The sequence below is a fragment of the Peromyscus eremicus genome, unplaced genomic scaffold (genome assembly GCF_949786415.1).
Source record: "Peromyscus eremicus unplaced genomic scaffold, PerEre_H2_v1 PerEre#2#chrX_unloc_1, whole genome shotgun sequence".
In the NCBI taxonomy this organism is placed as follows: domain Eukaryota; kingdom Metazoa; phylum Chordata; class Mammalia; order Rodentia; family Cricetidae; genus Peromyscus; species Peromyscus eremicus.
Window position 1 is genome coordinate 5,567,586 of NW_026734288.1, and position 121,938 is coordinate 5,689,523.

General features: G+C 38.7%; 1 protein-coding gene across 1 annotated transcript; it reads left to right on the forward strand.

The window, feature by feature from the left end:
• Positions 1–49,185: 49,185 nt before the first annotated feature.
• Positions 49,186–115,267, forward strand: LOC131900948 (zinc finger protein 431-like). Its single transcript, XM_059252257.1, has 6 exons — positions 49,186–49,341; positions 84,887–85,013; positions 85,218–85,278; positions 86,432–87,824; positions 114,626–114,659; positions 115,209–115,267. The coding sequence occupies exons 1-6, from the start codon at positions 49,186–49,188 to the stop codon at positions 115,265–115,267; spliced, it is 1,830 nt and encodes a 609-aa protein (XP_059108240.1).
• Positions 115,268–121,938: the final 6,671 nt, after the last annotated feature.

The window sequence follows — 121,938 nt, forward strand, 5'->3', positions numbered from 1 at the left end:
CTGGCAGGTGAAAGAGATTTGCCCTGACTGTGGGCCAGGCAGGAAAACTCCAGCTACAACATCCAGTTCTGTGCAAATTTATTCAACACATATCTGAAGTGTTTTTTAAATACTTATAATGTTTTAAAAGTTTCTTTGTGGGTGTATATGAGTATATTTATCTATGTATGTCTCTTTGTGTGAAGTGTGTGTATTTGTGCATGTGTTTGTGTGTATGTGTTTGTGTGGTGTTTGTGGTTTATGTGATCTTTGTCTCTATTTATGTTTGTGTGTCTTTATGTTTGTGCACGTATTTGTGTGTATGTGTGTTTTTGTGTTTGTTTGCATAGTTTGTGTTTTGAGTGCAGTGTGTGTATTTTTTTGTGGTGTGCATGTTTATATGTATATTGTGCATCTATTTGTATACGTGTGTGCATGTGAAAGATAGAGGTGTGTGTGATGTGGGTATCTGTTTGATGTGTAGTGCACATACATACTAGACATCACATACAGTGGCCAATTAACAACTTTGAGGACTTGGTTCTCTCTATCATGTGTTCTCAGGAACAAGCTCATTGCACTTGTACAGCAATGTGCTTTGACTTATGAGTCATCTCAAGATCTCACTAATACATGTAAATAAACTTTATATAAAATAATTGCAGGCACCTAAAGTCAATGCAAATATATTGTCTTGTGTGATTGCTTTTTGAACAAACAAGAAATAACTCAGGTTTACTACTAAACCATCTTAGGTGAATTTCCTGATTGGACAGATTTTAGTGATTAACATTATTTTATCTAAAGCAATAGTGGCTACAATTACCCAAATTCCCTATAGCCACTGGTCTATGAAGCTGTTAACACCAGTTTGAAACTTCTCTAGTGCTAAACATTAGATAGATTCCTTTGTCACAGGACAAAGTTGGCAACTCTAGATATACAAATTATAATACCATCCATTAGTATATGCAGGTGATGGGGAAGTCCTTAAACTTTAAAATATATGTATTACATGAACTAGCAAATAGTCACTCTAGTGTGAAGATTCCACATGATGCTAACTTGAGAGATCCTTCTTCTCTGAAACTCTCTGAGGCTCCAAATTACAAAGACCAACATTAAATAATTCTTATTTAAAATTCCATTTTCAAGGATCCATCTCCTAACTGGTATGAGTCAGAGTAACTAAGATGGTGTTGAGTAAGCTGGAGTAAGCTCTTCTTGCAATCCTGACAAGCAGGAAAACTTGGTTATCATTATCCTAAACTTGTTGAGTATTTGTTTTTAAATCCCCCATGTCATTCCCTCATTGAATGGCACAATGGGTGTGAAAAATTGCCCTCAGTCTCTGTGGACTCTCTTATATAGCTCTATTGGCTGTACCACTTTCCTTTCTAACCTACAAGAAACAGTAAACTCAGACCTTCTGATTTAACACTAACCTTTTATTATTAATAGAAGCACATGATATATAACCCCAGCATTCAGAAGCCAAGAGGAAAGATGCCATGAATCAGTGGCATCCCTGGGCTAGAAAATAAAACAACAAAATAATTCTATTGAAGATAGTAAGGAGATGCCTAACAAATTCAACTTCTTTGCAGTCAGAAAAATCACATTTTAGGTACCTTTTTTTTATTCCAACATTCTTCTCTGTTGGTGCGATTAAATTCTCTAAGCAGAAGCAACTCAGATAATTAATAGGTTTGTTTGGTTTGTTTTTTGTTGTTGTTTTGTTTTATTAATACCTCTAAGCCACATTCCTTCCTTGTGGGAGCTTAGGATAGAAAGCAAGCTAATAAATGAAGGGAAAATGTAAGGAAGCATTGCTTCCTGGTTTTCTCTCTTGCTCTGTCACTGTCTCTTCCTAAGCTAGCTCTTATATCCAGCCCAGGCCCACTTTCTTAGAGATATTACCAACTCCGTGGAAGAGCCTTCCCACATCAATCAAAATCAACTCAATCTCGCTCAGACTTAGCAACCAGATATTTTGGTCTAGGTACACTCTCAACTGATGTACCCCCATATGACTCTAGGAAATGTCATGCTTACAGCTGAAGCTAATTAGAGGGAAAAAGACAGTAATATAATGAGGAGGTTAAAAAGATCCAAAGCCAATGTATTAATTATATCAGTCACTTAAGCATCAAAAACAGAAATATGAAGATAGCAACAACCAGAAACCATACATATGCCTGGAAATGGGAAGAGGCAAGCATCTAAGATCAAGAAGAGAAAACTAAAACTGTATCTCCACACAAAATTCATACACCATCAAATAAATAATGAACTCATAACAAGAAATATTCAGAATACAAAATTGTTGAAAGTCCATAATTTTCCAGAGAAACAACAATATAATTAGATGATAATAAAACTAACAACATCAATGGCACCACATTAAAAAATGAGATGGAAAAAGAAACCTATAAATATATCATGGTCCCTTAAACAAGAACAAAAAGATACTAATCAAAATCATTCTACAAGAAATCACTGACTCACACACATCCTGTACAATAATTCTCTTCTTTGCCAATAATAGAAAATGTGTTGTGTGAGGAGGGTGTGCCATCAAAATTGAAGAAATTCACTTCAAGGTTTTTGATGTTTTAATTTTAAAGAAAATCATTTGACTTCTAAAAGGATTTCATTTTTTTATGATAAGGAAAAGGAAGTCTGTTAGGAACACTTAGACACCATTTTTCCCCTATGATTGATGGTTGCCTATAAGTCTGAATCAAAATGAAGACATAAAAACTTTTTAATATAAAATAAAAAACAATAGATTTTGAATGTATCATTGTACACCTAAAACAACTTGTTTTGCTCTAATTTCTTATAAGTCATAAGCATTTTGAAAACAAGTTTTTTTTTGCAATTTTTGCATATGTTAGTGCATGAGAAAGAATGTTTTTTATATATATGTACAGGATCTGGAATAGTAGATAATTATGAGCCTCTCAACTTGAGTGTTGGTATCAGAACTCAGGTCATTCTCAAAATGATTATGTGTTGAGCCCCCTGCCAAAACCATAACATGTTTTATCCAGTAAACCCAAAGTCTTTCACATATAAACAACAACTTAAATAAATACAGAAGCAAATAAATGATCCTTGTGAACATGATGCATCAAGATGAAGTTTTTTCTTATGATAAATTTACAGCATAAAATGAACACAATCCAATAACAATGTTCAACCATTTACAACAGGATATGTGATTACAAAGCTACTTTCACAGTGAAAACACTCAAAGTGATCACTGGGATTATGAAAAAATTGTACACAGGTTGACATAATATGATTTCTGTACTTACTACTAAGCTACAGTGATCAAGAATGAGTGTAATATTTGTGAAAAAATGAAGAGGATAGAGAGAAAAGCAAAAAACAAAGGCAGAAAAATATAGTCAATAATAAATCAGAGACCAAAGGTAATTTAACCAGGAAAAATGAGATCTTGAACAATGTTACCCAGCTACCTATGATTCTATGTGTATAGAAATTAATTAAGCACAGACTTCACAACTACCACAAAATTAACTCAAAGTGGCCCTTGAACAATTGATTTTAGCCCTAAAACTACTGATATTTCTTACAAAGGCAGAAGCCCAATGCTCTAGACCTCTCTTTGCAAAAGGAAGTGATCTCTTGTTAAGGCTCTGTAGCCCCTTATGCCTCTTTGTGGTTTCAGGTAAGTCCAGCTCCACTGATGTCCAATCCCAAAGCAACATAGAAGAATAAATTATAATCTGCTTTATTATGTCACATGGACTATGGCACTAAATGTGAATTCTATTCAATCTATCTTCCCAACACCATGCACACATAAAAAACCTCTGTAGCTCATAAACACCTTTGTCTCCTAGAACTAAAATTTGCTGAATCACACCATTGCAGCTGGTGGTAGCAGAAAGTGAGAAGTGTTCTGATAATGTACTGCTGAAACACAATCCACATCACCATCTTTCTACCAGTTTCTAAAATACTGAATACATTTATAAGAGAAATCTGAAAGTGGAATGCAATATTCAGAACTTTTAGAAACCAAATATTCAGTGTACTTATGTGTCTTCCAACTGCACACTAAAAGCTTGCCTGTGAGTACACACTGGACAGTGATATTATAAGAATCATATGTTCCCATGCCAGGACTGCAGTCTCCCCCTACCACCATGGTTCAGCTACAAAGATGTTTTTAAGCACAGCTCCCTACTTCCAGGTCTGTGAACAGATACAGCCCATAGAGCACTGATTCAGAGGCCTGCCCCTGGGTCTAGGGAGTTTCAAGTACCACATGGGACCTCAGAGGACCGAGATTCTGCAGACAGGTTCCCACCCATATCCTGGGAGGACTGACCACAGTAGATTCTACACCTCACCATCTGCATCAACCTATCTGGAGACAGAAGCAACTCACTCACCTTGTCATGGTTTCCTAGGTCAGCCATGCTCTCTGATCAAATCCCTGCAGCAGGTCTCACAGCACAGCACACAAAGCCAATAGCACCAGCTCTTCTTGAAAGGCAAGTCTGGAACCTTTGGCAGCAGGAAGGACCCTGCACCACTTTTGACTGGCAGGTCACCTGGAGGACCTGATTGGCTAATGAGACTTGAGTGACAAGAGCACATCCCATAGGGTTACAATGTGCTTAAAAACACAGCACAATGGTTCCTGCCCCTCCCTTCCACCACAGACAAAGACATTTTCTAGATCAGCAGAAATATACATTTCAATAGCTCTTGCCCCAGGGTGCAGAGCAGACTTGCTGTCTTCCTGCTCTCAATAGGCACTTCCTCTTCCTCTTCCTCTTCCTGGACACAATGTGGCTAGCTAGCTTGTCCAGACCACTATACTTTGTGGGGTGGAGTGATTCGCTGCCACACAGGTAGAAGGGTGCCCATAATATTAACAACTAAAGAGATATATAAAGACACCCAAAGAGAGTGTTTGTTGTGTGACTTCACACTGACATCAGGTGAACTGAAGGTACTTTTTTACCCGGTTGTCACAGGGACTGCAGACAAACAGCAAAGAAAAGAAGAAACTAGATCACAAACAAGATAAAAGGTCTTTCTCCCATCAGAAAGCTGGAGGATGGCTCCATCCTCCTTAAGGAGTTTTATTCTGGAAATTCAGAGCAAAGTTTTGGCAAAATAAATAATAATAAAGAGTAGTCTCCATAGAAAGTTGAATACTTAGAGATTAATGGAGCCAGGAAGAATGCATTATGAGCACCATTGTTAGCCAGCACATCTTTCTCCATAGACAGAAGAAAATAAAAAACAAACCACAACTCTATTATTCAAGATTCTCTACATATCAGGACTGATAGAATGAATCTCTCCATGTATGTAGAAAGTTGATTTCATAGAATGTCTTACAAGCATACAGGATTGGGAGAAAAAGGGAAAAAATCAGTAGCCATCTTAAGAGATGCTTTTCCCTCCCCTCTTCCAAAGGTTTTTGCTGACCAGCAGTTTTAGAAGTTACCAGAAGTTGAACCTTTAAGGCTGGGACAATAAATCTATGTATCCTGCACTTGAGAAAACAAGATATAGGGAGTAACGGGCTCAGTTGGCCAGAAGTTGAACCCAGGGGAGAATAGAACAGGAACAATAAATCTGAATGTACATATCCTGGGTTCAACAAAAGCAGGACATAGGGAGTAAAAATTTATGTCTGTGTAATACCATGAATCCTGTTAGTCATCAGTGACCTCAAGGTTATAGTTCAGCCCGTAACTTCAAAGAACTACCTCACACCTAGCCCCCTCGTCCAATCACAAGCTGCATGTAAACTTTTCCTATATAAACCCCTTAAAGTGAGTGCTCAGGGCCATTTTCCTCCACCTGCTGTGTTGGATGATGAATGTGACCAAGGTTGCTTGTTTTGTTATTTAAAACTTGTGTGCTTGCATCAGATAATGACTCTCTGGTGGCCTTGCTTAGGGTTCTTGTGACCTGGGCACAACAGAGATCATTTTATCTTGCCCTGGCTGCTGTCTGTCTCAGAGCTGTGACATCATTGCAGAGGATTCCATTTTTTAAGCTTTATTTTATTTCATATGTATAGATGTTTGCCTCCAGGTGTTTGTACAGAGTACTTGCAAAGGCCAGAAGAGAGTTACAGGAGATGGCTAGTTAAAATGGAACCTGTGTCCTATGTAACAACAACTGGTGCTGCTTTTAATTGTTAAGCTATCTCCTTAGGCCACTTCTTTATTTAAAATCTATTTTCATACATTTTAATTTGTTGTGCCCAGATCATGACCCCCAGAGAGACCACCAAAGACGAGCATGCCGGAATGCAAACGCAAGATTTAATTCTGGATATCCAAAAGCAATTCAAGCCTAGGCCGGGACTTTGTCCAATACATCCAACACAGTGGAGGCTGGAGGAAGTGCCCACCTATCTGCAAGCTCAGCTTTTAAAGAGAAAAATCACAAGGTTACATCATTTAGGGGTGGTAGTATGGGTACAATTCTGACTGGCTCGCTTATAGGGACTTCTAGAAATTACTTCTAAGGGAGTATCTGCCCACCACCATTTCTCATTGGCTGCCCTCAGGTGGGGGCATTTCTGTGGTCAGTTACCCTGGAAATCAGGGAGAGGAAATTCCATAGTCCAGCTGGCATTACCTCGTGACTACTTGTGACTCTGTACTTTTACACTTCCTGGTTTCTAGTATCTGAACTGACTGGTTTCAGTAACTTATGGCCTATTACCAAAAGGAGAAATCTTAGGCCTTAATTTTAGGGTGAAAGCATTTTGGTCTTATTTCTAAGATGGCTCATTTTGGTCTCACAAAGGAAACTAAAAAAAAAAAAACCATACAAATATCTGCACAAATGCATTAACAAAATACAACAGAAGCACTCATGTCAGTTATAATCTTCATTTCTGCAACTGGTCCCACGGCCTTAGATGGTATTTACAATTACATTCCTGTACTTTGCATTCTGTATTTCTTTTACCCTCTAAAAGCACATCAGAGGCTCATGGTTCTTTTACTGGAAAAGTGACCTATACCTTCATTCCTGATTGGTCTGTTCCTTTTGTCATCCTTCTTGGGTTAGATTAATGTAGTTTCCCAATGACTTTAATCACAGGGCACAGTAGCACCTAGAGATGCCCTAAAGGATCTCCTACATTTCAGGGATAATCTTTCTTACCTCCCTTGTAGAGAGAGTCCAATTTTATTTACGGTAATCTGGATGTATCACCCCTCCTAATGGTTTATTCCTTTCTTAGTCTGTTGTTTTAAGGGCATTTGAAGATCAAAATGACCAGGGGTCAGTCTTAGTTTCCAATTCACTGGAAAGTTTATTATGCCTCTTGGCAGGAACACAATGACCTCTGAACAAAAACTTTTAGGCCAGAAAAGTGTTGCAGAAACAATAAGCACAAACTCTTCTAGTTGGTCACTAGCAGTGATAGTGAGTAGAAGTATTCACTGTCCCATACCCTACTTTCTGGATCCATGAATGCTGGCTATAGGAGAAACTTATCATATATTGGATGCTGATTCAGAACATATACTGCCTTCTGGAGAACCTTTCCCCACCCCTCCAGATGTTGCCACCTAATGTGTGCTGTAACCTTGTTTTCAAAAGACCAAAGTCAATTCCCTTTTCTATCAGGCCACCTGGGACTCAGTATAGTTCTTGGTTGTTGGCTGATCTGGTACAGAGCAGCAACAATAGCCAGATCAGCTGTGGTGAGTGGAATTTTATGTTGAGCACATGCATCATTTCTATCTCTGCCACCATGGCCACATTGTTCTTGGGCCCATTGGATAATGACATGAATGGCTGGGGAAAAGGGTTGATTGTCCACAGAAAGAGTCATCCTTACTCTCTGATTATTGAAATCTTCAGATTGTCACATGTTTGCTGAACATGTACATGGGATATAGATGTCTTCACACCCTTTGGCCATCTGAAGAGGTCTATGCACATACTTCTTCCCCAGATGTTTTTCTCATCAATTTTTCAATCAGGCTCCTTCCAAGTTGCTGAATATCCAGTCAACCCTTGGCTAAAGCTCAGTGAGTAGTTGCACATTTGAATATTTCTCCTTTCAAACAAACTCTATGACCCTGTGTACTGCCTGAACTACTGCCCACTGTGTAGATTTCCCTTCACCAGTGTCTTTCAGGCTTGTCCCAGAATCAGGTTGAAATGCTACAACTGTCCATTTCTGGGTGATGCCTACATGATGTACAGAAACATCATTAAACCCCACCCTAGTCTTCTCTTCCTCAGTCAGCCAATCATAGGGAATACCCCATGAGGCTATAGGTGGATACTTGGCAGCAGAAGGCATTATAACAGAAGTAGAAACCATAGGCATTTGGGCAACTTCTTCATATAGGTTACTTGTGCCTTCATGATCTGCTTGGATCTGATCTGCTACATTTCTTTCACTTGATAATTGGTTGCTGCTGTGCATGTCCATTTTTATGGGTCTGATAACACTCAGATTGTGATGGCCAGTTTAGGTTGCATGGTGAGGTTTTGACTCACTGTCAAATGTTCAGTTTCTCCCAGTGGCTGGGATTAATGGCATGTACTTGCATGCTTGGCCATACTTTTTTTGAACATGGTTTCATGGGCACCAGTAGCAGACACTTGAAATAACTTTAATCGGTATTGTATTGTCCCAATTCTCCAATGCTCCTATTCATTTATGTTACTCAGATTTGTTCATTTCCAGTGAACATATGTGTGTCTCATGTGTGTGTGTGTGTGTGTGTGTGTGTGTATGTATAGACTACGTAGGGTAGGCTTCAAAACTTATTGTGATCTTCCTGCCTCTGTGTCCTGATTTCTGGTACTAAAACAGTGTATTACCACATACAGCTTGAGATATAATCGTTATGGTCTAAGTCTCCTCTTCTTTCGGGAGCCAGGGAGAACAGGAGATTGTGTCAAAATCCCTGATAATGGAGTTATAGATAGTAGTGAGCTTCTATGTGTACTAGAAATGGAAGCTGGGTGCTCTGAAAGAATCTTCAGTGCTCTTAACTGGTAAGGCATATTCTACCATAAGTTTTCTATTCTTGATTATGTTTCCTGTCCAAGGCAGCCTAGTTAGGGTCAGACACATGATACTGATTAAAAAGTAGAATTCTCCTCCATTTTGAGAATAAGGGAGGAAATAGCTTCCTAATTATCTGTCCAATAAAACATGGTCAGCCAAATAATCCATATGTCTACAACCAACAACAATGGATGTAGCACATTGTATTCATATATTTCAGCAAACTGTTTAACTCACAGTTAAAAAGGAATAGTTTAAAAGGTCTTTGGAAAGGTAGTGAATAAAGAAATAAAAGGGAAAAGGGATGTAATATCTTTTAAATAACAATTTATAGGAAAACATTTTAAATAAAAAGGGGGCTAGATGGATGCCTCAGCATTAAGAGCACTGGCTGTCGTTACAGAGGACACAGGTTCTATTTGTAGGTAGGAAAACATTTGCTGTAACTCTGGTTTGAGGCAACTCCTGCCTTCTATTAGCCTCTGTATGTACTGTGTACAGAGAAAACATCATGTAAATAATTGTTTTAAAGTTAATAAAAGTAAAGAACGGAATTCTTTATAGTAAGGTAAAGACAGACAGTAGGCAGTGATAGTTAAAATAAACTCCTTATTGTCTTGCATTGAAGCAGCTGTGGCCTCCTGTCAAACCAGCCTGCTCAGAGCCAAAAGCAGCTTTATTCTGATGTTAATAAACCTCCTCATAGCTGTTCATCTAACAGCAGAGTACACAACGCTGTTAAGTGATTTTGAAATGATGCACTCGGCATTTCTGTTCTCTATCTTTGTGAGAATTGGGATATTGGTATAGTTATCTTTTAGACTGAACATTAAGATTGACATGACTCATATGCTCAAGAGCAAATTACGTTCAATGTCACTTACCTGAATTTCACCTAAGACCTTGTGGTACAAGATGAACATTCCAGAGGCATTTCTTTTAATCATTTTATGTAGCTAGAATTTTTTCTCCTGCCTGGCCCATGGTCAGGACAAATCTCTCTCACCCACCAGTCCCACAGCTGCTCAGACCCAACCAAGTAAACACACAGAGACTTATATTACTTACAAACTGCATGGCCATAGCAGGCTTCTTGCTATCTAATTCTTCTATCTTAAATTAACCCATGTCTATTAATCTATAAGTTGCCACGTGGCTTGTGGCTACCGGTACCTTACATCTCACTTGTTATGACAGCGGCTGGCAGTGTCTCTCTGCCTCAGCCTCCCCCTTCCAAGAATTCTCCTCTCTCCTTGTCCCACCTATACTTCCTGCCAGGCTACTGGCCAATCAGTGTTTTATTTATTATCCAATCAGAGCAACACGTTTACCATACAGAACATCCGACAGCAATTTTATAATTTATATATTGCTCTGCATGATTTTTATGTAAGAATTTCCCTAAGTGTCTCCACTTTTACATTATGATCATGTTCAGAAAAGGATTGGTTAACCTAGCCTGCCTAGGAATATGGACACCTCTACATGATCATGTCCAGCTTCCATATGTACCTGCTTCCTTTGTTTAGCAAAAGCATTGGAAAAGTATTCCATACTTTACAATCCACCTGCAGGTAAAAAAAATTTCCCCTTTCTTCCATCTTGGATATTGTGATGGCTATTCTTGGGGGTCAAACAGACTACCTCAGCAATTAACTAAAACCAAAAGAGTTGCGTACACCTGTGAGGAATTTTTAAAATGTTTTGATATTAAAGAACCATCTTTAATCTAGAACATTTGAGGTGATATCCACCTTTAGCTGCTTGGTGTCTGTGCACTTTTAAGTCCAGCACTGAGGAGACAGAATCTGAGGTTTCTGAGTTTGAGGTCAGCCTGGTCTACAGAATGAGTTCCTGGGATACACAGATGAATCCAGTCTCAAAAACATCAAAAAAATTCAAAGAAAGTATAAGCTCCACCTTTAATCTGGATCATACTTTCAGTTGGCAGCCTACATACATGAAGAACACAGAAGGAGTAGTATCTCCTTTTGTCCCCTTGCCCTGGCTGTGGCTACCGAGTTCATACTTTTCCTTTTTTTTTTTTTTTTTGAGACAGGGTTACTCTGTATAGCATTGCACCTTTCCTGGAACTCTCTCTGTAGCCCAGGACAGCCTTGAACCCACAGAGATCTGCCTGCCTCTGCCTCCCAAGTGCTGGGATTAAAGGCTTGTACCACTACCGCCCAGCTCCAAGTTCATTCTTTTACCAGCATTAGAGCCTACTTCCTTAGAATTGTATTGTATACTAAAGACCAGCTGAGATATACAGCTTCATGAACTGGACAACTACTGAATTCTCCAAATTTCCATTGGTACCAGCCACTGATAGACTACTTGAACCACAGTTTGTGCGACATTCTAATAAATCCATTTTCTTCCTATGTAGAGAGATTCATTCTACCAGTCCTTTTCAGGTACAGAACCTTGAATAATGCAGTTTTTTTCCTTCACCTGCCCACTGAGGAAGATGTGCTGACTAACCATAGTGTTCATAAACACATTCTTCCTAGTTCAGTTATTCTCTAAACATTAAACTATCCTTGATGACTACTCTGTATTATTATTCATTTGCCAACAGTTTGCTCTGAATTTCTGGAATAAAAATTCCTAAAGCAATGGACCTATTTTCTTGGTTGTGATGAAGTTCTTGCTTTTCTTTGCTGGTTGTCTGAAGTCCCTATGACAAACAGGTAAAAAGTACCTTCAGTTCACCTGATGTCAGTATTAAGTCACATAATAAACACTCTCCTTGTGTGTCTTTAAATTGCTCTTTAGTTTTTATTCTGGGATCCCTTTTACCTGTGTGACAGGAAATCACTCCACCCCATATAATTTACTGGACTGTACAAGCTAGCTAGCCACATTCTGTCCAGGAAGAAGAAGGTGAAGTTCCTATGGAGTCCAGGAAGTAAGCACGGTCATCTACTGGAACCAGGGATAAGTGCTATTAATATGCATATCTCTGCTGATTTTAAAAAAATTCTTTGTCTAGAGTAGAAGGAAGAATCAGGAAGCATGTACTGTGTCTTTAAGCACACTCTAACCATGAGGGAGGTGCTCTTTTCACTCAGGCCTCACTAGCCAATCAGGCCCTCCAGGTGACCTGCCAGTCAGAAGTCCTGCAGGGTCCTTCTGGCCACTGGCTTCAGACTTAGCTTTGAAGAAGAGCTGGTTCCAGCAGTTTTGTATGGTGTGCTGTGAGTCCTGCTGCAGGGAGCTGAACTGAGAGCATGGCCGAACTGAGAAACCATGACATGTTGAGTGAGGGGCTGCTGTCCCCAGATGGGTTAGAGCAGATGGTGAGGTTTGGGATCCAGTATGATGAGACTTCCTTTCATCTCAGTAGAAACCTGCCTGCAGAATCCCTGTCCTGTGAAGTCCCATGTGGTACTTGAAACTCCCTGGACCCAAGGACAGGCCTCTGAATAACTTTGCTCTGTGGGCTGAATCTGCTCACAGAATTTGGAGCAGGGAGCTGTGTGTAGAAACATCTTTGTGCTGAGTGAGGGTGGCCCTTACCTTTAATCCCAGCACAGGGGAGGCAGTGTTAGGCCGATCTCTTTGAGTTCAAGGCCAGCCTGGTCTACAGAGTGAGAACCAGGACAGGCATTTAAACAACACAGAGAAGCCCTGTCTCAAAAAACAAAAACAATAAACAACAACAAAAAAGAAATATTTTGTAGTAAACTTAGACATGCTTTTGGTGCGCTCATGGAAAACAGGCTGTCAAAAATGAAGAGTACCGTCCATACCTTTTAGAGGTTCAGCACTTTGCATTTCACTTTCATGTGTAAGATCCATTTAGAGTTAATTTTGTGGAGGTTGTAAAAGGCATTTCATGTGTTGTGTAACACTCCACTATTAACATGTGATGTAGAAGGGTAGAATTGGTGATATTAAGGATTTACTAATTCTTTGGAGATAGTAAGTCTCACAAAATACAATTTAGCCGAAGGAGGACAACCTCAAACAAACAAACAAACAAACAAACAAACAAACCTCAAATGTAAGTGTATTGTAGCATGGCCTATTGGAGATTAGGAAAGGAGGATACACATTTGTTTGGCTCCAAACCATTACAAAGGAGCCACTTCTTGTATAAAACAAGCCACTTAATCAAAGAATGGGACTCTAACAAGCTGCTTTTTGAGGCATTACAGGGAAACAACCAACCTGAAGTCCTGGCATGCCATAAATTCCAGTTTTCCTCTTGAGAAAAGCATAGTTCTGCCAGATGAGCAATATGACACCAGGTGACAATTATTTGAAAAGTAAAACACTAGCCAGGTGTTGGTGGTGCACACCTTTAATCTCTGTACTCACTCATGAGACAGAGGCATGTTGATCTGTGTTTGTTTGAGGCCAGCTTGATCTACAGAGTGATTTCCAGGACAGGCTCCAAAGCTACACAGTAAAAATCAGTCTTGAAAAAACAAAAAAGGCAGTGGAGATGGTTTAGTGGTTAAGAGCACTGGCTGTTCTTCCAGAGATCCTGAGTTCAATTCCCAGCAACTACGTGGTGGCTCACAACCATTCATATTGAGATCTGGTGCCCTCTTCTGGCCTGCAAGCTTGCATGTAGGCAGAACACTGTGTACATAATAAATAAATAAATCTTTAAAAGAAAAAAATAAAAAAAGAAGAAAAGAAAAAGGTAAAAGAAAAGTAAAACACCAATTGCCTGATCAAGCAAGGCTTTCACTTTGGACATCAGGCTGGGATTAGGAAAATTCTTGGGAAAGCCAATTAATAACCTTGGACCTAGGACTAGGGAGCTTTCCCTAAGGGCCAGATATGCTAATAATAAAATAGAGCTCATTTCTGAAAACCAGGAATATGCTTTGGAGAACTAGCAGTGGTCTGGAACCAGGGCATTTGTGGTGGGGTTACTTCAGATCCTGAGAAACCAACTCTTTCCACCATATGGGGCTATAGTTATCAGTCCACAGATCACTGTGGGCTTAGTCAGTAATGTTCTTGAGATGCCCTGTTTCCCCTTGTGCAGCATTGTTTGATTAGCCTCCCCTTTGAGTCTGACCCATTGTATGACACTGTCTGCTGACTTCCTAGAAGTGCCCCATTTCCTTTCATTTCACCCCTGGAAGTAGTACCCAAAGTGCTATTCTTCTTAAGAAGCTTGGTTGACTTGAGACATAGCTTGTGTAAGACCTCCCCACCCATGCTTTTATCTTTTCTACATTATACTTTTCCTCTCTTTCTCATCCCCTGTGACCTTCACCTCAGGATGCTGTCACTGAAGAAGATCCTGCTGTTCCACATCACTGGGGTATTTAAATAATTTTGGAAATGACCTTGCTGTGTAAGTCTCTCTCTGTGTCATTGAGTAGACTTGCAGTCTTCTGTCCCTATTTAAATTGCTGAAAGTGTAACCTGAAGACTGAACCTAAAAGTCACAAGGATCATTAGCATTTGTGGAATGCAGAGTCTCTTCTAGACTGGCTCCTCTTTTAGCATTCACTGGAGATGGATGCACACTATCGTTAAAGAGATTTTTCTTTATTTTTCTCTGAAGTGTGTTGAGGGATTTCTCCCTTGGAAGGCATTTTAATTCTAGAACAGCTGCATTTCAGTCCTGTTTGTTTCTGAAACAAGCTCTCTTATGTTGACACCAGTGGCCTTGGTCCCAGTCTCTTGCTCTCTAGGGCAATGACTTTGCTGTCCTCTAATATTGCACATTAAAAATCTTATATTAAATGATTATATCACCTAAGAGTTTCAAACTATCCATTTGAGTCATTCAATTGCATATCTATTGCAGTAAAAGGAATAGGATTTGCATGTGGAGCATGGTTTCTACCTTCAGACCAGAATAGAAGGAATAGTTTATTGTGTACTCTGCTGGGGGAAACAGGGTAGACAATCACCTGTTGGAGTCACCCTTATGAAAACAAATCTGGTTGTAACAGGGGAAGTGATTTTATAATTTCCCAGCATATACTAATTGCTCTCTTGTGAATGAAGATAGACCAGACTGGTAAGTGTACAATTTGTGAAGATCAACTTGCACCAAATGATGTTGAATTTTCAATTAGGCAACTCTCCTATGCAGATATTTTCAGTCCTGCTTGACACAGTTATGTCAGTTCAGAATTTTGCAAAAAAGTCCATTGACTGTAATTCTGTGTGTCAGGTTACAAATCACAACAGCCCACAAGTGAATATGGGAAGATCAACCTATCTCTTATTAATGACATTCCCTCTACTAAAGAAGGTCCCTCTCGGGCTGGAGAGATGGCTTAGAGGTTAAGAGCCCTGGCTGCTCTTCCAGGGGTCCTGAGTTCAATTCCCAGCAACCACATGGTGGCTCACAACCATCTGTAATGAGATCAGGTGCCCTCTTCTGGCCTGCAGGGATACATGCAGGCAGAACACTGTATACATAATAAATCTTTAAAAAAAAAGAACTCAAGAAACTAGACATCAATATACTGAACAATCCAATTTAAAGAGCTAAAAAGAATACTCAAAAGAAGAATCACGAATGGCTGAAAGACATTTAATGAAATGCTCAACATCCTTGGTCATTAGGGAAATGCAAATCAAAATGACTCTGAGATACAACACTAATGACAGTCTATGTTGGTATGTTGGAGAGGATGCAGAGCAAAGGACACTCTCCTCCACTGTTAGTGGGAATGCAAACTTGTACTACCACTGTGGAAATCAGTATGGTACTTTCTCAGAAAATTGGGAATCGATTTACCTCAAAACAAAGCCATGTCACTCTTGGGCATATACCCAAGGAATGTTCAATCATATCACAAAGATACATGCTCAACTATGTTCATAGTAGCACTATTTGTAGTAGCCAGAACCTGGAAACAACCTAGATGCCTGTCAACTGAAGAATGGATTAAGAAAATGTGGTACATATGCACAATGGAGTACTACTCAGCAGAGAAAAACAATGACAGCATGAAACTTGCAGGAAAATGAATGGAAATAGGAAATAACATGAGTGATATTTGTCCTAAGCCAAACCCCGAAGGACAAACATGGTATGTACTCACTCATAAGTGGATTCTAGATATAAAGCAAAAAACAATCAGACTGCAACCCACAGAATCAGGAAGTCTATATAGCGGGGGGGGGGAACCCTAAGATGACTGTGGCTTAGAATAACTTGTTTTTACACAATTTCTGAGCAAGCCTCAATGACACATTTCATTATTAGGATAAGAATTTATATTGTATCAAGCTGATAATAGAAAAGTAAATAAACAAATTAACATTAAAAATATTACTTCTCTTTTTTCTTTTGTTTCTTTATTCACTAACTTTCCAAATACCTTCTAAACTCTTCCTTGTTAAGTGTGGGTGAATCAGTTTGCTGAAATATATGTTACAACCTGCTGCATCCATTGTTGTTGATTGTACATATATATATATAGATAATTGGCTGACCATGTTATATTGGACAAATCATTAGGGAGCTATTTCCTGCCTTGTTCTCTCAAATGGAGGAGAATTCTACTTTTTATCAGCACCAGTTGTCTGACCCTGACTAGACTACCCTGGACAGGAACATAATCAAGAATAGAAAACTTAGGGTAGAATATGCTTTACCAGTTAAGAGCACTGAAGATTCTTTCAGAGCATCCAGCTTCTTTTCTCAGGACATATAGAAGCTCACTACTATACATGACTCCAGTATCAGGGATTCTGACACAATCTCCTGATCTCTCTGGTGAGCATAAGAAGAGTAGACTTAGACCAAAAAGATTATATTTCAAACTGTGTGGTAGTACATTCTTTTAGTACCAGCAATCTGGAAACAGATGCAGGAAGATCACAATAAGTTTTGAAGCCTATGCTACATAGTCTACACACACACAAACACACACACACACACACACACACACACACACACATATTCTCACTGGAAATTAACAAAACTGAATAACATAAAGAAATAGGAGCATTGGAGAAGAGGGACAATATTATAATGATTGAAGTTATTTAAAGTATCTGCCACTGGTGCCCATGGAACCATGTTCAAAAAAAGTATGGCCAAGCATGCAAGTACATGCCATTAATCCCAGCCCTTGGAAGAAACTGAACATATTTGACAGTGAGTCAAAACCTCACCATACAACCTGAACTGCTCATCACAATCTGAGTGTTATCAGACCCACCAAGTTATAAAAAGAGAAGTGCACAGCAGCAATCTATTATCAAGTGATAGAAGTCTGTAGCAGATCAGGTCCAAGCAAGTCATGAAGGCACAACCAAGCTACATGAAGAAGTTCCCCAAATGCCCATGTTTTCTACTTCTGTTACAGTGCCTTCTGCTGCCTAGCATGCACCTATAGCCTCATGGGGTATTCCCTATGATTAAAGCTGACTGAAGAGAAGACTAGGGTGAGGTTTAATGATGTTTCTGTGCATCATGCAGGCAAAACTCAAATGGAAATCTGTAGCATTTCAACCTGTTTCTGGGACAAGCCTGAAAGACACTGGTGAAGGGAAATCTACACAGTGGGCAGTAGGTCAGGCAGTACACAGGGTCGTACAGTTTGTTTAAAAGGAGAAATGTCCAAATGTGCAACTACTCTAGCCAAAAGATTGACTGGATATTCAGTAACTTGAAAGGAGCTTGATTGAAAAATTGGTGAGAAATACATCTGGGGAAGAAGTATGTGGATAGACCTCTTCAAATATCCAAAGGGTATGAAGACATCTATATCCCATGTACACATTCAGCAAACATGTGACAAGCTGAGGAGTTCAATAGTCAGTGAGTAAGGATGACTCTTTCTGTGGACAGTCAGGCCTTTTCCTCAGCCATTCATGTCATTGCCCAATGGGCCCAAGAACAAAATGGCCATGGTGGCAGAGATGGGAATGATGCATGTGCTCAACATAAAATTCCACTCACCACAGCTGATCTGGCTACTGTTGCTGCTGTGTGCCAGATCACCCAACAACCGAGAATAATACTGAGTCCCAGATATGGCCTGATAGAAGATGGAATTAACTTTGGTTTTGAAAACAAGGTTACAGCACACATTAGGTGGCAACATCTGGAGGGGTGCAGAAAGGTTCTCCAGAAGGCAGTATATACTCTGAATCAGCATCCAATATATGATAAGTTTCTCCTATAACCAGCATCTGTGGATCCAGGAAGCAGGGTATGGGAATGTGAATACTTCTACTCACTATCACTGCTACTGACCAACTAGAAAAGTTTGTGCTTGCTGTTTCTGCAACACTAAGTTTTCCTGGCCTAGAAGTTTTTGTTCAGAAGCCATTGTGTTCCTGCCAGGAGGCATAAAAAACTTTGCAATGAATTGGAAACTCAGACTGACCCTGGTCAATTTGGTCTACAAATGCCCTTAAAATAGCAGACCAAGAAAGGAATAAAACCATAAGGAGAGGTGATACATACAGGTTACTGTAAGAAAAAGTGGACTCTCTCTACAATAGAGGTAAGAAATATTATGTCTGAAATGTAGGAGATCCTAAGATCTTGTGATACAAAAAGAACATCCCAGAGGCATATCTTTCCATCATTTTTATAATTTATATGTGGTTCCGCATAATTTTTATGTATAAATTCCTCTAAGTTTCTCCACTGTTACATTGTGATCATGTTCAGAAATGGATTGGTTAACCTAGCCTGCTTAGGAATATGGAGAACTCTATACAACCAAGTCCATATTCCCTATGTGAAATCTACATGCTTCCTTTATTTAGAAAAAGCTTTGGAAAAGCATTCCATACTCTACCATCCTCCTGCAAGTAGGAATTTTTTATCCTTTCTTTGATCTTGGATATTGTGATGTCTGTTCTTGATAGTTAAACTGACTACTTCTGCAATTAACTAAAACCAAAATAGTTGGGTACACCTGTGAGCGATTTTTGAAAGGTTTTGAAATTAAAGATTGATCTTTAATCTAGATCATTTGAGGTGATATCCACCTTCAGCTGCTTGTTGTCTGTGCACACTTTTAAGCCCAGCACTGAGGAGGCAGAATCACTTGGGGTTTCTGACTTTAAGCCCAGCCTGGTCTACAGAATGAGTTTCAGGGCTACACAGATAAATCAAGTCTCAAAAACGTTAAAAAAAATCAAACAAAGTATAAATTCCCCCTTTAATCTGGATCATACCTTCTGGTGGCAGTCTACACATATAAAGGACACTGGAGGAGAAAGCTTTCCCTTTGCCAGGTTGCCCTAGCTCTGGCTACCAAGTTCATTCCTTTACCAGCATTAGAGCCTACTTCCTTAGACCTGAGGTTTATACTGAAGACCAGTGGAGATACACAGCTTCATGAACTAAACAGCTACTGAATTCTTCAAATTTCCATTGGCAGCTGCCATTGATGCACTACCTGAACCACAGTTTGTGAGACATTCTAATAAATCCACTTCTTTATACATGGAGAGATTTGTTCTATCATTTTCAGGTAGAGAACCTTGAATAATTCAGTTGTTTTTTTTTTTTTCCTTCACCTGCCCACTGAGGAAGATGTGCTGGCTAACAATAGTGTTCATAAACACATTCTTCCTAGCTCAGTTATTCTCTAAGTATTACATTATCCATGAAGACTACTCTTTATTATTATTAATTTGCCATCAGTTTGCTGTGAATTTCTTGAATAAAACTCCTAAAGCAATGGACCTATTTTCTTTGTTGTGATGAAGTTCTTGCTTTTCTTTGCTGGGTGTCTGAAGTCCCTGTTACAACCAGGTAAAAAGTACCTTCAGTTCACCTGATGTCAGCATTAAATCACATAATAAACACTCTCCTCCTGTGTCTTTAAATTGCTCTTTACTTGTTAATATTCCTGACATTCTTTTTCAATATTTAACAGGAAATCGCTCCCCTCCACTTAGTTTAGTGGTCAGTGCAAGCTAGCTAGCCACATTATGTCCTGGAGAAAGAAGGGGAAGTACCTATGGAGTGCAGGAAGATAGCAGGGTCAGATCTTGGAGCCAGGTGCAAGTGCTATTATTATGCATATCTCTGCTCATTTAGAAAAAGACTTTGTCTAGAGTGAAAGGTAGGGTCAGGAACCATTATGCTGTGTCTATAAGCCACTGTAATCCTATGGGAGGTGCTCTTGTCACTCAGGCCTCACTAGCCAATCAGGCACTCCAGGTGACCTACCATTCAATAGTGGTGCAGGGTCCTTCTGGCCACTGGCTTCAGACTTGGCTTTGAAGAAGAGCTGGTTCCAGCAGTTTTGTGTGGTGTGCTGTGAGTCCTGCTGCAGGAAGCTGAGCAGAGAGCATGGCCAAGCTGAGAAACCATGACATGGTGAGTGAGGGGCTGTTATCTCCAGATAGAGTGGAGGAGATGGTGAGGTCGAAGATCTGGTGTGATGTGTCCTCCTTGGATCTAGGTGGGAACCTGCCTGTATAATCTTTGTACTATGAGGTCCCATGTGGTATTTGAATCTTGGACCCTGGGCAGGCCTCTGAATAACTTTGCTCTGTGGGCTGAATCTGCTCACAGAATTGGGCACAGGGAGGTGTGCATAGAAACATCTTTGTGCCATAAATGCCCATGCATTTAATCCCAGCACTGGGAGACAGAGTCAGGCAGATCTGTGTGAGTTCAAGGCCAGCCTGCTCTATAAAGTGAGAGCCAAGTCAGTCATCAAAAGTACACAGAGAAGCCCTGTCTCAAACAAACAAATGAACAAACAAATAAAACAAAACAAAAACAAAAAAAAGAAACATTTTTGTACTGAGCTTTGACATACTTTTGGTGCACCCATGGAAAGCAGGTTATCAAACATGGAGAGTGCCTTCCAGTAATTTTTAGAGGTTCAGCACTTTGCATTTCACTTTCATTTGTAAAATCCATTCATAGTTAATTTTGTGGAGGTTTAAAAGGCATCTCCTGTGTTGGGTAGCATGTCACTATTAATGTGTGATGTAGAAGAGTAGAACTGGTGATATAAAAGATTTACTAATTCTTTGAAGATAGTAAGTCTCACAAAATAGGAGTTAGCTGAGAGAGGACTGCCTCAAAAAACAAAAACAAACAAACAAAAAATAACCTTCAAAGTAAGTGTATTGTAGTCAGGCCTGTTAGAAATTAGGATAGGAGGAAACACATTTGGGCTCCAAACTATTACAAAGGAGCCACTGTTTATTTAAAATGAACCACTAGGCCTAACACTGAATCAAAGAATGGGACTCTACCAAGCTGCTCATTGAGGGATTACAGGGTCACAAACAACCTTAAATCCTGGCATGCCATGAAGTTCCAGTTTTCTTCTTGAGAAAAGCACAGTTCTGCAAGATGGACAATATGACAAATATGTCAATTTATTTGAAAAGTAAAACACTACCTGGGTGGTGGTGGTGCACACCTATTTTCCCTGCACTGACCCAGGAGGAAGACACAGGTTGATCTCTGTGAGTTTGAGGACAGCCTGGTCTACAGAGCAAGTTCCAGGAGAGTTACACAGTAAAAATCTGTCCTGAAAATATAAAAAAAAAGAAAGGAAATAAGAATAATAGAAAAGTAAAACACTAATGTGGTAAGGAATTGCCTGATCAAGCATGGCTTCCATTTAGGTCCTCAGGCATAGATTAGAAAAATTCTTGTGGGAGTTAGTAATGACCTTGGAAATAGGGCTAGGATGCTTTCCCTAAGAGCCTGGTGTACTGATAGTAAAACAGAGCTCCTTCCTGAAAACCAGGAATATGCTTTGGAGAACTAGGAATGGACTGGAACCAGGGTGTTTATTGTGGGGTTACTTCAGATCTTGAGAAACCAAGTCTTTCCACCACATCTCGGTATAGTTATCCGTCCACATATCATGTGGGATTAGTCAGTAATGTTCTTTTTTTTGGAGGTGAGAATCAAACCCAGGGCCTTGTGCTTGCTAGGCAAGTGCTCTACCACTGAGCTATATCCCCAACCCCTAGTAATGTTGTTGAGATACCCTGTTTCCCCTTGTGCAGCATTGTTTGATTAGTCTCCTCTTTGAGTCTGCACCATTGTATAATGCTTTCCGCTGACATCCTAGAAGTGCCCCATTTCCTTTCATTTCACCCTTGGAAGTAGTATCCAAGTTGCTATTCTTCTTAAGAAGCTTAGGTGACATGAGACATAGCTTGTGTAATTCCTCCTCATACCAGCTTTTATCTTTTCTACCTTATACTTCTCCTCTCTTTCTCATGCCCTGTGACCTTCACCTCAGGACGCTGTCACTGAAGAAGATCTTGCCATTTTACATAACTGGGGTACTTAAGAAATAACTTTGGAAATGTCTTTACTGTGTAAGTCTCCCATCTGTCTACATGAGTAGAGTAGACTTGGAGTCTTCTGTCCCTATGTAAATTGCAGAAAGTGTACCCTGAAGAATGAACCTAAGTGTCACAAGGATGATTAGCGTATGTGGGAGGCAATGTCTCTTCTAGGCTGGCTCCTCTTTTACCATTAGCTGGAGATGGATGCATGCTATCATTAAAGAGATTTTTCTTTATCTCTGAATTGCGTTGAGTGATTTCTCCCTTGGAAATCATTTTACTTCTAGAATAACTGCATTTCAATTCTGTTAGAAAAATATTTCTGAAACAAGCTCTCTTGTGTTGACACAAGGGGTCTTGGTCCCAGTCTGTTGCTTTCTATGGCAATGACTTTGCTGTCCTCTATATTACAATTAAAAATCTTAAATTATATGATTGTATCACCTCAGAGTTTCAAAATTATCCATTTGAGTCATGCAGTTACATATCCATTGCACTGAAAGGAAACTGGATTTGAATGTGGAGCATGGTTTCTACCTTCAGACCAGAATAGAAGAAATAGTTTATTGTGTGCACTGCTGGGGGAAAGAGAGTAGTCAATCATCTACAGTAGTCACCATTGGGAAAACAAACCTGATTGTAGCAGGAGGAGTAATTTTATAATTTCCCATCATGTACTGATTGATGACTTGTAAATAAAGACAGACCAGACTGGTTGTTGTATACTTTCAGGAGGTTAACTTGAACCAGAGGATATTGAATTTTCAATTAAGTAACTCTCCTATGCAGATATTTTCAGTCCTGCTTAACAGAGTTATGACAGCTCAGAGGTTTGAGCAAACGGCCATTGACTGTAACTCTGTGTGTCGGGTTACAGGTCACAGCGGCCAACATGTGCATATCGGAAGATCAACCTATCTCTTATAAATGATATTTCCTCTACTAGAGAATGTTCCACTTTTTAAAGTCAATATAGCTAAGTTTTGTTGTTGCTTTTCTATTTTTTTTTTGTGACAAGGTCTTTCTGTGTAGCTTTAGAGTCTTTACTGGAACTTACTCTGTAGCCCAGGTTGGCCTCAAACTCACAGAGATCTGCCTAACTCTATCTCCTGAGTGTTGGGATTAAAGGTGTGTCCCACCACCACCTGGCATAGCTAAGTTTTTTATCTTGAAAAATACATTATTTTATCACTTTAAAATACCACTTATTGGTATTATGTTTAACATTTTTAAGAGCATTACTGCTCTTATCTATTTGGTCCTGTTGTCTAACGTGTCTAGGTCATTGATTGTTTCATTGTTTTTTTTCTCAAGAGCTGTTGATTACTGAATTTTTTGTAGAGCTGTGTCACCTGTGGCCCAGGCTTGCCTCATGCTATGTAATGGAAAATTGCATTGAACACTTAAAGCTGCCACTGCTGCCCAGTGCTGGAAAGACAGTCCTGAGTCTTCTTCTAGGCTGGCCACAGTGAGAAGGAAAAATAGAGCACTTAATTATTGTCCCCCCCATCTCCTTGACTTTTTTGAGGGACATAAACATGAAGAGGGACCTGTGTAAGAATTGAGTTCACTGAGCATCTTTAATGCTGATGTATTGAAAGGCCAGAAATGGAGGGACAGGACAGAGGTTGAGAGCTTTCTTGTTTCAACAGTATTTGAGATGAGTGATGTGGAGTGATGTAACCAATTTTAGATGATCCACAAATGTCCTGACTTCATGTTTCTTGGGGTCCACAGAGCAGCACATTCAGTAATCTGAATAAAGGACTGACCTTATATTGAAACAGAATTACTGTAGTTACATTGGTTCAACCAGTATAGACAATCTGGGTAAAGTAGTTTGGTCCTGCCTATCAGGACTGCTATTTTCCTTGTTTAAAATATGTAGCCTCAGAAAAAAAAATGCATGTGAGTAATCTTTTGTTTGCTCTCAAACAAATTCCTGGTATCTGAAACACATGACCATAAATTCTATTCCAACTTTTCTAAATAATTCTTTGAGATTATGACTATACCATATGCACAGTTTCTTTCCTACCTACAAGCCCTACAATTGACCACTAATTGTTTTCTAATTCACGGCCTGTTTTTCTTTAACATTTACATAGTTACAACAGTTACTGTTTGAATGTGACCTGTGTTTGGCTGCAGGACTTCCCAGATATGAAGCAAAGGTTTGGCTGCACTGGACAATCAGTGTGCATTTTTACACAAAGGACTGTGTGCTTGGGAAGGGGAACAGGAAGTGCTCTGAGAGACTGGAAGAATTTTAAAAATACAGATTTCTCAGATTAGCATCCTGTCTGCTCCTAAGGTGGAAGGCCAGAGCTGAGAAGGCCTGTGCTGTGTGTGTCATTTGATCTCTGATCACCTAGTGGGGGAGCTGCCTCTGTCCTGATTCTGAGCTGGGTGGCCTTAGCTAATGTGGGACCTCAGGAAGGCTTAGCAATTAGGAGTATCAGTGGAAAGGAACTTGCAGATTCTTTCCAGGATTCTCATCTTGCTGTGCTGTAGGAGCTGTGAGGGAGACCAAAATCCATGCCATGGTGAGTGTGGGGACCACTGACCCCAGACCAAAAGGAGAAGTTCTGCTGAGCTGTCAAAGCTTCTGTGACTGTGAAGGACCATGAACCAGACTGTGGTTTTGTTGGTCCATACTGTTGATCTGGAAAGTGGCCCTTCTTTTCTGAGACTCTGAGTGTGGATTCAGTGGTGAGGGGGAGGCTCTGCTTCCCTGCCTATGGGAGGCTGTGATATCTCTAATATATGTGCATGTTGTTAGGCAAGTGGAAAGAGCAGATTCTAGAATATGTAGATCATATGGCAGGAAATAGACATTAAATTATTTTTCTAAACTGTTTTGTGATTGGGCATTAGTGGAACTGGGGTCTAAAACCACATGGGCACATGAGAGTTCACAGAGACATGGCATGAGAGTTTTTTATAAATTTTTACAATTGCCAAGAAACTCTAGAGCTTGGGGCCTCTCTGTTTGGAAGATATAACCATAGCTACAGTGTCAGAAACAGCATTTAAAGGTCATTTTGAGTTAATTTTGTTGGGGTTGTGAAATTTGTGTTTATTTAATTTTTATACACATAGAATTATAGGTAGTTGGATAATATTTGTCATGATCCCACAGTTCCTCTGTGTGCTTCCTTTGTTCTCTTGATTAGAAGTTGACTTTATTTTTTCTGCTTCTGTTTTTGGTTTTTTCTCTCAATCTACTTTATTCATTCCCAAATATTGTACATAATCTTGAAGGTTGTAGCTTTGTGGTAAATATAGAAGTCACACTGTGTCAATATGGGTACTACTTTTTCATAATCCTATGAGCCTTCTGAGAGTTACCACTTTGCATTTACCTTTGGAATCAGGTATCCTGTTATAAATTGTCGGGAGTTTTCTTTGGATTGTATTCAATTCATGCTACAAATTTACCACACTCAATATATTAATATTGATGCATCATGTTCCTGATAAATCATTTATTAACATCTATATTTATTTACATTTTGTTGTTCCTGTTGTTAATCTGTGAGAGACGTTTAGTTTATTGGATAGAATGTACTATGGGGCTTGGCCAGTGTCTCAACACATGTGTTTTAAACAATCTGTGTTCACATCCCAACACCCAACATGGGAGGTTCATAAGACCCTGCTACTACAGATCCAGGGGATCTGACATTCTCTTCTCTTATGTGTCACTTGTACATACTTGGAAGATATTTTTTCTTTCACATAATAACATGTATATAAAAATGAGGATAAACTTTTTTTCAAAAGATCTTGTGACTTATAAAACAATTAGTGCAAAATAAGTTGCTTTAGATGTATAATATAAATCATATACTTTCGATTTAAAAATCTGTTATCTTGTATTTGGTTGGGAAAAGTTTTTAATTCCTCACTGATTCAGATTCACATATAGTCATCAAGCATAAGAAACAAATTGGTGTCTCCTGGCGAATATCATTTTCTTTATCATAAGAGAATGAGATCTTTTAATAGTCAAAATTATTTTCTCTAAAGTTAAAATACCAGAAGGTTACAAGTGAATCTCTCTAATTTTGGTGGAAAAACCCTCCTCACCCAACTCATTTTTTATTATTAGCAAATGAGAGAACTGGCATGCACAGGATGAGAGATGACCAGAGATTTCTTTTAGTGTGATTTAGATTATAATCTTGTAGTTCTTGTTAAAGGACCATGATATATATTTGAAGGTGTGTCTTTATATTTTCAGTGGAGCTATGTTTTAGTTTTATGGCCATCTAATTGTATTGTTTCCCTAAAAAACAATGAACCATCACCAATTTTTATATTCATGAAAATTTATTATGTCATGTTATAATTACCTTGAGGATTTCTGTTTGTTTGTGAACTTTGTGTACAGAGACACTTTTAGTTTTCTTGATCTTAGAGGCTTGTCTAGCCTCATTCCTAGACATGTCTGTGTTTCCAGTAATTGTTGTCTTCATATTTAATTTTTTCTGCTTAAAAATAGATAAGCTTAATTAATATATTGGTATTGAGTTTCTAAAACTTTCTGAGGTATCATTGTCTGTTTGTCTTAATTAGCTTTTGCTGTCAACATGAAGTGGCCTAGAGTCATGTGCGGGAACATCACCTGAGAGTGTTCCCAGATCAGAATTGCTGCTTACTATGTGTTAGAGGGATTGTGTTGATTGATGATTAATGTGGGAAGGTTCTTCCAATGAGCATGGCAATATCCATAAGCAAGTGGGCCTGGGCTGGATATGACAGCTATCTGACCCAAGACAGTAGCCAGACAAAAGAGAGAAAGCAAGTCAACAGAGTTTCCCCATGGATTTTTGCATTCAGGTTCTAGCTTGAGTTTCTATCCTAAGCTCCCACAATGATTTGATATGATATGGTAATATCATCCAATGAACCCATTCATTGTTTAAGATGCTTTTGATTGGAAAATTTAATCATAGCAAGAAACATGCAAGTTAGGACAAAACATCTGACAATAAAAGTGATTTTGTTACTGTATAGGACCTAGGACTGTTGAAGATATTAAGAGTTTAGATAGAAAAAGCCATAGAGAGCTGTATACAGAGCTTAAGTGGCTAACCATGTAGGACTGATAAGAAGGGGGAATTGAGAGTAATGCAGTGGAAGTCAAGGTCATAGCTTTCCGTGGGAAATGGACTCCAGGAAAAATATAGCCAGAGATCATTTCTATGGTATTTTGGCTCCAAATCTTTCTTTCTTTCTCCCTTCCCTGAGAAATTGTGTAAGTCAAAATTAAAAGCAATAGGCTGATTTCTTAGAGAAAATGTTGATTTTGTTGCATGTTTACTACTGATGACTCTTCAGTGAAAAAGAAACAAAGAAGTGAAAAATTTGTGTTTTGTAGAGAAAATCACTAGGTAGGTTCAGATGGCAGTCCAGTGGTGAAACAGACCCCATTCTCTGATTATAATAGAATAGAATTAGGAATCATTTCATTGACTTTTTCTTTTCAGTCAAATATTTGGTCCTGCCTTAATTCTCTGAGCCATTCAACTTCCAGTTCTTGTACATCCAGGCAGTGTTGGGCATTGGCTCCCTCCTGTGGTCTGTGCCTCAAATTACACGTGCCATTGGTTGGACATTAGACAAGCTCTTAGCTGCTATTGCCCCAGCATATCATGGACACAGGACAAGTGTGGTTCAAATATCTTTTTGGCTCTATTGTTATCAGTCCCACCACTGGGAGCCTTGTGTGGCTACAGAAGCTGGCCAGTTCATGTTCTCTATTCTCAATTACTTGGAGTCCTCACTTCAGCCACACTCATAGCTTCCTGGAAATTTCCACTGCACTAGGCTTTCACATTGCCCCCTAATATCTTCCTTATTCCAGTCTTCTCTCTATGTGTTCTCTCCCTCTGTCCTTTGCTTTGTCATCTGATCATTCCTATTCCTGCTGCCCATCCACCCACAAAATCTATTTATTTCCTCTTTCTAGGGGGATCTGTGATCCCTCCCCACAGCTGTCCTTTTTACTTATCTTCTCTGGGTTTCTGGATTGTTCTGTGATTATTCTTTAATTATCAGCTAATACCCATGTATAAGTGAGTACACATCATGTTTGTCTATGTGGTTCTCAGTTGCCTCCCCTAGGATAATAAAAATCTCAGGAAACTTGACATGAACAAACCAAATAATCTAATAAAAATGAAGTACCGATCTAAACACAGAATTCTCAACAGAGGAATCTAAAATGGTGAGAAACATTTAAAGGAATCTTCCACACTTAGCCTACTAGGATGTGCTAATAAAATGTAATTTAAGATTTATTTTACACCTTTCATAAATGGCTAAGATCAGTAACACAATAAACAACACATGCTGGCGTGCATGTGGAAGAAAGGGAACATTCCTCTATTGCTGGGAGAAATGGAAACTTGTACAGCTTTAAATTAATATGGTGATTACTTCAAAAATTAGGAATTGAGCAATCTAGAGACACAGTTATACCTCTCATGGGTATATATCCATAAGATGTTCCTCCATCCTTCCACAAGGTCACTTGCTCAACTATGTACACAGCAGCTTTATTCATAATATCTACAAACTGCTATGTGTTTGAGAGTTTGTTCCTGGTTTTGGTTTTCATAATTTCACAAATTCTCTTGAGATGTTTTTTGTTATTCAGCCTGGCTGGGAAATCCATAATTATTCAGGAGTACATTTGAACTCATGACCCTTATGTGTCAGCCTCCTGAGTACAAGTACAAGAGCAGATGATATACCCCCAATGAGTGCTGTTTTGTCAACATGTTTCAACCATGTTAGTGTTAAAATGCTTAATTGAAAAAAGCATAAGACACCCTAAAAACACTGTGCATTTTCTTTTTTTTTTTTTTTTTTTTTTTTTTGGTTTTTCGAGACAGGGTTTCTCTGTGTAGCTTTGCGCCTTTCCTGGGACTCACTTGGTAGTCCAGGCTGGCCTCGAACTCACAGAGATCCGCCCGGCTCTGCCTCCCGAGTGCTGGGATTAAAGGCGTGCGCCACCACCACCCGGCAAAACACTGCGCATTTTCAAATCATCATTTTCATCTGTCTTCAAGAGCTGTAACAATGTAAGATAACAAGCACTCAATTGTATATTTTCCTGGAGACCTGCTTGGAGAGGGGTTTCTGGTCCCTAAGATGTGTGGAGTCTGCAGTGGTTAGAAAGGAGGAGGAGTCGGACATGATCTGAGGGTAAATCCAGATGGCTGCCAGCAGCATTCAATTGAAAAAGGTATTGTTTATACTCTATAATTACATGTGGAATTAAAAAGGTGAAAAGAAGGCTTAGGAGCTGATGTGTGGCTTGAAATTATGAGTTGAGGAAGATAGCCTTGATCTTGATAATAGACACCAGCCATATGTTAATGAAAGGACCAAAAGATTCTCCTGCTACAGATAAGGAGAATGAGTGTTTTAGCTACTAGTCAGTCACTTTCCTCAATTCCCTGAAGTGATGGGGACCCTTTTCCAAATGCTTGACCTTGGGAAAAGGACTTCTTTCAGGGAACAGACACTATACTACAATTTCTTAAATTTACTGTATAGGCCTGTTCCCCTCATAACACTCCCAAAAGTGAAGATCTTGGTGTCTCACTCTTTTTCCATTGTACCATTCTATTCTAATTTCCTTTATTTATTAACTGAACTCTTGCCTTTAATTACCTCAGACTCTGGATGTGAAAAGTATGCATCTCATCCTTTTGGTCAGGTGTGTCTAGTAAGTCTCTAACTTTCCTGTTCTTGGTGCAACTAAGAGGGCACAAAGAAATTCTTGGTTCAGCGGTGGCAGGGATTTGTTTCCAATAATTATTTTGTTAAGAGAGTTTACCGTTGTACACATTTTTATCATTTACCAAAGCCTGCACAAATTTCCCCAAAAAGAAAGGCGCTAATAGTGAGAATCATTAACAATAAAAGCAAAAAGGTACTGCAGAAATGTGGTCCATCAGCAAAGTCAAAATGCTGGAACTTTGTCAAGCAGCAATGGTCCACACCAGTATTCACAACATAGCTTGACTTTCGATGGGTATGTACATAATATTTGAAGTTTCATCCTTCTTCATCTCCCCATTAGTTTTATATTTGCCACTTCATCTTGAAGTACTGCCTTCCAGGGGATTATTGAGAGATGCCAGATAATGCAACGGAAATGAAATTTATTGAAAACAAAACAAAATAAACAAAAAATATTTTTGATATATTTGTGTTACTGTAATTATGGGTTTTTTGATCATGTCAGATATGTAGGAACAGGAAAAAAACTTTGTTGGGTCTATTTTTGGCCCTCTTCATATGGTGATTAAAGTCAGGCCCCAGCCTTGCACATATGTTTCTTACTTAGCTGTCTCACTGCTCCTAAAATAAAATTAGTTGAGATATTTAATCAGTAAAATATTGTCTTCTTTTCAAATTGTAAATGTATTATCATCTAATGGTAGAGGAAATCAGGACAATTTGAGTAATAGATCCTTGCAAATGGTAGTGATATACTCCTATCTTTTTTTTTCCCTTTAGAATGTTAGTTTATTCTGAGAATTAAGCTCTGGTTCATTACATTTTTCATAACCACAAATGAATGCCATAGAATTGTCTCAGTGGTAAAGTAGGTTGTTGTTAAACCTAATGACTTGAGTTCAATCTCTGGAAGACCCAAATAACTACAAAATTTTCCCTAATTGCCACATTAGCGCTTTGCCATATGCATACTCCCTCAATGACACAAACCTAAATAATTTTTAAACACAAATAAATGTCATTGAGGTCACTTGCTGCCAGAAGACTCCTTGGTTTCCTCTCTAGAATTCACATAGGAGTAGTAGTTAATAGACACTTTGAAGTTGTCCTCTCACTGCCACATACACATGATGGCACAGGCATACACACACAGACAGAGTTCAGACATTTTTAAATGGGTGAAGTTAACAAAGCAAGTAACCCAGTTATTGGGAATACATGAAATGATTTGGCAGTTTACATTATTATTACAGAAATTCAAGAGGTATTACTGTTCAATGCAACATTGATGATTTCTTTTAAAATCTTATGTTATCATTTAATTCTCTGATTTAAAGATAGAACATTTAAAAACATATTACAGCGCACCTTAGAGGTGCATGCCTGTAATCTCAGCAATTGGGAGACAGTGACAAGCCAATATCTCTGAGTTTGAGGTTTCAGGTGAGATTGGTTCAAATAGTGAGTTCCACAACAGCCATGGCTTTGTAGAGGTATCCTGTCTCAAAAAATTCTTAGAATAGTCAGGCAGTGATGGCACATGCCTTTATTCCCAGCACTTGGGAGGCAGATCTCTGTGAGTTCAAAGCCAGCCTGGACTACAGAGGGAGTTCCAGGAAAGACACAAACTACACAGAGAAACTCTGTCTTGAAAATACAATAAATAAATAAATAAATAAATAAATAAATAAATAAATAAATAAATAAATAAAATAAAATTCTTAAAATATGTGGCATATCTCAAATTATAGAATTTTTTCTATAAAATCTGACTGGACACTGACTGGTTTCAACAAATCAGGTTTGTTATCTTCGCTCACATCAAGGGAATGTGTTAATAATGAAAATAAGAAGCAAAGCAGAGAATCCATTCAAAGAGGGCTAAAAAGCCATTGAACTCTTTGATAGCCATTTAGAGGGGACTTTCATCACCTTCAAGTAACAGGAGACAAAGAAGTAATCTGACATCTTCATCTACATTTAATTGGGAGCTGGAAAGTTTAATGAATATTCATGCTCCTCTTGGGTACACAAGTTTGTTTCCTAGACCCAGATGACCCATAACTACCTGTATTTCTAGGTCCAGGAGATGTGTTGCATTCTTTAGTCCTGCTAGGGTACCAGATATACAAATGGCAAAAAGATAGATATGTGTGTGATTCTGTATTTTGAAAATTTTTGTCTTCATGCATATGTTATTTTCAAAAGGAATGAAGTTTAATTTATATGTATAAGTTTTCCCAGTGTGTATATCAAGAACATGGCAAGTACTGGAGTATGTCATAAGAGATTGTCTGATCCCAGGTGCCTGTAGTTACAGAGAGTAGTGAGCTGTCTTCTGGGTGCTGGGAATCAAAGTCAGGCCCTGTGAAAAAACAGCCAGTGTTCTCAGGTGTTCAGGTGTTGAACCTTCTATTCAGTCCCATGAATATGTCATTATAGTAGTGAGGTGTGATGGATGATCCTGATTTCATCTTCAACTTAGCCCTTATTTTCCAAAAGAAATACAAGATTGAAAGGACCCAAAATTAACTTAGACATAGTTCTTAAAGAAGTTTCCAAGCCCAAATCTCTACAAAAGAGAGAAGAGTGCAAAAGATGATCAGAAGTGTAATTGGCAATACAAGAATTTTTTTAAAGATTTATTTATTTTTATTATGTATGCAGTGTTCTGCCTCCATGCCAAAAGAGGTCACCAGATCTCATTTCAGATGGTATCCAGCCCCCAACAATACAAGTCTTAAATGTGTCTGACTGCTGGACCAAAACCACGAGACATGAGTTTATCTCCAATACTAAAAAATTGAGCAGCAATGTGAGCCCACAAGGACAATTGGCAGGTGTACCCTTGCTGGAGTTGATGCTTCTTGTAAGGAGAGGAGAGGAAATAGCAAGCATGAAGACTGACTTGTCTGAATGGAATCCTATTCTGCTTCCTAGATGCCTTGATGCCTTTCCAGGAAAGGCACAAATCTGCACAGAGAAACCCTGTCTCGAAAAATCAAAAAAAAAAAAAAAAAAAAAAAAAAGAAAGAGAAAGAAAGAAAGAAATTGTAATTTCACTGGGCATCTTATTGTTGGAAAGGACTTGAATCCTCCAGATGATAATTCAGGATGGTTTTAAGATGGGAAAAAATAATTACATGGATTCATTCGATTACTTGGTTTTGCATATCTTTTGCCTTCTATCTAAACCTCTGAGGACCTCAAGGATGGATTAGTTATCTTATATTTTCTTTATTGTTCTACATTAGTCAATTTGAATAAATATGTTTTAAATTTTCATTAATAATTTGCTTTTTTTACATTTTCTCTTTTCATTTTGTAAAGAATAGTATTACTATGACTCCCTGCCTGGCCAAGAACTCAACTACAGACTAGTCTATCCTAGGACATCAGAGAGATCTGTTCACCTTGACTCCAGAGTTCCTGCATTATAGGAGGCATGTTGCTCACTGGATAACTTGGTTCATTTAATTGGCTTACTGAGGATGAGTGGCTGTGCCTGCCTAGTTAGTGTAGCCAGGACACAGGTACTTCAGTAACAAAAGAAGGTTCCCATCAAATGTAGGCTACCTGCCTTAATGTTCACTGTCTTCCAACTGTAAGAAATTTTGTTTTTCTTTATTATTGAGTCTGTTATAACTCATCAATAACCTGAGAAGAGTTCTGTCCTTATTCTGCAGACAGTGCAAGCCAGGCTCACAGAGATAAGTATTTTTTTAATATAGTTAAGTAAATTGTTCATGTAACTCACCCCATCATTCTAATGTCTCATTAAATGCATTTGAAGCAACTTAGGCTAGACATGGTGGCTCAGGTGTACAATCATGGTACTTCGAATGTGGAGGTAGGAATTTCAGGTTTTCAATGTCATCCAAAATGAGAATGGTCAATGGGTTATGGTTGGAGGACCATAAAACCAAGGGAAACTGATTGGCTGGGGGGACAATGTCCATAGTCTTCCCTGCAGCTCCAGAAATTCAAGGCCAAGGCAACAGCAATTGTTAGCTGAGGTATTTACTACCTCAAGTTTACTATTATTTATAATGTTTTCCTATTCTTGAGAATGTTTTTTTGTCCAAGGCACCTAGATTACTTGGGGATAAAACTCGTGTTGCTCACTAAATAGTGGCATTCTCCTGCAGGTGGGCAAATTAGTCTTGGGCAGGGATGAGCTCCCTATTTGCTTATCCAATATAATGTGTTCATCCTTGAATCTTTATAAACACAACCACCAGAATTGGACTCCGCAGGTTTTATTCATATATTTGGGTATACATATTCTCACATGCTTAACAATGAACAAATTGGAAGGGAAAAATTTGGGTAGGGATGAAGAGAGGAAAAGAAGGGGGAAATGATTTAATACATATTAATGTGTGAAACCAAAATGAGCCATCTTAGAAATAAGACCAAAATGCTTTCACCCAAAAACTAAGGCCTAATATTTCTCCTTCAAGGAATAGGCCAATAGTTACTGAAACAAGTCAGTCCAGATTCCAGAAACCAGGAAGTGTAATAGTACAGAGTCACAAGGTAGTCACGAGGTAATGACTGCCAGACTATAGAATGGTCCAACCCTGCTTTCGAGGGTAACAGACCATAAAAATGTCCCCACCTGAGGGCAGCCAATGAGCAATGGTGGCGGCCAACCACCCTCTTAGAAGTAAGATTAAGCCATGATTTCTAGAAAACCACTAGAAGCGAGCCAATCAGAATTGAACCCATACTAGCACCCCTAAATGATGTAACCTTGTGATTTTTTCCTTTAAAGCTAAGCTTGCAGATAGGTGGGAACTTCTTCCAGCCTCCACTGCATTGGATGTATTGGATGAAGTCCCTGCCTAGGCTTGTATTCGATATCCAGAATTAAACCTTGCTTTTGCATTCCAGCATGCTCGTCTTTGGTGGTCTCTCTGTAGGTCATGATATGGGCACAACAAATTAAAATGTAAGAAAATAGATTTTAAATAAAGAAGTGGCCTAGGGAGATAGCTTAACAATTAAAAGCAGCACCAGTTGTTGTTACATAGGACACAGGTTCCATTTTAACTAGCCATCTCCTGTAACTCTCTTCTGGCCTTTGCAAGTACTCTGTACAAACACCTGGAGGCAAACATCTATACATATGAAATAAAATAAAGCTTTAAAAATGGAATCCTCTGCAATGATGTCACTGCCCTGTGACAGACAGCAGCCAGAGCAAGTTAAAATGATCTCTGTTGTACCCAGGTCGCAAGACCCCTAAACAAGACCACCAGAGAGTCATTATCTGATGCAAGCACACAAATTTTGAATAACAAAACAAGCAAGCTTGGTCACGTTCATCATCTGACACAGTTGGTGGTGAAGAATGGCCCTGAGCACTCACTTTAAGGGATTTATATATGAAAAGTTTACATGCAGCTTGGGATTGGACGAGGGGGCTAGGTGTGAGGTAGTTCTTTGAAGTTACAGGCTGAACTATAACCTTGAGGTTACTGATGACTAACAGGATTCACGGTATTACAGAGACATAAATTTTTACTCCCTATGTCCTGCTTTTGTTGAAACCAGGATATGTACATTCAGATATATTGTTCCTGTCCTACTCTCCTGAGTTCAACTTCTGTTCAATTGAGCCCATTACTCCCTATATGTTGTTTTGCCAAGTCTAGGATACATAGATTTATTGTCCCAGCCTTAAAAGTTCAACTTTTGCTAACTTCTAAAACTGCTGGTCAGCAAAAACCTTTGGAGGAGGGGAGGGGGAAGCATATCTCAAGATGGCTTCTCATTTTTCCATTTGTCTCCCGATCCTGCATGCTTGTAAGACATTCTATAAAATCAACTTTCTACATACATGGAGAGATTCATTCTATCAGTCCTGATTATGTACAGAAGCTTGAATAATATAGTTGTGTTTTTTTTTCACCTGTCTATGCAGAAAGATGTGCTGGCTAACAATGGTGCTCATAAATGCATTCTCCCTGGCTCCATTACTCTCTAAGTATTCAACTTTCCATGACGACTACTCTTTATTATTATTTATTTTGCCAAAACTTTGCTCTGAATTTCAGGAATAAAACTCTTTAAGGAGGATGGAGCCATCCTCCAGCTTTCTGATGGGAGAACGACCTTTTATCTTGTTTGTGATCTAGTTTCTGCTTTTCTTTGCTGTTTGTCTGCAGTCCCTGTGACAACCAGGTTAAAAAAAATACCTTCAGTTCAACTGATGTCAGTGTTAAGTCGCACAACAAACATTCTCAATGTGTGTCTTTAAATATCTCTTTAGTTGTTATTATTATGGGCACTCTTCTACCTGTGTGGCAGCAAATCACTCCACCCCACAAAACATAGTGGTCTGGACAAGCTAGCTAGCCACATTGTGTCCAAGAGGAGTAAGAGAAAGTACCTATTGAGAGCAGGAAGAAAGCAAGTCTGCTTTGCAGCCTGGGGCAAGAGCTATTGAAATGCATATTTCTGCTGATCTAGAAAATGTCTTTGTCTGTGGTGGAAGGGAGGGACAGGAACCAATTTTTCTGCTTTTAAGCACATTGCAATTCTATGGGATGTGCTTTTGTCACTCAGGTCTCATTAGCCAATCAGGTCCTCCAGGTGACCTGCCAGTCAAGAGTGGAGCAGCGTTCTTCCTGATGCCATAGGTTTCAGACTTGGCTTTCAAGAAGAGCTGGTGCTATTTGCTTTGTGTGCTCTCCTGTGAGCCCTGCTGCAGGGAGTTGAGCAGAGAGCATGGCTGACCTGGGAAACCATGACAAGGTGAGTGAGTTTCTTCTGTCTCCAGATAGGTTGAAGCAGATGGTGAGGTATTAAATTCACTGTGGTCAGTTCTCCAAGGACCTGGTGGAAACCTGTCTGTAGAATCTCTGTCCTCTGAGGTCCCACGTGGTACTCAAAACTCCCCAGACCCAGGGGCAGGCCTTTGAATCACTGCTGTATGGGCTGTATCTGCTCACAGACCTGGAAGTAGGGAGCTGTGCTTTAAAACATCAATGAAGCTGGGCTGTGGTGGTGCATGAGCCAGGTGGTGGTGGCACAATCCTTTAATGCCAGCACTTTTGAGGCAGAGCCAGGTGGATCTCTGTGAGTTTGATGCTAGCCTGTTCTACACAGTGAGATCCAGGACAGGCACCAAAACTACACAGAGAAATCCCGTTTCAAAAAATCAAAAATAGCTGGGTGGTGGTGGTGCATGCCTTTAATCCCAGGATTTGGGAGGCAGAGCCAGGCGGATCTCTGTGAGTTCAAGGCCAGCCTGGGCTGACAAGTGAGTTCCAGGAAAATGCACAAAGCTACACAGAGAAACCCTGTCTCGAAAAACAAAACAAAAAAAAACCAAAAAAACAAAAATTTTTGAACTTCAACATGCTTTCTGTGAACCCGTGGAAAGCAGGATGCCAAATTTATAGAATACTTTCTATTAACATATAGAGATTCAGTGTTTTGCATTTAATTTTTACATGTAATATCCATTTATAGTTAATTTTGTGGAGGGTTGTAAAAGGCATCCTATGCATTGGGTAGCACTCCCTACTAAGGTGTGATGTAGATGAATAGAATTGGTGACTTAAAGAATTTACTAATGCTTAGGAAATAGGAATTCTCAAAAATAGAATTCTGAGGAGGGAGGACTGCCTCTAATACACCCCAACAATAAGCACATGCTACCCAGGCCGGTTAGAGATTAGAAGGGTAAAATATACTTACGTTCACCAAGATTGTCCAGACATTTGGCTCCAAAACATCACAAAGGTGCCAATACAGATATATAATAAGCCACTAGGACCAAATGTATCAAAGAATTAAATTATAACAAGCTGCTTATTGAGGCATTATAGGGTCTCAGAAAACCTTAAAGCCTGGCATGCCATAAAGTTCCAGTTTTTTTGAGAAAAGCATACTTCTGCCACATGGGCAATATGACACCAGGTGATATTTATTTGAAAAAAAAATACTGTTGTTTTAAAGACTGGCCTAATCAAGCAAGGCTTTCTTTTGGGCCCTCTGTTAAGGTGGTGAAACATTCTTGGGAGAGCTTGGGGCCTAGGCCTTGGGAGCTTACCCTAAGAGCCTGATATATTGACAATAGAACAGAGCTCCTTCCCTAAGATCAGGAATATGTTTGGGTGAACTGCTAATGTTCTGGAACCAGACCTTTTATGGTCGGGTGGCTTCAGACCCCACATGGAGCTGTGGTTATTAACACAAGACCACTGGTGGTCTTACTCAGTAATGTTCTTGAGATGCTCTGTGTTCCCCTTTATGGCACTGTTTGATTAGCCTCCTCCTGAGTCTGTCCTATGGTATAATAGTTTCTGCTGGCTTCAATGAAATCATCCATTACCTTCCATTTCCCCCCTAGAAGTATTATACAAGATGCTATTTTTCTTAAGAAGCTTACATGACATACAATATAGCTTGTGCAAGACCACCCCAACCCAGCTCTTATCTTTACTACTTTCCACTTTTCCCATAATTCTCATCCTCTCTCAGCTTTAGCCCAGCACAATGTCACTAAAGAGTGATCTGCTGTCTCAGGTGTCTGGTATGTTTAAAAAATAATTCTAGTGATATTTTTGGTATCTAACTGACCCATCTGCCCAAATGGCTAGACCTACAAGTTGCCTGTCTCTATTTACATTGTTCAAAGTGCAACCCGGAGCATGAAGTTAAAAGACACAAGGATGAATGCACATGTTGAATGCAAAATGTGTCAAAGATGTCTCCTATTTAAGCATTTGCCAGAGATGGATGCATACTATCATTAATGGTATTTTTCTTTATTAATATCCTAGGTATGATTTCTCCCTGGGAAGTCATATTAATACTAGGACAGCCAAATTTCCATCCTGTTAGAAAAATATTTTGGAGAGAAGCTCTTTTATGTTGACTCGGGTGTCCTTGATTCCATTCTCTTGCCCTCCAAGCCAAAGATCTCACTGTTCTCTATACTACACCTTCAAAATGCTTAAATCAAATGACTGTCGCATCTCAGAGTTATAAAATTATTCATTTGAGTCATGTAGTTGACTATCCAATACAGTCAACAGAAAAAGTTTCTCATGTGGAGCATTGCTTCTGACTCCAGACCAAAAAGCAGAAATAGTTTATTGTGCACACTCCAGGGTGAAGCAGGGTAGACAATCACCTGCTGGAGTCACTATTATAAAAAAGACCTGATTATAGTAGGAGGAGTTGTTTTATAATTTCTCATCATGTTTTAATTTATGTCACATGAATGATCACAGACCAGATTGTGTGAGTGTAGAGTATCCGAAAATTATCTTAAGCTAATGAATATTTAATTTGCAATTAGTCAATTCTCCTATGCAGATCTGTCAAATCCTGCTTGACACAGTTATGCCAGCTCAAAGGTTTGAGAAAGAGGTCAATGATTATAACTCAATGTGCCAATTATAGATCTCAGCGGCCAAGATATGCAAATGAGCAGGATCAATCTATTTCATATTAATGACATCCCCTCCACTAGGGAAGGGCCTATTCTTTTTCAAAATCAATATAGATTAATTTTTCATCTTAAAAATACATTATTTATATCATTTTTAAGATTACATATTGGTATCATTTTTTAGTGGATTACTGCTCTTATCTCTATTTGTTTCTGTTCTCCAATGTCTGTAGGTAATCAGTAGTTTTATTCCTTTTCTCTCAAGTGATGTTGATTATTAATTTCTGTGTAGAGCAATATCTCCCTTAGTTTAAGCTTTCCTCATTCTATGTAATTGAGAATTTCATTGAACAGATAATCCTGTTTCTGCTGCCCAGTGCTGGGAAAAAAGTCCTCCAATTTCTTCCATTCTGGGCCTTGACTGGTCAGTAAGAAGAAAAAATAAACCAGTTAATGAGTATTCTCCTATCTCTCTTTCTTTTAGTGGAGAGTTATAAATGAAGAGGGACCTGTGCAAGAATTGAGTTCATTGGTCAACTTTGAAGCTGGTGGAGTCACAGTGCAGAGAGGGAGAGGCAGGTTGGGGGTTGATAGATTTCCTACTTCAAGAGTACTTGAGAATAGCTATGTGGAATTAGGTAATCAAATTTTGATGTTCCATAAATGTCCTTATTGGCCATTTCTTGGGGTCCACAGACAAGGGCAATCAAGAATCTGGATAAAGGACTGACATTATCATGAAATCAAATTGCTATAGTTACAGTACTACAATCAAAATATATGTAAGTAAAATGTGGCCATGCCTGATGGGACTGTTATTTTTGAGTTTTAGATATACACCCAGAAATAAAGGTTTGAGAAATCTTTCATGTGTTCTAATACAAATCCCCAGACTCTGGAGCACATGGCCATTATACTCATTTCAACTTTTCAAAACATATTTTTGAGATTTTATCTACATCATAACCACATCCTCTTTCCTGTCTCCAAGCCATACCATGACCATTCATTGTTTTCTAATGCATGGCCTGTTTTTCTTTATTAACAATTATGCAGTAACAACAGTTACTGTGTGAATGTGACCTTTTTTGGCTACACAATTTCCCAGCTATGATGAGGCAATGGGTTGGTTGCACTGCGTATTGAGTATATAATTAAATGTACTCCCAAAGGAACCTGTGCTTTGGATGAGGAAGAGGATATGCTCTAAGAGAATAGAAGAATGTCCAAAAAAAATGGGAACTTTCTAGACTAGGACCCTGTCTTCTGGGCTGGAAGGACAGAGCTGAAAGGACTGTGCTTTCTGTGTCCTTCGATCTCTGATCACCCAGTAGGAGAGCTGCTTGTATTTTGAGGCACACCTGGGTGACCCTAGCCAATGAAAGACTTATGGAATGCTTTTCAATCAATAATAAGAGTGGCAGGTAGCTTTCAGATTCATTCCAGGATTATGTTCTGCTTCTGCTGTAAATAGTTGTAGGGAAGATCACCAGCTATGCCATGAGGAGGATAGGGTATTCAGAGCAGGTCTGTTGAGCTGTTTTGGTTTTTTTGTTTTTTGTTTTTTGTTTTTGTTTTTTTTTTTTTTTTGGTTTTTCGAGACAGGGTTTCTCTGTGTAGCTTTGTGCCTTTCCTAGAACTCACTTGGTAGCCAAGGCTGGCCTCGAACTCACAGAGACCTGCCTGGCTCTGCCTCCCGAGTGCTGGGATTAAAGGTGTGCGCCACCATTGCCCAGCTGTTGAGCTGTTATATCTGTTGGTATTTGGATGGATGATGAGCCAGACTGTGGTTCTGTTGGACTATGTGGTGACCTGGGCAGTGGTCCTTGTACTTTGAGCATCACTGTGAATGGATTTCTAGGGTAGGGGGAGAGTAGAGTCCTGGCATAGGAGGATGTGATTCTTGTAATATCACTGTTCAGTGTGTACTCACAGGCAAGCTTTTGGTGTGCAATTGGAAGACACATGAGAACACTGAATGTCTGGTTTCTAAAAGTTCTGAATATTGCATTCCAATTTTAGGTTTCTCTCATAAATGTTTTCAGTATTTTAGAAACTGGTAAAAAGATGGTGATGTGGATTGTGTTTCAGCAGTAGATTATCAGAACACTTTTCAGTTTCTGCTACCACCAGCTGCAATGGTGTGATTCAGCAAAGTTTAGTTCTAGCGGACAAAGGAGTTTATGAGCTACAGAGGTTTTTTAGGTGTGCATGGTGTTGGGTAGATAGATAGGACAGAATTCACATTTAGTGCCATAATCCATGTGACATAAAGCAGATTATAATTTATTCTTCTATTTTGCTTCGGATTGGACATCAGTGGGGCTGGTCTTACCTGAAACCACAAGGAGTCATAAGGCACTGCAGAGACATAGCATAAGATAACCTCCTTTTGCAGAGAGCGGTCTAGAGCATGGGGCTTCTGCCTTTGTAAGAAATATCAGTAGTTTTCAGGTTAAAATAAATTGTTCAAGGGTCACTTTGAGTTATTTTTGTTGTGGTTGTGAAGTCTGTGCTTATTTACTTTCTATACACATAGAATTATAGGTAACTGGGTAACATTGTTCAATATCACATTTTTCCTGTTTAATTTTTCTTTGGTCTCTGATTTATTGTTGACTATATTTTTCAGGCTTTGTTTTTTTGTTTTTCTCTATCTTTATTTTTTCACAAATATTACACTCATTCTTGATTACTGTAGCTTAGTAGTAAGTATAGAAATCATATTATGTCAACCTGTGTAAAATTTTTTCCTAATTCCAATGATTACTTTGAGTGTTTTCATTGTGAAAATAGCTTTGTAATCAGTTATCTTGTTGTAAATTGTTGGGCATTGTTATTGTACTGTGTTCATTTTATGCTGCAAATTTACCATAAGTAAAAACTGCATTTTGATGCATCATGTTCACAAGGATCAATTATTTGCTTCTATATTTATTTATGTTGTTGTTTATATGTGAAAGACTTTTGGTTAATTGGATAAAACATGTTATGGTTTTGGCAGGTGGCTCAATACATATTCTTTTTGAGGATGAACTGAGTTCTGATACCAACACTCAGGTTGAGAGGCTCATAATTATCTACTATTCCAGATGCTGTATATGTTCTTTCTCCTGCACAAACATATGCAAAAATTGCAAAAAACTTGTTTTCAAAATACTTATGGCTTCTAAAGCAATTAGAGCAAAACAAGTTGTTTTAGGTGTACACTGATATATTCAAAATCTATTGTTTTTTATTTTGTTTTAAAAAGTTTTTATTTCTTCACTTTGATTCAGACTTATAGGCAATCATCAATCATAGAGGGAAAATGGTGTCTAAGTGTTCTTAACAGACTTCCTTTTCTTTATCATAAAAGAATGAGATCCTTTTAGAAGTCAAACTATTTTCTATAATATTAAAACTTCAGAAAACTTGAAGTGAATTTCTCCAATTTTGGTGGCAAATCCTCCTCACACAACACATTTTCTATTATTGGCAAAGAAGAGAATTATTGTACAGGATGTGTGCTGGTCAGTGATTTTTTTATAGATTGATTTTATTAGAATATTTTTGTTATTGTTTAAGGTACAATGATATATTTGTAGGGTTTTTTTTCCAGCTCTTTTTTTGTGGTGCCATGTATGTTGTTAGTTTTATTATCATCTCATTACATTGTTGTTTCTATGAAAAATGATAGATCTTCAACATTTTTGTATTCTGAAAATTTCTTGTTATGAGTTCATTGTTTATTTGTTGGCTTATGAATTTTGTGTGGAGATACAGTTTTAGTTTTCTCTTCTTGATCTTAGAGGCTTGCCTCTTCCCAATTCCAGGTATATCTGTGGTTTCTGGTTGTTGCTATCTTCTTGTTTCTGTTTTTGCAGCTTAAGTGACTGATATAATTAAAACATTGGTTTGGATCTTTAAAACCTCCTCATATACTGTTGTCTTTTTTTTCCTAATTAGCTTCAGCTGTAAGCATGACATAGCCTAGACTCATCTCAGGGTACATCAGTTGAGAGTGTTCCCAGACAAAAATATCTGGTTGCTAAGTCTGAGGGAGATTGAGTTGATTTTGAATGATGTGGGAAGTCTCTTCCACTGAGTTGGTAATATCTTTAAGAAAGTGGGCCTGGACTGGATAAGAGAGCTAGCTTAGCATGAGACTGTGACAAAGAATGAGAGAAAGCCAGGAAGCAATGTTTCTTTATATTTTCCCTTCATTTATTAGCTTGAGTTTCTATCCTAAGCTCCCACAAGGAGGGATTATGGCCAAGGGGTATTAACCAAAAAAAAAAAAAAAAAAAAACCTCATAATTATCTGAGTTACTTCTGGTTAGAGAATTTAATCCCAACAACAGAGAAGAATTTTGGAATGAAAAAAAAGTACCTAAAATGTGATTTTTCTGACTGCAAAAGACTTGTAATTGTTTGGCCTCTCCTTACTATCTTGAATAGAATTATTTTGTTTTGTTTTCTAGCCCAGGGAGGCCACTGATTCATGGCATCTTTCCTCCCAGCTTCTGAATGCTGGGGTTATATATCATGTGATTCTACTAAGAATAAAAGGTTAGTGTTAAATCAGAAGGTCTGAGTTTACTGTTTCTTGTAGGGTTAGAAAGGAAAGTGGCTCAGCCAGTAGAGCTATATAAGAGAATCCACAGAGACTGAGGGCATTTGTTCACATCCATTGTGCCATTCACATAATGAGGGAATGACATGGGGGATTTGAAAACAAATACTCAAGTTTAGGATAATGGTAACCAAGTTATCCTGCTTGTCAGGATTGCAAGAAGAGCTTACTCCAGCTTACTCAACACCATCTGAGTTACTCTGACTCATACCAGTTAGGAGATGGATCCTAGAAAATGGAATTTTAAATAAGAATTATTTAATGTTGGTTTTTGCAATTTGCAGCCCTTGAGAGTTTCAGAGAAGTAGAAAATCTCAAGTTAGCATCATGCGGGATCTTCACACTAGAGTGATTATTTGCTAGTACATGTGTTCTGTATATTTTAAAGTTTAAGGACTTCACTATCACCTGCCAATACTAATGGATGGTATTATAATTTGTATATCTAGAGTTGCCAACTTTGTCCTGTGACAAAAGTATCTATCTAACGTTTAGCACTAGAGAAGTTTCAAAGTGGTGTTAACAGCTTTGTAGACCAGTGGATATAGGGAATTTGGGTAACTGTAGCCACTGTTGCTTCAGATAAAATAATATTAATCACTAAAATCTCCCCAGTTATGAAATTCACTTAAGATGGTTCAGTAGTAAACCTGAGTTATTTCTTGTTTGTTCAAAAAGCAATCACACAAGACAATATATTTGCATTGACTTTAGGTGCCTGCAATTATTTTATATAAAGTTTATTTACATGTATTAATGAGATCTTGAGATGACTTATAGCACATAGCTATTCACGTGCCATAAGCTTGTTCCTGGGAACACATGATAGGGAGAACCAAGTCCTCAAAGTTGTTAATTGGCCACTGTATGTGAGGTCTAGCATGAATGTGCACTACCCGTCAAACAGATACCCACATAACACACACCTCTTTCTTTCACATGCACACATGTATACAAATAGATGCACAATGAATATATAAACATGCACACCACACAAAAATACACACACTGCACTCAAACATAAACTATACACACAAACACAAAAACACACATACACACAAATACGTGCACAAACATAAAGACACAAAAACATAAACAGAGACAAAGATCACAAACCACACACACCACACAAACACATACACACAATCACATGCACAAACACACACAATTCACACAAAGAGATATACACAGACAAATATACACACATACACCCTCAAAGAAATTTTAAAAACAGTATTAGTATTTAAAGTACACTTCAGATATGTGTTGAATAAATTTGCACAGAACTGGATGTTTTTCTTTGGTTTGTTATTTTTTTATTTGTATGATATAACAGCATGTTCTGACAAGGACTTACCTTATAAAAGTAGTCATTCCTGGTACCCATAACATAAATATTTGTCAAGTGTGATACTTTGAATACTTTGGCTACTATGAGGAGAAGTTGCATACAATATTTTTGCATTTAAAATTAGTGGTTTAGAAGAATGATTTTGAATCTTTATCAGTACCACATGAGGCTGTGACTGTGAATGATGGAAACAGATGCAGAGATTCATAAGTAAGCAATGGGCTAAGCACCTGGAGTCCAGTCAAAGAGAGAGAGGAGGGATTACATGAGAAGATCATGATGGGGAAACCCACAGATACAGCTAACGTGGGAGCTCAAGGACTCTGGACTGTCAGCTGAAGAACCTCAATAAGACCAAACTTTAGATCCTCAGAATGTGGCTGACAGGTGTGAGTATTCTGTAGTGTGTGGCATCTCTGAAGGTGGGACCAAGATTTATCCCTATTGCATGAGCAGACATTTTGGAGCACTTTGCCTATGGAGGGAAACCTTGCTCAGCCACGATGAAGAGGGGTTGAGGGCTTGGTCCTGCCCCAGCTTGATATGCCAGACTTGGTCAAATCTGCATTGGAGACCTCTCTGAGGAGTGGAAGGGATCGGGTGGGTGAAGTTGTAATGAGCAGGTTGAGAGGAGGAACAGGGAACTGTGGTTGGTATGTAAGATGGAAAAATACTTTAAATGTTAAAAATAAATCAATCCTAAAAAAAATGGCTGTTACTCTTGGAGACACTGAAATTTTAAAGACTCTTGAAGCTTAAGTAATAAAGAATTTTATATTTTGATCTAATAAAAGTACACTTTGTTGGGATATAGTTTCATTTTTGACACATTCTGTTTCTGTAGCACTGGCTGTCTTGGAACTTTCATATAGACCAGGCTGGCCTTGAACTTACACAAATATCCTCCTGCCTCTAACTCACAAGTGCTGGGAATAAAAGCTTACACCAGTATGCCTGGTCTTCATTTAGGTTCTTTGAAACAGTCTCAGTATGTATCCTTGATGGATCTGGCATTGCTGAGTAGAGCAGGCTGGCTTAAAGCTCAGAGATCTGCTTGCCTTGAACTCCAGAGTTCTGGGATTAAAGTCTATACTGCCACATCTGGCTGAGATATTCTTTATATGACCACTAAATGTCAATGTAGGTTGTACTTTGAAAAAGCAGAGTAATACCAGGGGGCTAACAATTTTGGGCCAGGCTTACTTATTTTGTATCCTGGTCTTTAGTAGGCTGAGGTAGCTTTTAATTCCATATTCATGAGAGGATAGCCTTTTCTTGTAGCTCTTAGCCCCACACAAGTCACTGCCCAGGATATGATTTAAACATGTAAACTGTGAAAATGTTGCTCCTTTTTTGATACTGCACGGGTTTTGGTTCACAGTTGAAGAAATCTTGTTTTTCATTCACATCTGCTTGATTTTTGTTTGTTGTTTGACCTTTGTGACCCATGTATTCACAAATTAGTTCTAAATCATCATTATCACTCAGCTTTTCTTTTAAAAAGCTTATTTGCTCTTAGAAATATGTTTTTTTATATCTAAGGTTTATTATTGTAGAAAATTTCTTCTTGGAGTGAAACCCAGTCAGGGCTCAAGCTAGGCAGTAGCTCTTGCACTGAGCTGCTTTCTTCCTTAGAAATACTTGTGTGATGTTTGAACATTTTTTTGGTATGATCTCAGTAAATAGATAAAGCTCTTTGCTTAGTAAATCTTTTGTATGAGATTTTACTTCCTCTACGTTTCTTATAGTAGAAAATTTTGCTATTAGATGACTTCATTTCTCAGTTTTTAAGGCTTTTTGTTTCATATATCTTGTCTTTGAATAAAGAGTCATGATTTTCTTGTGGATAATATTGAGACTGTGTAAGGAATTGTCTTTCATTTTGTCACAAAGTCTAAAAAAAATTGTAGCTAAATTATATTTAGCTTGTTTTTAAAATTATAAATAATGAATTAATCAATATATCTGAGCTTGTTTTGTTGGGTAACTTTCCTGGAATTCATCAATACAGATCATACTAGTCTCATTCTTGGGGTAATCCTACTACCTTCCAGGAGCTGGGATTACAGCTGTGTGTCCAATAAACTATCATTTACTTTCCAGTTATTTTCTCCCCTCATAAATGTCTTATTAAATAATTGTGTATTGCAGCAAATGTGAAATCAGCTAACAAATGCAGATCTTGCTTTCAAGTAAATAATCATTGAGCTAGATTTTTTTTTTTTATTCTTTAGTCAGAAGTTAGTTAGGATTTTTGAGATCAGATTACTTAAATTCAGGACACATTTTCAGTCCTATGGTAGTTTGGAGGCATTATGTATATTTAAGTGATGCTATTATTACTTTTCTATAACAGAAACAATGTCCCAGAATGGTCCAGACAAATACAAATTAAGGAATAAAGTTTTCCTACACTCCCAGAGAATGTTCTTCTCGGACACTGAAAACAGGTTATGCTCCTTGTAGGGGAACTCAGAGACTTGTTTTGTCACAGTGATAAATCTGTTTATCCAGTGTGGCTTTTAGGACCAGTTTGGTGTTTTCTGTGAATGTAGGGGCCCTGGGTTAAGAAGGAGGTGAACACAAAATTATGCATAGCCAGAATCCAAGAGTGCTACTTGTCTGAACTCCAGCCTACTAAAATTGTGTATGCAATCCTGGTTCTTGTTTTTACACTATTGCCTTTTTATGTTTATAATCCACACAATATGTAGCCACTGCTGATCCCCTTTTTTTCTTTGCATATTTCTTACTAGAAGATAGGAGCTTTAATTTAAGGTTTCCTGTGTTTGTAGTTTGACTACATGTATGTCTGTGTAGCACTTGTATTTCTGGTACCTATCAAAGCCAGAAGTGGATATCAGATTCCCTGCAACTAGAATTAAAGATGACTATGAGCTTCCATGTCAATGCTAGAAATCAACCCCAGGTCCCCAATAAAAGTAATCACTGCTGTTACTTGCTAAGCTTTTGCTACATCCCCTCAGTTTTTGCCCACATTATAGGAAATCTGGTTGATCTTATCTCTGTTAGACTTTTTTGCTATTGTGTATTTAGTTGAGTTTTTTTTCCAACAGGCTCTTGGGTAGCCCATAGTGATCTTGACCTCATTTGAATCCTTGAAATGTTGTTCCTTCTTCAGTGTTTCAAGAAGTGCTGGGATTACAAGTGTGCACCACAATCACAGCTGTTTTGGGTCACAGCATCTCCTCTGACTCCACCTTTCTTCTTGATGTATCTCTCTCAGATTACACACTTCATTCTGTTCTGCCTTGTCATAGGCCATAGCAGCTCCTTTATTAACCAGTGGAAGCAACATATGTTCACAGAATACAGAAAGACAATCCCACAGTAGCTGTGCATGTCTGACTTTATGACTTGGTGTGTTGGATAACACCCAGCTGACAATGGGCAGTTCAGGTCACACGGTAAGGTGGTGGCCACTGTCAAATGTTCAGTTTCTCCCAGTGACTGGAATTAATGGGGTGTGCTCTCATGCTTGGCCATATTTATTTTTGAAAATGATTTTATGGGCATCAGTGCCAGACACTTCAAATGGCTTTAGGAGGTATTATATTTTAATTCTCTAATGCTCCTTTTCTTGCATGTAATTCAGTTCTCTTTCTGTCTCTGTCTCTCTGTCTCTCTGTCTCTCTGTCTCTCTGTCTCTCTCTCTCTCTCTCTGTGTGTGTGTGTGTGTGTGTGCGTGTGTGTGTGTTTGTGTAGACTGTGGCACAGGCTTTAAAACTCACAATGATCTTCCTGCCTCTGTGCCCAGTATGCTGGCAGTGAAAGAATGTACTACCGCTCGCATCTTGAAAAATAATTTTTATGGTCGAAGACTCCTCTTCTTATGGTTGACAGGGAAGCAAGGAGATGGTGTCAGGACTCCTGATACTGGAGTTGGAGATATTAGTGACTATCTGTATGTACTGGTAATGGAAGCTGGATGCTCTGAAAGAATCTTCAGTGCCCTTAACTGGTAAGGTATTTTCCAACCTAAGTTTTCTATTTTTGATTATGTTTCCTGTCCAAGGTAGCCCAGGCAGGGTCAGGTACTAGATACTGACTAAAAAGTAGAATTCTCCTGAGAGAATTAACCTCAGACAAAGATGAGCTCCCTAATTATTTAGCCAATACAACATGGTCAGCCCATTATCCATATATATAAAACCAATAAATATGGATGCAGCAGATTGTATTAATGTATTTCAGCATATTTATTCACCCACACTTAAAAAGGGAGAATTTGGAAAGGATTTGGGAAGGGATGGAAGGAAGAGATAAAAGGGAAGAGTGATGTAATATATTTTATTTAAAAAATATGAAAATAAATTTTAAATAAAAAAGGAGCTAGATTGACAGCTCAGCAATTAAGAGCACTGGGTGTTTTAGTAGAGGACCCAGGTTCCATTCGCAGAACCCACATGGTAGCTACTCATTTGTTGTAATTCTAGTCCCAGGCATCTCCTGCTTTCTTCTGGCTTTGGTGGGCACAACACACAGACACATACAGAGAAAGCACTTTATAAATAATTTTTTTAAGTTATAAAAAGGAAAGAATGAAATTCTTTACAGTGATGTCACAACCCTGAGCCAGAAAACAAGCCAGGGCTCATTCAAATGAACTCCTGCTGGTCTTGCATGGAAGCAGCTGTGACCTTCTGCTAAGCCAGCCTGCTCAGAGAGGAAAGCAGTTTTGTTCTGAGGTTAACATTTAACATTTCTCTATTCTATTTGTAAAGCTTGCTTCTGTAATTCCTCTTTGTAATCCTAAATTTTTCATTTCTGGAATTCCCTCAGTTTCTCTTTTTTTTATTGTTTTTATTTCAATTGTCAGGTCTTAAACAGTAGTATTTGTTTTCTTTAATGATTTTTTGTTTTTTCTTGGCTTTATATAAGAGGTTTATTGTTTTACTCCAATTGTTTGCATTTTCCTAGCTTTCTTGGAAGAGTTTATTAATTTCCTCCCATTGTTTGTTTCTGCTTTCATGAATTTATGTAATGTATTTATTCATTTTTAAGGGCCTCTATCATCTCTATATATTTGGTTTTAAGTTTTTGCCCTTGTATTTCAATTATTTTTGAATATTTGGGGCCTGCTGCGGTAGGACACCTGGGTTCTGGTGGTGACATAGTGCCCTGACTTTTATTAATTATGTTCCTCTGCTAGGCATCTGGATTTAGGGTGATAATAGGTCTAAGTGCTGGTTTATAACATCATCTTTGTTGGATGGCAGTTTTGTTCCTGGGTTTGTGTTTGTTCTCTGGAGTTTCAGAGTGTTTGTTGAATGGGTGTTGCCTTTTTCTTGGCCTTCTTGGCTGGTGTGTTCAAAGGAGAATGCTTGATGGTGTTAGGAACTGGGAGAAGAGGAATTCAGGGGAGATGATCTTCAGATGCACTGAGGGATGGAGAGGGAAGAGAGTAAGCTGCCTCTGATGTTCTACTCCACTGATAGGAGCAACTTTTTAAATCAGGTGTGGTGTAAGAGACAATGTGGTAGATCTGCAGACATCATAACTGGTCTTCTGGAAGATGTGGTGAGTAAATGACCAGAGGGTTTCCACCCCAGTTGGGTGGTGGGACTCAGATATGAGGTGAGTAGGGAAAGGTAGGTGGGGATGGTCTTTGGAATCCACAGGAGACATAAAAAGGGAGAGGAGAAGCTGCAGCTGGAGTTCTGTTTCAGCCCCCAGGGCAGTCCTGAGTATTGAATCCCTGAGAATTGGTTATATCTGTGGATAGTCTTCCTTGTCCCATACCCAACATATTAATACTGATTCATTAGGTTCTCAGGGATCATTTATTTACTTATTTAGGCTTCTGCTGTGGCTAATCTGTGAAAGACATCTAGTTCATTGGGAAAAAAAGTAGTATTTGGGCTGAAAAGGCCAGTTAGCAAGTATTCTTCTTGGGGGAGTTCAGATATGAGCACCCAAGTTTGGAGGCTTATAATCAACTACTATTCCAGATCCAAGGGATCTGACATGCTCTTTGTTCTGTCACCTATACACACATTGAAAATATTCTTTCTCACACATACAAATATACACATACAATGGGTTTAGACTTGTTTTCAAAAGCTCTTATGACTTATAAAACAATTAGAGAAATCCGGTTGCTTCAAATATATAATAAAGTCATACAATATCTTTAAAAAACTATTGTCTTTCATTTATTTAAAAAAATTCATTTCCTCACTCTGATACAGGTTTACATCTAATCTTCAATCACAGGAAGCAAAATTATTTCGAAATTTTCTAACATACATCTTTTTTTTTAATCAAAGGAGAATGAGATAGTATTAGTAGCCAAAATTATTTTCTACAATGTAGAAATATCAGGCTTCAAGTAAGTGATTTCAATTTGGTGGAACAGTCTCCTCACCCAAACCATTTTCTATTATTTGTGAAGGAGAGAACTGGAGTGCATAGGGTGAGTGGTAGTCAGTGATTTTTTTGATTTTGATTTTTATTAGAAACTTATAATTCCTTTTAAAGGGACAATGTTATATTTGTAGGTCCATCTTTTTCTGTCATTTTATCCCCATTTATCAGTGGTACCATTTGTATGGTGTCAATTTTTATTAGTTATGATATAGTTATATTGTTTCTCTGGCAAAAGATGGAACTTCACTTATTTTTATTTTATGGAAAATTGCTATATTATGTTAGGAGTCCTGTAGGTTTTTGATTTGGAGACTTTCTGTGGAGGAACAATTTTAGTTTTTTTCTTCTTGATCTTAGAAACTTGTATTTCTTCCTTTCTTGGTGTATCTGTATTGCTACTTGTTATCATCATCATTTTTTCCCTCTTTAAGTTATTGATGTAGTTGAATCATTGGGCTTTGGTTTGTAAAGTCTCATATATTATTGTCTCTGTTTCCTAGTTACTTTCAGATGTCAACATTTCCAAGCTCACAGTCACCTTTGGGAACATCTGTTGAGGATGTACCCCATCAGAGTAGCTAGTTGCTAAGTTTTTGAGAGATTTTGATCGATGACTGATGGGTGATAGCTCTTCCACTGAGTGTGCAATATCCCTAAGAAAGTTGACCTGCATTAGATAAGACAGCAAGCATGGCATAAAAGACAATGACTACGTTAGAGACAAAGCCTGGAAACAAAGATTCCTCATGGTTTTTGCCTTCAGTTGATAGACTGAATATCTATCTTAAACACTGACAATGATGGATTGTTATCTGGCAGAATGAGCCAAATAAGCACGTTTGTTACCTAAGGTACTTTTGTGTAGAGAATTGAATCAGAGCCAGAAAAAAGCAAGTTATATGAGAAGGTGATAAACCCAAAGTGATTTTATTGTTCAAAGGTACTGGGAATGGTGACTTTTGGGGGAATGTTGAACATATCAAAATTTGGATGGCAAAAGACAAAGAAAGCTGCATTTGGAGCTTAATTGGTTATTCTTGTAATACTTTGAATAAAATACTGTTAAAATTATTTCAAACAGTGGAGGTAGAAGTCAAAGGATTTCAGTGGGAATTAAAATAGTGGTCATGTATGTGATATTTTGGACCCTAACTTTTCTTATTTTCCCATGCCCTCAAGAAGCTGATTGAGTAAGGCACAATTAAAAAAAAATAATGAGGGCTGGAGATATGACTCAGAGGATAAGAGCAGTATCTGCTCTTCCAGAGGTCCTGAGTTCAATTCCCAGCAACCACCTGGTGGCTCACAACCATCTATAATGAGATCTGATGCCCCCTTCTGGCATATGACAAACTTTCAGAAAGAACACTGCTTACATAGTAAATAAAATAAATCTTTAAAAAAAATAATGGGGCTGATTTCTTAGATGGAATATTGACTGTCTTGGATAGTTATTACTTATGATTCATTCAGTACTACATTAAAAAATCCAGAAGTGGACATAAATAAATAAAAAGTCTATTGGTTGGAGAGAAAAAGAGCACTATGAATTTGAAGAAGGTAGTCAAATGCTGAACAGAGTCAGGAATGCTCAGGGAGATTATCACCATTAAAAAGAAGGCCCTAATTCTACATCAGAAGCCTAGCAAAGTGTCCCAAGGGTAAGAATTCATCCTTATATGCCCTCAGTTAATGGAGGGATTAGGCAAAGTGATTGCCATTCCCAGGAAGCAATTTTATTCAAAGCCTGCTGCAACTCAGGTCCAAGCATGGCAAAGGCCATCACAACTTAGAAACCAAATTTGGGAGAATCATTGATGTTGAACTTGTTCTGGAGACCAGAATGATGTAAAATTTAAGATTATACATTTTTAGTCTGCATTTTCAGTTCAGCTTTTTTGTAGGCATCTGTGTTTGGTATGGTAAGCGCTCCAGTGAGAGGACTGTCTGAGTCTTTTGCATGATACTATGAGAATGAAGCCTGAGTTGTATTTTGAGACCATAAGACGTTGAGATAATTAAGCTATGAAATATCTTACATAGAGAGCTAGCTACATATAGGGAATGGAGGTAACCATAGAGAGAGATGTTTGGGAAGTTGTGGAGAGACAGAGCCATCTAAGCCCTTTGAAAATGAAGCCTCGTGTCTGACACAGTGTTAGCTACCATATTCAATGGTTGCCCTGTTGGGTTTCAGTCTTCCCTTGGTCCAGTGTTTCCTCACTGTGTCTTAGTTCCTTTCCTTTGGGATGCTAATGGATTTTCTGTGCCTTTCACATGTTGGAAATATTTAAATTGTTTTCTGATTTTATAATGTGCCACAGTAAAGAATTTGTCTTGAGTGTCAACAGAAACTTTGGACATTTCAACAGTAAAGGGGTTGTTGCAGACTATGAGAATCATTGAAGTGACTAAATGCATTTTCTTTATGGAAGACACTTGAGCCTATAGTGACCTGGGTGAGAATCTAGTTAATTGAATAAAAAGCTCCCAGATGGATGAGGTATTTGCACATGTGTCTCTCCTTGATGACTTTCTTTGGGGTACATGTGGAACCTCTCTGGATAAAATATCTCATTGGGGCTGGTGATATATGCTTCTCTAGCCTCAACCCATTTCCTTTTCTATGTTTCTACTATGTTGTGGTTGAAATGAATGAGCCAGCTTCCTTCTTGTGCTGCCATGACTTCACCACCAGTATAGATAGTATCATCAAATCACATAAAATACAATTGATGGAATTGGTATTCAATGCTAAGCCACTTTGCTAGCCTGAATTTTGTAAAATTTTGTTGTTCCTATTTTTGTTTCTGAAGAAAAGCTTTGACTGAGTAGCCCTGACTCTCCTAAAAGTAGCTCTGTAAACCAAGTTGGCCTCCAACTCAGAGATTCACCTGACTCTTGCTCCCACATGCTGAGATTAAAGGTTGTTCAACATTTCAGGTTTTTTAAATATATATTATTGGGTGATCGTCCTAGAGTATATGTTTTTGTACATGTCAAGCATTTGTTGTTTTGCTGAGCTTTACCCCCCAGTTTCAATTTTGAAATTCAGCAGAAGATACTATTCTCTTCCTAGATGTAGTGTCTGAGCCTTCTGAGTCATTGGATTATAATTGTGTGACATTCTTCTTGCTTTTTTGTGTTTGTTTTGATGTTTCTTTTTAATGAATATGATCCTTTTGTCTATATACATGGATGTGCACCACATGTACACCTGTCCTCACAGTAGTCCAATGAGGGTCTTAGAACCCACAATCTTGGAATAATGAACAGTTGTGTTATTCCCCCATATAAGTTCTGACTATTGAGCCCATCTGTATGCAAGACCATTAAGAAGTCTTTTACTTCTGAAGCATCTCTCATTCCCTGTGTTGATTATTATTTTTTTAAAGATTTATTTATTTTGTATACAGCATGTATGACCAGAAGAGGGCACCAGATCTCATTACAAGTGGTTGTGAGCCACCATGTGGTTGCTGGGAGTTGAACTCAGGACCTCTGGAAGAGCAGTCAGTGCTCTTAACCTCTGAGCCATCTCTCCAGGCCCCCTGTGTTGATTATTTATGATCATCATTGATATTGCTAATGTTATCTTCTTTCTATTTGTAACTGTTTAAATGCACAGTTCCTTTTAATAAGAATTATTAATGTACAGTTTAAACTGGAGCAATTCAGGTTTCTGGAAAATGAATAGAGAACTGGAGTGAATGCCAACCTCTTTATAGGATCTTCAGTAAAAAAAAAAAATCTCTGAGTTCATCTTATCTTTTTTGTTTGAATTGAAGATTCAGTGCAGATGCAGTTAGCATAGACTACGCTAACTTTCACCTCAGAAGCACATATACCTGCTTCTACCTTCTTAGTTCTGGGATTAAAGGGGTGAGACAATATACTCAGCTTACAAATCTTCTCTGTAGTTAATAATTGTTCATATAATTTCTCCAATGGGTGCTCACTACTGTTGAAGTGTTTGCTTGTCTCTCTATCTCTGTTAATAGGCATTTCTCTTGCAAGGTGGTATCCTGTTCAGAGCATTCAGAAATTATAGAGGTCAACTTCCTATTCAGTTTATTTGTGAAGTAATTTGATTTCATTGTAATGTCTGAGTTATAGAATTTGTGTAGCTCTAACCAGAATTATGTAGCTATATTCTCAAAGAAGCACACATTTACAATGTAGTATCATGCTTTTTTCTTTTATACATATGGTTGGCATATTTATGTATGGCATATTTTAGAATGCAGTGACCTATAACGATGTGCATGTCGACATCACTCAGGAATAGTGGGCATTGATGGATCCTTCACAGAGGAATCTCTACAAAGGTGTGATGCTGGAGACCTATATGAACCTCACTGCTATAGGTAATACTATAAATTTTCCTTCACATTTTAAATAGAGGGACAACTGTTTCACAGTTATTGATGCTCTTCTGCAATTCTAATTGAGAATGAGGAAAAATGAGGTGAATAAATCAGATTTGGTTCTAAGGATCACTGAAGATAGTAATGTAAAATTTTCAGTATCCTGTAGTATTTCATACATTTTCTTGTCCTATATTTTAGGCTACAACTGGGAAAATCTTGAAGTTGAAGAACATTGTCAAAGTTCTCAAAAACATGGAAGGTAATTTTCTTGTAAAAGCTGATAGAAATGGGCCTCTGGATATATATAATTTATGTGGATGTTTTAATTAAATGAAACAGTGTAAATAATTACAGCTTAAAATGCATTGATGATCATTAAATGCTCATAAAGACACATGGCAGGTAAGTGAATTGTGTTTGGAAGTGATTCTTTTAAGAAGAAAGACAAAAAATGCCTATGACAAATCACCATTTGAATAATAGCATCATCAAAGCTATGCTGTACAAATGGCAATCCATTTAGCTTCATATTATTTCATATTACAAAAGATATACTCATTGAATATGTGATAAGAATATATACACAACCTTGTAATAAGCAAATAGTCCATAGTATAGTTACTCATATAGTTGTTCTGTCTTTGCTAATTTCAGTTAAATAGGTAGTTAGAGTCAAGAGTGAAGGGATGGTTGTTGTAGAGAAACATTATTCCCTATACCACATGTTGATGAGGGACAGAAAGTCCAACTGTACATGAAATGTGGAAATATTCTTGTTGTTATTCTTTCTTTAATAGTTATATGTCACTTTGAATACCAGCCATAAAAACATAAAGACATGGAAGAAGCAATGTAAATCTCTCAATCTCAGAACACCTACAAGACATGTAGTAGTCCTATGTTGAGTAAACTTGTTGAATGTGATTCAAGTTTACAAACAATTGGTTTTCCAACTTCATTGAGAATGTATCAACAAAAATACCCTAGAAAGGCCCTATGAGTTCTATGACTGTGTAAATGCTTCTGTTTGTCCTGGTTCACTTTGAAAATGTAGCATGACTCACAATATAGGTAACTTTATCAATGGAACAAGGGGCATAAATGTCCAAATTTTCCCAGTTCTCTTCAAACATGTTAAAAACCACAGAGAACAATGATGCCACAAATATTAGCCAGGTAATAAATGCTCTTACCAACAAGGCATATTCAAATATGCAAAGTAATCCTTAATGCATGGGGACAACATGAGTGTAAACAACATGTTAAAACCTTAAGATCTCAGTTCTCTTTATACTTAGATCAAATTGTAAAACTAATTCATGAAGATATAAATACTTAACAATGTAATGAGTGTAGTAAAGCTTTTAAATGTTTCAATTATTCTTGCAGGCATGAAAGAAGTCATACTACAGAGAAATCATATGAATATATTGAGTTTGGTAAAGCCTTTGAATATCATAGTCATCCTCAAAGGCATGAAAAAACATATACTGGAGAGAAACCCTATGAATATAATCATTATGTTAAAGCCTTTACACACCCCACTCATCTTCAAGCACATAAAAGAACACATACCAGAGGGAAACCCTATGAATGTAATCAAAGTGGTAAAGCCTTTACACAGCCATATAATCTTCAAGTACACAAAAGAACACATACAGGAGAGAAACCCTATAAATGTAATCAGTGTGGTAAAGCCTTTTGCTCAACACAGTGCTCTTTATTTGCATGCAAGAACACATACTGGAGAGAAACCCTATGAATATAAACAATGTGGTAAAGCTTTTGTACATTCCAGTCATCTTCAAGTACATAAAAGAATACATACTGGAGAGAAATCCTATGAATGTAAACAATGTGGTAAAGCTTTTGTACATTCCAGTCATCTTCAAGTACTTAAAAGAACACATACTGGAGAGAAACCTTATGAATGTAATCAATGTGGTAAAGCCTTTACACAGCCATGTAATCTTTAAGTACACAAAAGAACACATACAGGAGAGAAACCCTATAAATGTTATCAGTGTGGTAAAGTCTTTGCTCAACACAGTGCTCTTCAGCTGCATGAAAGAACACATACTGGAGAGAAACCCTATAAATGTAATCAGTGTGGTAAAGCCTTTGCTCGAAAGAGTGATCTTCAAAGGCATGAAAGAACACATACTGGAGAGAAACCCTACAAATGTAATCAATGTGTTAAAGCCTTTACACAGTCATATAATCTTCAAGTACACAAAAGAACACATACAGGAGAGAAACCCTATAAATGTAATCAGTGTGCTAAAGCCTTTGCTTGTCACTCTCAACTTCAAAGGCATGAAAGAATACATACTGGAGAGAAACACTATGAATGTTAACAATGTGGTAAAACCTTTGCACAGCCTAGTTATCTTCAAGTACATAAAAGAACACATACTGGAGCATAACCCTATGAATGTAATCAGTGTGGTAAAACCTTTGGTTGTCACAATGCTCTTTAATTGCATGAAAGTACACATGGGAGAAAAACCCTATGAATGTAAACAATGTGTTAAAGCCCTTGTATGTAATAGTGATCTTTAAAGGCATGCAAAAACACGTATTGGAGAGAAACTCTATGAATGTAATCGGTGGAAAAAAGCCTTTGCACAACACTGTCATCTTCAAAGGCATGAAATTACACCTATTGGAAAGAAACCTTATGAATGTAATCAGTGTTCTACAAGCCTTTGCTCATCACTCTCATCTTCAAAGTTATAATATAACACATACTGGAGTGAAGCATACAATTGATATCACTGTGGTAAAGACTTTGTTCATCATAGTGCTCTTCAATTTAATGAAAGAACACATAATTGAGAGAAACCATATGAATGTAAACAGTGTGGTAAAGCCTTAGCACAGCCCAGTCATCTTCAAGTATATTAAATAACACTACTGGAGAAAAACCCTATGAATGTAATCAATGTGGTAATGCCTAGTCACAACACAGAGCAACCCTATAACTGTAAAACTTTTAGTGTGTAATTGGTCTCTTAAAGTCTTTGAATATAACATTAGACTTTGAGGTTCTGAAAAAAACTCATACCAAAGGCAATCTGAATATATATGAATTGTTATGATTTCAGGCCACATACTTACATTCAATTACACAAAATTAATTATTTTGGAAAAAAAATCTAAACTGTATCAACAATCTGTTCAAGCATTATTATGTCTCTTCTTATTTTGTTTACACATGTCAACTAATATGGACAAAAGGCCTATAAATTTAAATGATAAGGTAACTGAGACAGGATCTTTACATATCCTTGGCTGTCCTGGAACTCACTTTTTAGAGCAGGCTGGCCTCAAACTGATAGAGATCCACTTTACTCTGACTCCTGAGTACTGGCATTAAAGGCGTGCACTACCATGCCCATCACTTTCCATCTTTTTGAGTTTCTGCTTTTGAAGGCTAACTGACCTACACACTTCTAGAAGACACTTCTCTTCAAATAGATGAAATAATAAATTCTGGTGTAAAATTTCATAGATGTGTATCATTGCTTTTCTGTTGCTTTGGTAATGGATCATATCTAAGTGAACTGAGAAAAGGGTTTAATTTGGCCCTTGGTTCCAGAGCAATACATGAACCAAGAATTCACATTCTTGTCCTGCAGCAGAATGCAGAAAGTGTAAATTGGAAATGGTGTGCAGATGTAAATACTCAGGCCAACCCTCAAAACTGATTTCTTCTAGCAGGGTACCATTTTCTAAATCTTCTCAAATCTTTTCACAGACTGAAAATGATAGAGTACTTTGACTTCAAGCCTACATGCTTGCTTTCTGTTACATGGACTAATTCATGATGGAGAAAAACTCTGTAATCCTTTAGATGCCTCAAAACCCATGTTACCAAAATTATAATAGAAAAACATTCATGATTAAAAATTAGTTTAAAGATTTGCTTTTATTTTAATTATGCTGCATGTGTGTGTGTTTGTGTGTGTGTGTGTGTGTGTGTGTGTGTGTGTGTCTGTCTGTCTGTCTGTCTGTCTTCCTCTGGGTATATGAATGTGCATTCTGGTTCCCAAGAAGGTTAGACCCTTGGAGCTTCTTGCAAGAATCACTGGAAGTCATCCAAAACCTGATCTTGGTCCAGGTAATGAAATTGTGTTAAAGGCTTGATTATGTCTCTATCCCTGTCAATATTTTAAAGCTTTTTATATTCTCTTAATATAAGAAAATAGATAGGTACTCATATAAAAGAAAACTATTTATGTAAACTATTTGGTTAAGAGTTTAAATAACACAGTTGTTTTCAGTTTCAAGGAAAAAAAACCTTGTTTAAGTCTTTTGTTGTAGATTTGAAGTAAGTAAATTATTAACCAAGTTAACTTAAGACTGATATGAAGATCCCATTGCAGCTTCTATTTGGCAACATTTGAGTAAGATACTGAAGTGTGGGATATAAGGCAAATTCAATTAGTAAAGTTTATTTTGTAGTACTTATATTCATTCTGTGGCTTTTGTTCACCTTCTTTGGCACTTTCACTTATTTAGAGGTATTTATCTCCTGCCTTGTATGGAATGGGATGGCTATCATCTAAGTGGTTCATTTTTATTTAACTATCAGGCAGTATGTGATCACACTTTTCAAGTAAGAGTGTTTGTGAAAGGGTGGTGGATTTTTGTTCATGTTTTTATTTTTAATATTTTTTCATAAATTCCCTTGAAATGTTTGTTATCTGCTTGGTTTGAATGTCATTAATTAGTCATGGATACATTAGAATTCATGATGCTTGTGTGTCAGTCTCCTGAGAACAAGTCTAAGGGTAGATGATGTACTTTCAATGATTGGGGGCTGGGTAAAGAAACCCACAATGACCCTGGAGCCCATAATTAGGGAAAGATGACACAGATAAGGCCGGTTTAAAAAAAAAACATAGTTTGGCTCAAATTAGTGCCATCCCTGCCCCTGGCCAACTAACTTGTGAAACTAACCAATCACAGAACAGGATAGTAGAATCCTGTCCCTAGGGCCCAGAACCAGGGAAAGAAACACAACTCATGTTTTAGACCTGAGCCAGAGAAATGAACTGAGGAAACATGCCCTAACTCTGAAACTGGTGCCAAAATAACACTCTTGGTCCCTAGAATCAGAGTCAGTGAAATAAATATGCCCTTCCCTTAAAGGTATTGTCAAAAAGGCAAGAAAGGCCAGTGAAAGAAAAACAATTTGTCCTTGTAATCAGGACCATCTTTGTCCTAGCCCACAAAACTGGCCAAACACTGGGCAGAAAAAAAAAAACCTAATTGGTTGACTCCATTCCCAAAACATCCTATATAAACTGCCCTGCCTAGTCAATTGAGAGTTGTACTCTCCACCCTCATAGAAGCAACTACTCTCCTGGACTCCTCCTTCCCAAATAAAAATCTCAAAAGTGTTTTCGGTGTGAAGACCTTCATTGACTGGTGCACAGAAGAACCTTATTGGGATATCCCAAGTTGTTTTGAGCAAGGGAGAGCTGAATAGAAGAACCTTACTGAGATATACCATAGTGTATTGAGCAAGGAGGAGCTGAAAAAAAGTACCTTACTGAGATGTTTCAAGTGGATTGAGCAAGAGGGAGCTGAACAGAAGATCCTTGCTGAGTAGACAGAGCAAAAGAGCTGAAAAGTAACACTTTTGTCCTGAGCCAGAGGAGATTGCTACATTTTTGTAATTTCTTTGGCCAAAGAAGCAGGGCTTTGCTAGGAAGCCCCCTTAAGAGGTCGCTGAGCAAAGCTCCACTGTAGTGGGTCTTCAGGAGAGGAGCAGGATTGCTATATCCTGCAGGGAGACCATCACCCATCACACTAGGTATAGCCTGACTTTTCCGAAGAGTCATGATACCCTTTGCTGCTGAAGCACTTCCAAACCTGACTTTCCTGAGAAGTCAGAAAATCTTCCCTGCAGGGTTGGGCTAAACAGCTCCAAGTGTCCAAGACACCTTCAGGGCAGAGTTGTTGTTTTGAGCAGCTTGAGGTGTCTGGGATACCTTGCCCTCTATGACTGATCTGTCTTTTTCAGTTTCAGCTATCAGAGCTGTGCTAAGCAGCTCAAAGTGTTTTCTGACTCTCAAGTAGTCAGGACACCTCTCTTCAGATTTGCAAAACTCACGTTTTGGTGCCAAAATCTGGGACCAAACTCAGAGTTGTTGCAACCTATTTACTTACAAATGCATTTTAATGAGATTAATTTTAAAATAACTAAGAGAGAATAAATCATTAAATACTTCATGTATGTATCCAAAGAAACATTCTCATCTATCCGGAATAGATGTAATAATTTAAGGGAGTCAGTAATCAACAGTATATTTCACAATAAAATTAATGTGCTATGAATATGTATACATTATTTAAAGTCCCATGCATCTTCATGTCCTCATCTGTTATGCATTTGGCACTTCATCCCAAAGTATTGTCTTCTACAGGAATTATTCAGAGATGTCAGATAATATAATAGCAGTGAGATTTATTTTGTGGGGTCTACTTTTGTCAAACTTCATATGTTGATCAACATAACATTTCAGACTTGCACAAGAAAGACATTTCCACCACAGCTGTCTCCTTGATGCTCAAATAAAATTAGTTGTAATATTAAATCAATAAAATACCATCTTTTCAGATTGTAAATATATTTTCCTTGAAAGATAATTCAAAGTAAGAGAACTTGAGTGATAAATCCTATTTGCAAATGAAAATGATATATTGCTATCTCTTTTTTTTCCTTTTATTGCATGTCAATTTATTTAGTTTATTCTGAGGACCAAACATTTGTTCATAGCAGTTTCTCAGATCAACAAATGAATGTGAGAGAATATCTTGAATGTCAGTTATTAGTCATGAATATATATGAATTCATGATCTTTATGTGTCAGTCTCCTGAGTACAAGTCAAAGGGTAGATGATTTACTTCCAATAATTGTTATTTTCTCAAAATATTTTAACAATGTTAATGTTAAAATAGTTAATAGAGTATATAAAAACATTAAATACTTATGTGTGTATCCAAAGAAACATTTTCATTTATCTGGAAGAGATTTAATAATTTAAGTTAATTAGTAATCAACTGAATATTTTAAAATAGAACTTGATGTACTGTGTATATGTATATATATTATTTAAGGTTTCATGCATCTTCATGTCCTCAACAGTTACCCATTTGGCATAATATCTTGAAGTATTGCCTTCAAAGAGAATTATAGAGGCGACAGATAATTTAATAGCAGTGACATTTACTTTAAAAAATCTGGTGTGTGTGTGTATGTGTGTGTGTGTGTGTGTGTGTGTGTGTGTGTGTATCTGTGAGATATGACTATGTGTTTTTAGGCCATGACAAAAATGTGAAGAATAGAAGACAACTTTGTGGGGTCTACTTTTGTCTATCTTCATATGGTGATCAAAATGAGGTCACAGCCTTGTACAACACTGACATTTCTAACAGAGCTGTCTCATTGATGCTGAAATAAGATTAGTTGAAATATTAAAACAGTAAAATATTGTTTTTTTCCTGATTGAAAACATTTTCTTTTAAAGATAATGGAAAATAGGAGACATTGACTAATAAATACTATTTGTGAACAAAAACTATATACTGATATCTCTTTTTGTCTTTTCTTGCATGTAGAATGAGCTAGTTTATTCTTAGGACCAGACATTTTTTTCATAACACTTTCTCCAAACAACAAATGAATTTCAGAGAGGAGTCTCTGTGAGTAAAGGTGGTTGTTACTAGGCCTGGTGTCCTGAGTTCATACTCCAGGAACCCATATCACTCTTTCAAATCTTTCTCTTATTTCTACATTTCTGGTGTGGCATATGGACACTCACATGCCGGCACATATATAAATAATTTCAAAACACAAATAAGTGCCATTGAGGTAACTGGCAACCAAGTGTTTTCCTGGCTTTCTTCTCTGGAACTCACATAGGATGAATAGATATCCACTTCATTTCCCAGGATGCCTTTCTCTACAGCATCACAGCATTCTGTACTTCATTTTCAGGATACCTTTTTGTATAGTGTCATTATACATGGACTTCATATCCCAGGATGCCTTTCTCAACAGCACCATGACATTTTGTACTTCATTTCCCAGAATGTCTTTCTGTACAGTATCACTACTTTCGGACTTCATTTTTCAGGATGACTTTCCCTAGAGCATCACTATATATATGGACTTCATTTCCCAGAATGCTGTTCTCTATAGCATCACTAAATTCTGGACTTCATTTCCCAGGATACCTTTCTCTAAAGCATCACTACATTGTGGACTTCATTTCCCAGGATGCCTTTTTCTCCACCATCACTAAATTCGGGACTCCATTCCCTAGGATGCCTTTCTCTATAGGATGAGTCGATTCTGGACTTCATTTCCCAGGATGCCTTCTTTATAGCATCAGTACATTTGGACTTCATTTCCTAGGATGACTATCTCTACAGCATCACTACTGGTGGGACTTTATTCCCTAGGATCCCTTTCTCTACAGGATTATTACATTCTGGGCTTCATTTCTCAAGATGCCTGTCTCTAGAGAATGACTACATTTCATACTTCATTTCTGAGGATGATTTTCTCTAGAGCATTATTACATTCTGGACTCCATTTCCCAGAATGACTTTCTCTATAGCATCAATACATTCAGGACTTTATTTTTCAAGATGCCTTACTCTACAGCATCATGACATTCAGGATGCCTTTCTCTACAGCATCACTATATGTGGGACTTCATTTCCCAGTATAACTTTCTCTACAGCATGAGCATATTCTGGAGTGCATTTCCTGGGATACCTTTCACTATAGCATCAGTACATTCTGAACTTGATATCCCAGGATGCTATTCTTGAGAGCATCACAACATTCTGGTCTTCATTTCCCAGGATGCCTTAGTGTACAACATCTGTTTATTCTGGACTTTGTTTCCTAAGATGCCTTTCTCTACATCATCAGTACATTCTGAATTCCATTTCCCAGGATGATGTTTTCTACAGCATCAATATATGTTGGACTTTACTTCCCAGGATGCCTTTCTCCATAGCACCACGACATTTTTGTACTTCATTTCTCAGGATGTCTTTCTGAATATCATTCGCACTTCATATTTCAGGATGTCTTTTCCTAGAGCATCACTGTATGTTCATCTCCCAGAATGCCTTAGTTTACTGCATCACTCAATTCTGGACTTCATTTCCCAGGATGCCTTTCTCTAGAGCATCACTACATTCTGCACTTCATTTTACAGGATGCCTTTCTCCACAGCACCAGTACTTTTTGAACTTCATTTCCCAAGATGCCTTCCTCTATAGCATCAGTACATTAAGACTTCATTCCCAGGATCCCTTTCTCTATGGATTCACTACAAACTGGACTTCATTTCCCAAGATGGATTTCTCTACATCATTACATTCTGAACTTCATTTCCCAGGATTCCTTTCTATATAGCATCAGTACATTTGGACCTCATTTCCTAGAATGACTATCTCTACAGCATCACTACTGGTCGGACTTCATTTCCCAGGATTACTTTCTCTACAGGATCATTACATGTGGACGCCTTTTTCCAGGATGACTTTTTCTATAGCATCAATAAATTCAGGGCTTCATTTTTCAAGATGCCTACCTCTACAGCATCACTACATATCAACTTCTATTCCCAAGATGCCTTCCTCTACATCATCAGTACATTCTAGACTTCATTTTCCAGGATGCCTTTTTTCAGCATCAGTTCATTTGCACTTTATTTCACATGATGTCTTTCTCTACTGCATCATTATATTCTGGACTTCATTTCCCAGGATGCCTATCTCTAGAGCATATCACTATATTCTGAACTTTATTTCCCAGGATGCCTTTCTCTATAGCACCGTTACATATTGACTTTATTTCCCAGGGTGCCTTTCTCTGGAACATCACTACATTCTGGAATTCATTTCCCAGGATGTCTATCTCTACAGCACCACTACATTTGTACTTCATTTCCCAGGATTCCTTGCACTACAAAACCACTACATGTAGGATTTCATTTCTCTGGGTGCCTTTCTCTACAGCATCAGTACAATTTGGTCCCCATTTTCTAGGATGCCTTTCTCTATAGCATGAGTCCATTCTGGACTTGATTTCTCAAGATGTTTTTCTCTGTAGCATTAGTACATTTGAACTTTATTTCCCAGGATGCCTTTCTCTACAGCATCACTACATGTGGAACTTCATTTTCCAGGATGATATTCTCTAGAGCATCATTGCATTCTGGATTTCATTTCCCAGGATGACTTTCTCTATAGCATGAGGACATTTCAGCTTTATTTCACGGGATACCTTTCTTTAGTTCACCATTACATTTTGGACTTTATTTCCCAGTATTTTTTATTTTAGGGTATCACTATTTTATTTTCCAGGATGTCTTTCTCTACAACATCACTACATTCTGGACTAAATTTCCCTGGAGTCCTTTCTCTATAGCATCACTACATAAAAACTTCATTTCCTGGGATGCCTTTCTCTACAGCATCACTACCTATGGACTTCATTTTCCAGGATGCCTTTCTCTTTTGCATCACTAGGTTTGGACTTCATTTCCCTGCATGTCTTTCTCCACAGCACCATGACACTGTGGACTTCATTTCCCAGGTGTCTTGTGTTCTTGGGAGTTTACCGATTTCTTTAGCAGGTGTCCAGTGTCCTCAGCATGTGACGCTGACTTTCTGAAGGTTTTTTGGGCTCTCAGCAGTACGAGGGTGGGTGTCAGAGTCAGGGGGTCAGGTTCAGGATTTAGGGTTACATTAGGGTTAGGGTCAGGCATTAGGGTTATATTAGGGATAGAGTTAGCTTAGGGTCAGAGTTGGGGTTATGTGTCTCTACTTTTTGGACTTCATTTCCCAGGTTGCCTTTCTGTGTTTTGGTCATGTACTAGAAAATATGTTTCCTATCATACCCCTTCAATGATTTCCTAAGTTGCTTTTCCTTATAGCATCACTCTGTGTTGGACTCCATTTCCCAGGATGTATTCCCCTGTATAGTCCTTCTGTTCCAAACTACATTTCCCATCATGCCTTTTGGGTTAGAAGGAAACTTACTGTTTCTTTATACTGTCAGTATGCTTTAAACTCCATTTCCCAGGATGCCTTTCTCTGTAGCACCATAAAATTTTGGACTTCATTTCCCAGGATCCCTTTCTTTACAGTATCACTATATGTGGGACTTTATTTCCCAGGATGTATATCTCTACAGCATCAGTACATTCTGGACTTTTTTCCCCCAGGATCCCTTTCTCAATAGTATAATTATGATGGACTTCTTTTCCAAAGATTCCTCTCTGTATATTGGACGTCTACTAGAAATTACATTTCCCATCATTCTTTTGGATGATTTCCTTATATCATTACTGTTTTGGACTCCATTTCCTGAGATTCTTTTACCTGTATTGTTTTCTATTCCAAACTACTTTTCCCATCATGCTGTTTGTGTCAGAAAAAAAAACTTACTGTTTCAACTTTATAACATTAGCATGCTTTCAACTCCATTTCCCAGGATGCCTTTCTCCATAGCACCACAACCTTTTTTACTTTATTTCCCAAGATAACTCACTCTACAGCATTACTCTGTTATCAACTTCATTTCCTGAAATGCCTTTTTGTATTGCATCGTTACATATAGATATCTTTTTCCAGGATGCCTTTGTCTAAATCATCACTACATGTGGAAATTCATTTCCCAGGCTGCTGTTCTCTACAGCATCGCTACAATCTGAACTTCATTTCTCAGGATGCCTTTCTCTAGAGCATCACTTCAATCTGGACTTCATTTACCAAGATACCTTTTTCAATAGCATTACTACATTATAGATTTCATTTCCCAGGATGCCTTTCTCTACAGCATCATTATGTATGGAATTTACTTCCTATGATGCCTTTCCCTAGAGCATCACTACATTATAGACTTAATTTCCCAGCTTGCCTTCCTTTATAACTATCATTTCACATGGGCTTCATTTCCCAGGATGCCTTTCTCAACAGCACTATGACACCATGGACTCCGTTTCCCAGGTGCCCTGTATTCTCAGGAGTTTTCCCTTTTCTTCAGCATGTGTCCAGGGCCTCAGCAGGTGTAGGGCCTCAGCAGGTTAATGTGACCTTCTGCAGGATTGATGTGCCTCAGCAGTGTGAGGGTGGGGGTCACAGTCAAGGTGTCAGTGTTAGAGGTTAGGGTTATATCAATAATATAATAATAATCAATAATACAATATACCTTATTCATTAAAATAAATTAAACTTTCATCAGTTTTAAAAAGAGATTAAAAAGTCACATGTACATGATGAAATCATGAGATCAGACACTGAAGAAAGAATTTCTGGGTTACATGAGTCATTTTTCCAATTTTGAAAATTACTTCCAGCCAGGCAGTGGTGGTGCATGCTTTTAATTTCAGCACTTGAGAGACAGAGGCAGGTGGATCTCTTAAAAGTAAGGAAAGAATGGGTTTCTCTCCATTAATGTCAGAGCCCTGAGACACACAGCAGCCAGGGCTAGTTAAAATGAACTCTTTTTGTCTTGCACGGAAGCAGTTGTGGCCTTCTCCCAAGCCTTTGTTCTAAGGTTAATAGAGCTCATCATAACTGTTCATGTAGCAGCAGAGCAAACAGTGCTGTTAGGTGACTTCTCCTTGATGCTTTCTGTATTTGTGTTCTTTATCTTTCATGTATGGGAGAATTGTGGCATTGGTATGTTACCTTTTAGATTAAATATCAAGATTGACAGTCACATAGGCTCCAAAACCATCTATTTTCACTATGGCTTTTGCTTGACTTTCAGGTAAGACCTTGTGGTGCAAGATGAACATGTCAGAGACTTTTCTTTTGATCATTTTTATAATTTATGTTTCTGCATGACTTTGAAGTAACAGTGTCTTTACTTGTACATTGTGATAATGTTCAGAAGTGTATTTGTTAACTGAGCATGCTTAGAAAGAGGGAGAACCCTACATGAACAAGTCCAGATTACCTAATTAAAGTCCCCACAATTCTTTGTTTAGAAAAGCATTGTTTTAGAAATAACTCCCATTCTCACCTTGCCTCCTGCAGGAAAGAAATCTTTTTCAATTTATCTGTCCCATCTGCTGTGATGGCTGTTCTTGGTAATCAAACAGACTAAGTCTGGAATAACTAAAACCCAAAGAGTTTGGTGCACATGTAAGGGGATTTTATTAAAGGTTTAAAGTTAAAGATGCTTTAATCACAACACTCAGAAGGCAGAGGCAGGCAGATCTCTGTAAGTTCTAGGCCTACCTGGTCTACAGAATGATTTCCAGAATAGATTCCAAAAGCTACACATTGAAATCCTGTCTTGAAAACAAAAACAACAAAGACCCATTTTTAATCTGAATCATTTCAGGTGATACCCACCTTCAGCTGCTTGGTGGTCATGCACATCTCTAATGACAGTACTCAGGAAGCAGAGGCAGTTTGATTTTCTGAGATTGAGGCCAGCCTGGTCTACAGACTGAGTTCTAGGACTACACAGATAAACCCTGTCTTGAAAACACCAAAAATCCAATCAACAGTTGTGGCCGCATTGTGAGACCCCAGCAAGACCACCATAAAGCCAATATCTCATGCAAAACAAACACGAATTTATTGATAACAAGGAATCCCAAGCTTGGTCCATGTCTAACACACAGGCTAACCAGGTGAAGGAGCATGGGGAGGGAGGGGCTTTTTATTGGAAAAACCACAATCATGGTGGTACAAGCCTTAACATCATATGATTGGATGAGAGTGTGTAATCTTTGAATTTACTGGTTGGGAGATACAGTTATCATTTTTCGGCAGGCTTGAACAAGTTCCAGGCTCTCTCCTTGAGCTCCCATGGGGGCTCTCTGGCCTTGTACCTACTGACTGTGGGGGCTGACTCAGTGGCCCAGGCTCTGTCCTTGAGCTGCCATGGAGGCTGGCTGGCCTTGCACATTCACCTTGACCCATGCACAAAGCTCTAAGTTGGTGAGGGGTCCCAGACATTAAACAGTTGACTGAACCTTGAGCAGTAAGAGTATGTGCAGAAAGGGATAAGTCATAGCTCTCCCAGAAACTGCTTGCTTAATTCTCAAGAAACTGAAATTGAGATCTGATCCCTGAGAGAAGACAGAGAAGGTGGTTATGATGTCTGCTTGGTCCTTTCACAACAAAGGATAAGATGCACCTTTAATCTGGATAGCAACTCTTGGTGTCAGCCTACATATATAAAGGGTATTAAAGAAGAAAGTTCTTTCTTTGCCTGCTTGTCCTAGATCTGGATAACAACTTCACTTTTTACTAACATTGGAGGCTACTTCCTTAGAATTTTGGTTTATACTGAAGACCAGGTTAGATCTCTGGCCTCATGGAATGAACAACTACTGAACTCTTCATATTTCTATGGTAGGCAACCATTGTTTGACTATCTCTACCATAGCTTGTGAGACATTCTAATAAATCCACTTTCTACATACATGGAAGGTTCATTCTACCAGTCCTGTTCATGCAGAGAACCTTGAATAATGCAGTGTTTTGTTTTGTTTTCACCTGCCCATGGAAGAAGATGTCCTGGCTAACAATAGTGCTTGCAAACACATTCCTTCCTAGCTCAACTATGCTTAAAACATTCAACTTTCCATGAAGACTAATCTTTATTATTATGCATTTGCTAAGAGTTTGTTCTGAATTTTAATAATAAATCTCCTAAAACAATGGAGCCATCACCCAGGTTTCTGCTGGGAGAAAGACCTATTTTCTTGTTTGTGATCTGGTTCCTGCTTTCTTTCCTGGTTGTCTGAATTCCCTGTGACCACCAGACAAAAAGTACATTCAGTTCACCTGAACTCAATGTGAAGTCACAGAACAAACATCTATGAAATTATTTTATTTGTTCTCTAGTAAATAAGACTTATCTGGAGATCAGAAGACAGAGCCATCTACTAGTTAGACATAGAGGCCAGACAGTTTTGGGACACACAAATGCTATCACTCAGCAAACAACATTTCATTTGGATTTTTGTGAGTTCAAGGCCACACTGCAAACAGAGGCAGGCATGATAGCACACACCTTTAATCCTGACACCTATGGTCTCATGTCTTTGCCTGGGGAGGGCACACACCTTTAATCCCAGGAAGCAATGGGAGGAAGCAGAGAGTTTTATAAGGCATGAGGACAAGGAACTAGATGCTTTTAAGAAGTTCAACTGAGCCCCTCAGGAGTGAGGATTCACAGGCTTTCAGTGTGAGGATTTGTGGAAACAGGATCGTGTGAGGTGTTGATGAGGTAAGGTTGGTTGTGGCTTGTTCTGCTTTGATGATGTTTAAGTTTTCTCCCCAATATCTGGCTCTGGAATTTTTATTAATATGACAATTTAGCAATTTGTTTTACAAACATCCTTTTATCTTTAAATCTTTTTTTAATTGTTAATATTCTGGAAAACCTTCCACCTGTGTGACAGGGAATCACCCCACACCACACAGTACAGTGAGCTGCGCACACTAGCTAGTGACATTGTGTCCAGGGGGAAGAAGGGAAGGTGCCTATGGAGTGCAATAAGATAGCAGGGTTTTTATTGGAGCCAGGGGCAAGTGCTATTGAAATGCTGATATCTGCTGATTTAGAAAATATCTTTGTGTCTGGGGAAAGGCAGGCTTAGGAATTATTGTACTGTGTTTTTAAGCATAGTTTAACCCTATGGGAGGTGCTCTTTTTGAAAGACCCCCGGAGGAGATCTTCCCTCAGGAGAGACCCCAAGTTCAAGGAACACACCGAAACCACGGATCATATGCAAGCAGCAAGATGGTTTATTCAGACACACAGGTACCTGGGGCGACAAAGTCTCTCGGAGGACTTGCGCGCCCTCCTTGGGTAAAGGGGACTTTTTATAGGATCCCAGGGGCAGAGGCACGGTTACAGAAGTGAGAAGCATAGTTACAGGGTTCCCATTGGTTGATTCAAAGAAGGCCAGGGCGAACTTGGGGACATATTTTTAATTCTCGGAAATTTGATGTGTGTGGCTGACTTGGCCTTGGGGGTGCTTTCCCAGCCCAACTGTTTATTCCCCAAGGCCAAGTGGCCAACCAGAGATATCTTATTTTGACTCAACGGTTTCTCTCCCAGGGCGGGTGGTCAGGGTGGGTGTTTCCTTGGTCCCAGGCTTTTGCAGCTGGCTGATTACGGTTTATGCCAAGTGGTTTATCTAAACGTACATTTTGCAGTTAGGCCAAGGACGCCCTATTTTTCTGGTACTTGCCTCGAAGAATGGCGTTTCTTATGCTAAGTAAAAGCCTGCTATAAGCGGGGTCTTTCATTTTTCACTCAGGCCTCACTAGTCAATCAGGCCCCCTAGGCAATCTACCAGTAAGAAGTGGTTCAATGTCCTTCTAGCAGCCAGCTTCAGGCTTGACTTCGAAGGGGAGAAGGTGCCATTGATTTTGTGTGCTGTGCTGTGAGTGCTGCTGCAAGGAGCTGAGCAGAGAGCATGGACCAGCTGGGAACCCACAACATGGTGAGTGAGGGGCTGCTGTCCCCAGATGGGGTGGGGCAGATCTTGAGGTGCAAGAGAGAGTGGGGTGGGCTCTCCCCAGATATGGGTGGGAACCTCCAGCCAAAATCCCTGTCATGTGAGGTCCCATGTGGTCTATGAATCTTCCTAGTCCCAGGGAAGGCCTCTGAATAACTTTGCTCTGTGGGCTGATTCTGCTCACAGAATGGGGAGCAGGGAGCTGAGTGTAGAAAGATATTTGTAATCAAATTAAACATTCTTTTTGTTTGAAAGAGTTATGCCCAGATTGTGGGGACCACCAAAAACCCACTATGGAGGCTGTATCCCATAAGTGAAATTAAAAAGCCTTTATTTTCAAGCTCCGGGGCTTTGTCTGTCCCACACAGCAGGGAGAGCAGAGAACCCTGAGCTCAGGTGGGATTGGGTTTTTATAATAGCAGTGGTTGGGGTGAGGAAATTTATAGAATTCAGGACCCTGATTGGCTGACAATTATCTAGTGGTATCTCAAAAACAAAAATAGTTGTGTGCTAGATTCAAGGATATTTGGCCACCTTATCTAATTCTTGGAATGTTTGGGATGTTAGGTGCTTCCTCATCCCTGGGTGGATCCCTGGGTGGTGTATGCTTATTTCTTTTTCTGACTCCAGGTGTTGCTTGCTAGTAAGCCTGTCACAGAAGGTATGTCTGGGCCTCTAAGCCTGTCATGCAGCTGTGTGGTCACATTGTCTGGGGACACTTCCACAAAAGCATGTTTTTAAACTAGAAGAGGCCTAGTTTCTCCAGTACCTTCTAGAGATTCAGCACTTTGAATTTACCTTTCATGTTTAAGATCCTTTTTCATTAATTTTGTGGAGGTTGTAAAAGGCATCTAATGTGTTAGGTAGAACTCCACTACTAAGGTGTAATATATAAGAGTAGAATTAGTGATATAAAAGATTCACTAATTCTTTGGAGAGAGTAAGTCTCACAAAATAGAATTTAGCTGAGAGAGGACTACTTAAAAAAACACAAAATAAGTATATTCTCCAGGGCTGTTACAGATTAGGACAGTAGGATACACATTTGTTCACCAGTATTGTTCAGACACTTGGCTCCAAAGCATTACAAAGGAGACACTGCCCATTTACCACAAGCCACTATGCCTAATCCTATATCAAAGAATATCTAACAAGCTGCTCACTGAGGCATTACAGGTTTACATCCAACCTTAAGTCCTGTCATGCCATAAAATTCCAATTTCTTCTTTAGAAAGGCATAGTTCTGGGCAGTGATGGCACATGCCTTTAATCCCAGCTCTAGTGAGACAGAGGCAGGTGGATCTCTGTGAGTTTGAGGCCAGCCTGGGCTACAGAATGAGTTCCAGGAAAGGCGCAAAGCTACACTGAGAAACCCTGCCTTGAAAAAAAATTCCTCTAGAAAGGCACAGTTCTGCCATATGAGCATTATGGCCAAGTGACAAACGTTTGAAAAGTAAAACACAAGGTTTGTGGTGGTGGTGGTACACGCCTTTAATCCCAGCACTCACTTGAGAAGCAGAGGCAAGTAGATCTCTGTGTGTTTGAGGACAGCTTGATCTACAGAGTAAGTTTCATGAGAGGCTCCAAAGCAACACATTGGAACCCTCTCTTGAAAAACCAAAAAAAAAAAAAAAAAAAAAAAAAAAAAAAAAAAAAAAAAAAAAAAAGAAAAAAGAAAAATAAAGAAAGAGAAAAAAGAAATGTAGTGCTGGGTGGTGGTGGTGCACACCTTTAATCACAGCACCCAAGAGGCAGAGCCTGCGAATCTCTGATTTCAAGGCCACCCTGGACTACAGATGAAGATCCAGGACAGGCACAAAAAACTACATGGAGAAACTCTGTCTCACAAAACCAAAATAAATAAATAAATAAATAAATAAATAAATAAATAGTGAAAAATAAATAAATAAAAATAAAGAAATGGAAAACACTATTGTGTTACAGAGTTGCCTGATGAAGCAAGGCTTTCCTTTATGCCCTCAGGCAGGAAGGAGGAAAATTCTTGTAAAGGTAGTTAAAACCTAGGACCTAGGCTTTGAGAGCTTTCCTTAAGGGTCTGATGTGTTGACAATAGAACAGCTCCTTCCCTAAAGCCAGAAATATGCTTTGGAGATCTGGTAATGGTCTAGGGCTAGGACCTTTGTGGTGGGGTTTTTTCAGATCATGAATTTATCCCATTGTGTGATAGTTTCTGCTGACTTCATAAAGGTCATCCATTTTCTTCAGTTTTCCACCTGGAAGTAGTATACAAGTTGCTATTCTTCTTGTTTTTTTTTTGTTTTTTTTTGTTTTTTTTTTTTGTTTTTTTTTTTTTTTGAGACAGGGTTTCTCCGTGTAGCTTTGCGCCTTTCCTGGAACTCACTTGGTAGCCCAGGCTGGCCTCGAACTCACAGAGATCCGCCTGGCTCTGCCTCCCAAGTGCTGGGATTAAAGGCGTGCGCCACCACCGCCCGGCTATTCTTCTTAAGAAGCTTAGTTGAGGCTGGAGAATTGGCTTAGAGGTTAAGGGCACTGGCTACTCCTCTTCCAGAGGTCCTGATTTCAATTTCCAGCAACTACATAGTGGCTCACAACTATCTATAATGAGACCTGGTGCTCTCTCTTCTGGCCTGCATGCATACATGCAGGCAGGATACTGTATGATGCATAATAAATAAATAAATAAATAAATAAATAAATAAATCCTTTTTTAAAAAAGGTGCTTAGTTGACATGAGACACAGGTTGTACAAGACCTCATTTATTTTCTCTCTTTCTCATCTCCTTCACCTCAGAACCCTGTCACTGAAGACGATCCTACTGTTTCATATCACTGGGTTACTTAAGAAATAATTTTGGAAATGTCTTTGCTGTGTAAGTCTCCCATCTGTCTAAGTGGGTGGAGTTGCAGTATTTGGTCCCAATTTGAATTACTCAAAGTGTAATCTGAAGCCTGAATCCAAATGTCACAATGATGATGGAATATGGGGAATGCAAGATCTCTTCTAGGCTGGTTCCTCTTTGAGCATTAGCTAGAGATGAATGCATGCTTTCATTAAAGAGATTTTTTTCCATATTAATCTCTTAATTGTGTAGAGTGATTTGTCCCTTGGAAGGCATATTGATTCTAGGACACTTGCATTTTAATCATTTTAGAAAGATGTTTCTGACACAAGCTCTCTTAGGTTGACACAAATGGCCATGGTCCCAGTGTGTTGCTCTCCAGGTCAGTGATCTTGCTGTCCTCCATATTACAGCTGCAAAATCTTAAATTGAATGATTGTACCACCTCTAGGTTTAAAAACTACCCATTTGATTCATCCAATTTAATATCCATTGTTGTAAAAGGAAAGGACTTGCATTTGGAGCATGGTTTCTACCTTCAGACCAGAATAGAAGGAATAGTATATTGTGCACACTACTGCAGAAAAGAGGGTAGATAATAAGCTGCTGAAGTCACCATTATTAAAAAAAAAAACAGAACTTGATTATAGTAGGAGGAGTGATTTTGTAATTTCTAAGCATTTACTAATTGAAGTTTTGGGAATTAAGACAGACGAGACTAATTGGAATGGAGGGACTGTGAAAATTTCATGTGCTGGTGGCCTGGCACCTTGATCCAGCATACATTATAGGCAGGTCAAGTTTCAGTTGAATGTTCTGTGGCTGTCTTGGTGTCCCAGTTCCATCACTGGAGCCTTATGTAGTTACAGAAAATTGCTAGTTCAGCCTCCATATTCTTAATTGTTTGGAATCCTAACTAGGGTCACCCTTATAGGTTCCAAGATGTTTTTTTTTTAGATTTATTTATTATCTAAACAGTATTCTGCCTACATGTGTCCCTGAAGGCCAGAGGAGGGCACCAGATCTCATTACAAGTGGTTGTGAGCCACAATGTAGTTGCCAGAAATTGAACTCAGGACCTCTGGAAGAGCAGTCAATGCCCTTAAACACTGAGCCATCTCCCAGCCCAGGTTCCAGGTTGTTTACATTGTACTATTTTCATAACCCCTGCTAAAAGCTCCCCTATTCCAGTTATCTCTCCCTACCTTCTCCTCATTTGTCTCTTCCTTACTCACCTGATCCTTCCTGTTCCCATCCCAACTTGCCATCAGTGCACCCAAAATATCTATTCTATTCCCTCTTCCAAGGGAGAGATGCAAATCTCTCCTAGGGCCATTGTTTCTTCTTTAGCCCCACAGCATCTATGAATTTTACTGTGATTAACTGTGATTACTGTGATTGTACTTTACTGAACTACTTATATCTGCTTTTTTTTTTTGCTTTTTCAAGACAGGGTTTCTCTGTGTAGCTTTGCTCCTTTCCTGGAACTCTCTTGGTAGCCCAGGCTGGCCTCAAACTCACAGAGATCCGCCTGGCTCTGCCTCCCGAGTGCTGGAATTGAAGGCGTGTGCCACCACCGCCCGGCTAAACCGTATATCTACTTATAGGTGAGTACATACCATGTTTGTCATACCATGTTTGACTCACTCAGGATAATAAATAACTAAAGAATCTTGACAACATCAAACTAAATAATCCATTTATAATGGGATATACCTCTAAACAGAATTCTCAGTAGATGAATCTAAAGTTGCTGAGAAACACTTGAAGAAATGTTCAACATTCTTAGCCATCAGGGAAATGCATATTAAAACTTCTTTGAGATTTCATTTTATATCTGCCAGAATGAGAAGATCAATAATACAAATGATAGTTAATGCTGGCAAGGACATGGAGCCAGGGGAGTCACTGCTTTGACAAGTGCAAACTTGTACAGCCACTGTGGGAAATAAATATGCAATCCTCTGAAAATGGGTAGTCAATCTACATGAAGACCCAGCTTGGGCATATACCCAAATGATGGTCCTCCACCCTACCACAAGGACAATTGCTCAACTAGATTCATAGAGGCTTTATTTATAATAGCCAGAAACTGTTATGTCTGTGAGAGATTTTGCTGATTGATGATTGAAATGAGAAGGCTCCTCCACCTAGGGTAGCAGGAATGGCTATTCCATCTAGGGTGACTGTAGCAAGAACATACCCAAGTTACAGGAGAGGAATAATCATTCTTGATTCAGACATGGTATAACACTCATTTATTCACACATTAAGATTACAAGTAATATTTATCCTGTCTTCCAAATGGAAATGGAGTACCTCTCCAGGTGTACAGGTCCGGACTCGCCACATCTGTTATTTGGATCTTGGGTCAGCCTTCCTCCAGTTAGCCATGTCTTCACTGGGGACAGGATCTCACATCTCATGCAAGGGTCTGATGAGATCTGTTGATCAGGTCTGAGGCTTCATTTTATATCTCTTTCTGGCAAGGTTTCTAGTCTTATCCCAACTTCCACACATAGATTATAGCTCATCCCTACTCCATTTGTGGTTTACTTAAGTCATTCTATTGCTTATCACTCCAGTTCACCCTACGTCTTACATGTTCCTTACAGTGACAATAACCCTAATAAAGTGGGCCTGGGCTAGAAAAGGGAGCCAACTGAGCATGAGACAGTTACTGCCAAGAGAGAACACCGGAAAGCAATCTTTGCCTGTGGGTTTTGCCTTCAATTTTTAGCATGGGTTTTTATCCTCATCTCTCAAGGTGATGGAGTGTGATCTGACACAATCAGCCAAATAAACCCATTCATTGCCTGATATGTCTTTGATTAGAGGCTTTAATCGTAGCAAGATAAAAGAAAGTTAGAACAAAATATGTAACACCAACAGTGATTTTGTTGCTAGGTAGAACCTGAGAATGTTGTCTTTTGGAAGAATGTGGAAGATATCAGGACCTTAGTTGGCAAACACCATAGAAAGTTACACACAGAACATTATTGGTCCATTGTGTATGACTAGGAATATGGGAATGTTAAGAGTAATGGCTGAAAATGGAGATTGAGGCTATTGAATTTCAGTCAAAATGACTCAGTAAAAATTAGGCTAAGAGTCACTTGTGTCATATTTTGGCTCCAAATCATTTCTTATTCTGTCAATGCCCAGGATATTTATTAATGCAGAATTAAAAAATAATGTGCTAGTTTCTTAAATGGAATATTGAATATGTTGGAGTGTTTTTATAGACTCATTCAGGTTAACAGTGGAAGAAAACAAGAGAGGCAGAAACAATTGAAAATGAGAAGGTAGTTTCAGAGGGCAGTGAAGTGTTGAAACAGGCAAGGGTTTTCAAAGACTTTATCACCATTATACAGATAATGGAAGCATGAAGGGTAATGGAAGGTGCCCTAAGTTTAATGCTCTATTTACCTATTGCTTCAAGTTATGAAATGAGTAAGCAAAGTGGTTTCTAGTCCCAGCAAGCAGCTTCATACAAAACAGGCTTCACCTGTGGTCCAAGCATGTTAATGTCCATCCCAATCAAGAAGTCAAACTTTGCAGGATCCCCAATCATCTGCTAGTCCTGGAAACAAGAGAGAATCAATATTTAATGTCATGGATTTTTAGCCTCTGGTTACAGTTCAGCATTTTTGGAGGAATCTATGATTGGCAGAGACAGAAACCAAGTGAGGATATTGGGAGGGTTCACTTCATAAAGTTGTGACAATGAGGCTTGATGTTTTTTATTCTTTTTAAACTCATTACTCTTTTGGTGTCCAGCTACCTAGTTCTAAAATAAATCACACCCATAGAGGCTTATTCTTTCTTATAATTGCCTGGCCTTAACTTGGCTTGTTTCTAGCCAGCTTTTCTCACCTTAAATTATCCCATATACCTTTTGGCGTTTATCTTTCTCTATTCTGTTTAGCTTTCTTTACTTCTTATTCTATTGCTTGCTGTGTAGGTGAGTAGATCGCTCCTGGTGTCTTCTCTTTATTTTTTTTTGCTGCTTCTTCCTTTTTTCTATGCAGATTTTTTTCTCCCATTTATTATCTCTGACAGCCATCCTTGCCTATCCTTTCCTGCTGAGCTATTGCCCATTCAGCTTTTCATTAGACCAATCAAGTATTTTAGAAAGGCAATGCACACAGCTTCACAGAGTTAAACAAATGCAACATAAAAAATGCAAAACATCTTTGCATCATTAAAACAAATGTTCCACAGCATACACAAATACAACACATCTTAAAATAGTATTCCACACACCTGGGTTACATTTTGTGACCACAAGATGTATAGATACCTCAGCTATGAGACATCTTCCATGTAGACTTAGCTGCATATGGGGAGTAGAAGTAACCAGAGAGAGAGAGAGAGAGAGAGAGAGAGAGAGAGAGAGAGAGAGAGAGAGATGTATGGGAAGTTGCAGGGAAAGGGCCATCTAAGCCCTTTGGAACTGAAGTCCCTTGCATCTGAGACAGAGATACAGGATTTGTTGTTTGTCTTGTGGTGCTTCAGTCTTTCCTTGGTTCAACCTTCCCTCACTGTGTCTCCATTTCACTGTTTTGGAATGTGAATGGGACTATGTATCATTGTATGTTTAAAAGATGTAACATGCCAGGCGGTGGTGGCACACGCCTTTAATCCCAGTACTCAGGAGGCAGAGCCAGGCGAATCTCTGTGAGTTTGAGGCCAGCCTGGGCTACCAAGTGAGTTCCAGGAGAGGCACAAAGCTACACAGAGAAACCCTGTCTCGAAAAACCAAAAAAAAAAAAAAAGATGTAACTCTACTAATTTTACAAGATGTCACTGTCAAGAGATCATCATGAGTGTCAGGAGAGACTTTGGACATTTGAACAGTGTCAGAGCTGTTGCAGACTATGAGGATCACTGAAGTAACTAAATGCATTTTCTTCATGAATGACCGTAAGCCTTAATGACTTGGGTCAAAATGTAATTGATTAAAAACCCTCCCAGATAAGATACTGTATTTGGACACATGTTTCTCCTTGGTTATTTCTTTCTATTGTTTTGAAACCTTTAGTAGGAGGAGCCTTTCTGGATAAAATTTTTCACTAGGAGTGTAATATGCATCTCTATAGTTTCAGCACATTTCCTGTTTGTTCTGTATACTGTCTTGTGGTTAAAATTAATCAGCCAGCTTCCTTCTTGTTCTACAATGCCTTTACCAACATTATAGACTTTCTCAAAATCACATACAATAGAAGCTATTGCTATTCAGTGCTAATGTAGTTTGGTAGACTGATAATAGAAAAATAAATAAATAATATACATATGTATTTATATAATATATATTATTTATATATAGGTAAATAATATATAAATTATATATATAAATAAATACATATATATTTATTTATTTTTCTATTATCAGCTTGATACAGTATAAAGTCTTATCCTAAGAGTGAAATGTTTCATTTAGGCTTGCCCAGTAATTGAGTAAGATCAAAACTTATTTTAAGTCACAGTCATCCTAGAGTCCCTGATGCTATAGAGCCTCTCTGGTTCTGTGGGTTGCCGTCTGATTGTTCTTTGCTTTATATCTAGAATCCTCTTATGAGTGAGTACATACCATGTTTCTCCTTCTGAGTTTGGGTTACCTCACTCAGAATGATATTTTCTAGTTCCATCCATTTGCCTGCAAATTTCATGCTGTCATTTTTTTTCCTCTGAGGAGTAGTACTTCATTGTGTATATATATCACATTTTCTTAATCCATTCTTCAGTTGATAGGCATCTACATTGTTTCCAGCTTCTGCTTTGAACATAGTTGAGCATGTATCTTTGTGGTATGATTGAGCATTCTTTGGTTTATGCCCAAGAGTGGTATATCTGGGTCTTGAGGTAGATCGATTCCCAATTTTCTGAGAAACCACCATACTGTTTTCCACAGTGGTTGTACAAGCTTGCACTCCCACCAACAGTGGAGGAGTGTTCCCTTTGGTCTGCATCCTCACCAACATTGACTGTCATTTGTGGTTTTGATCATTGCCATTTTGACAGGTATAAGGTAGTATCTCAGAGTGGTTTTGATGTGCATTTCTCTGATCATTAAGGAGGTTGAGCATTTATTGAAATATCTTTCAACCATTTGTGATTCTTCTTTTGAGAATTCTCTGTTTTGCTCTCTAGGCCATTTTTTAACTGGGTTGTTCAGTATTTTGATGTGTAGTTTCTTGAGTTCTTTATATACTTTGTAGAACAGTCCTCTGTCAGATGTGGGGTTGATGAAGGTCTTTTCCCATTCTCTATGCTGTCTTTTTGTCTTATTGACCATGTCTTTTGCCCTACAAAAGCTTCTCAGTTTCAAGAGGTCTCATTTATTAATTGTTATGCTCAGTGTCTGTGTTGCTGGTGTTATATTTAGGAAGTAATCTCCTCTGTCAATGTGTTCAAGTGTACTTCCTACTTTCTCTTCTGTTAAGTTTAGTGTAACTGGGTTTATTTTGAGGTCTTTGATCCCCATGGACTTTTGTTTTGTGCATGGAGACAGATATGGATCTATTTGTAATCTTTTACATTTTGACATCCAGTTATGCCAGCACCATTTGTTGAAGATACTTTCTTTTTTTCCATTGTATAGTTTTGGCTTCTTTGTAAAAAATCAGGTGTTCATATGTGCATGGATTAATGTCAGTGTTTTCAATTTGATTCCATTGGTCTGTATGCCAGTTTTTATACCAATACCAAACTGTTTTTATTACTGTAGCTCTATATCAGAGCTTGAAGTTAGGGACAGTGATGCCTCTAGAGGTTGCTTTTATACAGGATTTTTTTTAGCTATCCTGGATCTTTTGTTTGTCCATATGAAGTTTAGTATTTTTCTTTCAAAGTCTGTGAAGAATTGTGTTGGTATATTAATGGGGATTGCATTGAATCTGTAGATTGCTTTTGATAAGATTGCCATTTTTACTATGTTAATCCTACCTATCCAAGAGCATGGGAGATACGTCCATTTTCTGATTTCTTCTTCAATTTCTTTCTTTAGAGATTTGAAGTTCTTTTCAAAAAAGGTCCTTCACTTGTTTAGTTAGTGTTATCCCAAGGTATTTTATATTATTTGTGGCTATTGTAAAGAATGATGTTTCTCTGACTTCTTTCTCAGCCCTTTTATCATTTGTGTATAGGAGGGATATTGATTTTTTTAGTTGATTTTGTATTCTGTCACTTTTCTGAAGGAGTTTATAAGCTCTAGGAGTTTCCTGGTAGAATGTTTGGGTCAATTATATATACTTTCATATCATCTGCAAATAGTGAAAGTTTGACTTCTTCCTTTTCAATTTGTATCCCTTTGATCTTCTTTTGTTGTCTTATTGCTCTATCTAGAACTTCAGGTACTATATTGAATAAAATATGGAGAGAGTGGACAACCTTGTCTTGTTCCTGATTTTAGTAGAATTGTTTTGAATTTCTCCCCGTTTAGTTTGATGGTAGCTGTTGGCTTGCTGTAAATTGCCTTTATTATGTTTAGGAATGTTCCTTGTATTCCTGATCTCTCTAAGACCTTTATCATGAAGAGGTGTTAGATATTGTCAAAGGCTTTTTCAGCATCTAATGAGATGAACATGTGTTTTTTTTTCTTTTAGTTTGTTTATATGGTGTATTACATTGACAGATTTTTGTATGTTGAACCATCCTTGCATCCCTGGGATGAAGCCTACTAGGTCATGGTGGATAATTTTTTAATGTGTTTTTGGATTCAGTTTGCCAATATTTTGTTGAGTAATTTTGCATCAATGTTCATGAGGGAGATTGGTATGTAATTCTCTTTCTTTGTTGTACCTTTGTGTGGTTTGGCTATCAGGGTAATTGTAGCCTCATAAAAAGAGTTTGGTAATGTTTCTTCTGTTTTTATTGTGTGGAACAGTTTGAAGAGTATTGGAATTAGTACTTCTTTGAAAGTCTGGTAAAATTCTGCACTGAAACCATTTGGTCCTGGGATTTTTTTTTTTTTTTGGTTGGGAGATTTTGATGACTATTTCTATTTATTTAGGGGTTATTGATCTTTTTAAGTTTATCTGGTCTTGATTTAGCTTTGGGTTGTGGTACCTATCCAGATTTTGTGGAGTATAGGTTTTTGAAGTATGACCAGATGATTCTCTGGATTTCTTTGTTGTCTGTTTTTATGTCTCCCTTTTCATTTCTGATTTTGTAAATGTGGGTGCTCTCTCTTTGCCTTTTGGTTATTTTGGTTAGGAGTTTGTCTATCGTGTTGATTTTTTCAAAGATCCAACTTTTTGTTTCATTGATTTTTTTGTATTGATCTCTTGGTTTCTATTTCATTGATTTCATCCCTCAATTTGATTTTTTTCTGGCATCTATTTCTCCTGGGTGAGTTTGTTTCTTTTTGTTCTAGAGATTTCAGTTGTGCTGTTAAGTAATTGGTATATTTCTCCATCTTCTTCATGTGTGCATTCAGAGTGATGAAATTTCTTAGCACTGCTTTCATAGTGTCCCATAATTTGGGTATGTTGTACTTTCATTTTCATTGAATTCTAGGAAATCTTTAATTTCTTACTTTATTTCTTCCTTGACCCATTGGTGTTTCACATGGGCATTATTCAGTTTCCATGAGATTATAGACTTTCTATAATTTTTGTTGTTGTTGAAATCTAACTTTGAAGCATGATGGTCCAAAAAGATTCAGGAGGTTATTCCAAAATTTTTGTATCTGTTGAGATGTGTTTTGTGACCAAGCGTGTGGTCAATTTTTTATTTATACAAGTACAGTTTAAACTGGAACAATTCAGATTTCTGGAAGATGAATACAGAACTAGAGTAAATGCTTAACTCTGTAGAAACTTCAGTAAAACAATCTCTGAGTTCATCTTATCTTTTTGTTTGTTGATGAAAGTTTACAGTGCAGATGGGTTCTTAATATTTACTTCTTTCTGTCCTATAACTGATTACATAGACTAGGCTAACTTTCAACTCAGAAACACATATACCTGCCTCTACCTTCTAAGTTGTGGGATTAAAGGCATGAGCCAATACATCCAGCTTACAAAACTTCTTTGTAGTTAGTAATGGTTCATGCAATTTCTCTGATGTGTGCTCAGTACTGTTGAAGTGTTTGCTTGTATCTCTATCTCAGTTAATAGGCTTTTCTCTTGCAAGATGCTGTCCGATTCAAAGCATTCAGAAATAATAGAAGTAATCCTCCTATTCAGTTTCTTTGTGAAATCATTAGATGAGTTCATCATAATGTGTGAGGTATAGAATACATGTTGCAGTCATCAGAATTATGTGGCTATTTGTCAAAGAAGCACACATTTACAATGTTGTATCATGGTTTTTGTTTTATACATATGGATGGCATATTTATATATGGCATATTTTAGAATGCAGTGACATATAATGATGTGCATGTCGATATCACTCAGGAAGAGTGGGCATTGATGGATCCTTCACAGAAGAATCTCTACAAAGATGTGATGATGGAGACCTATATGAACCTCACAGCTATAGGTAATACTATAAATTTTCCTTCACATTTTAAATAAGGGGACAATAGTTTCTTGGTTGTTGATGCTCTTCTGCAATTCTGATTGAGAATGAGGAAGTGTGAGGTGAATAAATCACAGTTGATTGTAAGGATCAGTGAAGATAGTAAAGTAAAATTTTCAGTTTCCTGTAATATTTCATACATTTTTTTCTTCTCCTATATTTTAGGCTACAATTGGCAACGTTTTGAAGTTGAAGAACATTGTCAAAGTTCTCAAAATCATGCAAGGTAATTTTCTTGTAAAAGCTGATAGAAATGGGCCTCTGTGCATATATATATATATATCTGGAAGTTTTAAAGAAATGAAGCAATGTAAACAATCACAGCTTAAAATGCATCAATGATCATTAAATGCTCATAAACACATTTACCTCAATAGCAGGTAAGTGAATTGTGTTTGTAATTGATTCTTTTAAGAAGGCTGACAAAAAATAAATGTCTTAGAAGAAAATACCATTGGAATAATAGCTTTATCACAGCTATGCTGTACAACTGACAATCTGTTTAGTTTCATAGTATTCATATTACAAAAGATATACTCATTGAATATGTGATAAGAATATATACACAACCTTGTAATAACCAAATAGTCCATAGTATATTTACTCATATGGTTGTTCTGTCTTTGCTAATTTTAGTTAGATGGGTAGTTAGAGTCAAAAGTTAAAGGGGAGAGGTTGTTGTAGAGAAACACTATTCCCTATACCATATATCAATGAGGAACAGAAAGTCCAACTGTAAATGAAATGTGGAAATATTCTTGTTTTTATTCTTTCATTAATAGTTATATTATATGTCACTCTGGATACCAGCTCTATTAACATAAGGATTTGGAGAGAAGCAGTTTACATCTCTCAATCTCAGAACAATTAGAAAATACGTAGTAGTCCCATGTTGAGTAAATTGTTGAATGTGATTCAAGTTTACAAAAAATTTGTTTTCCAGCTTCATTCAGAATAGATCAACAAACACACCTCAGAAAAGCCCCATGAGTTCTAGGACTGTGTAAATGCTTCTCTTTGTCCTGGTCAAATTTGAAAATGTAGCATGACTCACAGTATAGAAAATTTATCAATGGAATAACTGAGGTAAATGTCCAAATTCTCCCATTTCTCTTCAAATATGTGAAAAACCTCAGAGAAAAATGATGCCATAAATATGAGCCAGGTAATAAAGGCTCTTACCATCACAGGCATGTTGAAATATACAAAGTCAACCTTAATGCAGGGGAACAACATGAGTGTAAACAACTTGTTAAAACCTTAAGATCACAGTTCTCTTTATGTTTAGACCAAATTGTAAAATTAATTCATGCAGATGTAAAGACTCAACAATATAATGAATGTAGTAAAGCTTTTAAATGTTTCAATTATTCTTGCAGGCATGAAAAAAGTCATACTTCAGAGAAATCACATGACTATACTGATTGTTGTAAAGCCTTTGTATGTCATAATCATCCTCAAAGGCATGAAAAAACACATCCTGGAGAGAAATCCTATGAATATACTCAATATGGTAAAACCTTTGCACAACACTGTCATCTTCAAAGGCATGAAACTACACATACCGTTAAAAGACTTTATGAATGTAGTCAATGTGGCAAAGCCTTTGCTCATTGGAAAGTTCTTCAGTTGCATAGAAGAACACACCTTGGAGAGAAATCCTATGAATGTAAACAATGTGGTAAAGCCTTCACACATTCCAGTCATCTTGAAGTACATAAAAGAACACATAATGGAGAGAAACCCTATGAATGTAATCTGTGTGGAAAAGCCTTTGCTCAAAACAGTGCTCTTCAAAGGCATGAAAGAACACATACTGGAGAGAAACCCCATGTATGTAATCAGTGTGGTAAAGCCTTTGCTCAACACAGTGCTCTTCAAAGGCATGAAAGAACACATACTGGAGAGAAACCCTATGAATGTAATCAGTGTAGTAAAGCTTTTTCTCGTCATAGTAATCTTCAATTGCATGAAAGAACACATACAGGAGAGAAACCCTATGAATGTAATCAGTGTGGTAAAGCCTTTGCTCAACACAGTGCTCTTCAAAGGCATAAAAGAACACATACTGGTGAGAAACCCTATGAATGCAATCAGTGTAGTAAAGCCTTTGCTCATCATAGTAATCTTCAATTGCATAAAAGAACACATACGGGAGAGAAACCCTATGAATGTAATCAGTGTGGTAAAGCCTTTGTACAGCCCAGTCATCTTCAAGTACATAAAAGAACACATACTGGAGAGAAACCATATGGATGTTATCAGTGTGGTAAAGCCTTTGCTCAACACAGTGCTCTTCAATTGCATGAAAGAACACATACTGGTGAGAAACCTTATGAATGTAATCAGTGTGGTAAAGCCTTTCCTGGACACAGTGCTCTTAAATTGCATGAAAGAATACATACAGGAGAGAAACCCTATGAATGTAAACAATGTGGTAAAGCCTTTGTACAGCCCAGTCATCTTCAAGTACATAAGAGAACACATACAAGAGAGAAACCCTATGAATGTAATCAGTGTGGTAAAGCCTTTGCTAAAAACAGTGCTCTTCAAAGGCATGAAAGAACACATACTGGAGAGAAGCCCTATGAATGTAATCAATGTGGTAAAGCCTTTGCACAGCCTGATTATCTTCAAGTACATAAAAGAAAACATACAGGAGAGAAACCCTATGAATCTAATCACTGTGGGAAAGACTTTGCTCATCATAGTGCTCTTCATTTGCATGAAAGAATACATATGGGAGAAAAAACTATGAATGAAAACAATGTGGTAAAGTTTTGCATGTCATAGTCATCTTCAAAGGCATAAAAGAATACATACTGGAGAGAAACCTTATGAATGTAATCAGTGTGATAAAGCCTTTGCACAGCCCCATAATCTTCAAGTACATAAAACAACACATACAGGAGAGATACTCTATGAATGTAATCAGTGTGGTAAAACCTTTGCTTGACACAGTGCTCTTCAACTGCATGAAAGAATACATCCTGGAGAGAAACCCTATGAATGTAATCAGTGTGCTAAAGCCTATGCTCAACACAATGCTCTGCAATTGCATGAAAGAACACATACGGGACAGAAACTCTATGAATGTAAACAATGTACTAAACCCTTAGCACAACCCAGTCATCTTCAAGTACATACAAGAACACATACTGGAGAGAAACCCTATGAATGTAATCAGTGTGGTAAAGTCTTTGCTCAAAACAGTGCTCTTTAATTGCATGAAAGAATACATATGAATACAAACAATGTGGTAAAGCCTTTGAATGTCATAGTGATCTTCAAAGGCATAAAAGAACATACTGGAGAGAAACCCTATGAATGTAATCAGTGGGAATAAGTCTTTGCAGAGCACTGTCATCTTTGAAGACATGAAATTACACATACTGGAGAGAAACCCTATGAATGTAATCAGTGTTCTGCGAGCCTTTGCTCATCACACTCATTTTCAAAGGTATACTATAACACGTAATGGAGTGAAACCATACAATTGTGATCACTGTGGTAAAGCCTTTGTTCATCATAGTGCTCTTCAATTTAATGAAAGAACACATAATTGAGAGAAACCCTATGAATGTAAACAGTGTGGTAAAGCCTTAGCACAGCTCAGTCATCTTCAAGTATATTAAAGGACACATACTGCAGAAAAACCCTATGAATGTAATCAATGTGGTAATGCCTACTCACAACACAGAGCAACCCTATAACTGTAAAATTTCTAGTGTGTAATTGGTCTCTTAAAGTCTTTGAATATAACATTAGACTTTGAGGATCTGAAAAAAACTCATACCAAAGGAAATCTGAATATATATGAATTGTTATGATTTCAGGCCACATACTTACATTCAATTACACAAAATTAATTATTTTGGAAAAAATCTAAACTGTATCAACAATCTGTTCAAGCATTATTATGTCTCTTCTTATTTTGTTTACACATGTCAACTAATATAGACAAAAGGCCTATAAATTTAAATGATAAGGTAACTGAGACAGGGTCTTTACATATCCCTGGCTGTCCTGGAACTCACTTTGTAGAGCAGGCTGGCCTCAAACTGATGGAGATCCACTTGCCTCTGACTCCTGAGTACTGAGATTAAAGGCATGCCCTACCATGCCCATCACTTTTGATCTTTTTGAGTATCTGTTTTTGAAGGCTAACTGACCTACATACTTCTAGAAGACACTTCTCTTCAAATACATGAAATAATAAATTTTGTAAAATTTCATAGATGTGTATCATTGCTTTTTTGTTGCTTTGAAAATGGATGATATCTATGTGAACTTAGAAAAGGGTTTAATTTGGCCCTTGGTTCCAGAGCAATACATGAACTCCATAAAAAGTCGCATTGAAACAAGTATCAGACATGGCAGCTAAAGCAGACAGCTAAGAATTCACATTCTGCTGTGGGATGTTCTGTATGCAAAATGTGTTGCTCTGATTGGTCAATAAATAAAACACTGATTGGTCAGTGGCTAGGCAGGAAGTATAGGTGGGACAAGGAGGAAAATAAAGCTGGGAAGTTCAAGGCTGAGTCAGAGACACTGCCAGCTGCCACCATGACAAACAGCATGTGAAGATGCGGGCAAGCCACGAGCTACGTGGCAAGGTATAGATTAATGGAAATGGATTAACTTAAGCTGTAAGAACAGTTAGCAAGAAGTCTGCCATGGCCATATAGTTTGTAAGCAATATAAGTCTCTGTGTTTACTTGGTTGGGTCTGAGCGGCTGTGGGACTGGCAGGTGAGAGAGATTTGTCCTGACTGTGAGCCAGGCAGGAAAACTCTAGCTACAAATGGTGCCCAAGTGTTGGCAAGAATTTCCACCTAAAACCTGAGAAAAGATTCTAAAATGGAGCTAAAAACAGCTTCCTAATTTTCTCTCTCAAATGAGGTTCAGCATGCAGGTTTGAGCTACTGGCGGGTTCCTAGCGTGAGTGCTCGACCTGCCGCTGTATGGTGGGAATGAGGCCTCTGCAAGTGGCACATTAAGCTGCATGGTAGATTTAGCCTTTGCTAGTACAAAACAAAAAATGAGGTTTCTGGGCTACATGCTGCTTGGATAAAAGTATAGACCCACGGATAGCTCCCAGAGCTGGCGGTAAACTACCACCACCATGTTGGGAAGCTGAGGTGGGCAGTTCCAGCAGCCATAGCCCCTTTTCAGTCTTACAAATGCTGCAGTATAAAGAAATAGATCCACAATAAGACAGATTCAGATGTAATAGTTTACAATGTGTGTAAAATATATGTAGGCTTGAAAGAGACAAAAAAGGTGATATATACAGTTATATAAACAAATACACAGTTTTAAAAAATAAAGTCTTTAAAGAGACAGTAAAATTAATATAAAAAATAAGCCATGTAAAGATGAATATTACACAGAGAATCTGGATTGTGTTGTCTTTGAGATTTTTAACTGCAGAAAAACATTTGATCGTAAAAGATGTTGAGTTAAACCAATATGTATATTTTAAAGATACCTTGACTTCAAAATTTGGATGTAAGGATGTGTTGCTTTGGAAAGGAGACTCTGCTTTTGTTCCCACAGAAAGCCAGAGGCTATGGATTTGTTCCAGACTAAGATTCATCAGGTTTGACCAGCCAAGACCCCCTGAAAGGTCTCCAATGACACCATGGCCATGATGATCCAACATCCAGAGTAGTTTGAAGTCAACTGGCTTAGACAATACAGCCTCATGGACTATTCCATAATCCTAAAATTTTCTTTGTGTCCCCATAAGATACAGCGCCCCCCTCCAGCAGGAAGTAGTAAGAGAAGCTATGCCCAAATTCCAAAATTATATGTAATTTTACTTTGTTGAGGTTAAAACCTTCCTTTTTGAAAAAAAAAAGGGGGGGGGAAGTGCTATGGGATGTTTTATATGGCAATGTTTTGCTCTGATTTGTCAATAAATAAAACACTGATTTGCCAGTGGCTAGGCAGGAAATATAGGTGGAACAAGGAGGAGAATAAAGCTGGAAAGTGGAAGGCTGAGTCAGAGACACTGCCAGCCACCACCATGATAAACAGCATGTGAAGATGCCGGTAAGCCACGAGCTAGTTGGCAAGGTATAAATTAATGGAAATGGATTAATTTAAGCTATAAGAACAGTTAGCCAGAAGCCTGCCACGGCCATACAGTTTGTAAACAATATAAATCTCTGTGTTTACTTGGTTGGGTCTGAGTGGCTGAGTGGCTATGCGACTGGCAGGTGAGAGAGATTTGTCCTGACTGTGGGCCAGTCAGGAAAACTCAAGCTACCACATTTTTTTTTGGTTTTTCGAGACAGAGTTTCTCTGTGTAGCTCGGTGCCTTTCCTGGATCTTGCTCTGTAGACCAGGCTGACCTTGAAGTCACAAAGATGCACCTGACTCTATCTCCCAAGTGCTGGGATTAAAGGTGTGTACCACCACTACCCGGCCTGCAGCATAAAGCAAAAACTGTAAATTGGAAATGGTGTGCAGATGTTAATGCTCAGGCCAACCCTCAAAATTGATTTCTTCTAGCAGGGTACCATTTTTTAAATCTGAAAATGATACATTACTCCAACTTCAAGCCTATATGCATGCTTTCTCTTACATGGACCAATTCATGAAGGAGAAAAAGGCTGTAATCCTTTAAATGCCTCAAAACCCATGTTAACAGAATTATAATAGAAAAAAATTTATAATTGAAAATTAGTTTAAAGATTTGTTTTTATTTTAATTATGCTATGTGTGTGTGTGTGACTTCCTCTGGGTATATGTATGTGCATTCTGGTTTCCAAGAAGGTTAGACCCTTGGAGATTTTTGTAGCAGGAATTACTCAACATCTTTGAGAACCAGATCTTAGTCCAGGAAATGAACTTGTATTAATGGCTTGGTCATATCTCTATAACTGTCAATGTTTTAAAGTTTTTATATCATCTTGTTGTCAGGAAATAGATAGGTACTCATAAAAAAAGAAAACCCTATTTATGTAACAATTTGGTTAAGAGTTTAGACAACACAGTTTTCAATTTCAAGGAAAAAAAAACTTGTTTGAAGTCTTTTTATTGTAGATTTGAAGTAAGTAATTTATTAACCAAGTTCACTAAAGACTAATGTGAAGATCCCATTGTGGTTTCTGTTTTGCAACATGTGAAAAGTATTGAAGTGTGGGATATGTGTGGCAAATTCAATTAGTAAAGTTTATTTTGTGGTCCTTATATTCCTTTTGCGGCTTTTGTTCATCTTCTTTTGCACTTTCACTTATTCAGAAGTATTTATCTGCTGCCTTGTATAGAATGGTATGGCTGTTATCTAAGTGGTTCATTTTTATTTAACTGTCAGGCAGTATGTGATCACATTTTACAAGAAAGGGTGTTCATGAAAGGGTGATAGATTTTTGTTATTGGTTGTATTTTTAATATTTAATATTCATGGTTGTATTTTTAATATTTAATATTCACAAATGCGCTTGAAATATTTCTTATCCAGCCTGGCTTGAATGTCAGTAATTACTCATCAATACATTAGAATTCATGATCCTTGTGTGTCAGTCTCTTGAGTACAATTCTAAGGGTAGATGATGTACTACTGATTATTGTTTTGTCAAAACTGTAAGGGAAAGGGATTGACTAAAGAAATCCACCCTGACACTTGAGCCCAGAACTTGGATAAGATGGTTCAGATATGGCCAGTGAAAGAATCACAGTTTGGCTCAAATCAGAGCCATCTCTGCCCCTGGCGAAGTGACTTGTGAAACTAACCAATCACAGAGTAGGACAATAGAATTTTGGTACTAGGGCCCAGGAAGAGGGAAAGAAACACAGCCTATGTTTGGGAGCTGAGCCAGAGAAATGAACCAAAGAAATAAGTCTTGACTCTGAATCTAGTGCCAAAACAACACTCTTGTTCCTTAGAATCAGAGTCAGTGAAAGAAATGAACACTGGTCTTAGATTTAGTGTCAAAAAGCCAAGAAAGGCCAGAGGAAAAAAATACAGTTTGTCCCTGGAATCAAGGCCATCTCTGTCCTTAGCCTACATAATTGGCCAATCCCTAGGCAGAAAAAACAAACAAACAAAAAATACAAAAAACAAAAAAATTAACCAATCACGGTTTGACTCTGCCCACAGGATAGCCTACATAAACAGTTGTGAGCTGTTGTCTCCTTCCTGGTAGAGGCAGATGCGCTCCTGGACTCATCCTTCCCAAATAAATATCTCAAAAGAATTTGGGATGTGAAGATCTTCATTCACTGGTGTACAGAAGAGCCATGCTGGGATGTCACATAGTAGATTTAGCAAGGGGAGGGGTATGTAACAGACGATCCTTGCTGAGACATCCCATAGTGGAAACCATTGGTAACACTCAAAATATATCCTACTCTCTCAACCCCTAGGAATAGATAGACTGCTTCTATATTTCCAAAGCATCTGAAAGCCTCTCACATCCAGAATGTCACCCTTATTTGAGGATGTTTATTCAAACCTCCTTGTCACATCATCTCTTTTTTCAGACCGTAACTACCACATATCAGTTGTGAAATGATGCTCAGCCTGACAGCTTTGGAGAATGCTGGTTATGTGTCCCTCCAGGGTCAAATGCTCATTCACCATTTGTGGCCTCACCCATTGTCCTATTAGATTCTCTCACCTTATCATTTGTTATTTGCTTCAAGCTAAATGTCTCTTCTACCCCTTATCTCTCTCACATTCCTTTCTTTTGCATTACAGACTTCTCTAAGTCCTCAGGAATACACTTTGTGTGTACTCTGTATTCTGCAGACTGCAATAATACTATTACCCTTGGTACTAACACCCATCCCCTATGTCCAAACATTCACAATGCCTCTATTCTCTGTGGTACTCATGTTTATCACTTTACCTGCTAGGTGGTCTGGAACTCCAACCCTGGTATTCCTGTTTTGTAAATTAGGGATGGTACCTGGTGAAGAACCCATGCCAATTCCCAACACCAAGTTCATAGCAGCAAGGCATGACAAATGAGCCATCCAAATAATACTCTTTTAGCAGCCCTGGGCATAAGTGCAGGCACAGCCACTGGAATAGCAGGACTGACTACTTCTCTAGCTATTTACCATTAGCTTTCCTCACAATTCATCCAGGATTTCTAATGAGTAGCTCAGATCATCTTTACTCTTCAGGAACTAATAGACTCACTGGCCACTGTAGTATTACAAAATCAGAGAGGATTACATGTATTAACAGGAGAAAGAGATGATCTTTGTCTCTTGGGGAAGAGTGTTGCTTTTATGTCAATCAGGGGTAGTGAAAGATAAGATCCAACAACACCAGATGGATCTTAAAACTAGAAACAGCTTGATGCCCCCAGACAGTGGAGTGCTAATAGTCAGATATGGAAATGGATGCTGCCTTTCTTATCTCCTCTTTTCTTCCTTTTTCTAGCCATAATAATTGCACCCTGCCTCATACATTTCTTGGTTAGATTTCTTCAACAACAGATCCAAAATATTTCTAACCCAACTCTGAACCAGTTAATATTATAGGATTACCATGACCTATTGACAAAGCCAGAGATCTGCAGAACCTGGTTACATCCTGAGGAGGAAGATCAAGATTGTCCCTAGAACCTCGATGCTCCAAATCAGTAGGACTCAGTGTAATAATAACTTCATCCCCTTTCCAGCCCCTAGCTGCTTATTACCCTTTCCAACTTTTAATTGCTTATTACCCTTTCCACATCCCAGCTGCCTATTACTTTTCCAACACCCAGTGGCTTATTTTTAAACAAAAAAGGGGGATGTAGGGGATAAAAGCTAGCTAAAGAAACCCAATATGACCCTGGATCTAAGAATGAGGAAAAGGTGGCTCATATAAGTCCAGTGAAAGAAACACAGTTTGGCTCAAATCAGAGCCATCTCTGCCCCTGGTGAACTGACTTGTGAAACCAACCATTCACAGAGTAGGACAGTAGAACCCTGGCCCAAGGGCCCATGACCAGGGAATGAAACAAAGCCTAAGTTTGGGACCTGAGCCAGAGAAATGTACACTTTATCCCCAAACCCAGAACTAAGGAAATATATCCTGACTCTGACTCTAGTGATAAAATAACACTCTTGGTCCCTAGAATCAGAGTCAGTGAAAGAAATAAGCCCTGGTCTTAGAGGTAGTATTAAAAAGCCAAGAACGGCCAGTGAAATAAACACAGTTTGACCCTGAAATCAGGGCCATCTCTGTCTCTAGCCCACAAAACTGGCCAATCCCTGGAAAAAAAACTAACCAATCACGGTGGACTCTGCCCCCAGGACATCCTATGTAAACCACCCTGCCTGGTCAGTTGTGAGCTGTTCTCTCCACCCTGGTAGAGTCAGCTACTCTCCTGGACTCATCCTTCCTAAATAAATCACTTTCTCAAAATAGTTTTGGGTGTGAAGACCTTCATTCACTAGTGCACAGAAGATCCTTGCTGAATATCCCATAGTGGATTGAGCAAGGGGGAGCTGAACAGAAGAACCTCACTGAGATTCCCCCATAGTCAATTGACAAGAAGGAGATAAACAGAAGAACTTTGCTGAGGCATCACTTACTGGATTGAGCAAAGGCGAGCTGAACAGACTATCATTGTTGAGATGTCTGTCAGTGGACAGAGCAAGGGAGAGCTAAAAAGCAACACTTTTCTCCTGAACTGGAGGAGATTGGTACATATTGGCAATTTTTTAGGCAGAAGAAGCAGAACTTTGCTAGGAAGACCCCTTAAGTGGGGGCTGAGTAAAGCTCAGCTGTAGTGGTTCTCCAGGCGAGGAACAGGATTGCTATATCCTGCAGGAAGACCATCCCACATCACACCAGGTATAGCCTGACTTCTCTGAACAGTCAGGATACCCTGACTTTCCTGAACAATTAGGATATCCTTTGCTGCTGAAGCACTTCCAGGCCTACCTTTCCCAGGAAGTAGAAAAAAAAAAACTTCTCTCCAGGCTGAACTGTCTCCTTGCAGTTCCAACCATCAGAGCTGTGCTAAACAGCTCCAGGTGTCTAGGACGCCTTCAGGGCAGACCTATTGTTCTGAGCAGCTTGAGGTGTCCAGGATATCTTGCCCTTCAGCACTGAATTGTTTCCTTGCAGTTTCAGCTGTCAGAGTTGTCCTAAGCAGCTCAAGGTGTTTTCTGACTTCCAAGTAGTCAAGACACTTTTCCTCAGAGTTGCAAAACTCATATTTTGGTGGCAAAATCTGGGACCAAACCCAGAGTTGTTGCAACCAATTTATTTACAAATACATTTTAATGATGTTAATTTTAAAATAGTTAATAGAAAATATAAAAATCATTAAATACTCCATGTATATCCAAAAAAACATTTTCATCTATGTGGAAGAGATGTAATAATTTAAGTGAGTCAGTAATCAACTGTATATTTTACAATAAAATTAATGTGCTATGAATATACATACATTATTTAAAGTTCCACGCATTTTCATGTCCTCATCTGTTATGCATTTGGCACTTCATCCCAAAGTATTGTCTTCTAAGGGAATTATCCAGAGATGCCAGATAATGTAATAGCAGTGAGATTTAATTTGTGAGGTCTACTTTTGTCCAACTTCATATAGTCATCAACATAACATTACAGACTTGCACAAGAAAGACATTTCCAGCACACCTGTCTCATTGATGCTCAAATAAGATTAGTGGTGATATTAAATCAATAAAATAGCATCTTTTCAGATTGTAAACATATTTTCATTGAAAGATAATGCAAATTAGGAGAAATTGAATGCTAAATCCTACTTGTAAATGAAAATGATATATTGCTATCTCTTTTGTTTTTCCTGTTTTTGAATGTGAAATTATTTAGTTTATTCCAAGGACCAAACATTTGTTCATAGTAGTTTTTCAGATCAACAAATGAATGTCAGTTATTAGTCATAGATATGTATATGTATATATGAATTCATGATCTTCATGTGTCAGTCTCCTGAGTACAAGTCTAAGGATAGATGATTTACTTCCAATAATTTTTATTTTCTCAAAATATTTTAACAATGTTAATGTTAAAATTCTTAATTCAGAATATGAAAACATTAAATACTTGTTTGTATACAAAGAAACATTTTCATCTATCTGGAAGAGATTTAATAATTTAAGTTAATCCGTAATCAACTGAGTATTTTACAGTAGAACTTGATGTACTATGTATATGGATATATTATTTGATATTCTGTGCATCTTCCTGTCCTCAACAATTATCCATTTGGCATAATATCTTGAAGTATTGCCTTCTAAGTGAATTATAGAGGTACCAGTTAATGTAATAGCAGCGACATTTACTTAAAAAAAAGTCTGGTGTGTGTGTGTGTGTGTGTGTGTGTGTGTGTGTGTGTGTGTGTGTGTGTGTAATGTGACTATAGGTTTTTAGTTCATGACAGATATGTGAAGAATAGAAGACTTTGTGGGGTCTACTTTTGTCCATCTTCATATGGTGATCAAGATGAGGTCACAGTCTTGTACAACATAGACATTTCTAACAGAGCTGTCTCATTGATGCTGAAATAAAATTAACTGAAAGATTAAAACAGGAAATTACTGTTTTTTTCTGATTGAAAACATTTTTTTTAAAAATAATGGAAAATAGGAAACATTGACTAATAAATACTATTTGTAAATAAAAAGGATATACTGATATCTCTTTTTTTCTTTTTCTTGCATGTGTAATGAGTTAGTTTATTCTAAGAACCAAACATTTTTTATAACACTTTCTCTAAACAACAAATCAATGTCAGGGAGTAGTTTCTGTGAGTAAAGGTGGTTGCTGCTAAGCCTGGTGTCCTGAGTTCATACTCTAGAATCCCATATTACTCCTACAAATCTTTCTCTTATTTCTAAACTTCTGATGTGGCATATGGACACTCACATGCCAGCACATACATAAATAATTTCAAAATAGAAATAGGTGCCATTGAGGTAACTGGCAACCAAGTGATTACCTGGCTTTCATCTCTGGAACTCACATAGGATGAATAGATAGCAGACACATAAGTTGTCCTCTCACAGCTACATACACATCATGGCAAAAGAACAGCATCAGTACATACTGGACTTCATTTCTGAGGACTCTCTCTTCGATAGCATGATTACACTCTGGACTTCATGTCCCAGGTTGCCTTTCTTTATAGGGTCATTACATATGGACCTCATTTCCCAAGATGCCTTTCTCTAGAGCATCATTATATTTGGACTTCATTTCCCAGTTTGCCATTCTCTATAGCATCAGTACATTCTGGAATTAATTTCCCAGGATACCTTTCTCTAAAACATCACTACATGTGTGATTTCATTTCCCAGGATGCCTTTCTCTACAGCATCAGTACATTTGGACTTTATTTTCTAGGATGCGTATCTCTACAGCATTACTACATATTGGACTCCATTTCCCTGTATGTCTTTATGTATACCATCAGTACTTTATTGACTTCAATTCCCAGGATACCTTTCTCAATAGTGCAACTTCATGTTGAACCTCATTTCCCAGGATGCCTTTCTCTAGAACATTACATTATGGACCTCATTTCCCAGGATGCCTTTCTCTATGCCATCACTATGATGGACTTCATTTCTCAGGATGTCTTTCTCCACAGCACCATGACATTTTGGACTCCTTTTCCCAGGTGTCCTATATCCTCAGGAGTTTTCCCATTTCTTCAGCAGGTGTCCAGGGCTCTCAGCCGGTGTAGGGCCTCAGAAGGTGACCTGATTTTCTGAATGTTTGTTATCCTCAGCAGTGTGATGATGGGGGTCAGGGTCAGGGTCTTAGGTTTAGGGTTATTGTTAGGGTTAGGGGGTTAGGTTTAGGGTTAAAGTTAATGGTCAAGGTTAGTGTTAGTGTCAGTGTTTAGTGTAAGGGGTTAGGGTCAGAGTTAAGGGTTACGAGTTTTTAGGGATATGGTCAAGGGCTTAGGATTATGGGGTTTGTTTAGGGGTATGCATTAGGGTTAGTGTTAGAGTCACAGGTTATGGTCAGTGGGTTGTGGTTAGGGTTAGGGTTACGAGTTTTCAGGATTTTGGTCGAGGGAGTTTGCGATTACAGTTAGTCTTTAAATTTATGGTTAGGGTTAGGGTTCGGGTTTGGGTTAGGTTAATGTTAGTGTAAGGGTAAATTGCTGTGTGATGGTCTGTATGTCAAATGTATTGCTCTGATTGGTCTCTAAATAAAACACTGTTTGGCCAGTATCCAGGCAGGAATTATAGGTGGGACTAACAAAGAGGAGAATTAAGAGAACAGGAAGGTGGAGGGAGACACTGCCAGCTGCCACCATGACAAGTGGCATGTGAAGATGCTGGTAAGCCATGAGTCACGTGGCAAGGTGTAGATTTATAGAAATGGATTAATTTAAGATATAAGAACAGTTAGCCAGAAGCCTGCCATGGCCATACAGTTTGTAAGCAATGTAAGTCTTTGTGTTTACTTGGTAGGGTCTGAGCAGCTGTGGGACTGGCGAGTGACAGAGATTTGTCCTGACTGTGGGCCAGGCAAGAAAACTCTAGCTACAGTAAATTATATGCGTTTTTATGGTTTTGGTTAGGGTTAGGTTTGGTTTAGGTGTCTCTATGATCAGGACTTCATTTCCCAGGATATCTTGCTCTATATTGTCACTATGTTTTGGACTTTATCTCCCAGGATGCCTTTTTCTCTATATCAGCATTGGAATAGAAACTCCATTTCCCATCATTGCTCTTGAGTTTTGAGGACACTTCCTGTTCACACTTGAGTGCAACAGTAGGTGTTGGACTTCACTTCCCAGGATGCCTTTGTCTATAGCACCACTTTACTCTGGACTTCATTTTCCAGGATGCCTTTCTCCATAACACCATGACATTTTGGACTCCATTTCCCAGGTGTCCTGTATCCCCAGGAATTTTCCCTTTTTTCAGCAGGTGTCCAGGTCCCTCAGCAGGTGTAGGGCCTCTGCATGTGAACCTGACCTTCTGCAGGTTTGTTTTGCCTCAGAAGTGTGTGGGTATGGGTCATGGTCAGGGGTCAGGTTCAGGGGGTTAGGGTCAGGTTGTTAGGATTAGGGTTAGGGTTAGGGAGTTAGGTTTAATGTTATGTATAAGGGTTAGTGTTAGGGTCAGGGGTTACTGTTATTGGGTTCTGGTTAGGGTTAAGGATTACGAGTTTTTATGGTAGGGAGATTTTGTGGTTAGGGTTAGGGCTAGTTTTAGGGTTCGTGGTTAAATTTAGTGTTAGGGTTAGTGTTTGTACAGTGTTACAGCTATGATTATTGGTTAGGGTTATTGGTTAGGGATAGGTGTGTCCTTTGCTCCTCAGGGTTAGGGTTAGGGTAAGGGTTAGGTATTGGGTTAGTATTAGTGTTAGAGTCAGGTTCCAGGTATATGGTCAGGATCAGGTTCCAGGTTTACTGTCAGTATCAGGGTCAGGGTTAGTTCTCTCTCCATCTTGATTTCATCTCCCAGATGCCTTTCTCTTTACATCTGCAATGTTTTAGAAACTACATATCCCCTCATGGAATTTCAAGTTGGGTGGAAACTTCCTGTTCTATCTTTATATCATCATTTCTTTTTGGCCTCCATTTCCCAGGATGCCTTTCTCTACATTGCCAGTGTGCTACAAGCTACATTTCCCATCATACCTCTTGTGTCCTCTTCCAGGATGCCTTTAATGATACCATCAGTATGGATTGGACTCCATTTCCCAGGATTCCTTTTCAGTACATTAGAATGGTTCTAGAAACTGCATCATGCCTCTTGGATAATTTCCTAGGATCCCTTTTCTTATAGCATTGCTCGATGTTGGACTCCATTTCCCAAAATGCTTTTCTCAATATTGGCCTTATATTACAAACTACATTTCTCATCATGCCACTCGCATCATTTCCCTGGATGCCTTTCCTTTTGGCAACGCTACCAGTTGAACCCCATTCCCAGCATGCTTTTCTATGTATTATCTATGCCAAAATGTTTCCCATCATGCCTCTTGTGTCAAAAGCAAGCTTCCTATTCCCTGTTTATACCATGAGTGTGCTTTGTACTCCATTTCCCAGGATGACTTTCTTTTTATTGTATGTCTATTATAAACTACACTTCTCATCATGCTACTGGGGTTATTTTCCAGAATACCTCTCCTTATTGTATCAGAGTTTTGTGCTTTAATTCCCAGGATGCCTTTGTGTATTGTGTCACTATATTTTAGACTCCATTTCCCACGATGCCTTTCTCTACAGCATCAGTACATATGTACTTCATTTCCCAGGATATCTTATTCTATGGCATCACTATAGTTGGACTACATTTCCCATGATGCCTTTCTCCATAGCACCATGACATTGTGGACTTCATATCCCAAGATGCCTTTCTCTTCAGCATCACTATATTATGGACTTCATTTTCCAGGATGCCTTTCTCCACAGCACCATGACATGTTGGACTCCATTTCCCAGGTGTCCTGTGTTCTCAGGATTTTCCCCTTTTCTTCAGCATGTGTCCAGGGCCCTCAGCATGTATACGGCCTCAGCAGGTGGAACTGACCTTCTGGAGGTTTGTTATCCTCAGCGGTGTCTGGGTAGGTTCCGGGTTTACTGTCAGTATCAGGGTCAGGGTTAGGGCTCTCTCCGTCTTGACTTCATCTCCCAGGATGCCTTTCTCTCTACATCTGCAATGTTCTAGAAACCACATATCCCCTCATGGATCTCAAGTTGGAAGGAAACTTCCTGTTCTATCTTTATATCATCATTTCTTTTTGGCCTCCATTTCCCAGGATGCCTTTCTCTACATTGCCAGTGTGCTACAAATTACACTTCCCATCATACCTCTTGTGTCCTCTTCCAGGATGCCTTTGATGACACCATGAGTATGGATTGGACTCCATTTTCCAAGTTTCCTTTTCAGTACGTTAGAATAGTTCTAGAAAGTACATTTCCCATCATGCCTCTAGGGTCAAAAAGAAACTTCCTGTTTCCTCTTAATACCATCATATGCTTTGACTTTAATTTCCCAGGATGCCTTTCTGTGTATTGTATATTAAAAACTACATTTCCCATCGTGCCTGTTGAGGCAGACTGAAACTTCCTGTTCCTTCTTTATACTATCAGTATGCTTTGGACTTCATTTCCCTGAATGCCTTTCTCCACAGCACCCTGACATTTGGACTCCATTTCCCAGGTGTCCTGTGTCCTCAGGAGTTTCCTCTTTTGTTCAGCAGGTGTCCAGGGCCCTCAGCATGTGTCACAGTCCTCAGCTCATGGACGTGACTATCTGCAGGTTTGTTGTGCCCTCAGCAGTGTGAGGGTGGGGGTCAGGTTCATGGGGTTAGGGTCAGGGGATCAGGGTCCTGGGGTTAGGGTCAGGGGGTCAGGGTCAGGAGGTCAGGATTAGGTTTAAGGGTTAAGGTTATGCTTAGGGTTACGGTTAAGTTTTGGGTTAGGGTTAGGGTTAGTTTTAGGGTCAGAGTCAGGGTCAGGAGGTAAGGTCAGGGTCAGGGTCAAAGTTAGGATAAGGGTTAGGTGTCTCTCAGGTCTGGACTTCATCTCCCATCATGCTTTTCTCTTTACGTTGTCATTGTTCTATAAACTGCATATCCTGTCATGGCTCTGGAGTTGGGAGGAAACCTCCAGTTCACTCACATTAGATCATCACTAGGTGTTGGACTTCATTTCCCAGGATGCCTTTCTCAGTATTAGTGTATTACAAACTACATTTCCCATCATGCCCCTCAGGTCATTTCCCAGCATGCCTTTCTTTACAACAGTCCAATATCAGTATGCGTTTGACTCCCTTTCCCAGGATGCCTTTTTCTGTTCCATCACTACTTTTTGTAGTCAAGGCTCATGAGTACATGGTGCTGGGTCTTCTGTGGCTCATCTGCCTGCACTCCCATAATCCTAATCCTCAAAACAGATGTATGTTAGAGACTGGACCTGACCTTCAGCAAACCTACTTAGAACAGGTGAGCAGCCTTGAGAAAGGAGTTTTAAGAACTTAGTAATCGCGAGTGTGAACTTGGTGTGATGACCATCAGCCTCATAAAATATAACTTTTGTCACACTAACTACAGATATCTTTCTTGCTCATGACATTATCTTTTTACCCTACGTCTTCTTCAACATTTGTTGTCAGTTGTTTGGCAGGTCTTTGCCATTCTTAATGCAATTACCACAACTCTTTCCAACACACCAAAACCACAATCTATAGAAACAGTAATAATTTATAATATCAAGCTCCATTATTCTCATAATAGACAATATAATGAGTGTTTTAAATACAAAATAGCAAATGTCTCAAAGCAATAGTTATGAGCTTATTACTTTATAACATTTCCAGTTTTACCTCATGCAGTCCAAGGAACATTATGTTACATATCAATACCTGAAATCTGAGAGAAACTGGGGACCCATGGAAAGCTCTGTAAAGCAGCTGGGCAACAGGAAGTATTTGGAAAGAATTTGGATGCAAAGAAGGGTCTGGAGAGTGGATTAGAGGCTAAAGAATCAGAAGGTAACCTGGTAGCAGGAAGGTCCTTTAAAATGGTAGGTAGACATCTACCTCAATTTGCCTTTATCAGGTTCTCACCCATATGAACAGAGCTAGCTGTTTCTGGGTTATTTCCTGCATCCTGCCACTCTGAACATCCACAGCAGCAGCACTAAGACCTCCACCTCCCAGGATTTCATCACCAGCCTTGTTAACACCTTTTCCAGCTCAATTCAGGTTCTAGAGATTTGCATGGAATAGTTCCAGGACTGCAAATGATCAGGGCTGGGGCCACTCTATAAACAGCCCCTTCAGCTTCACAGACATTTGAGATAGGCAAGACAAGTGATGGGTTGGTGCACAGGGCCTGTGAGCTTCTGCAGCCCTGCCTTCCTTCCACTCAGGGCCATGCCTGCAGATCACCAACTAATCATAACTTCTCCCTGAGGCAAACTCAACAGAAATTACATCAGTCCTCTCCTCACAAGAACAGCAATCTCCAGATGCACTCCCAGGCAAGACCCTCAGAGACAAACCCACAAAACATGCTTCACAGACATTCCCCCCTCCCTGGAAATACCCTGCTAGATAATATTTTTAGCCTCATTCAGAGGACCTAAGGATCCTGTGATAACCTCAGTTTTGAGGATAGATACACGATGAGGAGTACTTGTCATGTAAATTGAAAAGCTGCTCTAAGATCAAGGTCAGTGGAGACAGCAGGACAGTCCATGCAGTATACCCACAGGGCCCTGATAAAGTCCTGGACCTCCAGAACTGGAATCATACAGGAGCTGGGAAGCCAGAGTCACAGCTGGCAATGTAGACAGACCCTGAGCCCTGCAAGAAAATCTTAGGTAAAGGAGAAAATATGGCCAGTACACATACTGACGTAGAATTTTCAGGGGAAGAGTCTAATAAGATTCTCTCCCTAGACAATGTGCTACAGAAAACTAATGACTATTAAGAGGGAGAATTCTTTTTCCCAGGGATGAGCCTCCTAGTTGGTTATCCAAAACAAAGTGGCCTGCACTGAAATCATATAAATAGAAGAAATACCAAATGGACTCAGCAGCTCATATTTATTTCTGTGCATAGACATATAAATAAGAAAAATGAAACAACCAGTTTGAGACAGTAATTGAGGGCATTGAGCAGACTTTCTTATGAACTACCAATCAGCTCCCAAATTATGAAACAAAGGCTTCCTATTAGTTATGAATACTTCCTGTCACATGAATTATGGCCCAAGAGTTGATTCTGCCCTATCCACCCATCCAACATCATGCACACCTGATAAACCTCTGCAGCTCAGATTTTTTTTTTATCCCCTAGAATGAAATTTCACTGAAAAACACTTTTGTAGCTGGTGGTAGCAGAAAGTTAGAAGGTTCTAATCACATATTACTGAAAGATGGTCCACATCCCCACTTTTCTATCGTTTCTAAATTATTTGTAGCATTTATAAGACAATCATGAAAGAGAAGTGCAATGTTCAGAACTTCTAGAAACCAGACCTTCAGTTTTCCAATCTGCCTTCTCACTTCACACCAAAAGCACGTCTATGTGTGCACACTAAACAGTGAAACTACAAGCATTATATCCTCTCATGCCAAGGCTACAGAGTCTCCCCTCCCAAGGAAATCCATCCACAGGGAAGTTCCGAGGACAAAGGTAACTGCCAAGGCCACCATATGGACCAACAGAAGCACAGTCTGCCTCATGGTCCATGTGAGTTCCAGCACAAATGACTGATCAACAGACCTGCTCTGAACACTCTATACCCACCATGGCTTAGCTTTTGTTCTTCCTTACAACTCCCTACAGCAGAAGCAGAGAAGAATCCTGGAATTAAACTATAAGCTACCTGCCACCAGGACTCCACATTGCTAAGCCTTCCCAGAGTCCCTCATTGGCTAAGCCTGTCCTCCTGGGCCTCAGAATATTAACAGCTCCCCTACTGGGTGTTCAGAGATTAAACAATTCAGAAAGTACACTGCTTCCAGCTCTGGCATTCCAGCCCAGAAGACAGGGCCTAGTCAAGAAAGTTTGTATTTTAGAAGACATTTTCCACTCTCCTAGAGCACTCCATATTCCTCATCCAAAACACAGGGTCATTTATGTGCACATTCTATTATCCAGACTGATGGGATTTGCAGGACTGTGTACCTAACACTGGGCAGCAAAGGCAGGATTAGGAGGTCAAAGCAATTCTCAATTACATAGCAGGATGCAGGGTAATACAAGCTCATGTTCTCCCATGCCAGGATGGCAGAGCCTCCCATCCCCAGGGAATCCATACTCCACAAAGTTCAGAGGACAAGGGCCACTGCTCAGGTTACCACAGGAGCAACAGACCTCAGTCTGGCTCATGTTTCATCCCATTCCAAGCTGCTCTGACAGCTCAACCAACCTGCTCCTGCTGGTCTAGGGACAGTGGCCCTCACACACTCCATGGCATGGCTTGTGGGCTTCCTTAAAGCTCCCTACAACAAAACAAGGGGAGAATCCTGGAAAGAACCTGTAAGCTACATCCTACTGGTGCTACTGATTGCTAAATCTTTCTGAGTCCCTCATTAGCTAGGACTACCCAGTGGCATTTTGGGACATTAGTAGTTACCCTAATGCGTGTGCAGAGATCAAATGATGTAGAGAGCAAAAACCTCAGGTGTGTCCTTCCATACTATGGTCAGACAAGAAGCTAATCTGGGGATTCAGTAGTTTAGTAAAATCTACCAATCTCCCAGAGCACATCCTATTCCTCTTCCCAGGCATGACGTCCTCCAAGTTTGGTAAATCTGGTATAATTTCTCCACATTTGACAATATAAGCACTACAGGCACCAGAATTTCACAGTGGCATTAACAACAAGGACAGTTCTCAGTAGAGATCTGCTACCAATGCTCTGTGCAGATACAGCCCAGGGAGTGAAGTTATTCAGAAGCAGCCAACCCCACCCAGGGACTTACAAGGACAACATAGGTCCATGGTGGACCAGGCAGACACAGGCAGACAAGAACATGCTGAACTCTAAGTCTGGAAGCTTTTTCCCACCCAGCCAGAGGAGGACCCTCCAAACCAGCTCCAGAGCCTCAGTTGGTTGATCCACCTGCCTGAATGGGGACAGCATCCTCTTACTCACCTTTGCTTTCCACACTTTCCCACCTGGGGACAGCGGCCCCTCACTCATATTGGTCCAATGCTCCTCCACATCCGTGGAGAGTAACTCCTCACTCACCATGGTGCTGCTGTTGAGCTGACTCACTCTCTCCAAGATGGAGCCCAAGACACAGCACATGTGACTACTTCCGATTTCTGAAGGAAAATAGCTGAACCAGATGCCTGGCTCCAGAAAGAACACACCCATGTGACTGATGGATCCACTGGAGGCTCTGATTGGCTAGTGAAGACTGAGTGACAGGACCAGGTAAGCAGAAGGAACACAACACAGTGGTTCCCAGACCAGCATTGCAATCTAAGGACAGACATTTCCCAGCTGCCTGAGATTTGTGCCAAATTCAACAGCAAGTCTCTTGCTAATGAAAATTAATGGGTTCAGTTTTAAAATGAAGTGTATCAAGTCAAAAGGAGGCTAATCAGACAATTTTGCAAATGAAGAACACAGCATAACTCACGAACATTATAAAGAAAGTCCACAGTGGTGTTGGGACTGATAACCACAGCCCCTTGTGTGGAAAGTGTGGGGTTCTGAGGATATGAAGAAATCCTTTCTTTTACCGGGTCTCCAAAGCCTATTCCTAGTATTGGAAGTAGAGACGTTTTTGCTTTATACATCAGGTTCTTAGAGAAACCTCCCAAAACTTATGCAGGTTGCCAAACTCGGAAAGGCCTAGTTTCAAGTACATTGAAAGTTCTGCATTTTGCATTTGACATGTAGGTGTAACATTCATTTGGAGTTAATTTAAGGAAGTTGTAAATGGCATCTTATGTACTAGGTAGCACTCCACTTAATAGCTGCAACTTTGAAGATTATAATTGGTGTTATAAAGGATTTACCAATGCTTAGGAAATAATAATTTACACAAAGAACAACTTAGCCAAAATAGGACTGCCTCTAAAAAACCCCAGAGATAAATAGTATGTTAACCAGGGCTGTTAGAAATTTGGATCCTAGGATATAAATGTTTATTCACATTTTATGTATGTTATTATTGGTCACATGTCTGTGGAAACAGGAAATCATTTGGTTGTCAGTGACCTCAGTGGCACTTGTTTGGGTTTTTAAATTATTTATGTATGTGCTGGTATATGAGTGTGCATATGCCATACCACAAATGTAGAAAGAAGATAAAATTTTGTATGAATCGTATGGGTTTCCTAGAGATTGAACTCAGGACATCAGGATTAGCAGCAATCATCTTTACTCACAGAAATTATTCTCTGACATTCATTTGTTGTTCTGAGAAAGTGCTATAAACAAATGTTTGGTCCTCAGAATTAACTAACTAATTGATTCCACATGCAATAAAAACAAAAACAAAGATGATAACAGTATGTCATTTCATTCACAAATAGGATTTATTATTCAATTTCTCCTATTTTCCATTATATTTCAATGAAAACATGTTTACAACACAACAAACAATATATTACAGTTTTACAACTAATCTTATCTGAGCATCAATGAGACAGCTCTGTTAGAAATGTCTGTGTTGTACAAGGCTGTGACCTCATTAGGATCACCATATGAAGATAGACAAATGTAGATGCCATAAAGTGCTCTTCTATTCTCCACAATTGTGTCATGGCCTATATTACACACACACACACACACACACACACACACACAAACACATCAAGAAAATTATAAAGTAAATCTTACTATTAATACATTTTGTGGCATCACTGAATAATTCCTTTAGAAGATAATACTTCAAGATGAAGTGCCAAATGGATAACAGATGAGGACATGAAGAGGCATGGAATTACAAATAATATGTATCTATATATCAATATCTATCTATATATATCAAATTATATTGTGAAATATACAGTTGATTACTGATTAACTTAAATTATTACATCTCTTTCAGATTGAAGAAAATGTATCTTTGGATATGTACATGAAATGTTTAATGTTTTTTTTATTCTCTTTTAAGTATTTTAACATTAACATATTTAAAATATTTTGAGAAAACATTAATCATTGGGAGCACAATATCTACCCTTTGGCTTGTACTCAGAATATTAACACACAATTCTAATGTATTCATGACAAATTACTGACATTAAAACCAGGGTGGATAACAAATATTTTAGGGAATTTGTGAAAAAATATGAAAAGTACAATGAGGAACAAAAATCCACCACCCTTTCACAGATGCCCTTACTTGAAAAGTATGATCACATACTAGGTGACAGTTAAACAAAAATGAAACACTTAGATGATAGCCATACCATTCTCTACACTGCAGCAGATAAATCTCACTAAGTGAAGGCGCAAAAGATGAACAAAATCCACAAAAGGAATATATGTCCACAAAATAAACTTCATTAATTAGATTTGCCACAAGTATCTCACACTACAATATCTACCTCAAATGTGGCAAAATAGAAGCCACAATGTGGTCTTCACGCCAGTCTTTAGTGAACTTGATTAATAATTTACTTATTTCAAGGCTACAATGAAAAAGACTTGAAACAAGTTTTTTTTTCCTTGAAAATGAAAACAACTGTTATGTCTAAAGTCTTAATAAAGATGATATAAAACAAAAGCTTTATAATACTGACAGGGATAGAGACATGGCCAAGCCTCTAATACAAGTTCATTCCCTGGACCAAGGTCTGGGTTTTGATGACTTCCTTCAGTAATTCCTGCTACAAGAAGCTCCAAGGGTCTAACCTTCTTAAAAAACAGAATGCACATACACATACCCACACAAAGATGCACAAACATTGCATAATTAAAATGAAAACAAATCTTTAAACTAATTTTCATCATAAATATTTTTCTATGTAATTCCTGTCACAAAGGTGTTTAGGAATCTCAAAAGTTACAGAGATTTTCTCCATCATGAAGTGATTCATGTAAAAAAAGCAACATGTAGACTTGAAGTCAGAGAAATCAATCATTCTTGTCTGTGATATTATTTGGGAAGACTTAGGAAATGCTGCCCTGCTGGATGAAATATGTCACTGGGGTTAGCCTGAGAATTTACATCTGCACAGCATTTCCAATTTACACTTTCTGCTTATTCTCCAGGTAAAGAATGTGAAGTCTTAACCTCCTGCATTAGCTGCCATGTCTGATACTTGTTTCCATGCCACTTTTAAATGGTACATATATTGCTCTGGAATGAAGGGTCAAAATAAACTCTTTTTTTAAGTTCACTTAGAATGATGTGTTATCAAAGCAACAAAAAAGGCAATAATATACACCTATGAACTTTTATATCTGGATTCATTCATTACCTCATATGATTGAATAGAAGTATGAAATCTAAGAGGGTTACTTTATCATTTAAATTGATAGACCTTTTGTCTATATAAGTTTCCAGGTATAAACAAAATAAAGGACATCATAAATCTTTAACAGATTATTGACATGTGTCAATTTTTTATATAGAGTAAAAAACCTCTGTAAACAAATTTCTAACGGTCCTATTAATAAAATCAAACCTGGAGCCAGGTATTGGGGTTAATGCTGAAGGATCAGAAAAACAGAACAAGCCACAGCTAACCTCACCTGGCCAACTTCTCAGCTGATCTTGTTTACTCAAACTGGAAGCCTCTGAATTCTCACTTGAATGGATCTCAGCTGAACTGCTGCTTGAAAGCCTAAAAGCTTAAAAAGCCTCTAGTTTCTGGTCTGAATGTCTTATATACTTTTTTGCTTTCTCCCATCACTTCCTGGAATAAAAGGCATGTGCCTTTCTCAAGCAAGACATGAGATTTCAAGTGCTGGCATTAAAGGTCTGTGCCACTACTGTCGGGCCTCTTTGTCTAATCTAGTGGCTGTTCTGTTCTCTAATGCCTGATAAGTTTTATTAATGTACATAGATAAAATATTATCATATTTTCCCTTTGTGTCTAATTAATATGACAAAGCATATACAGTAAGTAAAATAAGTATACTCAATATACAGAGTCAAGAATTACATTAATAATCTCTAGCCCATTAAAATTTGACAAATTCAAACAAAAAGGTCCATTATATACATTAACAAGGTCCAGTTTGTTAATATTTCATTAATTCAGACAAAAATTTCATTACTTACCTTATTTAAAACAAGTAGTTCCTTTTCAAAAGTATATTCAATAATCTTTTCATCTTATATTCATATTCCTTCTTTTTTTCTTTTCCCAGTGGTTCAAAAACCTACATTTTATCATATCATTTCAATATCTTCATTTTTTTTCTTTTCAGAGTAGAATCAACAATCTACCCTTTTCTATATCCTTTTTTCTTTTTCTTTTCCTTTTTTTAAAACAAGAACCCTGTATCTAATCTTCTTTGTTTAACTTTTTTTGACAATTAATGTAGTAACATCTTGTAACCAACCATCACAAATAACGACAATATCCATAACTCTTTAAATGACCAAAAAACCAACCACTCTACCTCTTGAGAGTGTGGTTGTTTAATTCTTTAAATTACTTTCTGCTGTCTAGAGGTGAAGAGATCTTTATGGATTTTTGAAAGGAAAATTTTGGGTTAATTGTCAAGTCCTGTATGATTTGTCCAGTCTTTGCATAATGGAAATTCAAGAAGTCTGTGAAGCTGAATCATCTCAGCTAGCCATCTCAAAATCGTCTTGAGCAGTTTGTAGTCCAAAGCATATCCTTCGGTGGTGTTAATCAGCTTATTGGTTTATCATATTCCATGTGGAATCATCATTGTGGGATTCTGTCATCCTTTCGAAAATTTGAAAGTTGCTGTTAGGCATGTCATGGTCCCCTGCAGATTTTTTTTGCCTCATCTGTGGTTTGGAGCAATCACAGTCTGATAAATGTCTGTCTCTTGGAACCACAAATGTTCTTCCTTAGAAGAGAATATCTTCACAGCAATTTCTTTCCTCGACTTTCCTCGCCAAACTTCTCCAAACTGACCATTGTTAATGCTTTCTTGTATCAAGATGGTCATGGCAATTGTTCTCTGAACAAGCAGCAGTAAACTCTTTGTCTCCAGTAGCAGTGTTTCCATCACCACCAACATGATGAGAAGCAGCTGGCAACTTGAAGCAGAAGCCAACACCTCCATGGTCCCACCAATACCATTTGTAGCCTTGCCCAACCACAGCTTCTCCTCAACAAGCCTCCCTGGCTAGTCTTGAACTTGAGATCTTCCTGCTTCTGCATCTGTCAGCAAATCCTACCAGCATGTACCACCACAACCAGCCCCATGCACCTCAGGCTTTCGCTGGGGCCTGGAAGGCCACAGAAAAGTAGCTTTTACATGAATTTGTACATGATAAGTTGGGCACCAGATATAGACAAATTTAAAAAGGTCTTATTAATAAAAATAAACCTGGAGCCAGTACTTGGAGTGAACACTGAAAGATCAGAGGAAAAGAACAAGCTACATCCAACCTCAAACCTTATGCTGGCTAAGGATCATACCAGTTCATATATATTTAGATTCATTTTACTATAAGATCTTCTAGATCCCCTAAGTCTACCGTTATATTCAAAGGCATTAAGAGACCAATTACACACTAGACAATATACAGTTATAAGGTTACCATGTATTATGACTAGGCTTTAAGACATTAATAACATTTATAGGATTTCTTTCTAGTATGTGTTCTTTTATGTACTTGAAGAGTATGCTCTGTTGTACAAAGACTTTGCCACATTGTTTATATTTACAGGGTTTTTCTCCAGTATGACTTCTTTTATGTACTTGAAGATTACTATGATGTGCAAAGGCTTTGCCACAGTATTTACATTCATAAGTTTTCTCTGCAGTATGTGTTCTTTTATGTACTTGAAGATAACTGTGTTGTGTAAAGGCTTTACCACACTACATATGTTCATATGGTTTCTCTCCAGCATGTGTTGTTTTATGTCTTTGAAGAGCAATGTGACATACCAAGGCTTTACCACAATTATTACATTCATAGGGTTTCCTTCCAGTATATATTATTCTATGCATTTGTTTTCAATAAAGGCTTTATCACATTCATTACATTCAAAGGGTTTCTCACCAGTGTGTGTTCTTTTATGCCATTGAAGACTACTGTAATATGCAAAGGTTCTACAACACTGATTACATTCATAGAGTTTCTCTCCAGTATGTGTTAATTTATGCAATTGAAGAGCATCCTGTTGTGCAAAGGCTTTACCACATTGATTACATTCATAGGGTTTCTCTCCAGTATGTGTTCTTTTATGCAATTGAAGTGCACCATGTTGTGCAAAGGCTTTACCACATTGATTACATTCAAAGAGTTTCTCTCCAGTGTGTGTTCTTTTATGTACTTGAAGATTACTGTTATAATCAAAAGCTTTACCACATTGATTACATTCATATGGTTTCTCTCCAGTATGTGTTCTTTTATGTACTTGAAAGGTGCTGGGATGACCAAAGTCTTTACCACATTCACTGCACTCATAGGGTTTCTCTCCAGTATGTGTTCTTTTATGTAACTGTAGAACACTGTGATAACGAAAGGCTTTACCACATTCATTGCATTCATAGGATTTCTCTCCAGTATGTGTTCTTTTTTGTACTGGAAGATGACTGTAATAACCAAAGGCTTTACCACATTCATTACACTAATAGGGTTTCTCTCCAGTATGTGTTTTTTTATGAACTTGAAGAACACTGTGATAATGAAAGGTTTTACCACATTCATTACATTCATAGGGTTTCTCTACAGTATGTGTTCTTTTATGTAATTGAAGAGCATCATGATAAGCAAAGGCTTCACAACACTGATTACAACCATAGGGTTTTTCTCCAGTATGTGTTCTTTTATGAATTTGAAGTGTATTGTGATGAGCATAGGCTTTACCACACTGATTACATTCATAGAATTTTTCTCCGGGATGTGATCTTTTATGCTTTTGATGCTGACTATCATATGCAGAATCTTTAACATATTGAGTATAAACAGAAAGTTCCTCTCCAGTTTGGCTTCTTTCATGCCTACAAGGATAATTGGCACATTAAAATTTTACCATCGTCAATATGCTGTTGACTCTTTACATCTTTAAGAATTAATTTTACAGTTTGTTCCCACACTAAAGAGGAATCTGTTCTTTGGGTTTTATCACTGTGTTTACACACATGTAATATTTGCACAGTCCTAGAACTCAAGACTTTTCTGTAGTGTGAGTTCATTGATGTATTAACAAGGAAGCTAAAAAACCAATACTTGTATACTTGAATTAATTTTAACAATTATATTCATTTTGGGACTTCTACTTATTTTCTAAATGCTCTGAGAGAGAGGTATGTTATGTGTTTCTATATCCCTATGCTCATATGGCTTGTATCCATAGTGACATATGATATGTACATAGTAAAGGAAGAATAACAAATATAAGATTTCCACATTGAATTCAATTTGACTTTCTGTCCTCATAGACTGGTGGTATATGGATTAAGTTTTCTCCATGTCAACTTTCCCTGACTCTTGACACTAACTCCCCCTTTAACAAAACAGCACAGACACAACAAGTATAAGAGAAATACTGGTTTTTGTCAGGGACAAGAACAGAATCTCTAATTGGTGGAAAAATACAGACCCCCATAAGACAGGGAACTAGATCATCTTATAGTCAGGTTGCCTAGCAACAGGATGTTGAGGCAGAGCCCTTGACCCTTTCACCCTGTAAACATCCTATACAAGCATTCTGTTAGCTTGCCCCACCATATGCAGATGACAGCTTCTTGCTCCCCCCACCCTGAAGGAACTATTTAAACCCTCCTGGAGAAAAATAAAGTTGCACCTTGATCAGAATCTAGACTTGGTGTATTTCCTTGTATCTCCTCTCGAAATCATTCCATCCTTAGGGTGGTTGAGAACCCATTGAAGCCCTGTAGGTGGGGCAAACTGGCAACCAACGTGGATGAAACCACCTCTTGAGGATTCATAACATCATCTCCTGGAGGAAGGCCAAGGTCTTGGTGAAGTTTTTGGATCCCCCTGAAATCGCTCGGTTCAGGACGTGATCCCGGAGGAGAATGGCGATGACGCAGGTAAGAAAGTGATGAGCCATGGGACAGCCAACATCGTCACAAGATTTATTCCTTTCTGGCCTAAAAGAGGCCCTCAAGATACAAGGAACTAGGGTAAAGAAAAAAGATCTTAGAGCATTTTTGGATTATATTATAGACACATGTCCTTGGTTCCCCCAGGAAGGAACCATAGATGAAAAAAATTGGGCATGTCTTGGGGACTGTTTAGATGATTACTACAGGACTTTTGGACTAGAGAAGATTCCTGTCACCACATTTTCTTACTGGAAGCTTATTAGTGACATTCTCAGGGTCTATAAATATTCCCCTGATATAGAAGAGCTTATTAATATAGGAGAAAAAATCTTCAAAGAAGCCTTTCGCTCCCCCTCTACCTGCTCTAAGACCCCCCAGTGCTTTCTCAAGCGCCTTTGGTCTGTCCCTCGGATCACTACCTGCACTCTATGGAAGAGGGGATGCTCATGACTTTTAAACCTAGGAATCCCCAGGAGTCTGCTCCTGCCCATCTTTATCCCTCTCTTAACAATTTTACCTCTAACTTCCCTCTAGACCCTGCCGAGGAGGTCTCCCGGGAGGATTGGTTCGAGGGTAGTGATGTTTACACCTAATTGATCACAACCAGTTACAGATTTCCTTGTTCCTTCTCCACTCCCACTACTTCACTTGAACAGCTGTCCTCAAAAACTTGGATGCTAAAGAAACTTCTCGGCAACTCCCCCTATGATACAAATGTAGCACAGGCAAAATTCCCTCCCGGCCGAGAGACTGTTCGGGCCGGACAAAAACAAAATTACCTTCGTTAAACACTTGGCCTTTGAAAACGCAAATCCTGCCTGCCAGGAACTAGGGCTTGGGGTAGCTACTGATGCTTTTGGATTTGTCGAGGCAACCATGAGTCCCATGGGTGACTAGAGGGGATGGGGGACATTTTGTCTCTAGATGGACAATCGTCTGGTGTACAAAGCAGGGACTGTCTCTGAGATCATGTTTCTGCTCCAACAGAGTAAGGCGGGTCTGGAGGGGATGGTGGTGGAGGATCTCAAAGTGAAGGAGGTGTTGGCCATGGTTTGTCTTTATGGGGGGGGACGGAGCCGGCCTTGGAGGTGGTTCCCAAAACTGAAGTGCTGGCAGGGCTGGATGCTTGCTGTTGTGGAGGGTCGGGTCTTGGTGGCACTGGGGGGAGGGGAACTTGTGGGGCCTTGGAGGGTGGAGGGGAGGGCTTTTCCACCTTGGCCCCTGCTGGCTCCTTCATTCATGAGGAGAGAGTCACAGGGGCTGGTAGGTGGAGGAGGGATCTGAAAAGGCCAACAGCCTTCTGATTCTCATGATATGGGGTAGGAGAACATTCAACATTAACACCATTGCTGATCATCACAGAAAGACTAAGTCCTGTTAATGGTGCCATAAAAGAGATACACTGCTCCCAGATGGCTACCAAAACTCCTGGTTAGAGCTGTAAATATACCTGATCTGCCCAGGAGAGATAGCCCCTCTCCTGAGGAAACTTCTTCTGTTTCAAATGCTGTCCCTCCATCAAGCCCTCCAGGCTGTTGTCCTTGCCCACAGCAACCCCCACCAGCCCTTTAGCTCTGTTATCACTCTGCTCAGAGTTCCTGTGGGGGGACAGTGGGAACTTTACAGCCAACTGTGTTTGAGACTTTTCACACAGTATACAAGTCTCTTAGTCAATCATGTTCTGGGCTGAGCAGGGACACTGCTTGTCACAAATCCAGTCTGACAGCAGGGGTCATGTTTCCAAGGGCAGTGCTGAATTTTCATCCAAGGTGTCAGAAAGGCTTGTCGGACCTGCTGGCCTTGGTGTCACAGGCAGTCATAGCCATGTTGGGCCTGGTTGACACAGCCTGTGGCTTGCAGGTAGCACAGCAAATAGGGTAGCACCAGAGATGCCACTCAGGGCACTTAGGTCCCTTCCACCTAGACTAACCTATTATTCCTTAGATAAATTCCTAGATCTCTAGGAAGAAAAGCCGTGCTGAAACGAATGCCTTGACAGTAGCCTGTTACTGCTATCACCTTAGCAGTCCTTCTGGGGGTTGGAGCAATTGAAACAGGCACAGGAATTGCCTCTTTGGTCCTGTCCAACCAACATTAATCTGAGCTTCAACTGTCCATAGACGAGGATATTGCCCAATTTGAACAGGGAATTTCTGCCCTCGAGTCATCCCTTTCCTCCCTAGCTGAGGTAGTTTTACAGAACAGGAGAGGCCTGGATCTCCTCTTTCTACAAGGTGGCCTTTGTACTGGGCTCAAAGAGGAATGTTGCTTCTTTACAGACCACACGGGGGTAGTCAGGGACAGAATGGTAGGTTAGAAAAGGACTAGAAAAAGAGAAAAAGAAAAGGAGAATAAGAGCTTGGGTGGTTCTAGAATTGGTTTTCCAACTCCCCTTAGCTAACAACCCTTCTTTCCTCCCTCCTAGGACCTGTTGTAGGCCTGCTCCTGGTCCTTGCCTTTGGGCCATGGGCACTTTCCTGGCTCAGTTCATCTGAAGCCAAATAACAGACCTGTTGGCCAGGCAGATCCAGGTTCATTACCACCGCCTTGATATGCAGGTCTCCAGGGTTGAAATTTCCCCTGACAAGAGATGCCCCACACAGACCCCTTCACTCAGGGGAGGCTGCACCTGTGTGTGGGAAAAAGGCTCACTCAAGGCATGATTGGAGTGCAGCTGGGACTGCACAGGCTGGGGACCATGGTACCCCCAAATCCCGAGAGCCTGGATTACATGCCCTGTTGCATAGCGTTTGTGCAGTAACAGCCTTGCGCTTACCCATTTCAGCTTTCTCAAAAAACTGCATGGTCCATTGATTCCTGCACTATGGGGACGCCTGTGGTGCTTGAGTCTGGAGAGACATTCCCTCTCGAACCTTTTTTCACAACCTTTAGAGGGATATGGCCTCTGTAATCCTCCATGCAAAGCCTCTTTCAGAGCCCTCCTTTTAGACCATTTGAACCTGGTTTTTGTTGGCCCTTAGATTTATTACTAAGAAGGGGAAGATGTCAGGGACAAGGACAGAATCTCTAATTAGTGGAAAAATACAGACCCCCATAAGACAGGGAACTAGATCATCTTACAGGCAGGTTGCCTAGCAACAGGACATTGAGGCAGAGCCCTTGACCCTTTCACCTTGTAAACATCCTATACAAACATCCTGTTAGCTTGCCCCACCTTATGCAGATGACAGCTTCTTGCTCCCCCCACCCTGAAGGAACTATATAAACCCTTCTGGAGAAAAATAAAGTGGCACCTTGATCAGAATCTAGACTTGGTGTATTTCCTTGTATCTCCTGTCCCTATCATTCCATCCTTAGGGTGGTCAAGAACCTGTTGAAGCCCTGCAGGCAGGGCATGATCAGCTAAAATGTGCTTTCTGCGAATAATATCTGTGTCCTCAGGAACAGCACAAAATGCTCTGTACTTCTAAACCATCACTCCAGCTTCTTTTTTATTTAATATTTGTTTCCATACATTTTAATTAAAATGAATTACATCACTTTCCCACTTCCTTTTCCTCTTTCCATTCCTTCACAAATTCTTCCCTTCTAATATCTTCTTTGTTAAGCATGTGTAATTAATTATGCACAAATATATTTAAAAAACCTGCTGAGTCCATTTCTGTTGGTTGTGTGTATACAGTTAAAGTGCTGAATACACAGAATTAGATATGCAGTTAGGGAGCTTATCCTTACCTGAGGATAATCCTCTCAACTGCAGGAGTATTCTACTCTTTAATGAGCATCACGAGTCTGCCCCCAAAATGACCTAGGCTGCCTTAGTCAGGAAACATTACCAAGAATTGAAAACCTGTCATATTAATACCTCAGTAGACACTTGCTAGAGCTATGGCCCTGTAGCTCTGGAGCTGCAGGGACGACTATGGACAAGTCCATGACAGCAGTCACAGTTTGCCTTGGTACCATGGGTGTCACACCATACTTAACTGATCATGTTCACTTTAGATGTCTTTAAAATGCTGAAATATCTGACTCCTATTTCTCAATACCATGATTACATGTCTGTTCCAGCATGCCTCACCTTGGTGCCTTCAACTTCATTTAGTAAGGCATTAGAATGACATGATGAATAAGATGAGCAGTTACACTTAATCATATTCAAAATCAAATATTTCTGTGAACCAGGGTTTCAACATCTGGAGAATAAGGACAGAACCCTACCATACTCCCTTAATGAGTTATTAAAAAATCAATGATAAAGTATTTTTATTGTTAGGAATAATAACTATTATTTGACATATTTGTAAGACAGTGGACTTTAAAGTAGGAAGGCTAAATTTGACGGAGGCCATCTTGTTACTGTAGCTAGGACCAGAGGCTGAGCCCTTGCTACCCTAAGCAGCCAGGCTCAGTCATTCATCTTTATTAATCCATTTATGTGAACCAAGTTATCCACTTGTAATGTGCCCACCTATAATTCCAGCACCCTGGAAAACAGTGGGCAGATCCCTCTGATGTCCTAGGATAACTTAATCAATAGAGAGAGTCCCACGGCAGACAGGGATTTATACTAATGAAAGGACCAAGCAGATGCCATAAAGGGCTGCTCAGTCTTCTCTCAGACATCAAGCCTCAATTTCAGTTTCCTGAGACTTGAGCAAGCAGTTTCTGGGAGGGCCAGGAACAAAAGACAGTCCTTGCAGTAGCTCCCTTTCTGCACATACTCTGACTGCTCAAAGTTCAGCCAGATGTTTACTTTCTGGGGCCCCTCACCAACTTAGAGTTATGTGCAGTACGTGCTTGGCCAGCCAGCCCCCATGGTGGCTCAAGGACAAAGCCTGGGACTTGTGCTGGACTGCCCCCAAAGTAATAAATTGTAACCACCAACCAGTAAATTCAAAGGTTACATACCCTCACCCAATTAAAAGAGAACAGAGATAAAAATAAACCAATCCGAGTTGCACCCGTGCAAAACTCCCCCAACCCCCCTGAAGGGCTTGTGGATTTTCCCTTTAAAAAGCTAGCCACACAAAGAAAAAGTAAGTTCCTCCTGGCCTCACGACTATGAGTGAGTGCTTTGGATCGAGCTTCCCTGCCCGCGGCTTGTAAACAAACAGAAATAAACCATGCTGTTGCATTCTGAACCTAAGGTCTGTGGTGAAGTCTTTGGGGTCCCAATCTGGGCATAACACTAATACTACTTTTTAAAGCAAAAAAAGAAGGAAGAAAAGAATCAAAAATCAAAAAGGACATTTTTAATGAACAATGAAAACATGATATTTATTCAGTTTTACTAATTATGTGATGAATTTATAAGATAACTATTCCATTCTTGTTGTCCTAAAAGGTTTAGATAGAAGGCAAAACATAAATAAAAATAAGTAATCTAATGAAGTCATATAATGAATTTTCCCATATCTAAAAGCTTCCCCCATTTTCAGGTCCTGCTCTCTCTCTAGCCATGCAGTCAGAGAAGGATTAAATGTTTCTTCAGTAGAGACATTTTTATTGTGAGGATTCAGTCTTTTCCCACAAGGAGATTTGCAGGAAAATTACAACTTCATGGGGTCTACTATTTCACTAGGTTTCAGTCAGAAGAAGTGATATAAATGACTCTTCAAAATGTGCTTCTTCCTGCCACGCACACAAATTACAGGGATGTCAGTGTGGAGATTGAAGCCCATTAAGTTCCAAGGAGGCATGCAAAGTGGGTCTGCAGAGTATTGTAACTGACAGGTACATGTTGTTGCCAAAAAAGGAGAGTAGAAGACCTGGAGGTGGCTAACCCACGACAGGTGAGTAGATAAATTGAGTGCAGTATGATCCAACTGGTTCCCGGGTTCCTTTTGTCTTTAACAAAAGTCCCTCCCTAACAATCCTTCCATATTTCACAGCTCTTGTAAATCCCTGACTACCCCACTCTTAGAATGTCTTCTGTTTAAATCTCAGGATCTCCTGACAACCTGGATACCATCTGAAGTCACCACAAAAAGGTTTCTAATTGAAGGTTTTGTGGCCATCATGAAAGGAGACAATGATCTTCACACAAATCAGTTTTTATGCCTGCAAGTTCTTTTCATCTCTTTACTGGAGGTATAAACTCCAGCAAGAGTACACCTGATATAAGCCCTTGTTGGCTTGCATTGTTGCTCATATATGACACTGGTGATAATCTTAGTATTCTGTCTTTGGTCAAGTTTTCAGCTGCTTTTTAAAAACTTGTACTGTCAGTATCATTCCTAATCATTTTTGTACTCTTCCCTCTTTGTGTAGTTATTTAAGCTTGGAAAATTATTTAAGTATGCAATCTAAGTGAGTTAATGATTCTATCAGCCTGTGTCTCATCTTGATCATCAGGACTCAGGTGAAGCTGAATTTAAGATCACCCATTCATACCTTACTATTGTAATGAAATGTATATGTGGCTGAATAAATGGGTCAACACCTGTGAACATTGGCTGCTCATCCACAGAGGCCTGATTTTGATTCCTAACAATGAAGAGATAGCTCACAACTATCTGTAACTACAGACACTGGGGATCAGGCACTCTTGTAATCTCTACTGGTGCCAGGCATGGAATTTATATACACACTGGCAAAACTTATACAGCTAAATTAAATTCCATCATTTTGGAAATATATCCATGAAGAAAACACTTAAAAAAAAGTATGGACTCACATAGATATTTATCTCCCACCATTCGCATCTCTCATGCTCTAGGAAGCCAGAAGAATGCATCAGATCTCCTGGACCCGGAGATACAAGCCATCTGATATAGGTGCTAAGAACCAAACGTGGGTACCTAAGAACACTAATACTGAGCAAATTCTCCAGCTCCCAAACATGTGATTAAAATGCAAAAGACAAAAATGTCCCATTATTCCTGTCTTCTATCACTCAAAAGTGATAAAATTTCCAACTGCGTGGTTTTCAATGGATTCAATGGTTTTCTATACTTCTATAAAAGGACTTTCCACTTTGTATCATATTTTGATTATTAACAAAATTCCCTTGACATGAGTAAAGGTAACAAAAGTGTTGGTTGAAACCAGTCAGAGTCCAGTCAGATTATATCAAATTTCATAATTTGAGATTACTTTTTTTTTTTGGAATTTTTCGGAGACATGGTATCTCTACATATCCTTGGCTGTCCTAGAACTTACTACGTGGACCAAGCTGAGGTCAAACAGAGAGTGATATGCCACTATCTCCCAAATTCTGAGATTACAGTCATGCAACTCTGAGCCCAACTGAGATTTATTTTTAAAATGACCTATCTTTGAATGAGAGAATTAAAAGTTA

Bases quoted from the DNA above. Each gene is read 5' to 3' on its own strand.
- LOC131900948 (XM_059252257.1), top strand. From the start codon at position 49,186: ATGCTGGCAGTGAAAGAATGTACTACCGCTCGCATCTTGAAAAATAAT. The intron at 85,279-86,431 runs GTAATTTTCTTG...TTATTCTTGCAG, and splicing joins AGTTCTCAAAATCATGCAAG to GCATGAAAAAAGTCATACTT. The intron at 114,660-115,208 runs GTAAGAAAGTGA...ACTTCCCTCTAG, and splicing joins GGAGAATGGCGATGACGCAG to ACCCTGCCGAGGAGGTCTCC.